This window comes from Camponotus floridanus, unplaced genomic scaffold (assembly GCF_003227725.1).
Source record: "Camponotus floridanus strain SB8 unplaced genomic scaffold, Cflo_v7.5 scaffold80, whole genome shotgun sequence".
Lineage (NCBI taxonomy): Eukaryota > Metazoa > Arthropoda > Insecta > Hymenoptera > Formicidae > Camponotus > Camponotus floridanus.
Genome location: NW_020229850.1, coordinates 1 through 144,174, shown reverse-complemented (window position 1 = coordinate 144,174; position 144,174 = coordinate 1). Strand labels below are relative to the sequence as shown.

The 144,174-nt window shown below is 33.7% G+C and overlaps 7 protein-coding genes across 24 annotated transcripts in view; 5 read left to right on the top strand and 2 right to left on the bottom strand.

Annotated features, from left to right (window-relative positions):
- Window positions 1–36,765, top strand: part of LOC105254124 (probable G-protein coupled receptor Mth-like 1) — a 167,601-nt gene extending 130,836 nt beyond the window's left edge. The window contains exons 6-7 of the mRNA XM_025414441.1: window positions 25,085–25,223; window positions 33,708–36,765. Coding sequence (XP_025270226.1) covers window positions 25,085–25,223; window positions 33,708–34,041 — 473 coding nt within the window. The 3' untranslated portion in view covers window positions 34,042–36,765. The remainder of the gene's footprint in view (window positions 1–25,084; window positions 25,224–33,707) is intronic.
- Window positions 36,766–41,229: 4,464 nt separating this feature from the next.
- On the bottom strand, window positions 41,230–65,626 carry LOC105257568 (E3 ubiquitin-protein ligase UBR4). Of its 7 annotated transcripts, none has more exons than XM_025414458.1 (43): window positions 65,488–65,626; window positions 65,214–65,311; window positions 64,497–64,945; window positions 63,776–64,300; window positions 63,389–63,552; window positions 62,832–63,069; window positions 62,626–62,743; window positions 62,011–62,171; window positions 61,668–61,848; window positions 61,284–61,513; window positions 61,047–61,170; window positions 60,583–60,809; window positions 59,961–60,170; window positions 55,153–59,673; window positions 54,891–55,048; window positions 54,643–54,789; window positions 54,511–54,543; window positions 53,941–54,142; window positions 53,674–53,863; window positions 53,210–53,593; window positions 52,636–53,099; window positions 52,402–52,515; window positions 52,054–52,266; window positions 50,288–50,464; window positions 50,028–50,202; window positions 49,804–49,954; window positions 49,495–49,723; window positions 49,231–49,380; window positions 48,832–49,134; window positions 48,491–48,717; window positions 46,566–48,342; window positions 46,226–46,390; window positions 45,230–45,854; window positions 44,954–45,144; window positions 44,694–44,870; window positions 44,150–44,566; window positions 43,675–44,070; window positions 43,467–43,601; window positions 43,030–43,371; window positions 42,395–42,849; window positions 41,920–42,244; window positions 41,671–41,830; window positions 41,230–41,587 (listed from the first exon to the last, which is right to left on the bottom strand). In XM_025414458.1, exons 1-43 carry the CDS (start codon window positions 65,607–65,609, stop codon window positions 41,523–41,525), a joined length of 15,915 nt encoding a protein of 5,304 aa, XP_025270243.1. In that variant the 5' UTR covers window positions 65,610–65,626; the 3' UTR covers window positions 41,230–41,522. The 7 variants fall into 7 exon arrangements, with proteins under 7 accessions (XP_025270243.1, XP_025270245.1, XP_025270244.1 ...); XM_025414460.1 differs by having other exon boundaries at window positions 61,680–61,848; XM_025414459.1 differs by having other exon boundaries at window positions 62,011–62,168.
- A 564-nt stretch (window positions 65,627–66,190) lies between these two features.
- Window positions 66,191–73,386, top strand: LOC105257567 (alsin). The gene is made up of 15 exons (XM_020029457.2): window positions 66,191–66,409; window positions 66,509–66,890; window positions 67,065–68,384; window positions 68,468–69,037; window positions 69,283–69,652; window positions 69,763–69,964; window positions 70,069–70,249; window positions 70,390–70,556; window positions 70,675–70,784; window positions 70,871–71,082; window positions 71,239–71,796; window positions 71,874–72,050; window positions 72,232–72,400; window positions 72,498–72,680; window positions 72,752–73,386. The coding sequence occupies exons 2-15, from the start codon at window positions 66,550–66,552 to the stop codon at window positions 72,797–72,799; spliced, it is 4,608 nt and encodes a 1,535-aa protein (XP_019885016.1). The 5' UTR covers window positions 66,191–66,409; window positions 66,509–66,549; the 3' UTR covers window positions 72,800–73,386.
- Window positions 73,387–75,746: 2,360 nt separating this feature from the next.
- LOC105257569 (CD2 antigen cytoplasmic tail-binding protein 2 homolog) lies at window positions 75,747–81,497 on the top strand. 4 transcript variants are annotated; one of them, XM_020029460.2, is made up of 8 exons: window positions 75,748–76,110; window positions 76,192–76,369; window positions 76,514–76,677; window positions 76,910–77,090; window positions 77,165–77,349; window positions 77,415–77,526; window positions 77,680–77,886; window positions 81,299–81,497. In XM_020029460.2, exons 2-8 carry the CDS (start codon window positions 76,234–76,236, stop codon window positions 81,304–81,306), a joined length of 993 nt encoding a protein of 330 aa, XP_019885019.1. In that variant the 5' UTR covers window positions 75,748–76,110; window positions 76,192–76,233; the 3' UTR covers window positions 81,307–81,497. The 4 variants fall into 4 exon arrangements, with proteins under 4 accessions (XP_019885018.1, XP_019885019.1, XP_019885017.1 ...); XM_020029458.2 differs by lacking the exon at window positions 81,299–81,497 and having other exon boundaries at window positions 75,748–75,951; window positions 76,037–76,110; window positions 77,680–78,052; XM_020029459.2 differs by lacking the exon at window positions 81,299–81,497 and having other exon boundaries at window positions 75,747–75,951; window positions 77,680–78,052.
- Window positions 81,498–85,978: 4,481 nt separating this feature from the next.
- Window positions 85,979–104,985, bottom strand: LOC105257566 (platelet glycoprotein V). The gene is made up of 2 exons (XM_025414442.1): window positions 103,888–104,985; window positions 85,979–88,849 (listed from the first exon to the last, which is right to left on the bottom strand). The coding sequence occupies exon 2, from the start codon at window positions 88,815–88,817 to the stop codon at window positions 86,892–86,894; it is 1,926 nt and encodes a 641-aa protein (XP_025270227.1). The 5' UTR covers window positions 88,818–88,849; window positions 103,888–104,985; the 3' UTR covers window positions 85,979–86,891.
- A 4,144-nt stretch (window positions 104,986–109,129) lies between these two features.
- LOC105257565 (leucine-rich repeat-containing G-protein coupled receptor 5) lies at window positions 109,130–118,954 on the top strand. 8 transcript variants are annotated; one of them, XM_011268271.3, is made up of 4 exons: window positions 109,130–109,227; window positions 109,624–109,829; window positions 116,395–116,803; window positions 116,890–118,531. In XM_011268271.3, exons 3-4 carry the CDS (start codon window positions 116,412–116,414, stop codon window positions 118,529–118,531), a joined length of 2,034 nt encoding a protein of 677 aa, XP_011266573.1. In that variant the 5' UTR covers window positions 109,130–109,227; window positions 109,624–109,829; window positions 116,395–116,411. The 8 variants fall into 8 exon arrangements, with proteins under 8 accessions (XP_011266573.1, XP_025270242.1, XP_011266579.1 ...); XM_025414457.1 differs by lacking the exon at window positions 109,624–109,829 and having other exon boundaries at window positions 109,159–109,227; XM_011268277.3 differs by lacking the exons at window positions 109,130–109,227; window positions 109,624–109,829 and adding an exon at window positions 110,281–110,539.
- A 4,032-nt stretch (window positions 118,955–122,986) lies between these two features.
- On the top strand, window positions 122,987–130,140 carry LOC105257563 (phospholipase ABHD3). 2 transcript variants are annotated; one of them, XM_025414475.1, is made up of 8 exons: window positions 122,987–123,117; window positions 123,934–124,192; window positions 127,671–127,840; window positions 127,988–128,198; window positions 128,400–128,512; window positions 128,676–128,913; window positions 129,285–129,450; window positions 129,545–130,140. In XM_025414475.1, exons 2-8 carry the CDS (start codon window positions 124,094–124,096, stop codon window positions 129,715–129,717), a joined length of 1,170 nt encoding a protein of 389 aa, XP_025270260.1. In that variant the 5' UTR covers window positions 122,987–123,117; window positions 123,934–124,093; the 3' UTR covers window positions 129,718–130,140. The 2 variants fall into 2 exon arrangements, with proteins under 2 accessions (XP_025270260.1, XP_019885020.1); XM_020029461.2 differs by lacking the exon at window positions 122,987–123,117 and having other exon boundaries at window positions 123,758–124,192.
- The last annotated feature ends 14,034 nt before the right edge of the window (window positions 130,141–144,174 follow it).

The window sequence follows — 144,174 nt, the reverse complement described above, 5'->3', positions numbered from 1 at the left end:
ATTTGCGTAATACATTTTCTTAAGAAAGATATATATTACGCAAAGTTTTTTTATTACTATTAATAATTTCCATATAAAATATTGAATTGCAATTTATCATTTTTTAAAATTTAGAAACAATTTTATATTTCGACTATATGATAAAATGAATATTTATTATATCAAAAGTTTATAATATATACATAAACTTTTAAAAATAAACTTTTCATTTCATGAATGAATATTTCATGTGATAAATGACATTATTATAGATCTTGTGTATCTTCAGAGTTATGCGTATGAAATAATTCATTTCCAAAAAGCATTGTTCATCACAAGATACACTGTCATACAAATAAATTGAAAAAAATAATATTATAAAATATTGAAGCAAAATTATGTTTTTGCAATTATCTTAAATATTTATATATTATTGTAAACTGTTCAACTAATGCAATGTAAAAATTTTTATTTTCTAGAGTATATTGCGTTTTTCTATAAAAAATTATATCTTTTTTAAGAAAATGTAAATATAAAAGGAATGTAAATGAAAATGCAGAAGCTTAATTTGTTTATTCAATATTTTCAATGAAAAAAACAAATTTTCTTAAATAAATACCTTTAATAATAAATTTTTTAATAAGTTTTTTAATAAGTTTGATAAATAATTGATCGTTTCAACATTTATATTTATGACGATTATATAATTAATGTAAACTTATAATAACACCTTTTTAATTAACCAAAAATTAAATTGTATTATACCTTTAATTGTATTATACCTTTTAATTAACCAAAAATTAAATTGTATTTATATCTTAATAGTTTAACAAAAGCTTGCTTTCTCATGAGAAGTTTTATCAAATTCTGTATGATAGATATAGATCTATTATTCGTTTATGTTTATCAGCAAATAAGAATTTAAATAAAATTGATTCTTTTATACTATCATCTAAGGGAATTTCCCGTAAATAAATTTATCTCTATTTCATCTTAATAATTAAGCTCCGTATACAAATAAATTAAAATAAATTTTAATTACGGGAAATTTTTTTTTAATAATAGCATTACACACACATTTAAAAAAAAGTGGAAATATACATATAGGAAAATGTAATGATAATCTTTAATTATTCAGTTTGTATAAACTTAACTAATTGTAAGATATCATATTAGCAACAATTCAAAAATGGACAGTAAGTTTTTCCCATATACGATACAAATTGCATCGAGTGCTATTGGGTTTTCATGCACAGATTACAAAAATGCATCTTGCTAAAAGTCCTAACATTTCCAAAATTAAAATAATTAAAATTAATTTTCCTGAAAAAGTATTAATTTAAGCTTCATATTTACGTAATACATTTTCTTAAGAAAGATATATGTTACGCAAAGTTTTTTTATTACAATTAATAATTTCCATATAAAATATTGAATTGCAATTCATCGTTTTAAAATTTAGAAACAATTTTAATATTTCTTATTATGATAAAATGAATATTTATTATATCATATATATATATATATATATATATATATATATATATAAACTTTTAAAAATAAACTTTTTTTCGTATGATGAATGACATTATTATAGATCTTGTGTATCTTCAGAGTTATGCATATGGAATAATTCATTTCCAAAAAGCATTGTTCATCACAAGATACACTGTCATACAAATAAATTGAATAAATAATATTATAAAATATTGAAACAAAATTATGTTTTTGCAATTATCTTAAATATTTATATATTATTGTAAACTGTTCAACTAATGCAATGTAAAAATTTTTATTTTCTAGAGTATATTGCGTTTTTCTATAAAAAATTATATCTTTTTTAAGAAAATGTAAATATAAAAGGAATATAAATGAAAATGCAGAAGCTTAATTTGTTTATTCAATGTTTTCAATGAAAAAAACAAATTTTCTTAAATAAATACCTTTAATAATAAATTTTTAATAAGTTTTTTAATAAGTTTAATAAATAATTGATCGTTTCAACATTTATATTTATGACGATTATATAATTAATGTAAACTTATTATAACATCTTTTAATTAACCAAAAATTAAATTGTATTATACCTTTTAATTAACCAAAAAATTAAATTGTATTTATATCTTAATAGTTTAACAAAAGCTTGCTTTCTCATGAGAAGTTTTATCAAATTCTGTATGATAGATATAGATCTATTATTCGTTTATGTTTATCAGCAAATAAGAATTTAAATAAAATTGATTCTTTTATTCTATCATCTAAGAAAATTTCCCGTAAATAAATTTATCTCTATTTCATCTTAATAATTAAGCTCCGTATACAAATAAATTAAGATAAATTTTAATTACGGAAAATTTTCTTTTTTAATAATTCCATTACACACACATTAAAAAAAGAAAAGTGGAAATATACATACAGGAAAATGTAATGATAATCTTTAATTATTCAGTTTGTTTAAACTTAATTAATTGTAAGACATCATATTAGAAACAATTAAAAAATGACCAGTAAGTTTTTCCCATATACGATACGAATTGCATCGAGTGCTATTGGGTTTTCATGCACAGATTACAAAAATGCATCTTGCTAAAAGTCCTAACATTACTAGAATTAAAATAATAAAAATTAATTTTCCTGAATAAGTATTAATTCAAGCTTCATATTTGAGTGATACATTTTCTTAAGAAAGATATATGTTACGCAAAGTTTTTTTATTACAATTAATAATTTCCATATAAAATATTGAATTGCAATTCATCGTTTTAAAATTTTGAAACAATTTTAATATTTCTTATTATGATAAAATGACTTATTATGATAAAATGAATATTTATTATATCATATATATATATATATATATATATATATATATATAAACTTTTAAAAATAAACTTTTTCATTTCGTATGATGAATGACATTATTATAGATCTTGTGTATCTTCAGAGTTATGCATATGGAATAATTCATTTCCAAAAAGCATTGTTCATCACAAGATACACTGTCATACTACTATATATACTACTATAACTTTACTACTACTATATATACTACTATAACTATTACTACACTATATATACTTCTATAACTTTAGTACTACTACTATATATACTACTATAACTTTAAATATATATATATATATATATAAACTTTTAAAAATAAACTTTTTCATTTCGTATGATGAATGACATTATTATAGATCTTGTGTATCTTCAGAGTTATGCATATGGAATAATTCATTTCCAAAAAGCATTGTTCATCACAAGATACACTGTCATACTACTATATATACTACTATAACTTTACTACTACTATATATACTACTATAACTATTACTACACTATATATACTACTATAACTTTAGTACTACTACTATATATACTACTATAACTTTAAATATATATATATATATAAACTTTTAAAAAACTTTTTCATTTCGTATGATGAATGACATTATTATAGATCTTGTGTATCTTCAGAGTTATGCATATGGAATAATTCATTTCCAAAAAGCATTGTTCATCACAAGATACACTGTCATACTACTATATATACTACTATAACTTTACTACTACTATATAAACTACTATAACTTTAGTACTACTATAACTTTAGTACTACTATAACTTTACTACTACTATATATACTACTATAACTATTACTACACTATATATACTACTATAACTTTAGTACTACTACTATATATACTACTATAACTTTAAATATATATATATATATATATAAACTTTTAAAAATAAACTTTTTCATTTCGTATGATGAATGACATTATTATAGATCTTGTGTATCTTCAGAGTCATACATATGGAATAATTCATTTCCAAAAGCATTGTTCATCACAAGATACACTGTCATACAAATAAACTGAATAAATAATATTGTAAAATATTGAAACAAAATTATGTTTTTGCAATTATCTTAAATATTTATATATTATTGTAAACTGTTCAACTAATGCAATGTAAACATTTTTATTTTCTAGAGTATATTGCGTTTTTCTATAAAAAATTATATCTTTTTTAAGAAAATGTATAAATATAAAAGGAATGTAAATGAAAATGCAGAAGCTTAATTTGTTTATTCAATGTTTTCAATGAAAAAAAAAATAATTTTCTTAAATAAATACTTCTAATAATAAGTTTTTAATAAGTTTAATGAATAATTGATCGTTTCAATTAGACAGAGTGTATAAACGTGAAATTTATTATTTTAAGTACGGTACGCTTTCCTGCTATATATATTGATTGTGTTTGATTGCAATCACGATTACCGGTCAATTTAAGCATTTCACTTAATATTATAAAAGGAGAATATAATAATATTATAATTTTATAAGAGGATGTCTTTAGTAAAAAATATTTCTTCATGTATCATAAAAAAAATTATTATTGCAGAGTGCAAAAAAACATAACATGTAATGTGGAACACTTTAATTATTAATACTGATGACACGATATTATTACTATGCAAATGCATTTCACTCGTAGTTTCATGAGCTACAAAATGTACGCGAAGGATACGTCAGATAAATCTATTAAAAATTTACTTACTGGTTTTGAGCATTTTCAAGCTTCGAGAACATGCCATCCACATAAGGTGAGACTAAAAACTAGAAACTATTAAAAGATATTGTAATAAAGATCGCCTGTTTTAATAATTTTACGCGTGTGTTACTGAAATGTGGATCAACTTGAAATTATTTTAATTAAATTCCCTAAAAGAAATATGTTCGTATTAGTGCATGCTCCATGTTACGAAAAGATTAATCGTTTAAACATATATCATTCCCTAAATCGTGCACTTTATCGTGTGGATTAAACTACGCCAATTCTGCGGATAGATTAGCGCTTGGCTGGACTAAAAGCTGATGGGCGAGCTTCAGTACATTCGTTTCGAATAAACGCTAGATTTGTGCTATCGACTGTAATGCCGCAGGCATTCTCTTATCGCGAGAGCATCAAATGTTCCATCAATTTTGCGCTTTATTAAAAAATATTCACGAAACACGTACGGAGAAGCTCAATTCGGTCAAGCAAAAATTTCGCGGTACTTCTTACAAAATAGAAAGCATACGCTGTATCGTTTGAGAAGGCGGACATAGCAATATCTTGATTGAATCGCTAATTCCTTATGAATATAAAGAACTTCATCGTGAGATCGTTTCGGAGAAATACGCCTATTAAAAAAATTAAATTGTATTCTGGCGTATTTCAATGATTTCAATAATAAATAATTATTTACTTCCACATCTTTAATTCGCTATACAACTTCAAAATTCGACATGAATTTAGATCTGCTTGAAATTGTAGCAAAATAGGAAATGAAGATTCGTGTCATTACAATAAATAAATAAATACAATTAATAAATATGTACGTCATAAAATACAAAACATTCATAGAATAGAAAAGGAGACATATATATACAAAATATTATCGAATGTGACAGATAAGAAGTTTTTGTGGAAAGATTGAAGAATTCAATCTAGATTACATGCACAATCGCCGATACAGTTGTTCGGCTACTGCATCGTAAACGACAGAAACATACGTGAGTAATTACACATAATACATAATAAATCATACATAATACGTGAGTAATTACACATAATACATAATAAATCATACATAATAAAAATATTGAAAAACCTGAAATGTATAAACATATCAAATAAAAGAGATTAAAAAAAGAAACGTCGCAATCGTTAGATGCAAATAGAAAAATAAATCAAATTCTAATGCATCTTAATAATTAACGTAACAACTCCTTTAAATTTCTAAAAAATCTTCCCAAAAGTATTTATATCTTAATAATTTAAGAGAGGCTTGCTTTTTCATCAGAAATTTTAAAACAATGTCAAACTCTGTATGATAGATATAAATTTATTATTTGTTTATGTTTATCACCAAATAAGTATTTAAATAAGATTAATTCTTTTATTCAACCATCTATTTCCTTGAAGAATGCGTTAATATGATATCTTAATTAAGTTTAAACAAACTGAATAATTAAAGGCTATCATTATACACTTTCCTTTACGTTCCATTTTCTTTTTAATGTGTGTGTATAATTTTACTATTATTAAACAAAAAAATTTCTCATAAATAAAATTTATTATTATTTCACCTTAATAATTAAACTTTACTCCATATACAATCATTTTTTACTCGAATAATACTTTCATAGCGATATTTTCGTTTCATGTATTTGAAATAAAAATGTATCAAAACAAATTATTTTGCAATTTATTATTCTAGTCTTTATTTAGAAGAATCAAAGAAAATGTATATATTCTTTAAGATTTTTTTTTAACATTCTTATTTTCTAAAAAAGTTTCTTTTGTGTAAGAGATTCGATTCCATTCGATAATATTAAAAACTGATGTGCAAAAGATGACACCGAACTTTGTTATCGAGAATAACCATAAGAACCGATAGAAGCTCGGTGAAACGAATACTCCCTGCGCCTTTCATCAACCATAGGTTGGTCAGCAGTCGGAAATAAAAACTGAAAGAGTTTTAGCAATAATTTATTTTTAAGTGACATTCTTATAATATGCGAAAATTTGTATAACAGATTTGTCATACAACAGTCTATTTTTAATACAATATAGAATTTTATTTTTTACACATTTCCACCTGTATTTACGGCTCTTTATTTCCTTTTAGCAAAAATTTTAAATATATTTTTTAATTACCCAATATTAATATTTTCTAAAAGTCTCAAATATATTTTAATATCACATGTGACGAGTCAAAAATATCGAATCTAGAAATGGATGATCGTTAGATCCACCCATTGGATCGCGATCGCATATTTCGGTCATTCTCAACCGACGTCAATTGTCTCACGTTCCAATGTTCGTCGCGAAACATAGTTCTCCGAACACGTGCGTCGCGTAACTCGCTCATCTGTGATAATGTTCCACTCAACATCTAAAGCACGAGGAACGTCGAGGGAAACTGCAACAAATTAAGATGCAAGTAATCTTGCCCTACAAGTCTCGCACAGAGATCACGTTAACATCCGCTGGTTGTTGACAATTACATCCCTAACATTTAAATGTGTCACACGTGACACGTGAAATGAGAACGTCAAACGTGATAAATGCTAGATTATTTTAAATTAAGAATAAATATGTTAAAGAATAAATATGTTAAGAATAAATATGTAAATATGTTAAATTATCCAGTTACAGTTATTTTTAATTTAAGCTGCAACGCAAATCATAACATGATATATTTCCGATCGTAAATCACAAAATGCAAAAAAATAATCATTTTTTTTTTATTTTTTTAGCATAGCTTGTGCGTTGCGAACCGGCTTAAAATGCACTCGCACGAAGTGACGGACGGCGATTATAACCGCGGTAGACGCGTCCGCGTAATCCAAGGGAGAGATCGAGGCGATCGTCCGTCACAAGATTCGGCACTCACGGGAATATGATGATAAAAGAAACACTAAAGATATTGGCTCATGCCTGCACAATACACGTGTTTGGAGAACGGTATCTCGCGACAAACACCACTCGCGGAGCGATGGACGGCGAATATATAATCGCGGTAGACGCGTCCGCGTAATCCAAGGGGGTGATCGAGACGATCGTCCATCGCTAGATTCGCCACACATCACACTGCGCGATTCCCGATACATCACACACTGCGCGAAATGCGTGTTTGGAGATTCGTCTCACGACAAACACTCGCACGAAGTGACGGACGGCGATTATAACCGCGGTAGACGCGTCCGCGTAATCCAAGGGAGAGATCGAGGCGATCGTCCGTCACAAGATTCGGCACTCACGGGAATATGATGATAAAAGAAACACTAAAGATATTGGCTCATGCCTGCACAATACACGTGTTTGGAGAACGGTATCTCGCGACAAACACCACTCGCGGAGCGATGGACGGAGAATATATAATCGCGGTAGACGCGTCCGCGTAATCCAAGGGGGTGATCGAGACGATCGTCCATCGCTAGATTCGCCACACATCACACTGCGCGATTCCCGATACATCACACACTGCGCGAAATGCGTGTTTGGAGATTCGTCTCACGACAAACACTCGCACGAAGTGACGGACGGCGATTATAACCGCGGTAGACGCGTCCGCGTAATCCAAGGGAGAGATCGAGGCGATCGTCCGTCACAAGATTCGGCACTCACGGGAATATGATGATAAAAGAAACACTAAAGATATTGGCTCATGCCTGCACAATACACGTGTTTGGAGAACGGTATCTCGCGACAAACACCACTCGCGGAGCGATGGACGGCGAATATATAATCGCGGTAGACGCGTCCGCGTAATCCAAGGGGGTGATCGAGACGATCGTCCATCGCTAGATTCGCCACACATCACACTGCGCGATTCCCGATACATCACACACTGCGCGAAATGCGTGTTTGGAGATTCGTCTCACGACAAACACTCGCACGAAGTGACGGACGGCGATTATAACCGCGGTAGACGCGTCCGCGTAATCCAAGGGAGAGATCGAGGCGATCGTCCGTCACAAGATTCGGCACTCACGGGAATATGATGATAAAAGAAACACTAAAGATATTGGCTCATGCCTGCACAATACACGTGTTTGGAGAACGGTATCTCGCGACAAACACCACTCGCGGAGCGATGGACGGCGAATATATAATCGCGGTAGACGCGTCCGCGTAATCCAAGGGGGTGATCGAGACGATCGTCCATCGCTAGATTCGCCACACATCACACTGCGCGATTCCCGATACATCACACACTGCGCGAAATGCGTGTTTGGAGATTCGTCTCACGACAAACACTCGCACGAAGTGATGGACGGCGATTATAACCGCGGTAGACGCGTCCGCGTAATCCAAGGGGGAGATCGAGGCGATCGTCCATCACAAGATTCGGCACCGCGACCGGGAATAAAAGAGACATGAGATATTGGCTTACGCCTGCACAAAACACGTGTTGGAGAACGGTATCTCGCGACAAACACCACTGACACTCGCGAAGCGATGGGCCGGTGAATAACCGCGGTAGACGCGTCCGCGTAATCCAGGGAATAGGTCGAGACGATCATCCGTCACAAGATTCGGTACTCGCGATATATCATGTAAACCACATACTTGGACAGATACTTTACGAAAAATACTCGAACGCGCGAAACGACGGATTCCGATTTAAAATAATCGCGGTAGACACGGACGCGTAATCCAATGGGTAGAGAACGGAACGATCATCCGTCGTTGAATTCGACACTCCCGATCGCGACTCGCGGCACTTCTTAAACGGATTCAATTGACGCAACCGTATTTATTTTAGACTCGGCTCGAAATGCATGTTTAGAGATTGATCTCACAAATACATACTTGGTCATAGACATTTTAGGAAAAATACTCGAACGCGCGAAACGACAGACGCCGATTAAAAATAATCGCGGTAGACGCGGACGCGTAATCCAATGGGTAGAGAGCGGAACGTTCGTCTATCGTTAAATTCGGCATTCTCGATCGCGACTCGCGGCACTTCTTAAATGGATTCAATTGCTGCAACCGTATTTATTTTAGAATCGGCTTGAAATGCATGTTTAGAGATTGATCTCACAAATACATACTTGGAGATAAACATTTTACGAAAAATACTCGAACGCGCGAAACGACAGACGCCGATTTAAAATAATCGCGGTAGACGCGAACGCGTAATCCAATGAGTAGAGAACGGAACGTTCGTCTATCGTTAAATTCGGCACTCCCGATCGCGACTCGCGGCACTTCTTAAGCCGATTCTACAATGGATGCAACGAAAAGATTCAACCACGTTTATTTCGACCGACTTAAAATGCGTGTTTGGAGATTCACGTCTCACGACAAACACACGCGCGAAGTGACGGATGACGATTATAACCGCGGTAAACGCATAATCCAGAAGATAGATATAGGCGATTGGCCCATCGCTAAATTCGAGGCACTCGCGATTCCCGATCCACCACACACTGCGCGAAATGCGTGTTTGGAGATTCACGTCTCACGACAAACACTCGCACGAAGCGATGGACGGCGATTATAACCGCGGTAGACACGTCCGCGTAATCCAAGGGGGTGATCGAGACGATCGTCCATCGCTAGATTCGGCACAATTCGCGATATGCGAAGAACATACTTGGACATAGACGCTTTACGAAAAATACTCGGACGCGCGAAACGACGGACTCCGATTTAAAATAATCGCGGTAGACGCGGACGCGTAATCCAATGGGTAGAGAGCCGAACGATCATCCATCGTTAAATTCGGCACTCACGACCGCGATCGCGACACTACTTAAACTGAATCTACAATGAACGCAACGCACAGGATGCAACCGCAAAACGCACAGATCGCTGATTCTAAAAAACTTTTTCAATCTGATTAGCTGAAAGACGAAAATGTTATGAATTGCGTTGTGATTTGCGCCTTAGATTTGCCATTATAGAGCCCAGCTTTATACGCTGCGCGAAATATGTTTGGAGATTGATGTCTGAACACGAATGCGCGAAATGATGAACAACGAATGTAAGGATAGACACGTCTACGTAATGCAGGGGATAGATCGAAGCGATCGAGCGTCACAAAATTCCGCACTTGCGATTCGCGACATTTATAATGGTCACTCAGCATTTTTTCGACGCTCCCTCGACGTTCCCTCCATGCTCTCTTGATGTTCTTTCGACGATTCTTCAACAAATTCCTGGATGGGTCCCTCGATGTTCCCTCGATGATTCTTCGATAGATTCCTGGATAAGTCCCTCGACGTTCCCTCGACGTTCCATCGACGATTCTTCAACAAATTCCTGGATGGGTCCCTCGATGTTCCCTCGATGATTCTTCGATAGATTCCTGGATAAGTCCCTCGACGTTCCCTCGACGTTCCATCGACGATTCTTCAACAAATTCCTGGATGGGTCCCTCGATGTTCCCTCGATGATTCTTCGATAGATTCCTGGATAAGTCCCTCGACGTTCCCTCGACGTTCCATCGACGATTCTTCAACAAATTCCTGGATGGGTCCCTCGATGTTCCCTCGATGATTCTTCGATAGATTCCTGGATAGGTCCCTCGACGTTCCCTCGACGTTCCATCGACGATTCTTCGATAGATTCCTGGATAAGTTCCTCGATGTTCCAACGATATTCCCTCGACAGATTCCTGGAAATGTTCCTCGATGATTCTTCGACAAATTCCTGGAAATCGATTGTGAATCTTTTTCCCAAGCGTGAACTCGTAAAAAATAAAGTTTTATTGACAAATATTGAATTCGTCAATGAAACTATTCATTTTTCACAATTTCACACTAGGGAAAAAGATTCATAATCGATTACCTCGATTCCTGGATATGTCTCTTGATGTTCTCTCAATGATTCTTCAACAAATTCCTAGATGGATCCCTCGACGATTCTTCGATAAAATCTTGGACAGGTCCCTCGATGTTTCTTCAACAGATTCCTGGATGGGTCCCTCGATGTTCCCTCGACGATTCTTCGATAGATTCCTGGATAGGTCCCTCGACGTTCCATCGATGATTCTTCGATAGATTCCTGGATAAATTCCTCGATGTTCCAACGATATTCCCTCGACAGATTCCTGGAAATGTTCCTCGATGATTCTTCGACAAATTCCTGGAAATCGATTGTGAATCTTTTTCCCAAGCGTGAACTCGTAAAAAATAAAGTTTTATTGACAAATATTGAATTCGTCAATGAAACTATTCATTTTTCACAATTTCACACTAGGGAAAAAGATTCATAATCGATTACCTCGATTCCTGGATATGTCTCTTGATGTTCTCTCAATGATTCTTCAACAAATTCCTAGATGGATCCCTCGACGATTCTTCGATAAAATCTTGGACAGGTCCCTCGATGTTTCTTCAACAGATTCCTGGATGGGTCCCTCGATGTTCCCTCGACGATTCTTCGATAGATTCCTGGATAGGTCCCTCGACGTTCCATCGATGATTCTTCGATAGATTCCTGGATAAGTTCCTCGATGTTCCAACGATATTCCCTCGACAGATTCCTGGAAATGTTCCTCGATGATTCTTCGACAAATTCCTGGAAATCGATTGTGAATCTTTTTCCCAAGCGTGAACTCGTAAAAAATAAAGTTTTATTGACAAATATTGAATTCGTCAATGAAACTATTCATTTTTCACAATTTCACACTAGGGAAAAAGATTCATAATCGATTACCTCGATTCCTGGATATGTCTCTTGATGTTCTCTCAATGATTCTTCAACAAATTCCTAGATGGATCCCTCGACGATTCTTCGATAAAATCTTGGACAGGTCCCTCGATGTTTCTTCAACAGATTCCTGGATGGGTCCCTCGATGTTCCCTCGACGATTCTTCGATAGATTCCTGGATAGGTCCCTCGACGTTCCCTCGACGTTCCATCGACGATTCTTCGATAGATTCCTGGATAAGTTCCTCGATGTTCCAACGATATTCCCTCGACAGATTCCTGGAAATGTTCCTCGATGATTCTTCGACAAATTCCTGGAAATCGATTGTGAATCTTTTTCCCAAGCGTGAACTCATAAAAAATAAAGTTTTATTGACAAATATTGAATTCGTCAATGAAACTATTCATTTTTCACAATTTCACACTAGGGAAAAAGATTCATAATCGATTACCTCGATTCCTGGATATGTCTCTTGATGTTCTCTCAATGATTCTTCAACAAATTCCTAGATGGATCCCTCGACGATTCTTCGATAAAATCTTGGACAGGTCCCTCGATGTTTCTTCAACAGATTCCTGGATGGGTCCCTCGATGTTCCCTCGACGATTCTTCGATAGATTCCTGGATAGGTCCCTCGACGTTCCCTCGACGTTCCATCGACGATTCTTCGATAGATTCCTGGATAAGTTCCTCGATGTTCCAACGATATTCCCTCGACAGATTCCTGGAAATGTTCCTCGATGATTCTTCGACAAATTCCTGGAAATCGATTGTGAATCTTTTTCCCAAGCGTGAACTCATAAAAAATAAAGTTTTATTGACAAATATTGAATTCGTCAATGAAACTATTCATTTTTCACAATTTCACACTAGGGAAAAAGATTCATAATCGATTACCTCGATTCCTGGATATGTCTCTTGATGTTCTCTCAATGATTCTTCAACAAATTCCTAGATGGATCCCTCGACGATTCTTCGATAAAATCTTGGACAGGTCCCTCGATGTTTCTTCAACAGATTCCTGGATGGGTCCCTCGATGTTCCCTCGACGATTCTTCGATAGATTCCTGGATAGGTCCCTCGACGTTCCCTCGACGTTCCATCGACGATTCTTCGATAGATTCCTGGATAAGTTCCTCGATGTTCCAACGATATTCCCTCGACAGATTCCTGGAAATGTTCCTCGATGATTCTTCGACAAATTCCTGGAAATCGATTGTGAATCTTTTTCCCAAGCGTGAACTCATAAAAAATAAAGTTTTATTGACAAATATTGAATTCGTCAATGAAACTATTCATTTTTCACAATTTCACACTAGGGAAAAAGATTCATAATCGATTACCTCGATTCCTGGATATGTCTCTTGATGTTCTCTCAATGATTCTTCAACAAATTCCTAGATGGATCCCTCGACGATTCTTCGATAAAATCTTGGACAGGTCCCTCGATGTTTCTTCGACAGATTTCTGGATAAGTCCCTCGATGTTTCTTCGACAGATTTCTGGATAAGTCCCTCGATGTTCCCTCGACGATTCTTCGATAGATGTTCTCATAGAGGTTCCTTGACGTTCCCTCGACGATTCTTCGGCATTCCTGGAAATCGATCATGAATCTTTTTCCTTACCGTGAACTTGTGGAAAAAAAAAGTTTCATTGACGAATATTGAATTCGTCAATAAACTTTTCATTTTTCACGAGTTCACGCTAGGAAAAAAAATTCATGACCGTTCCCCTAGATAAGTCCCTCAAGATTCCCTCGATATTCTCTCGACAGATTCCTGGGTAAGTCCATCGACTTTCTTTCGAAAGATTTCTGGATAGGTCCCTCGATGTTCTCTTGATGTTCCTTCGACGATTCTTCAACATATTTCTGGATAGATCCCTCGATGTTCCCTCGACGATTCTTCGATAGATCTTCTCATAGACGTCCCTTGATGTTCCCTCGACGATACTTCGACATATTCCTGGAAATCGATTATGAATCTTTTTCCTTATCGTGAATTCATGAAAAATGAAGTTTCATTGACGAATATTGAATTCGTCAATAAACTTTTCATTTTTCTCGAATGTACGCTAGGAAAAAAGATTCATGACCGATTCCCTGGATAAGTTCGTCATAATTCCCTCGATGTTCCTTCGACAAATTTCTAGATAGATCTCTTCATGTTCTCTTGACGATTATTCGATAGATCTTCTCATAGAGGTCCCTTGACGTTCCTTCGACGATTCTTCGGCAGATTCCTAGAGAAATCTATCATGAAACTTTTTCTCTAGCATGAACTCGTGAAAAATGGAGATTCATTGACGAATATTGAATTCGTCAATAAACTTTTCATTTTTCTCGAATGTACGCTAGGAAAAAAGATTCATGACCGATTCCCTGGATAAGTTCGTCATAATTCCCTCGATGTTCCTTCGACAAATTTCTAGATAGATCTCTTCATGTTCTCTTGACGATTATTCGATAGATCTTCTCATAGAGGTCCCTTGACGTTCCTTCGACGATTCTTCGGCAGATTCCTAGAGAAATCTATCATGAAACTTTTTCTCTAGCATGAACTCGTGAAAAATGAAGTTTTATTCACGAATATTGAATTCGTCAATAAACTTTTCATTTTTCACGAATGTACGCTAGGAAAAAAGATTCATGACCGATTCCCTGGATAAGTTCCTCAAAATCCCTCGATGTTCCTTCGACAAATTTCTAGATAGATCTCTTCATGTTCTCTTGACGATTCTTCGATAGATTTCTTAATAGATCTCTCGATGTTCCCTCGACGATTCTTGGACATATTCCTGGAAATCGATTATGAATTTTTTTCCTTATCGTGAACTCATGAAAAATGAAGTTTCATTGACGAATATTGAATTCGACAATAAACTTTTCATTTCCACGAGTTCACGTTAAGGAAAAAGATTCATGACCAATTCTCTAGATAAGTTCCTCAACATTCCCTCGATGTTCCTTCGACAGATTTCTGGATGGATCTCTTCTCTTGATGTTCCCTCGACGATTCTTTGACAGATTTCTGCATAGGTCCCTCGACGTTCCCTCGACAATTTTTTAACAGATTCCTGGATAAGTCTCTCGATGATTCTTCGACAGATTTCTGGATGGATCTCTTCTCTTGATGTTCCCTCGACGATTCTTTGACAGATTTCTGCATAGGTCCCTCGATGTTCCCTCGACGATTCTTCGACAGATTTCTGAATAGATCTCTTCATGTTCCTTCGATGATTCTTCGACAGATTTCTGGATAGGTCTCTCGATGTTCCCTCCACGATTCTTCGGCATATTCCTGGAAATCGATCGTGAATCTTTTTCCCTAACACGAACTCGTGAAAAATGAAGTTTCATTCATGAATATTAAATTCGTTAATAAACTTTTCATTCTGTCTTTGTTCAACTTTTAATAACAAAAATTTTTAAAAGCTTTTAAAAATAAAGAAAGATGCTTTCAACACGTAAAACAACTTCTCGAACGCAGTCCTCATTACACTAGTCACGCATGACGCGTTTAAATGCCAGGAACGCGGTTGTCAATACAGCGGATGCGAAACGCAAGCTCTATGCGAGAATCGTAGAGCGAGATCACTTTTATCTTAATTTATTGCAGCGATCCCTCGATGCTCCATTCGATACTTCAGATATGAATGAAACATGTATCACAAATGAACGAATTATGCGAAACATGTATTCGAAGGACGATGTCTCGCGACAAATACTGGAGCGCGAAACGGTAGACGTCAGTTGAGAATAACTGAAATATCCGATCACGTAATCCAACGAGTGGAACAAAACGATCATTCATCTCTAGATTCGACACTTACGACTCATCACATGCGATATTAAATGATATTTGAGACTTTTAGAAAATATTAATCCTTTAGGGAAATATCAACTTTGAGAACCATTGAGAAGCTAATATTGTATAATATATAACTATAATGCTTTGAACCTGTAAAACAATTTGGTATGACATAAATGTTATGTGTTTACATATAAGTTTCTAAACGAACATACAAACATACAAAATAAGACATACAAAATATATACATTTTCATATTATTCATTTATATTATTTATTATTTTATATTATTTTATGTAATTCATTTATTCATAGATATATGTGCTTCATCGTGAGATCAGAACTTTGCAGAAACATGTATATTAAAATAAAAATTAAATTGTATTTATATCTTAATAATTTAACAAAAGCTTGCTTTCTCATGAGAAGTTTTATCAAATTCTGTATGATAGATATAGATCTATTATTCGTTTATGTTTATCAGCAAATAAGAATTTAAATAAAATTGATTCTTTTATTCTATCATCTAAGGAAATTTCCCGCAAATAAATTTATCTGTATTTCATCTTAATAATTAAGCTTCGTATACAAATAAATTAAAATAAATTTTAATTACGAGAAATTTTCTTTTTTAATAATAGCATTACACACAAAAAAAAGTGGAAATATACGTACAGGAAAGTGTAATGATAATCTTTAATTATTCAGTTTGATTAAACTTAAGTAATTGTAAGATATCATATTAGCAACAATTCAAAAATGGACAGTAAGTTTTTCTCATATACGATACAAATTGCATCGAGTGCTATTGAGTTTTCATGCATAGATTACAAAAATGCATCTTGCTAAAATGCTGATGCTGTAATCAATTTTCTACTTTTGGGAAGATAACATACATTTAATATACATGGACAATGTTACATGAAGATTTAAAAAACTTTCTTGTTTCTCTTATCAATGTGCAATAAAATTTATAAATTAAAAATTTGAAATTAAACATTTATATTTATGACAATTATGTAATTAATATGAACTTATTATAGCATCTTTTAATTAACATATGAAAATTGTTGGCATATTGTATACATTTATGTATACATATATATGTATTTGAATTGAAAGATAAAATATAGGATTTAATAAGAAAAATTTATATTTTCATAAATGATATAAATTGTATAATATATTTTATACAATAAATCGTTTTGAATTTTTATTTGAACTACATTAGAGTCAAAACTTGTCTGGCAAATAATAAATGAATTCTTCTTCATTATTTTTAATAATTTTTATAACACATATCCCAACATTTTTCTAATAAAAAAATATATATGAGAAGAGAAGAATGTACACAGATGTTGCTCATTTTCTTTTACTGCATTTTATGAGTCATAAGTAATTGATATTAGCTATATATTTTATTATTATTTTATCTGATCAATAAATTTCAATATTGAGTAATTTATATATATATATATATATATATATATATATATATATATATACACATGAACATAGTACTATAGTTTTATCTGTTATAATAAAAATCCTTTTAATAGCTTTTCGTTATTATATGAACAGGATTAATAGAATTTTAATCAAAGATTTAATTTTTTATATTCAATATTAAAAATTCAATATTATATAATTCAACATTAATAATTTCAATATTAAAAATTAAAAAGTTTCTATTGTGAAGAATTAATTTCAAATTTGCATGTATAAAGAAAAATAGCAACTTTGAACCTCTCAGTTCCCTTCTTCTCCCCTCGCAATACTTTGCAAAGCAAGAGAAACATATGCGAATCCGAAATTTATCAAGATATTTATGTATTACATATCTCTGTATAATCTGCCGATGCTTTTCCTTCTCCATTACATATTTTGATGTAAACCTTGTTCCACAATTCGCTTCCAAAGAAAAGTGCACGAACACCACAGATGCTTCTCGAAAGTAGAATGTACCAATCACACGGATGAAAAAAGTGACGCTGAAACAAGACAATGGTGAATGAGCACTTATTGTAGCAAATCGGTTGATAGCATTGTGCGCACTGATGTATATTAAGAATTGTCATATTCAAATTTATAATAACTAAAACTGTAAGACTAACTGTAAGACAATCGTTATTCGTATTAAAAATATTCCCGATGTTTATAAAAATTTCGCGACTATGAAAAAAAGATTATGATAATCGTCGGAAATTTCACGCCGACTTGTGGAAGTCTCTCTCCTCTCTCCCCACTCCCCGACTACCTTGCGAAGCAAGAGAAATATATGCGAATCCGAGATTTATTAAGATATTTATTTATTACATACCACTGTATAATCTGACGATGCTTTCTCTTCTCCATTACATGTTTCGATCTATCTTTTTACATATGCAATTCACTCCCGAAAAAAAGCGCGCGCGAACACCATGGAAGCTTCCAGAAAGTAGGGCCGCCAATGGCGCGGATCAAAAGATGACTGAAACAAAAGACAAACAATGGCTGAGTGAACACTTGTCGTAGCGAATTCGGTTGGTAGCATTGCGCGAACTGATACATATTAAGAACCGTCGTATTCAAATTTATAATAATAAGAACTATAGAATAATCGTTATTCGTATTAAAGGTATTCTCGATATTTATGAAAATCTCGTGACTATGAAAAAAAAATATGGCGCTCGAAATAAAATATGGTGGCATCGCGCTGATGTCTCACTCCCTCCCCACCTCCTTCCTCCCCCCTTCCCCTACGCAACTACCTTGCAAAGCAAAAGAAATATACGCGAATCCGGGATTTATTAAGACATTTAATTATTACATACTTTTGCGTAAACTGACGATGTTCTTCCTTCTCGATTCCATGCTTCGAGCGAAATTTACGGAAGGACCATGTACTTGTCACGACAGGACACGACAAGACATGATAGGATGCACGATCGAAACGACGCTGGTTATGAATATCAAAGCACAAGATGAATGTTAAAATATATTTGAGCGCGACCGCGAACATTAATATATCCCGAACATTAACTATACACTTTGCTTTTTCAAACTATATTTTTTTACGTACGCAATTTGCTCCCGAAGAAAAGTGCGCGCGAACACTATGGAAGCTTCCAGAAAGTAGGGCCGCCAATGGCGCGGATCAAAAGATGACTGAAACAGAAAACAAACATGGCTGAATGAACACTTGTCGTAGCGAATTCGGTTGGTAGCATTGCGGGCACTGATGCATATTAAAAATCTGTTATATTCAAATTTATAATAATTAAAACTGTAAAATAATCGTAATAATCTATAATTATTCGTTAAAGGCACTCCCGATATTTATGAAAATTTCGCGATTACGAAAAAAAATTGGCGCTCGACGGCTTCACGGTGATGCCTCGCGGACCCTCCCTCTCCCCCTCCTCTCCTCCTCCTCCCAGCTACCTTGCAAAGCAAAAGAAATATACGCGAATCCGGGATTTATTAAGATATTTACTTATTACATACCTCAGTATAATCTGACGATGATCTTCCTTCTCGATTTCATGTTTCGAGCGAGATTTACGGAAGGACCATGTACTTGTCACGACAGGACAAGAAAAGTGCGCGCGAACACCATGGAAGCTTCCAGAAAGTAGGGCCGCCAATGCCGCGGATCAAAAGATGACTGAAACAGAAAACAAACATGGCTGAATGAACACTTGTCGTAGCGAATTCGGTTGGTTGCATTGCGCGCACTGATGCATATTAAAAACTGTCACATTCAAATTTATAATAATTAGAACTGTAAAATAATCGTAATAATCTGTAATTATTCGTATTAAAGGCACTCCCGATATTTATGAAAATTTCGCGACTACGGTAAAAATGACGCTCGACGGCTTCACGGTGATGCCTCGCGGACCCTCCCTCTCCCCCTCCTCTCCTCCTCCTCCCAGCTACCTTGCAAAGCAAAAGAAATATACGCGAATCCGGGATTTATTAAGATATTTACTTATTACATACCTCAGTATAATCTGACGATGATCTTCCTTCTCGATTTCATGTTTCGAGCGAGATTTACGGAAGGACCATGTACTTGTCACGACAGGACAAGAAAAGTGCGCGCGAACACCATGGAAGCTTCTAGAAAGTAGGGCCGCCAATGGCGCGGATCAAAAGATGACTGAAACAAAAGACAAACAATGGCTGAGTGAACACTTGTCGTAGCGAATTCGGTTGGTAGCATTGCGCGCACTGATGCATATTAAAAATCTGTTATATTCAAATTTATAATAATTAGAACTGTAAAATAATCGTAATAATCTGTAATTATTCGTATTAAAGGCACTCCCGATATTTATGAAAATTTCGCGACTACGGAAAAAATGGCGCTCGACAGCTTCACGCTGATACCTCGCGGGACCCTCTCTCTCCCCCCTCCTCCCTCTACGCAAACTACCTTGCAAAGCAAAAGAAATATACGCAAATCCGGAATTTATTAAGATACATTTAATTATTACATACTTTTGCGTGATCTGACGATGTTCTTCCTTCTCGATTCCATGCTTCGAGCGAAATTTACGGAAGGACCATGTACTTGTCACGACAGGACACGACAAGACACGATAGGATGCACGATCGAAACGACACTGATTATGAATATCAAAGCACAAGATGAATGTTAAAATATATTTGAGCGCGATCGCGAACATTAATATATCCCGAACATTAACTATACACTTCGCTTTTTCAAACTGTATTTTTTTACGTATGCAATTTGCTCCCGAAGAAAAGTGCGCGCGAACACCATGGAAGCTTCCAGAAAGTAGGGCCGCCAATGGCGCGGATCAAAAGATGACTGAAACAGAAAACAAACATGGCTGAATGAACACTTGTCGTAGCGAATTCGGTTGGTAGCATTGCGGGCACTGATGCATATTAAAAATCTGTTATATTCAAATTTATAATAATTAAAACTGTAAAATAATCGTAATAATCTATAATTATTCGTTAAAGGCACTCCCGATATTTATGAAAATTTCGCGATTACGAAAAAAAATTGGCGCTCGACGGCTTCACGGTGATGCCTCGCGGACCCTCCCTCTCCCCCTCCTCTCCTCCTCCTCCCAGCTACCTTGCAAAGCAAAAGAAATATACGCGAATCCGGGATTTATTAAGATATTTACTTATTACATACCTCAGTATAATCTGACGATGATCTTCCTTCTCGATTTCATGTTTCGAGCGAGATTTACGGAAGGACCATGTACTTGTCACGACAGGACAAGAAAAGTGCGCGCGAACACCATGGAAGCTTCTAGAAAGTAGGGCCGCCAATGGCGCGGATCAAAAGATGACTGAAACAAAAGACAAACAATGGCTGAGTGAACACTTGTCGTAGCGAATTCGGTTGGTAGCATTGCGCGCACTGATGCATATTAAAAATCTGTTATATTCAAATTTATAATAATTAGAACTGTAAAATAATCGTAATAATCTGTAATTATTCGTATTAAAGGCACTCCCGATATTTATGAAAATTTCGCGACTACGAAAAAAAAATGGCGCTCGACAGCTTCACGCTGATACCTCGCGGACCCTCTCCCCCCCCCACCTCCATCCTTCCTTGCCCTTCGCAGACTACCTTGCAAAGCAAACGAAATATACGCGAATCCGGGATTTATTAAGATATTTACTTATTACATACCTCTGTATAATCTGACGATGCTCTTCCTTCTCCATTACATGCTTCGAGCGAGATTTATGGAAGGACCATGTACTTGTCACGACAGTAGACGACAGGACACGATCGAAACGACCGACTCCGATCACGAAGCAAATTTGAACGCGATCGCGAATGTTAATACATAGAGAACGTTAATCACACTTTGCTTTTTCGATCTTATATCTTTACACGCAACTCTGTTAAAAAAAATCTTTATTCCTTTTATCCTGATTGGTCGATTATAAAAAAATCTTTATTCCTTTTATCCTGATTGGTCGATTATACGCTTCAAAGCATCCTTAGTGTCTTCTTGACCGCAACCTTGATGAACAATCAACTTTTGACGAAAGAAAGAAGCTGATTGGCTGTCGCAGTGACATTACATTAATGTGACGGTAAAGTGCTGAAAGTGTTTGACCAATCAGGATAAAGAAATTTCTTCACTCTGATTGGTCGAATGCTTTCAGCATTTATAGGGTGAAGACGCGAAATGCATTTTTTAAATGCGTTTCTATATTGATTACATTATCGATGATTTCAATAGAGACAAAGCGTTTCTTCTAAAATATCGGTATAAATTGTTTTATTGAAACGCTGAGAATTCTGAGTAAGAATGCCGAGTGAGTATTTATTTTTTTCAATACGCACTTTTCGATATGCCACTTTTTCGTTTAATCTGTAGAATATTATGTTATTGTTCGCAAACTCGCGAATGCATCATTTACTTGTTTGGCTTAATTTAGACCGATCGTTTGATATTCGTATCAAATAGTACATTTGAGCTGATCAGCCAATGATTAAACCAATTTACTATTTGATATACACGTATTAAACGATTTGTGTAAACTAGGCTATTAACTTTTAGTGAACAAGGAGAGAATAATTCCAGAAGGGTTGAACGAAGCATGCCTTACGTCACTTTGGTTTAGACAAAAGCTTGGTGTTCGCGCGCAATTATTCGTGGCGCGACGATGGGTTTACGCTGCAGATTTAAGCTCAATTTAGTATCATGAGGAAGGGACAAGATTTATCCACCGCTAATTAATATATTGTAATCGTTACAGCCTTAATTATGGTACGTATAATTATATTATCGTATGATGTTACGATCGTAACGATCATATTCAATTTACAATTTTAGGTTATTACAATTTATACAAAAATATCAATAACAGAAACATATATCTGTATAATATAATATAATCTATACAATGCATGTTTCTGTATTATATAATTATTTAGATGCAATATTGCTATTATTTTTAATACAATATATACATATATGCATTATAATATATACATATACATATATGCATTATAATAATATTTTGGAAGACAAAGATTTATTGTTTTGTAAAACATTTTATATATATATATATAAAATTTGTTTTACGATGAATCTTTATGTTTTTTGAAATATTATTATTGTACAATGCAATAATGACAGATTATATTGCAGTTACTATAATAATTTTCATAATTATGATTTATCTCTATATGTAATCTATATATAAATTGCTGGATTATGATTTATATATACATATAAATCACTTAGAGAGATATATATTATTGGTGCTTTCATCAATACTCTATAAATATACTAAACATTTAACTAATTATTCTCTCGCTTTCTAAATATTAATAAAATATACAATATATTAACATATTAAAATATTATGCATTATACTTTATTACAATTTCCAGGACAAAATTTATATATATATATTCAAAAATATAAAGACACATTTTTTTCTTCAAAAATGGCACGAATTTGCAATTGAATGAGCAGGAAAATTATAAGAGACAAAAGCAGTATAATAAGAGACAAAGGTTACAGTCGTTAGTATTGTTACCACACTTCCGAAACGCATTTTAAGCACTGTGAGTTATATATTTTTGACCTACTTTTTTTAAAGTTTATATGAATGTGAACAATATAATTCTGAAAATTATTCCACATTAAAAGAGCAAAAGTAATCTCGCAATTGTAATAAAAAAATGCGTTTTGAATGCTTTAATTATCACGTGTTAAGTACTTTCTGTTTTATTTATTCAAAATAATCGTAAAAAGAAATCATAATATCGTGACATTTTGATATTTATTAATTGAAAATTTCGATATTTTTTAATAGAAAACATACGAGAATTAATTTCTGCTGCTAGTTTTGGGGGAGAAAAATAATTACGTGTCTTTTGCAAACGGTGCGCATACGCAAGTAACGAAGAGACCGAAAAATTTAATCGTTTGAAATATATGTAACAGGGTGGCGCGTAAACAACAGTATCTGCGAAAGGGGAGACAAATGTTCAATGACGCTGCAGCAAAGTTATCGACTATCGAATATTACTGGATAACGAAAACAAAGTACGTCTCGTTCCAACAGTTATTATTATCGTTCGCGATCGCGCGTATTTCGCGTTTTTCGCGCAGCACCATAAATAATTAAGAATAAATGAGATATTTAAAAGCCCGAATATTTCCTGAGGACGCCGCGACACGTTTCACGGCTTCTATTTTCCTCTTGTCGTAACGAATCGCACGTCAATATGAATGAGAAAATAAACCTTCGTCGTCGGCAGAGCGGGGAATTTATTTGTTCGTCATAAATCGTCCATCTATTTCTGTTCGCATTACGAAAAGCTATCGTATTCCGGAATCCTTCCATCTCTTTCCTGTCGTCTTTCCTAGCTTGCTAGCACATTTATCAAAAGATCATTTTATATATTAGCGATAACGATTATTTAATTTTTAATTAATATATTGGACATGTAAAACGCAATTGGCAAATATAAGATGAAAATATTGGGGTTACTTCCGGATGTCACTTCCGGTATGCAGAGATCGTAGGCGTTCTTGAGTTTTCTTTTGCAAGCAATAGTGCGTTTTGCAGATGCTACGAAATATTTCGCGCCTTCTCGACGTTGAATTAAGCATCGCGAAGATAAACCTGCTGGCCGATCGCGTCGTTTATTATTGAAACGCCGTTTAAACTCGAAACACAGCCACGCCGTCGCACCATCCGGATATTTGCGTCGCTTAAATCTGTGGAGTATCGACCCACTCGAGGTCGTCTCGCGGACGAGAAACACCATATGATTAACCCAGGTGCAAGGATCGTTTCGTGTCGATCGGTCGTTAGCGAGTTTGGAACGGAAATCGCTTGTTCCCCATAGACGCGATTTCCAGAACACGAAATAAATCTCGATTGTATTATAAGCAGAATATTAGTTATTATATATATTAGGTATTATATAATACAGTGTTTAAGATTTAATCGTCTTATTATAAGTATTGTCACGATACAAAAATATGCTTGTTAATAAGTTACATTATACATTTGATTTTTTTATAGGATTTTTCTAAAATTATTTCCATTTATTTTGCAGGTGACATGGAAATCCTAGCATACTTCTTTGGACCAGTCGGAGTACTCTTGGCTGTAAATCTTCTGTTTTTCGCCGTAACTGCCCGAGAATTGACGTGCGGTCTCTGGAAAGGCGAATTCGTAAAAAGCACTACCGAGAGGTAAGCGAATATTTTCTTTGCATTAAAGAAAACGAAGCAGCGAAATGCATTTTGCTCGTTTATTTGGTCGTTTACTAGTAAAACTTTTATTAATTTCACGTAAATAATTTGTAACGTTTCGACCCTATCAAAACTCTTATTTTTGTAATTCATTTATAAATATCTGATAAAATTTGCCATCTATTATACGAAATAACAATGGATTTATTCCAACAAATATCTAACTATTCTTCACGTTACAAAGGTTTTTTTTCATAAGGAATATGTTTTCCTGCAGTGAGACATTTATTCCTTTTTCTCGTACAATGAATAGCGGTAACAATGCTTTCGTGATGTATTATAGTTTCCACTGTACCTTACGCTTATTTTTCTCACCAATTAAACTACGAATATAATTTACTCTATTAAAAAATGATGTTAATTGGAGGAAAGAAAATGAACGCGCGCATATAAATTATCAAAATGAAAAATGCAAGAGAGTTTAATTGTATTCCACCGAGTAGTATATCTTCAATTTATCTGCCAAGCACATGTACACGAGTATTCAGGCTCGGTCAATTCATCGGTGGATTAACAAAGGCTCGCCCTGCAGTTTGATTGGATTAGTCCAGGCAGCTAAACGTACCGACCAGCTGATAGTCCTCCTAAATTCAGCGGAACAGTGCTGTCTCGAGGCGTTCGCCAACCTTGCAAGCGACGGATATGGCTTTTGCCAGTGTTCGTCTGTAAAAAAAATAACGTTTATCTCTCCCACGTGATTTCCCAGCAGATTCATAAACACACTTCGCACGCTCATCTCGCGGAACATTGGCCGTTCAGCCTTTGTCTCGGGCAAATATTTACGTCCGATCGTAAAATTTGGGATACTCTCTTCGTACTTTTGCAGCTTTTAGGAAATGCCTCGTGAAAGAAGTTAAAGAACCGTGACCTTCCCTTTTGTTGCGCGAGATTCATTCGCAAACTGCAGAACCTGTTTATTTTTGTATCCGACTTGGCTCGCTCACTCCGAGTCCGATTAATCGAATGCAATTGATCGTCCAATTGCTTGATCTATTAAAAGATCGAAGAGTGACAATGATAACACTTTATGTATACGACAAATATGAAGCGAACTTTTGTCACGTAAGTCATCGAATGAAAATTCTCTTTGGGCTCAAACGTGCAAAATTTTGCCTGCGGTATTTTCTTAATTAAAGGCGCTCGATGTGAAAAATCTCGCATACAACACATATGAAAAAAAATTCTTCCATATACAATTACAATTTAAATAAGCGAAATTATACATATAAAAATAATGAGAATCCTAAGAATTATTACAACTTAAATAAGCGAAATTATACACATAAAAAAAATGAGAATCCTAAGACGGACGCCTGAAAATTGACATATCAGCGTTCACTTTGCAATGCAAACGAGAAGAGATTATTTCGCAATTTTTCAGGCGATCACAAAAGCATTCCAATTATTTGCCTTGCAGAAAGACGACAAAATGGCGAATCGACAATACGCGAATTGACGGTCCCGCGTAATATTTCTTCTAGGAATAACCCGGAATTGTGCCAACAACTGCGTTTAGGGGCCCATTTCCGACGCGTCTCGAAGCAACGATAATAAACGTGAGGTTGCACGACCGAGAAACAGAAACGTCCGATCGTTTCGTACGAAACGACACTTTCGGCTCGTGGAAACGACCAGGTTTTATAGGTTCAAGCAAAATACCGGATCCACGTTTTTCGTGAGAATACGGAACTTTATTCTGGAAGGAATAGGACGACGGATTCGAATATCAAGGATAACTGATGGTGCAAGGATTACGCGAAAAGATGCATGATAGAAGGAACATCGAGAGAAACTTTCAAAGCATTTATTTCAGATTTCGATATATTAATTTACAATTATACACAATATTAATTGATAAAAATTTTTGATTTAACTTTGAGCAAATTTTAATAGATTCTTAATTTTAAATTTATTCAAGATATTTAATTCTTGAAATTTCTGCTCGAGTGAAAAGATATAAAAGATGTTTAACGCGATATGATGGGAAGATACAGAATGCAAAGATATTTCCTGCTTTTTCGCTTTACGAAATAGATGGATATTTGACATTTCGTATTTTTCCGGCGATCTATACGAGCGAACGGAGAATTCTTTTTATAGATCGCAGACTTCGCGCGCACAGAGGAGAAGGTTTATTTTATTACCTTCCAGCCGAATGATATCAGGCAATCGTTATTTTCCATTCGCTCGACGTCCCTTCGATCCGCTTACATCCTCTCGCTCTATTCGAGATTGATATTGACGATCCCAATTCGCGATTTCGACGACGCTATTTGCCCGTCGTGATGTATGTACGCGAACACAATACGCGCCATTGTTGGCAAAGGAAACGTAATAGCATATGCAGATTTTGCTTCATCCCGAGTTTGTTCTATACCTTCGGTGCGGATTTCGTTCATCACATACGTTTGCATAGTTTCCGGAACATCTCGACGTGGATAAATTACCCTGCGAAAACTTTCGAACGTATCCGTGGGTGGTGCTTTTTTATCATCAGAAATAATATTATTTTTTATTCAAAATAATTATATAGTAAAATACGCCAGATTTAAGTCACTATCAAGTTTATTTCTTTTCTTGTATTTTACTGTATTCTCTGGTTTAAAGTTGCGTTAAGTGAAGCTGATTTTCGTCAGCTGATTTTAGTTCAGCGAATACGTCAAAATTGAAGCGCATAAATATACGTCAAAATTAAAGCACATAAATATAATCAAGAAGCAAATCTATGAATGTGTCTTGAAAAAAGTTTCTACACATTTTATGTGTTTATTCGAATAAACACAAATAAAGATAATTTTAACGAACATTCAAAAAATAATAAATTAGTAAAAGATATTTTTTAAATCGAAATAATGTCGCATTATTGCTATACACGTTAACAGAATTACATATATGCGGATACGGATTTGCGGAGACATGCTCTCGTGAAAAATTCCCTTTTAAAATGGTTTCGTGGTGGATTCCACGACCGCCAAAGAGGTCCACGCGATGCCAAATAATGCGCGGTCGTCACGTCCGATTTGTCCGAGAAGGCAGAATAGCCGGCTTGAATTATTCTCACAAGTCCTAGCGAAGGACAGACGCGAAAGTGGCATAAACATTCGCGGTGGAACACTCGCAATAACCGTCGTCCAACGTGCCATGGATCCAGCTCGCCGGCCCGAATGCACTTTCTGTCGTCGCGCGCTTTTCCCCTTTTCAGCGGTCGCGTAAAGTGAAGATCTGTGTTTCCTCGGTTTCGTCTCGCTTCTGTCGAGATAGTCGCGGATTCACCGGCAAAAAAATATTTCACACGTCCGAGAACGCGCGACAGTATTTTGATACTACGCGACCACGGGAGAATAATCTCTAGCTCTTTCGTGGAGAGAGAAAAAGTCGTATAAATATACTTATATGGCGCCCCGCGATATCTTTGTGGCACCTAAATTGCGGATTTTCACGTTATATACCTGTACCTTTATATTTCCCCGTGATTTCTTACGAGAAAGTCCCGAGAATCTCGTTCAACTGCTCGCGAGCAAGATTTACAAGTGCATCCGTTAGCGAGACTTTAGACTTCATACTTTTATATCGCAATTGTAACCGAGACTTTTTCCATAACTTGTCCCTATTTATCTCTTCTTGCTTTTAATGTTCCCGTATATTTCGCGGTTACATAAACGTTGCGACGATTTTGAAAGGGATAGATTCTATAACGAAAATAAATTTTTGTAAATTTTTGAACGATCGTATTCCGACTACGGCGAATTACGTACGTATGCATTGGTTGTAAAGTCCCGGGCGTCTATTGCATGTTTAAAAATAGCACATACACTGCACGCCTTATGAATGATTAACTGCGCGAACGTCAAGAAACTTTGAAAGCCGTCTGTGTGACGACGAGTAAACAAGCACTACCGCGATGTGTTTAAAATTTTAGCCGAAGTCGTCGACCCCCTTCCTGGGCCGCATTTGATATTTCCCAGTCATCATCGCGCAAATTTCTCTCCGCCGTCTACTCATGTCAATTAACTCCGTCGTCGAGTTCGCAGACCTTCCGCCATTCTTGCCCGCAAAGATTGACATTTATTTGCAAGCACGAATAAATGCTCGCGTAAATGCTTGCTCGCGGCTGTCTATTTCAGGTCGTTTTTCATCCGCGTCGTCGTTGCTTTCATCTTCGCCAAATTTAGCTCTCTTCGCACGACTCGTTCGATATCAATCGCTCGTTCTGTCGATTAAACAGGAGAATAATCGATGCGTAATTTATTTGTGACTCTTGTTCCTTCTCGTTGAAGATTCAAAGCTGTGTTAATGAAAACGTAAAATTTTAATAATTGCATCTCATTGATTTCATTTTTTTATCATACAATTTCACGATTATTCTTCTTTAAACAATTTGTCGCACAATTTGGGTTGCTATATATCTTGTAAAAGACTAATGTTTATCATTCTAAAGAATTAAATTATATTAATATTAAAATATATAATGATATGTGTATAAAATATATAATATTAAATTAATATGAAAATTATTAAAATATATTTTATTTAATTATTTTAATATATTAAAATATAATATAAATTTAATTTAAATATAATATAATATTATATTTAATAATTTAAATATAATATAAATTTTATTTAAAAAATATATTTTTATCATGTCTATCAGAAAACTTGAGAGAAATGTGCGTCCTACAATAACTTCATCTATTCTTTGATCTATTTGCTCGACGATAGGAATCGCGCTATAAAACCAAAAAGCTCGATGATTGTTGGGACCGTTTCCTCTTCCTGTTTTCTCGATCCTCGATAATGGACAGCTTTCTTGGAGTCTTTTGTGCCAAGGTAGCTGCCTTCCCTGAAATTCTCGCGTTTCCCTTCCTCGCTTTCTCATTTCTTCTCCCATCCCTTATTGTCTCGCGTTACAACACACTCAACCGATCCTGTGAAGTGTGTCGTGCGAGATTCAATATTTACGAAGTCCATGTGTGGACCATTCGATCTCTCCCCGCCCGTCCTTCACCTTTCCCCGTAGGAATTTTCTGGTTATTATTGTTCGCTATACTCATAATATTGACCGTACTTTTCTGCACATATTCCAATCGAAACATCCTATTTCCGGTTGCGCTTTGTTCCATGTACCATGATCGATCGTATCGCATTCATTCAATAACATTTTGAAATCTTTCTCGCTTATTCGCCATCTGTTCGCTTTTGTAAAATTCTTGATTGAATATATGATAGAGGTAATACGTGTAGCGTTTCTGCGAACGGAAACTTTAAACACAAACGTAACATTACCTGGTTGATGGAAGAAAATCTCTCGGCAGTTGCGTTTCACATCGCGAAAGTAAAATGTTTTTCAATCGCGTTACGATTGTTGGAACTATTCTATTTGAATTAATACGAAAATATCCTTGAGCGAAGAAAACATTTTTCTCGAAAGCAACTATTTAAAGCCGCTATAAAAGTGTAATTTAAAGCTGCTATAAAATGTATATACATTCGTTTAACAGCTAGGCAATAACGATGGAAAGAGGTGTTTAAGAGACGATTAAAACTTTTCAGAGCCCATTATATGATATCGTTACTTTACTTCGCTTAGGTAGGAGTAATAAAACTGCGTAGCGCATCCCACAATTTGAACGAAGATAGTGAAATTTTGGCCAACTCTGTCGCCTCGAGAATCATCGAGTCAGGATGGAATTAACGAGGAATTCGGGCGATGTTGGACGAATGAAATTCCCAAATCATTTTCGACGTCATCGTCTCTCATCCCCGACCTCCGTCCGTTTCCTTCGTCCATCGACGTTATTTTCAGCCCATCGCGGTACTCGTGCGCATTTCCCCTTTGGAGTGCTTCTCCTCTGGGATTCGCGCGACCGAGCCGAGTGCGTTCATAATAATTAGCAACGCCAAAACGAAAATAGAATTCTCGGTGGTATGCAAGCCAGGATAACCGGCGTCCGGACGGGCGGAGCGACATTATGATGCCATAATTCTGCGATATGTCCCTATATTCCGCCCCCGCGCGCTGTTACGGGCTGCGAATATTCTGACGGGGCGCATTAATAATCCTTTGACTTCGAGGCCCCCGCGACGGGACGCATATATTATACGCGATGCAGACCGCATGGCGAATCGATTCTACGCGAATGTGCGATTCTCGCTGGACGTTCTCATCTCGTATAACGAATGGTAACGACTGGTAGCGAAATTTTCCGGCGTCATTTCTTTCGCGATGTCACATCTCCGTCGTGAAGAATATTATCGCGGCTCTCGCCAGATATCTTTTATGTCCTTCGATACGAATATCGTGGAGTGAGTTGATCTATTTGGGCGCAGTAAAAAATTGTGCGTCCACATGTTAAAATTTTCTTGTGCTACTACACGTTTTGATTAGTACTTCGATGTAAAATTAACATACAATCTATATGTTATTATTTTTATAACATTTTCATGTGTTACATTTATCTCAACTTCATAACTTAACATTTTGTATGTGTCTTTTAGAAATGGAGTATTATTTTGAGTATTTTTAACATAATCATTTTGAACAATCAATATGTCTCAAAGTCTCAAGTTTAACATTCTAAGAAAAGTTAAAGTGAATCTTCAAATAATCTTGAATCTTTAATATACAAAAATAATCAAATTTATACTAAAATCAAATTTCTATTACAAATAATTTAAGTTAAAATAATTATTGTACTATTATATGTTAATGTCCTCAACATTTCTAACGAGTTATTGCAACTATTTTTTTATGTAATTTTTAATTAATTTGTATGTTATTTTCACATTACATTTAAAGTCACAATAACAAAAATAAATGTAAAGTATTGTGTCAATTATTTAACATTTTTAGTTTGTCAATAAGTAACATATGACGAATGAGTTTAGATTTTAACTTAAAATTTAGAGTGGACTTTCTAGGACACAAAAAATGTTATGATTAACATTTTATTTTTTATTCTGAAGATACCCTGGAAAAATGTACAAGATCTGAAATACTCGGGGATTTTTTTATACCCCTGGAAAAATTAGAGAATTCATGAAATTTCATTTTTGGGATAAATTTTTTAAAAAGTTATCGCCTTAGTAATTTTGCTCTTGCATTATCAACAGCATCCGCTGAATTTTTTGAATATTTTTATGTGCGTGTTTGAGATATATTATAAATATATATCTATTTTTATTTATATATGCAATGTCTTTAAAAAATTGAATATACAGTAGATATTGTTAGTAATAAAAAAGGGAAAATATATTATGCAAGTGAAAAATGTTAAGAATATTTATCAAAAGCTATTCAATTTTTTTTCAATATATTTGCAAATCTAACTTGAAATTTAAGTGGCTCTGTTTTTCCTTGGTATAAGTGCATCGCATTAAAAAATGTACAATTAGAAGAATTTATTTTAGAAAGTTGCATTAAAAAGTCTTTAAAATATTCTTCTTACGTAGAATTTTGGACAAAAATTCCAGGAAAATTTTAGAAAAGTTTTTTACAAAATCTGAATAGACATTGTATTTTGTAACTCGAGAAAGAAAGCATAGATTTCAAAACTAATAACATTAATGACGTTATAATTACTTTTAATATTCGTTACAAAACGTGTCTCGCATATCGAATATATAAACAATTAATCGCGCACTGTTTACATTTATTATACACGTCACGTCACGTGTAAAGGGTACGATTGCTTTATTAACCGTCAAGCAGAGTCCCGTTGTAGCGCGTTGAATAATTCCTCGCAGGATTCCATTTAATGTCGTCGACACAACGATAACGTAATGTAAACAATAGCGAAATGCTAACCGAGCTACAATCAATTCCACTCATGATCTTTTCCGCCTGCGGTCCCTCTGCGGTTCACACGTGCGGGTTAACCGATAGCTTGGTTGAAATTACACGCGAACTGCATCTCCACGCGACATTCCGTTATCATCATTGTCGTATCATCCTTATCTTTGAACAAGATTCTTAAAGCTATGCACGCTAAGTACCACGAAATTGACAAGGAAAGGTACCCAACTGAAACAACTGCCCCATTTACTGTAATGTAACTTCCAAGCCTTATAACTCGGAAAATACTTGACGTACAGTAACATTATTATAATGTTTTGGAAAGCTCTCGAGATAAACTACAAGAATATGCAATAAAAAGTAGGTGGTTCCATTTAAAAAAATGGCCCACCCTGTATACAAGGGGTTGTTTTTGCCCTTAAAATTGCTTCTCCGCAGATAAAAAAAAATACGTGTCTATTATTTTGCATAGTTTTACAAGTGTACAAAGTTTCATTAGAATCCGTGAGTGACAGTTGGGTACCTTTCCTTGTGAGACTAGATGAGAAACGCGTTCTTTACGCTAAGCATTTCCTCGCCAGAAGCTATATTGGTACATATTTGAATTTTGCGTCTCTCTTTGCTTTCAGGGCAACGCTGGGCCGCATATGCATGAAGCTGGTGATCGTGATGGGTATCACCTGGGTGGCGGACGTGGTCTCATGGGCGGTCGGCGGCCCGCAGTACATCTGGTACTTCACCGACTTGATAAACGCCTTTCAAGGAGTGCTGATCTTCGCGACGGTCGGTTGCCAGCCGCAGGTCAGAGCGGCGCTCAAGAGATTCTTCAGCAGAAATCCGCAGACCAATGCCGGTAGACAGGGTAACGGTCATAGTACGACTAGCCATGGCATGCCCAGCATGGGCGACAGCGTTACGCAGAACCCGAGCACCAAAACCGCGCCGTTGGAGACCATCTGTTAGAGTGGCCCTTTCACGAAAGGGCCTTGTCGATTTTTTTTCGAAAGTCACACGTATTCACACCCAACATACACACGTACAATCGAGTGACACGAATTGTCATTTGTCATTTTATTGGCGAGAAGTCTCGTCGAGAAGTCGTCGAGAATATGGTTAACATCAGGAACACATTACGTGTTTCTGATGTTAACCATTTCGACGACTTTACTACTGATAAGTTTTTTATACGAGCGAGATCACCAGAAAAGTCTTCATTTCGTACACATTTCGTGATAAACGATACAACAAGGAGTGATCGATTGGAGAATATTTCTGGATCGATTGCAAAATAAAGAAAAAGAAAATTTCTTACATTACAAGTCTGTGGACTTGTAAAGTTTAGATCGATCCCGTTGAAAGTATCGACATTTCTCAGACAATACCGAAGGCAAAACCGAAGAAAGTCAGCGCGATCTCTACATCTGAAAGTGTTTAGGATGTGTGTTGAATGTGTTTCAGATATATTTTGGGCTTTCCTGGCCTCTCCAGTTCTTGCAAAACGCGATAGCGTGTAATCTCGTGCAGTCAAATAATATAATAAAAACGAAAAGAAAGTCGCGAGTCTCTTCTGTCCTTTCTAGTCGTACAGTTTTGCTGCATGGACACGAAAATTCAAATTTTTATTCGAGATTGTTATTTGATTGCAACGAGAGCATTGACACGACATTCAAAAAAATACACATACGAGATAAATCTTTTCATCGTCCTGTCGCACACGAATGTGCGGTTATTTTAACTTTTCATTCATGACATAAATTGCCGGATGAAGTACACAATTGGCAATGTATACGATAATTATCTGAAATCTCGATAAACGTGTAGATTGTTTTGTTTGACCGAGGTTAATCACCTGCTACACAATTATCAGATTGTACAAAAAAAGCGGCGATGCGGTTCGCCTTAGTCATTGAATCTGGGGAACACTTGCACTGACAAAGATAGATCGTGAAATTTCGCTGACGAGAGGACGAGAACGTTAATTATCTATTCCTGTTTTGATACTATCGGAACACCATGCGATCCATCTTTTCTGACGTAAGCAATTACATTGTACGCAATTAAAAGCGTCTATTTGATACACGATAATGTTAATCTCGCGATAGAGACGGCAAATTTTCAGACAATTGGGATATATAACATTGAAAACTGATAAAATAATATAGAAAGGCTTCAGATATTTAAATTCTGAAATTTTAATGTTTTTATCTAAATGCAACACTTTTTCGCGTACCGACACAGTATCTATTCGTGCGACAAGATTTTATATAAATATATATTTAATCTATTGCAAGCAAAACGTGAGAAAAAATAGAAAATAATTAAAACTCCGATATTAACGCAATTAACAGATGTCTAGAAGACATTGTGAAGACTTTCAAAAGATCAAAATTCTTCTACCCTTTTAGATATCTTTCAATTTGTCTTTTGTTATAACCATAAATATTTAACAACGGAATATGTAATAAATAGTACGTCACATGTTTTTTTTATCGCTGATTACAATCTGAGAGGACGCTGCCTTTTTTATCAACTTAAAAATGAAACGAGATGTTTCAAATTTGCTTTTAATTCGTGAGTGATTGCTTAGCGATTTAGGAAACGTCAAGCGTAACATCTCTATACAACTTCGAAAATCGATGACGATACGGATCATTCATAAATCAGAGTTTAATAGCGATACGCGGCTAAACAGACAATGACGCGCACTCTTCGGGCCTCGGTAACGGCCCGAAACAATGCGTTGATTTATGATCGAGGCGAGTTAATATTTTTTCCTCAGCGGACAACGATATATTCATTGATATTAATAATATCATCCCACACGACTGGCGCAAGTATCTCCGCAAGATTAATCACTTTTAATAATAGACGAACAATAGAGTGTCATTGTAGCCGCTCGCTGCGGAAATGAAAATTACACTATACTACATAGGCAATTTTGCATTCTAAAATGATTTTGCAATTTTAGTCATCAGTGGTTTTTGTGATAATCCCTAAATCTTTTACATAAACTAGTCTTTTCACATAATTAAAATTTGCGAAATATATACATTCTACTATTTGTTATGAAAAGTTTCTAAAATACAATTTGTATCGTTACGAAATCTATTGAAACGAGAGAAATATTACATCTCTTACAATTTAATGGCGTAAAATATTAACGTCTGATGAGACGAGAGCATCCAAAATGAAGCTTCTTTTTTTACCTAATGATAATTGCTCTCTCGAAATGAAACGGCAAACGATCTCGCCTCACGTTCATTATCATATTATCGAAGGACGATCGGGGTTCATCACGAATTTCCTTCCGAGTCCTTCATTATTCATCGGATATTATCGAATCGAGAAGCAATCGTTTTTCCGTTTTCTTTAGCATAAATTTGCATCGACGTCGTTAGCCGATTCGACAAAACGGTCGCTAGCTGACATTAACATGTAACACACACATTGTAGTTTTCGAATCACAATTTATCACTGATCAGCCGCGGACGCTTGATACCGAGCATGTAAAAAAGCTCTATTGCATTGCGTACTGCGCGAACTGCATGCAAAAAGGTTTCGCGGATTCGCATACACGCAATTTATCGGTGCGTGTACGTTGCTTCGCATAATCCGTTTACGACCGTTCGAAGGTATATCATTCTTTTACGCAACATTTCTTTATCAATTTTTATACAAAATCAATCAAAAATGACAGTTCTTTAATAAAAATAAAGTCTTTTTTATGGCTTATTTTATTATATATATTTTTTTGTTTCTAAGAAGAACTTTAAAGTTTATGTAAGTTTTTGAGAAGCAGTTTGATTTTCTTTATGCAAAAATTTTTTATTTAACTTTCGACGTGAAGAAAACGGATGTGCCGAGAGAAAAAGAAAGGAAGGACTTCGCAGAAGGAAATTCTAGAGCAACTCCCGCGAAGTAATACTGCCAAAGAGACATGCTATATCAAAAACATGTATATGAGACTATAATCAGAATATATTAGCCGCAACTGCCATTCTCTTGGAAATCTTTTTCTCAATATTTCAAAAGTATTACGAGTAGTACAACGAATAATCAATCGAGCATCAACCTTTGTTATACGATTTTTAACAAAGGACCAAGCGTGTCCTTCTCCTCGGGAGCTAATGATTATTCGTTAAAATTACAAACGCGTTTTACAAAATTTTGATTACAAATATCGAAATCACGCGTAGGGTCAAGGCATGTAATCGATGTCAACTCGTGACAATACACATTAGGAATTCAATGCCTTCTGAAATGCCTTCCAAATGCGGTGTTGCACACACCGAATCGTATACAAAGAGGAATCGAAGGATGACGAAGTTTGATGTTCTCATCGATTCCTTGTGCGCGATATTGGCGCCGGATTTCATCACTTTCCTTCGCGCGAATTTGACTCTTTAACTGCGACACGTGCACCTGCTTTCTCAAACTTTCAAGTAAAATGCAAATGTGTTGCACGATTATACGATATCTCTTAACGCGACTTATCATTTTCATTAACGAGCATAAAACAATGTCAAGCTAATAGTGTAAAATCTTGACTGATTATGGATTTTATTTTCTCACATATATGGAGTTTGCAGCTAAAGAATTGATGGACCCTTCACAATTTTATTTTCTTTCCGTTCATTTTGCCCGTATCAATTTAGCGTCTGCATTTAACAATGCTTAACGAGCCAAACCAGCTGATTTGTACGTGATGATGAATTCATCATGTGATTGAGAAAGAATCGAGAATGCAATTTTCAACGATATTTCGTTTATTTCTGGACAAATAGCGCAGCACAAAGATGTATTTAGGATCGTTTTACATCATTATCAAGACAATGCATTTTATTTCGTATAATGCATATAACGAAGAACAATGACGCTTTTTAATCGCATTAAATTGTGATTGTCATCAACAAAGAGAGAACCTAATATAGGATATAGGATTAGTTATATATAATCGAAGATAGGGTTATCTGAAACCTCGTCCAAGTTTTCGAGCCTTTATACGAGATTGATGTTTGGTTTAATTAACGCGTTTAGAAATTAAAGAATTAGAAATTAGAGATCATTTAGAAATTAGAAGATCATTAAGTTTTAAGTCCATCTAGGAAGAGACTGAAATGCGCACTGACACATTATCCATGATTCGATCGGGATGACTTGATCTCTGAATTAGAATGACTCGTATCTTACTTTTGAGCAATTATTCATTGCAAGAAAGGCAAGTTTGTAGAATTAAATTGTCTGTCTTAAAATATCATAATTTTCAAAATTGTACAAAACATCCACAAATCGCAGAATATGACATAGTTTGCAATTAACACATGAAACGTTAAGAGATAATTTCGTCTTTAAGCGAAAAGAATCCTTATGAAAGAATGATGATATTCATACTTTTGGAGTTAAAATAATTAACAATGAAAGTATTTTGCAAATTTTTACAAAGTGTCATGCAGTCTTTTTTCTGTAAACTTTTTTGCAAACTACAAGATTGAGGAAAACAAAATTTTTATTTTCTATTTAATTTCCGGTTGCTTTTAATTTTAATAGAATTATATAATAATTTGACAGAATTCTTAATGTATAAACTTTTAATGTCTAAACATATTTAATTTCAAACATTAAAAGTTTTAATAAATAATAATCTTTCTCATCCCTTCATAAGAATTTTTTCATAAAAAAATTTCCTTAATGAGTTTCGATCCCCCTAAAAAAATCATTATACATATATTATTTTGTGTTGAAAATATCGCAATAACACAATAATGTGAAAATCATGATCACGAGTTATTTTTGTGAGAATCAGGTCGTCCCGAAAACCTCGTTAGTTCCTTTTTTTGTAGCATGTATGACTGTATGCGAAATAACATCGCTGCTCGGCTTTTCTCTCATGCCCTCATCAAAGAACTTGATTAATTAATTGCCGTTCTGGCGATAGTAAATTGGGATTTAATCTTCTGCAATTTCGAAAATCAAGCATGGGAAAAAGCTGTGGACTGAGGCGATGTTATTAGTTGTATTAACGTGTGTGTATACGAGATGTATGTATATGTGATTCATCGCGGGAGGCGATTAATTAATTGCGTGACAGTACGTGCGTGTGCAGAATTTGCATGTAATTAGCGTATCACAATGACGTTTCATCGCACCGAATAATCCATAGCGAAAGAATTACAACGCACAACGATTTGTCAGTTTAAGTACTACTACGGATTAAAGAAAACACCGTTTTTTTCGTTATGTATGACATTCAACGTAATAATTTAAGAGGTTGCTATTATTGACGCAGAATGAATGAAAACCGTCATCCCGTATGTAATGACATTCATAACTCGTCATCTGTTTTTCTGTTGCACTCTTGTAGATAACATTCTTTATTATCATCATCTGTATTGTTATTATTGTTTTATTATAATATATATCATTATTATTTTATAATATTATAATTAGTATTATATATCACTGTCACGTATAATTGACATTGGTTTTAGACCAAACTCTAAAATACTGTAATATCGAAACCCCAGCATAGCGCATAAATTATTACAATATCATACATTCGCGTCCAGAATGAGAAAAACGTCCTAATGAGAATTAATATAAACGCAACAAAAAATTTGACCAAATTATTCTTCTCCATCGAATTTTTGTAGAAACGGTCATCTTTATCTGTATCAAATAATAATTTTTGCATTCTCGTGAAAATTAATCGAAACTTGATTTTTAATAAAATTTTTTTAATCCTTCCTAAAAAATATAATTGGCAAATTATTAAACGATTCATCAATGTGAAGTAAATGATTGATTTTGATTTGACTGTATTAATTTTTTTTCAGCATGAAACATGAACAAAGCAACACAATGATTACTTTAATATTAGTCGTGTAAGTGCATGATAATTACTTATTATTAATTATTCGTCATCTTGTTAAATAGCTTTTAAATCTGATCGGTTCGCGCGACGAATTTCACGTTTGTACATTAAACCCGTTCGAAGGGTACGATAATTTCTTGAGTAAATTATGATAAATCGATGATGAGCTAAGAAAGTAGCCTTAAAGTAATTTATTCAAAGTAGATCGTTTAATGTAACACACTGATATGAATAGACGTAATGCATATATACAGTAGCTTGCCAGTATAAGTAGTATTAAGTTGATACCTTGAACTATATTCGCGACTTTATATGGAAGAGGCTGATGAAATGACGAATATTGCTCGTGTTAATCCGAGACGAAGTATGTACAAGATAAAAGGAAATATTAAAAATTATACGTACACATACGACATAAGGCGATACAAATGCTTGTAAAGTGTACCCTAACTAATTCGATGCCGGAAATTTAGTTTGCAGTTTGCAATAAAAGAACGAAAAATTGAAGAGTTAAACAAATGTAATAAGTAAAACGCACGTATTGCTGACAATATACTGTTATATTATTTAGATGATTGTTTACTATGCCGTGATGAAGCTTCAACATCGGGGATATTAATAATCACATTTTATATAACACGATACGTTAGATTTATTTAACTTTTATAAATCGTACGTTTTTTTTATTTACTGCAAGCATATTTGCATTTTACTAATAAATTGAGTAGACATAAATTTGTATTTGACATTTTCATACTTTTTTCTACATTTCACGAGAGACCGATTTCACTGCCAAAAAGTAATATCGCTCGTTCTTCGCGATTAAGTGAATAAGAATTTAATATTAAAGAATCTTTTATATTACGAAAAATTAAAATTGATAGACGCGAAAACAATTTTTCGGGAAAACGGAGGCTATATTCATAGACAATAGTGTGTTAACCGTTTATATACCTTAGCAATAGCTCTATTAATCGTATAAAGAATATAAGTATAGTTATTGTAATAGCGAGCGAAGAGAAACATTTACACAAATGACCGATCGTTCACCATTCCTACATGATATATTGTAACAGTATTTGCTATTGCATTAATGGTAGTAAAAAAATTGTTAGTACAAGATTTTGTATTTTCCCATTAAGTCGATCCCTACTATATCCTAATAATTACAAAAAATATATATAACAATATCATTATAATTAAAAAATTTTTTTACAGTAAAAGAATGATATTCGAATATTTTTTAGATGCATTTTATTAAAGCACAAATTATTTCAATGTACATATATATATATATATCTATCTACTAGTAAAGATTTATAGCGGCAATAAAGAGTAATTTATAATCTTGTATCTCTCATAAAATGTCATATAACGCAATTTTCATAAAATAGTCCCATGTATTAAGAATATATCACATTGAAACAACTTTCTTTAACATATGAAGCATTGAACATTGAAATCTTTTCGATATAAAAACTTTTGATGGAAATTATTATATTGATTATGAGAGAAAAACCGATTCGCCGATACATCAATGCCAGTAAACTACATAAAGAGAATTTCCAATTCTTCAAGCAAGACGTCGCAGGATATCATCAATATACGTAGAAGGATTTCTTATATCTTCTAATAAGCCTGGAATGAAATATTTATTTTTAATGTTTTGATCGGATTATAATATTAGATCTTTCGATTTCTTCAGTTTCTTACAAACTTACCAACAATATCGCAAAATTCTTCAAATGATGCGCACGGTAATAATTCATCACGATATGACGAAAGCACGCGTTCTGAGGCTTTTAACATAGCTTCGTCATTATGCCTAATGTATTCAGCCAAAACCGAAGGCCACTGGTCATCGGATAAAACATTTACTTTCTGTAATTATTTAAAAAAATATATATATAATTGCTATCAATGTATGCGCATAGTAATTAAAAATGATTAAAGCTGTGCTTTAAACAAACCTTGAAGAAGTTTCCGTAAATACAATCTACTAAACCGAAGAAGACTAAAGTGCTTTTATAAACAGCGTAGTCCTTGGCGGTTGGTTCCATGATGGTCTTTGTGGTGGCCGAGGGGGATACATAACGTTGATGCGCGAGAATGAGTAACCGATTGAGATGCGTAAGTCTATGTGATTTCCAACGAGCAGGCGTGAAAAAGAGCAGTGAAAGAACACACTGATACAATGGGCCCTCTGCTTCGTAACTATTATCGAGCCACGCTGAACCTGGTGGAACTTCCAAATATGTCATTAAGGCTTTGTCCTCTCTAGCTCCCGATCGTGTTCTGCAAATAAATAATTAATTTATAAAAACGATAGCATAGTTGTTAGTAAAAAATTATCTTTTTTTCTTTTATTTCTAATTTTATGATCAGCAAGAACTCTGATTTTTTTGTGTTCAATTTATAATACACTATCAAAATCATTATACTCACGTATTAACGACATATAAAGCCATGTGTATCAAATACGGTACTATATGCATATTGGATTGGGGACCTCCACCGCCAGTGTCCTCGTGGAAACTCTTCTCTTGAGCGAATCGTAGAAGAAGTAATTTCAAGTCGTGAACGGTAGACGAATAGGATATATCACGGTGACTGGTACACTCTTGCAAATAAGTATTGTGTCTAGCTAGACAGCTAGCGAATGCAGACTCCGGGACTTGCGGACCCCATAATGGCAGCAATCCGTTGCATTTCGTATTAGCGTTTTGTAGTGCTGCGCTTTCCCATTCATCTCTGGCGCGCGCCAAACGCACTGCGGACATATGACAGTCCACATGAACTACGTTGAAATGCGTGACGGTCGTGTAGCCTACGGTTTTTCGTTGCTTTGTCTCGAATTCTTCTACGTTGCAGCGTTTCGTGAATGTGTAAACGCCTAAGACCTGTAACAAAACAATGATAAGGAATGAAAGATCAGTAAAAAAAGATAAGAAAAATGTGCAAAAAAATAATTAATCAATATTTTCATGGTGAAAATTGATTTGAAATTTGCAAAAATTATGTATTTGCTTTGCTTTGATTTGAAGGCATTTTGTCAAGTAATGAAACGAATAGAAGATTACCATGTTTGGTTTAAACTTGTATCCTTCCCGACAGATAACGCAGACCAATCCAGTCTCATCACCCAGATCTTCCATTTGCTGAAGAATCGTTCCACTAGCTGTTACCTGTCCTTTATCATTCGTTTGCATACCAAGCGCACCCAGTTGTCTCTCTCGCATCGCCATAGCTAAGCGCTTTTTCTCACTGCGCGTGTGTTGGCGAGCTTCTTCGATAAGTTCAGCTACTTGCTTATTCGTACATAACGCTTCCAACAAATTCTCTGCTAGCGAGCCAACGTGTTCATTCGAAGACACTTGTTCCAGTCTATGAATTATACTAATAGTAACTTGCGAGACCGTTAACTGCAACAGAATAAGTAAAACAATATATCGTATTAGAATTTAATGATTATAACACTTTAATAAAAAAGATAAAATATACAGATTGCTTATATTACCTGAGTTGGTTCATGATCCGTAGCTAATCCTGTGAGGAACCGTAGAATATATTTCAGAGCTGGTTTAGATATGAATTCTTTCAGCTCGTCGCTATCTGTGCGTAATAGCGTGGGTTTAACACATGGCGCGTGCACCTAAAGCAAAAAAAAAAGCTAATTAAAAATATAAATTTTACATATTTGTGTCATGATTATGATCTTTACTTACGGTGATATACTCAAAAGCATCTTTCACTATACCCATGCTTATGATATAATCTTTCAGTGTATTGCCAATCGCATTTCGTTCGATGCCTTGAGTGAGTATACAGAACAGTTCTAGCTTTTGTTCGTCTTCGGGCGTATGCTCGAAATCGAATTTATAAAAGTTCAATACAGGTTTGAAATAATCGCACAAGAGCGCCATTTTTTCCTTATTGCCATAAGTCAATGCTGCCAAGACTCTCGCGAGATGCGCGAGTACGCCAGCGCTTTGTCTGACTGCTGTAGATTGCGTGCACGATAAGAGTGCCTTGATATGTTCCGGGCCACCAAGAGTCCGCGAAAATGCCTCGAATGCACTGAATGGTTGCGATGCAGCATTCGCCAATATCGTTTCCATAATCTGAAATCGATGTAAAACATTTACCTTATGATATCGTTTATAACACGCGAACAAAAGCCTTCTTCGCTATAATGCTTACGTCCAATAATTGTTCGGTAATCTTCGCTTGAGAATTTTCCGATTCCGTGGCGAGACAACGCTGAAGAACATCCAAAAATACAGTTACTGCTTTCAATTCGGGTTTGCTCAAAACTTCTTGATTCTTTTTGACCTTCACGCACAATCTGAATAATTTCAATAGCACTTGAAGAAGAGGTCTTGCGCGATTGACGTCATGTATTGCCGCCAATCTGTCCAACATGACTTGAAGACCGCCGCAGTCGGCCAATACATTTGCCATTTTGTAAACTTCTTCGTTATTCACTTCCTGTTCACTATTGGCGTTTAAAGTTTCGACGAATTCTTCGGTCGCATCACCAAGAAGACCGCGCATACGATATACTACGCGCATGGCGTCGCATTCGCCACCCTCCAATACCCAAATCTTTTTATAAATCTAAATAAAAGAAAATATAGAATTATATTTCACAGGAATATTATAATTTTCTAAAATCGCATAAATAGCATTTGTATAATATTGAAAATCACTTTTAGTCTTGCATCAAAAACTAATCAATTCTCACCTCCTTGACAGGAAGATCCAGACTGATGATTTTGTTGTTGACAAGAAGTTCCATCCCGTTATCGTCTTCTAAAAGTGCAACTAACTCACAATCTTGACAAATTTTATTTTTAACATCTCTCATAAGTGGACCTAGACCAGGTTCCAAACTGCTATAGGGATTTCCTAACATTCTTCCCTGTACAAATGTAAGAAAGATTGTATCTTTTTTCTAAATATAATAGATATGAAAATCTTATGGAAATGAATATATAGACTTACTTGCAAGAAATCTTCCTGCTGTGGATCCTTTTCAAGAGTCAAGAAAAATTCGCCTATATCATTTTCTTCTGGATAAATAATCGAACACAATCTTTCAAATATAAATACTGGAGTGCGAACATCTTGAGGATTCTGCTTTTGTATTGTTTCAACGCAAATTGCCATGAATGCCTTCGTCTCCTCTTCGGTGCCTGATGCATATTAAATAAGTGTATTATCATGTATGCATATATAATACTTATTGAAAATATTTAAGAAAGTCTTAAAAATTGTTACCAGTGGTCATTTCTTCTAAGAGTTCTAATAATTTTTCTTGCGTATCATCGATCAATCTAGTCCGTTGAACTACCAGTCTTCTAAGCGACAAATAGCCATTGAGTACTGCGCCAACCAATCGACCTTTATATTGTTGTTTGATATTTTCTTGTTCCAAGAAAGTTGCCAAAAGTTCTGTAAGCATCTTCAACGAATATCCCTGAGCAAGATCACTAGTTAAAGTAGTTTCTTCAAGCCGATGCAATTCCTCTATTTCCCGGGTCAATAAATCCGCCAATAAAGTCATTACACCGCGTACTGCCAGGAATTGTTTCCAAGGTGACTGTCTGATTAAACTCTGATATAAAGTAAGAAATTCGGTGCTGCTTTCACCGGCGGTACGTAATTCTTCCAAGTAACAGGTCAGCAAGACTAGAACTTCCTTCTTCCTCTCCGTACCTTGGCACAGACTCTCGATCATGTTACAAGCAACTTGCCGTGCCAATCGAGAACTGGGATTAAAGAGAACTTCCTTTAACCAGGCACCATCAGATAGTTTCAATGGTTGAACGCCTTGATGCCTCAAACAGCGCTGATGCCACCTATGTCCATACTTTTCCATAAGATATAATACTCGAGTTTCCTCCTGGAACAAAGAATAAATCATGAAACAATTTTAGTTTTTTTACTATCTCTTATTATGTGTGAAATGTATTGAACACATATTTTTTACATAATTTATAATTAATAATGATTATTTTTTCGTGGTTTAATAGTCCCATGCATTTCAACTATCATTTATATTATATTAAAGAGAATCTTGAAACATTTTTAGTTTCAATAATCATTTGCAAGCATAATAGATATACGATTTACTGATTTACGGTCTTATTTGCTCGTTTTATGTTCTTCTTTTCTTTTTATTTTGATTTATATTAATCAAACACATATATCTTTCACATTTTAATTATTATAATATTTTACTCTTGTTATGAATGTTATGTTTTATGTACAAACCTTTTTAAGAGATTTTGCTGTTGTAGACGGTTCCGTTTTCTTAGCTGGCATACGGCGAAGCCACTCGGAATACGAATGCTTGGGATCGCCAGTGATCCATTTACTCACATCAATACTGATGCCTTCCGGTGGTTGCACTGTCGCCAGAGACTCGATGGTTTTATCCTAAAATTAACATTATATATATCGTAAAATCATATTATATATAAATTTATATATCATAAAATTATAAAATTATATATATATATATATATATATATATATATATATATATATATCGAACATCAAGATATATCATAAAAATAGGAAAGAAAAGAGCTACAGTTAATTGAGCACTTACTTTGTTTTTCTTAGAAACCGGTTGATCTGGTTTAATGAGACCTTGCAGAATTTTCAGACACGGCAGTATAATACTCTCCATTACAACGGGACTCTTCGACTCTTTACAAGCAGTTAGAAATAGTTGCATAACGCATCGCAACTTTTGTTCCCAGCATGAATCCTCTTTTTGTACAAGCGCCGCGAGAAGAGCCATCTCGTGTCGTACGGCGACCGAAAGATCCGGAGTAGCGACTCGTCCACGAAGCGTCAAGGTAATTCGACTAGTTAGGAGCGAACATATCTCCTTGGTTGATTGCGCGTTATCTCTCGTAACAAGACACAATAATTGCCGCACTTCCTCCTGCATCTGTACTGTACCCTTTCGCAAATTATGCTCCACGAGCTCTTGGATCAGGCCTTGTTTACATAGAACGTCTCTGGCTACACTGTTGGTGGCTAATGCGCGCAATAATGTCAAACAATGTTCTGTAGCGGCAGACGCGCAACCATAACAACGTCCGACTGGCAAAACTATTGTTTCATCCTTCGTAACACTATCGTTCATGCTGGATGTACCATACGACGACGATTGCGAGCTACTCTGACCACCTCGTTGATTTCTATCATAGGCAACGAGCTCCCTACGACAGGCTAGGACACGTTGAATAATCTTACTGAGCTCCTCGAAGGAAGTCTTGCATTCGCCACAATATCTCTGTGCCAGTAACTGAATCGCTCTATTCACTTGGGTACTACCGGACACCTGTATACCATCCTCTAATCCTCGATCCAAACGATGTTCGGATATTTTAACGAGGAGCATTTCCAACGTTGGTTTGTTGGATATCAGAGTCTTGTACACTCTATCCGCCTTCTCCAATAAAGTATTGATAGTCGCCACTGTTTTCTTTCGATCGTCGTCATTCTCGATGGGATCAACGGCACAACATGGCCTTCCAGTGAGAGTATAATCAAACTTGGCGTATTTGCAGAATCCGCAAGCGTGGCATAAGAATGGATCCTTTTCATCGTAATTGATCGCCCGGCACTTGTGGCATTGGAATACATTTTCACCGCAATTTGCACAAATGCCGGGATTCGCCGGCACGCTGGCGGAACATCGCGGACACTGCAACGTTTCGGACGAAGCTTGAATATTCTCGTAGAAATCGGCGTACTCGATCATGAGGTTGCAGGCGACTATCGGCAATGGGAATTCCATCTTGACCTCCGTCTGTCCCTGAGCAAGAGTGATCTTCTTCGCCTTGTGCCACATTGCCGGTTTATTCTTCAATTCTACGACTGCTTGCACAGATCGATTGTTGTAATAGACATTGATTGTACGAACCATCTTCGTTCTCTTTAGATCCCCTATACGTAGGGTGATGCGGCTAATGGTATGACTGCCGACCAATTTTACAATCTGCGTCGTCGTCGTAAATTTGGAATCTACCTTAATCGACGATAACTTAATTGTTGCCATTGGTACCTCTGGATTATTGCATACGAGACAAGGTTCACTCTCCAAATAATAGCCGTCTAGTTCAACGAATTGCGCGAGATTTACGTAAAGATTCGCGTTAGGATGTCGCGCGAGCAACTGATTCTGCGCGTGTAAAACTGCAACTGCCTGCTCCATATATGTGTGCATCTTCTTTCCAGCATGTGGCGTTTTCAGACAGAAATAACCAAGTAAATCTACAAATTGCGCCGCTTTTCTGCCATAAGCTGGGAGCAGAGGCCATAAGCGCCATAAAAGGTCCAATAAGACTTCCTGATCTGTCGGCCCACAGTTTCTGAAAAATTTTAAATATATTTTATATTATAATACGCACACACACATACATTGTATTTTATATCAATCTATTATTATTATCTTATTTTGTTTAAAAACTAAAGTAAAAATTAATTTTATTAAAAATAGATAAAATTAATATAACTCACTTGTAAATTGCTAGTATAAGAGAATGCGCTTGCCAACGAACGTTTGTATTATTCGTTTCAAGAAGGAAAGTTTGTATAAACTTCATTAGTAATGTAGGGTGCACTTGTTTTTGAATTTGTTCGACCAGAGTTAAACATTGTGCTTCTTCGAATTTAGCCTCTGTATCAGAATCTTCCGATTTTTCGCGTTCACGTCTCTCTTTTGTGCCAGTCGTCGATTTAGATTCCTGATTTAAATTTATATAAATATTATAATACATGCATTAAAAAGAAACATAAAATATTCACTTTTTAGTAATATGATTTGATGAGATTTATATTATACTTTTCATTATATTTACCTTTATTTTAGTATCTTTAGTTTCTTTAGACTTATTATTTGAACAAATAGCGCATTGTAATAATTGGAGCACCGTAGGGCTCACGCCTTCATCCAAGAGTGTCGATATGGCGAACAAGTACGATAGAACAGTATTTTGTTTTAAGCAAAATCGTTGCCAGTTTCCTGTGCGACTGGTGGCGATTTCCACACAGCACTTGAGATGTTCGATCAGTTCCACCAACGAATCATAAGGCAGATTGATGGAATGCGGACGTGTGTGTGACGGATCGTATCCACCAGTGGTGCAACATTGTTGTACAGACTACATAACAACAGAAAAATTTAATATATAATTCAAATTTAATTTATACCATTATTTTTTTCAAAAATATTTTTATATTTTATATGATATAATCACCTGCACGTGAGATATGAGAGCGTGGAGATCTCGCAATTGTCTGTACTTTTCCTTGTTCCCACAAATAAAGAGTAGTAATTTACGTACTTGTCGTCTAACGAATGGTGTTTGATAAGACATCATATATTCGCAAAGATAGAAATACCATGGCTGCACAGATTGAAAGAAGGAACAATTTATTATTTATTTTTACAAACAACAAAAAAAAACATCTACAGAAAAGAAAAAAAAACGTTTATAAAAGAATTATTGTACAGCAATTACCTGTTCAAATGCAGGTTGTACCACGGTACTTTCCGCATACTTATGCACCTGATACGGCAATCGTAGTACCATTTCTGTCAATAATTGAGGATAAGGTTCGAATACATCGCCAGCATGACCTTTGACGTATTGACGCAGGAAGAAGGGTGACATATCGGGAGGCGATGCAGTAAGATGTTCCTTCAGTAACTGGCCTCCGATCATAGTACCAGATTCGTCTGTATTGGTACTGAAGACAAGACATATTCGTAAAATATTTATAAATTTTATACTATCAATATAATTAACATTAGCATGCCGTAAACTTACGTCTTCCAATAATCGAGTAAGGCTTGCAGTAACGTTAAGCAGTAGTCAATAATACCGGCTTTGCTCAATATCGCAGCAGTAGTTTGGGATACAAAATTCGGGTTATCCGAAGAAGTCTTTGTAGCGTATTTCGAGCGAGACATAAGAACACCTAAGAAAATATCGGGACGTGTATAATATATATTTGATATATAAAACTGAAATAGATAATTATAGTCACTTACTTAGTAAACGCATAATAACCAAGTGGACTTCCCTCTTATTGCTACGCTCGCATATATTGCTCGTATCAGGCTTATCCATCTCGAGTTCTTTCACGAGCATTTGCAACAAACGTTCCACACAAGCTTTATCTCTCTCGTCTTGCCCATCAAGGTCAGCGGTTAACATTAACACAACCTGATAGAAAACAATAGTTTTAAGATTACTTTTATGCTTAATAATATTTTTCTGGTATTTGACTTGTAATAATGCAAAAAAGTACCTGCATAAATGGAATAGCAAGTACTCCTCGAACGTTTATTAGATTGGGCACAAATTGTGTAAATCTATCCAACAGTGAAAGTCGTATAGCATGTAGTTTTATGGTAATTTCGCCAGTCGTATCACTTTCTTGCTCAACACCCTGTTCTTGCTCGGTGCCTTCTTCTTGCTCAGTAGTCTAATATGATGCGACAAACAATAATTCATGAATATATTCATGAAAGTATATTTATATTGTTTATTATAAATTAGTTTCGCATTTCGAGGAACTCCTGAAATTCTATTCATCAGTTTTATAGACGAAAATCGATAAAATAGATATGCATTAATAATGCATATATTTTGAATGAAAATGTATAAAGATATTATTAATGCATGCGCAATATTCAGTCATAGTCTTTTTGATAAGATCATGAATGATATACTAACTCTATTAGAGTTCCAGGCAAAATTACTTAAACTTCGGAGCTTCAATGGGGAGTTATATTTAAATCAATTCTCGATCCTTTTTGTACATTTTAAATAATTAGCTCTGTATAATAATTATTATTATATTATTAATTTTTATCATTTTTAATTAAACATGTTCAGTTAACAAACAAAAAGGAACTTCTGAAGACTTTGAGATATTTTACACACAAAAGCTAGTATCAAAATATTACAAATATTTATTACATTGTACCCCATTCAGACTCCAACGACTAATGGGATTCAACGAAGTCTTGTAGCACGTTTAATAAAAATGTTTTATGAGATATTTGTATGCTCAATCTTATGTTTCTTCGTTTTTGTGGCAGTGTGGATTAAAGGCAACTTTTGAGAACGGAGGCCTAAGTCTTTAATGATTGACAATTTAATAAAGTAAGTTAAGATTAAAATAGTTACATTATATTCATTCTCGACTTGAATACAAAAAAATAGTAATATCTATTTTTATATTAACAATAATATCTATTTTATCTTATCAAAGAATATTAGATATCATAAATCTTTGAAAAATGACATTTTTCTATGACAATATAAATAAATAATGTTAATAAAATAATTTTAATAAAAAATTATATTTAATTTTCTAAAAAAACAAAACAAAATTATATGTAACATATGTACATATAATACATAATGTTGAATTTTAATATTTAAAATATTTTAGACTTAAATGATTTAAGTATAAGATTAATAATTATAATATGTAATCACTATCCACAAAAAATTGCCCCTTTCGATTATATGATTACGATTAATTTATAAAACATAATAGAATGATGATAGATAAGAAATTAAAACTCACAAATTTAATGACGTTTCTGTAATATATACGGTATATATGTCTATGAGTGATTTTCAAATCAATACTATTAGCTCTTTATAAGAAAAATCTAGAAACTTTTATATGCATTAAACATGCGAGAAGAATTTAGTACAAATTTAAACTACCAGAGTAAAGAGTTATAGATTTTATCTTTCACATACAAAATTAGTTATCAGAATTTCATAATCAACTACAATTCCACCAATAGCAGAACAGACTATAATGAATTTCAAGACAATAACGATGAATGATATCGAATGAAACAAACAAGAAGAAAGTACGTTATTACATTGAACGTTATTACATGAATGGAAGTAAATTTCTGTCGACGTAACAATAAGTCGATATGTTGAAATCGCGAATATAGTCCAGTCGCTGGCGTCGCTTCTCCTGCTTTCAAGAACATATGTAAGTCTGCTACGTAAACCTGTACTACAAAGGTACACGGAACTTACAGTGAAAGTTGTGGGAACATCTAGAGTATTAGTTTCAGAGCGTGGCGCTTGATTGACCCCAATTCCAATCGGAGGCATAGCATTGTCGGGAGCATTGTCTCCGTATGCGGAGCTCCTGCCGGAAACATTATGCTCCCCTGTCATGCTGTCAACGGCGCTGCCTCCGCTATCGCTTCCACCGCTCTCGCTACCCTTGCTACCACCACTACCACCCTAACATAAAATGTGTCCCAAGCGTTACTACGTATATGTGCAAGTACTAAGACTCTGTTGATCCACGTCCACATACTTTCGATGAATAGTATAAGTGCCAAGGCTAAAATACGTATGCTATAAATGCTAACTCACTTGCTCGGCGGGAGATGTTCGAAGAGTACTACCATCAGTGGCGGCGGTTGATCCCTCATCGTCAGAACCGCCCGCAGAGGCGGTCGTGTCGGAATAATGTCCTGCTTCTTGGTTCTAATTCGAATAAAACGAAATTTCGAATTTTAATTACATATTAATTACATTTAATTACACTAAAAATCAAACAAAATTCGAATAGTAAAGATAAGTCATGATTAAAGAAGAGTGCATTACCTGAGCGACATTCGGAACTTGGACCAATCCCTGCGCCGCTAAGTTCTGCAAGCTTTGTAACGCGGAGCCGCTTAGATTCTGAAGACTCTGTATACCCTGCAAATTGGGAAAGCTTTGCTGGAATCCTTGTCGCAATGCTTGCAAATCAGCGTGACCTCCTTCATGGTCCTGTAAACTCAGGGCTATCGCGAGTTCCACCATTGCCTCGTCGTCAGCATCTGGCGGCACATCGAGCAATTGCGGGAAGTTACCCGCGCCGAGCAACGCTTCCAGCGGATGATGATTAACCACTCTCGCGGCAGCTGAATTCTGATTGCTTTCAGCGGCGCCAAGCATATCCACCACTCTGTCTACCGCTTCTACAGCCTCGATGTCAAAATGCTGTTCTACATCGCGCTCCACCGCATCTTGAGATGCTTGAGATGGAGCTGAAGTGGATTTTTCTTCAGTTTCAGCAACTACACCTGCAGACAAAGAAAAAAAAACAACCATGATATAAATAAAAAATAATAATCGAATGTCTGCTATCTTTTTTGCTTCGATAACTTCAAAGTATCATGCTCTATTTCTGTACCTGGAGTACTGCAGTTTGGCGGACTCGGTATGTATACTCTCCTACGTCTGTATCTAGGTCTAAGCACTCTGATTATCGCATGCTTGGCGCTAAAACTGATAGTGGTGTCTGAGGACAGTAACAACTGTAGATATAGTTTAGCGGCTATCGGCGTATTATTTTCAACGTCACATATCGCGAAAGCGTGAACAATTTCTACGATTGCATGAACCGTCCCTTCAGCGTGAGTGAGTCCTGGCACGACTACTGGAGCGAGTGCCATATTCTTAGGATATGCCGTATGCAAGGACCACAATATTTCCATCAATTGAATGACCAAATGTTGATTTCCATCCGCCTTGGTGCACGAACGAGCTTCCAGGCGATCTTTCTCAAAAACGGGAACTAGATAAAAATGAACTTTAGCGTTAGTACTTGTTCATCTTGAATCTTAAAAAACATCAATAATCGAAAAGTATACTTACCGCTACTTTCGTCGATTGACTTATTCGCGTATTGTTCGGCAAACTTTGCAAGATTGTGCGGGCGAGAAACAGCAATGGCACGAACGATGAGCACAAGTCTGTAAAAGTTCTCCGCATCGATATCCGCCGGGTCATTAGCTTCCCTCATTGACTTCAGGGATTCAAGAACGTGTGATAATAATGCATGATCCTGCAAAAACAATGTGTGAAAGATGCATAACATATATAATCATTGATGAATGTAATGAATAATCGATTTTTATATACCTTATGGAAATGATAAGCTTGTTTAGTGCTGTGAAGAGCAGCTAACAAAGCTGTCGTATGCATTTGCACAGATGGTGGTGTAGGTAATATTAACAATCGAGATGCGACATCGATCGCTGTGGCTTTCAGCGAGGATTTGTTGTCATCGTGTGAGGATAAGATGAACGAAGACTCTAACACTTCGAGGACGCTGGCTATCATCCTAAAAAGAGAATTTCGCAAAATTATTAATTATATTCATTAATTACATTCTTGCAATAAATACATACATTTATTGATTATTATTACATACATTATGTTAATTATCATGTTGTTATATGAACTAAGTAATTAGTTGACAATTGATGATACAATCGAAAATTATTTATTATGAAAAATAACATTAAATTTTAGATAAATTATTAGCAGAAAATTTGTTTCACGTCATTCAAAAATAAATCTTTCTTTCTCTCTCGTAAAACATCATTGTAAGTTTTTATAAAGTATTAATCGATATAAAACACCAATTGTCGAATTTAATATTCCCCTCTACTTATGTTTTACAATAAGAAAATTATAATATGCTCTTACCTTTCTATGTTAACCGAACTATCCTTTGTCATTCTGATACAATATATACATGGATTAAAGAATATTTTCTTTATAAAATAATTAATTTATACTAGGTATACTTCATACAAAATTAATGTTCTATTAACGTACTTATCGAGAGAGGACAATGGTGCAGGAGAAACAATGGTATTATCAGCCTCGTTATTGATTGTCGTGATTGGAGCGGACGTTGGTTGACAAGATTGAATCTCTTCTATCTCTTCAGGCCATCCAAATGCATCCTTGGTCTTACCGTATCTACATAAAAATGAAAAATTTTAACATTAAATTAGATGCTTTTATTTGTTAAAACGATTATTACGATTCTATTTTTAAAATAATATTACAATTGTACTAACATTTTTATTGAATCGACCATAATAACACCTTCTGGATCTTGTGACGGTCCAAAAGTGATTGTTAGTTTTTTATCAGCTTGGAGACTTTCTTCTCTTGTTAAAGGGATATCAAACCAACGGCTTCTAGTTAAAGTAGTCCGAATACTTCTGCCAAATATCTTTACAAAGACAAAATTGAAATCATTAAAATTAATATATATTTATAAATTTATATATATGTGTGTGTGTGTGTGTGTAGTGAAATAAACATATCTTTACTTACCTCAACGTACAGAGGTGCCCTTTGAATGTCCTGGTTGCCAAAGAGTACTCGTATTCCCGTCATTACTAAAATCGCGTCATTATTCGTAACTTCTACATTAAAGCCCATAGCTTTTGTGGAAACTACATACATTCCGGTAGTATTTAAACGATGCTTGATCTGCGCGACATTATAGATCTGCAATAAATCGTTGCCACCGAATTCGACGTCATTCATCACTTGACAATGTTCGAAGAAGTCAATGGGAAACGTGATAGAACCCGAGGGTTTTCCCATCTTATTAGCCTTCTTTTTCCGCGCCGGTTTAATACCGGAATTAGTGCTAATCGGTTGTACGGTGGACGACATCCAAAATCCAGTTTGTTCCATACTGGCCATGTAGATTCTCAGACTTCCGTCTTCGCACAGTAATATCAAAGTCGTACGATGTTCAGCGTTCGAACTGGGATGTCGGATGGCAACCATATCCATAATCTTTGCTTTCGCGGGCACGATTTTGATCTCTTGTATCATGATCGTATCAGGTTTGATCATCAGTATCACCGGATTATTACTAGTTTGCAAGATGGAACAAACCAATCCGGGATGATTCGCTACCTCGCTCCATTGACACAACGGTTGCGGCTGATTATTGTTAGATTTATTTCCATTCGTTTTGTTACTGGCGAGATTAATCTGAAATACGACGGTAATATCGGAGTCCATGTGTTTCAGTGGCGCTATAAAGCTCTTGCCGCAGGCATAACTGAAGAATAGGAGCTGAAGAGCATGCGAATAGTAGATGGAAACTCCTCCTCCGCCCACTTGACCATTATCCTTTATTTCTGGGTGATAAACATCTAATGTATTTGTAACATAGAAAGCACCGTGCTTGGCCTGACTCTCCTCATCCATCACCTGGCTATAAATATATCCGGCGGAAGACATGAGTAACATGTGGAACGTACCGTCTTCCGCATGCATAAACGTACAATCTCTTATCTTTCCCGTGGGCACGAGGAAGTAATACTGCGGACTTAGAGCGTCCTTTCCCAAGTCATAAATTTTGACAAAGTCAGCGGTGACCAGTGCCAACTGCGTCTGCGCACCGGGAAGCCACAGCGCTTTAATGATGAAATTTCCACTCTCGAGCTGAGGATGTAAAACCAGATGATCAGACACTGTGCCGGAACTGTTAAATGTAAGTACGTGACAATCCTTAAAACCACAAACAGCCAAGAAATCTTCGTTCCATTGATTTCCGGTAACCGAGAGGACGGTGAAAGGTACCGGAGCTGAAGCGAGCCTCGTCAGAGTTAATTTTCTTTTGGAAGAATCAGCTTGTTTCAACAGTGCGCTAAGCTGCAACACTGTAATCTTACCCTTCTCGTGCGAAACAGCTAAATGCTGTCGCTTTCCATGCGGAGACGATAGACAACACATAGCGACACGTCGTATCATATGAGCGGATAACAGTTGTCGAATCGTTTGACCTTGATCACCCGAATAATTCATTCTAACGTTTTCAAACGCACCCTCTTGAGATCCCAGAGTCGGCAACATAAGCTGATCCGTATGCTCGTATTTTTTATCGAGCGAATGTAAATGTTTCAATGCCAACTGAGCTCGCGCGTGGCAACCAACTGGAGAATAGCGTTGACAAGATGCATCCACCGCGGGTACCAAAGCACGTGTTAGATCCACCAACGAAGATACTAATCCACTCTTACACAGTTGAGAATATATCCAATCCTTCGAAGACTCCAATTGCTTACTCAAATACACTTGTCTCTGAGTGTCGCGTCCGCTTCTTTCATGCTTATCGTACGAATTATGTACAGGACTAGATGCTCGTCGGCGTAGACTACTCGTTAGAAGCAGATTGCTTTCTGTGGGAGCACCAACGTTACTGTATGGTATATTACTGGTTGTTTGATGCTCCGAACTTTGCGGGCTACGTTTTGTCAACGCCTGACACGATCCATCATCCTTGGCGCCGCAATCGCAGAAGAAATTTCCATACTTGGCATACGTGACGTCGTGACCACGATGACAGACTCGAGCACAAACCGTGCAAACACCGACACCATCGACCATGTTACACGTGTGACAGTGATACCAGTGCTGATTCATAAATTCTTTCTGCGTGATCGTAAAGGTGCACAGTTTATTGCAGAGACTGTCTTCGTCCGAATCCTCGACCGCACTGTCATCGTCCTCATGCGGAATCTCGTCCACCCAATCGCTGTCGTTTAAGTCGCTGTTGTTCGGTACAGCACCTTCCCACGGTGGACTAGTGGCTCGATCCTGGGACAGCGCCTGTTGCGGACAGATTGCGCCTACTATATCGGCTATATAGTTCAACATACAACAACCTGCTTCGATGTATGGCGATGATGGTTTGTCAAAAGTTTGCGGATCTTTATTCATTATTTGCTCCTTACAAAGCTCAACCCATTCAGTGGTAGCTTTGAACAGTAATGTGTGTCCTTTTTCCGCGCCAGCGTCAGCTAACGTAGACATAATATGCATCAATTCGGAGAACCGATTTCCTTCGATGGTAGGAGAAAGGATGTGATACGCTAACGGTATAAGAGCTTGAAGAATGGTTATCGAGACATTTGTACTGACGTTGCTTTTATCCTTTACTATGTAATTTGTAAGCGCCCGCAAGAAACGGCTATTTTCGTGGTTCGAATGCTGCTCGTCGTTACTAACGGCAGGTTGATTGCTGCCAGAACCTTCAGAAATCGCCCATTGGGTTTGTTCATTATTAGATGCGTTATTTCTTTCGTCCGATTTCTGACCATCTTCCGAAGTCCCAGAAACAGTTACCAATGTATTTGTAGCGCCGGCGGTGGATGTTGGTATATTTGTTGCGGAAACGCTTGTCGGTACATTCGTCGCTCCCAATATAACATGTCTCAACCACGTCTGTAGTTTCTCACTCTCGACATTAGCGAAATTGGCCACTGAATTGCATAGACGATCCAATGACCCATCATTCGTCGTTTTTTCGGTTGTTCTGAATAATGCATTGAAAAAGTGTAAAATATACGTGCTAAACTGCGGTGAAGCCTGTGGCGATGTTATAGACAACAAAATAGATACAAGACTATGACTTGTATCGGGAGCGAAGAATAAATCTAAGGCTTTACATCCGAGAGGTTTTTCTAGTAATCGCTCCCAATATTTTATACACTGTTTCAAGATCTCTTCATCGATAACAATGCTAATAGATCCATCTGCATTGTCGGTATATTCGATTATCAAATTATACGTATGATTTAACACAAACAGATGTTCGCGTAAAAGTCGTGCTTCATTATCATTATCTTGTCCTAATAATTTGGCCAGAGTGTTAGTAGCCATTTCTCGAAGGTAGTCAGTACGAGCGTCCATTGATAATGAAACAAGAATGTCCACGGCTTGAGAATGTATGTCGGATTGTTGTTCCGGAACTGTTGCAGAAGTGATATATTCCATCATAAACGAAACCAAACAATAAAGCAGGTTCTTCAAGGATGGATTGATGGAAAATGTTGGATGTTCTGATAGAGAACTGACATGATAATTGACTGTAGTAAAGATGTAACTTTCCGCTGGTATTATATCATTCGCGTACGTGTTCCAAGGAACAGGAGCGAATGCGATACTTTTCCATTTATCTAGTGCAGATTTAATGCAGCTTGGCAGAAATGAAACTAATGACGATTCCGTTCCCCAATTTGCACCTGCCATTGATAAGATATTATCCAGGATCAAATAGTCCCGTATACCATATTTTCCATCTTCCTCAGTAGATTCGAATGTATGATATAATATGTTGGACCGACATGACAATAAGATAGCATCTGTCAATGATAAGATATGCGGTAGAATTTCAATTATCATTTTATTTCTATTTGAAGGTGCGGAATCTGTATTCTGCGTACTCTTGGAAGTCTCGATGTTTTCGGCAGAATTTTTCGATATACTCTCATCCATAAGAACTTGTAACTTTCCTACAACTGCAGCTAGTATACACAAAGAACCGAGTTTTGGCAACGACGCTCTCGGCATTATTTTGTCAGTGGCGTTATATTCAGGTTTGAGCGAAACGATACAATTCTTAGCAAGGGTAACATCGTACTTGAGAGAGTTTACAGTAGATGACACTGTCTTTAATAAATTTTCGGCATATTGCGTATACATTCCTTGCTTCACTAAACAATCCTTCATCCAACCAGTAAAAGTTTTATATGCGGCTCTCGGGCCCCATATTAATGAATGAAGTAACATGGGTCCAGCCGGTATTTCCTCACCGAGAGCTAATTTATTCATATAAGGAGTCGAGGGAGGTAGCATTAGTAATAATTCCCAACATATGGAAAAGCAGTATTGAATTGCGCATAAGCCAGTAAATGTAATTTTCTCCTTATTTTCAGCACTGCTTTTTCTATGCATATCAGTTTGATTAAGTACATTTAGAATGTCGATCAATGCATCAACCAAAAGAGGATATTTCATTTTATCTGGTGTGCCCAAAATAAAGTTACAGGCCTGTAAAAATAAAATAAAAAGATTATAAATAAAAAAAATTAAAGATTTAATCATAAAAACGTGCACCAAAAAAGAAATTTTTAAATGAGATAAAATTTTGTTAATATATTTTAGATTTCTTTCTGCTACAAAAATTATTAAATGCATATATAAATCTTGTTATAAATCAAAATAAATAATTAATGTTAGTCAAACTAATGTAATTTTTACAAAAATAGATACTTTTGTATAAAAAAAATAATTCACGTTTTTTTACAATAATTAATTGATTCATATATAGTACATACTAATCCATCCAGCTTTGGTGCATCTTGATTATTAAAATCTGTCCTTGATAAATTATAAAAACGTGGTTTCATTGAAAATTCATCTTGTGAACCATATTTACGATAATTATCTTCTATTTCTACCCAAGGAGTAAAAGCTCTGGCAGTCTGTTTATTTCCATCTTTGGTATCACATACTAAACTTGTAGCAGAGAATAGATTCCATTGTACCTAGATTTAAAAAAAAAAGATATATAAATATAAATAATTATGATTGTACTTTGAGGAAGAATTAAAAGTATCATGATTAAGATAATAAAAATATACAAGACGTTTACTACCACTCAGGTGGCACTTTCACACTGGTGGCCCTGGTATCTTGCTACATCAGTTAAACTGGATAATAATTTTACTCTAGCATTTAATAAATTGATGTCATTACAAAATCACATAATAGTAAGATATTGCAAATGATAAATTATTAAAAAAGTTAAAATATTGTCGTATTTATTTTTAAATAAAATGCGACAATATTTTTTAATTTATTTTAATAATTAACATTCCAATATAAAGTAATGACATTAAAGAATTATCAAATGCAGTTTAAAAATTATATGTAGATATGCTATAATAGGTATCTTACTTGTTCAAGTAATGTTGGATGTGCATCATACAAATGCTTCATCATATATTCGAGTAAGAGTAATAATCGGGATAAGTGTAACAGTTGAGAATCTTTCATGGGCATTTTAACAGCTTCGCTACAACGTACTGCGCCGCTTCCCGTTACAAGTAGCACAGATTTCTTTTGCATTAAATTTAGAGAATGGAATAGAAAAAGTACCAGTTGGGCATGTTCGACATTTAAATCTGTGAACATATATTAATGTTATTGTTACATCAATAAAGAATAAAATATTGTGAATTTATATAAAACATATTGAGAATTCAGCAATAAAATTGTGTAATTATATATATCAAATAAGCAAATATAAATAAATAATAAGCCAATTACGAAAATGAAAAATGTATCTTATGGTTTTGAAGAAAAATATTTATAAACATATAGATATAGTTTTAATAATTTAAGAAATATTCATAGTTTACCTTCATTTTCAGCTTCATATGTTGTTTGAGGATTGCACACATTTTCAACCATAGTTGTTACTAATCGATGCCATATACTAATACACGCAGCTTCTCTTTCTAATTGAGGTTTCAACAGCAATACCTAATCATAAAAGTTTTTAAAAAAATAATATATATGCTAGATTATTTTTAACATTGAAAAAGTATTTGCAGAAAACTAATGCAATATTATTAATTTAGATAATCATAAAGTACCTGTGCAAGTACACTGAGAGTTCGTGGATATACTTGAAGAGGCCATGTAGTTGAACTGTTGAAAACCTCTACAGACCAAGGATTTACACCCAAATGTTGCAGTAAAATATTCTGGAGAGATTCACTTAGTGTATTCCATGCAAGTAAATTATGAGTATAACGACTTAAGGCTTGAGAAAAATCCGAATACATAGCGCCTAGCGTAGCACCATAAAATGCAGAAATTGTACCTAAAAATTAACAATTTTGTGTTACAATATTATTCTTTTAATGTAGAATATGATGAATAAGTAAAATGAAAAATGTATGATACAACAAATGTTTTAATATATAAGTTACAAGTATAACGTAAGTTTTAATATAATGTGCACACATAGTAATTACATAAAAATTCACCCGTTTCTGTTCTAGCTGTTTCGTGATCTAGATCTCTTATAATTGCCGCCAATATAACCATTTGTTGCTCAACTAAGCCATTTACTACATATTCTCGAACATAAGTACTTCTGCTACCAATCAAGTGCTTATTCATAAATTGGAATATTTTTGTCGCGAGTGAAATGTACTGTAAAAAAAAAGAAAAAGATTATTAAGATTTGTTATATCTAATTTATAGCTATTATAAATATAAATATATCAGATTATTATTCAGTAATTATAAATATATTATAGATTTATATAGATAAATATCATTAATTTGACAAAATAATTATACTTGAAAACATACACCATGTGGTTCTCTGTTGTCAGGAACAATGGTGGTAGCGGTAGTACGTTCTGCACTTGCTTCATTATTTGTTTCTTTATTAGTATTTGTTGAAGTTTCGTCTGATGGAGCAAGGGTTTCTTCAAACCATAGTCCCAAGATGGGCTCGCTGTCCTCCTCTACTGACATAACAGTTTGTTCTATACATATAGAGTGAACACATACCGTTACATTAATATAATTATTGGTATGTAAATGTCAGCGTGAACACTTTGAAGCTGCATTCAAGAGTGCATATTACATACCACTGTATATCACACAACTTGCTTCAAAATTAATTTTCATGCATTAATTATATGGCAAAAACTAATTTTTTAAATATTCTACAAAAATTATGACACATTTTTTAAAATAGCATTGATATGTTCTCATTATTGATAATTATATAATAAAAATAACATTGTATAATAAAAACAAAATTGTACAGTAAAAAAAAGATTATCTAAATTTTTGAAGCATATACAAACATATCCTAAACAAATATATTTTTCATATAACTAATGTACTTATTAAATATTAAAACTAAATGCGTATAAGTATATACAATATATATGTTAGATGGATATGTAATATTACCCTCATCAGTAGAGTTCTCTGAACAACTCAAAAGATCTTCGTAATATGTAGTAGAATCAGATTGACTTAATGCATCTCCTTCTAAAGGGTGCTTCTGTACTCTTTTCAATGTACAAGCCTGGAACAAGAAAAAAATGTACATGAGTAATAAGCTATTATTAGTTTTTTTAAAATTAATATAGACGTTTATAAAATAATCCTTTTACCTTTCTATAACTAATAGTAGCCAAATAAAATAAGAGATGATTTAATGGCACTGCTTGCAGAAATGTTACTGCTCTTTGTAATGCTGTAGCAGTAGACAAAATATCTAATGGCGCAGGTTCAGGAACTGCCGCGACTACATCTGAATTAGCTTCAATAGATACATCTTCGAGAAGTGCACTCATTAAATTTAATGCATGCGATGCTAATGCTACTGATAATACGCCAAATCCTTGTTGCCTATACATTATATATACATAGATATTTTTGCTTATTTCTATATATGCATACATATTTGATATTTTAAAATTTTAATTTTATATATATAATTAAAATTTTTATACATATATACATACATATATACATATATACGTACATACATACATACATACATATATACATACATACATACATACATATATAATATGTATGTATATATGTATGTATGCATGTACGTATAAAAATTTTAATTATATATAAAATTAAATAGTTTATAAAAAATATATATAATCAAATCTTTAAAATATGATATTATATACATAAAACATGTAATAATTACACTTTCATAAGATTTACACGTCCCCCTCCATCACGAGCCTTACTAGGCGATTTTCCCTTTTCCTCTTTCCCTTTATCTGCAGCGCTAAAACTGCTCACAGTTAATTGTGCTTGCAATCCAGCAACCAGAAGCCATACTCCAATAAGTAAATGATTTTGCAGAATCTATAAATAAAATATAATCACATAAATATATATAAAATCAAAGAATTTTTTTATAAAATTTTATATACTAAGACTTTAAAATAATTAACATAACACACAATTAACGCATAATTAATATAACACACAATTGTAAATATTCAAAATTACAATGTTATATAATTAATAAATAAATTTTTTGTGTATAATATCTAAAGTAACAAATAGACTTATAGAAAATACTTACATGTCCTCCTGCACGCGTGCTATTTTTGATAACGTTTGATACTTGTCCAAATATTTCTAGACTTTTTTCAACAACTGTAATTGCCAAAGTATCATACTCTTCATCAGTAGTTTTTGCATTCTGATTAGCTTGATTGCTTGTTGCAGTATTTGTGCTACATTTAGGAGATACTGCATTTGTTATGCCAACTATGCTTGATGCTGTTGCATTTGCAATCGAACAATATAGACAAGACATAGTCAGCAGTGACAATTTTTCCAATTTTTGTGGTGTCAAAGGTTCAAGTATTGGAAGAGATATCACATTATGTACAATATTAATGTCGCTAACAACCGAGTGTAGGCTGTGTCTTATTGTATGTGCTTCTGACGCATTCGCTGGCAGACTAAATCCTTTTTTCGATAAGTAAGCTTGATATTTTCGTGTGTAACGCGACAAATGTGGAAGATTTAGACACATATCTAACAAAGTATCACCTGCTCCCATATTCTGCAGTGTACTTATATTGTTTGCAACAAATATCATCTGCAATATATTCGATTTTTATTTTCTAATCTTATTATAATTTATTTGATTCATATAAATATACTTTATCTTATATAATAATGAATTATATAATGTAACAAAAGAATATAATTTATTAAAAATAATAACATATAAATACAAAACAACAAAAATATTTGACATCGTAGAAAAGCATTTATATTTCATAAGTACAAACCTTAGTGTCAGAATGCGTCTCGTTTGTAGCAGCATTTATATTTTTGCTTGTGCTATCAGCAGAAACTTCATTAGCAAGAATTGAAGATGAAGAGAAATCTTGCAATGGCATTGTCAATTGCTCGAGGATACTAGTAGATAAATCACAACGAGATCGTACAGATTCTTTTACAGAGGATTGTTGGGAGGATTCTTTTTCTTTTCCACCTGGCAAAACCGTTACGTGGGGTGGTACTTTGGAATTTTTTATTACAGAAATGAGAGCAATTTCCTCCGCAGATGTAAGTAAAGATTGTCCCGTACATAATGCTCTTATTGGGAGTAATAATTGTTTTGTGGTCAAAACTGGTGCAACATCTGTTTGTGTTTGCTGTTGTGGCAGTTTATCCACAAGATAAGCAAGCAATACTTTGCATGCTTGACAAATGATAGATATTTGACTTTTGGCAACTGTAAAAAATTTATTTCGTAAGACCTGACGTATAAAATTCGCACACATAAATAAGTCTGTGTGTGTGTGTAGGTAGGTTACAAAGTCTAATGTCATTCCATTATTTCCTCAAGGGATATATAAAAAAATAAAAAATAAAAGAAAGAAAAAAATTGCTATATTTATGCTCATTCGTTTAGCTAAATTTGAGGTCGTACATGCGTATCATTTAAAAATCATTTAAAAATATTTTTCTATAATCACATACAAATGCGCGGTATTACTTACATGTATTTGCGCAACCACTAATGCAATCTGCCGACAGAGCAGCGACCGCCGTATAAAAGATATCATATTGATCCTCGTGAGAGACGAATTTATTTTCGCTGTAAAACAAGAAAAGACTGTACAAGCGAACAAATAAAAACGGACGAGTTCAATCCGAGTGATAGACATCCATATTATATTGTATTGTCATCAAAGGGTATTGCAACGTATTTTTGCACTATTGAAGATAGAGCGATTTAACATGGGTGTTCGAGCCTGACGAATTATTACCTACCTTTTAACGATGCTCTTAACCAGGTCAATTATGTCATTCTTATTAAACGAGCGCGGTGAGGTTGCTAATATTGGTTTCATTACAGAAAGCCACTCATCGTGACCACCACTCTTAGCCGCCATTTTCGATATACTGAGAGGTTCGTCGAAGCGGTCGACTTTATTCTCATCTCATCCTCCGTATCGCGATAGTGACTTTTCATTGGTGTAGAACGCACATTCACAGAAGTACAGAATTCACACAGAATTTATAATGCAAGATAAAAATAATGTAATCTTTGTAATAATAATGCAATAATTAGTAAAATATAGTAATGTGTAATTCAAAGCAAAATTGAGATCTATAATACATAATTCAATTATAAATATTTCTAAAAAAAAAACAAACACGTTATAAAAAGTCTAACATCAATATCAATAGAATCACGCTACTTTATATACAAAATATTTTCTTACTATTATTAAATAACTATTATTTAATAACTATTATTTTTCATTCTAATATTCACACAACAGGAAATGAATTTGTTATTAATTGTACTACATTTTTTTTCACTTACGACAAAGATACACAAATGTAAAGATTCGTTAATACGGCTATTTCATTGGCTAGACAGAAATAAGAACAAGCTATATAGCCCCAAAAAATGCAGATTTAATATTTTTTTACTATTATTTGTATTAAATTACCTGTGATTTCTTATAAATCAATTTTAACAGAATAAGAAATCAACATATGTACATAATCCTACACGAAAGTTTCAATAGTTCCTTTGATTGGTCCCTCCCACATTGCACTATACATACCTCTCACAAACCCTACGTCTATCAGCTGATATCTGTCACTACTCTACTCGCCGGATGTTAGTCATAATAAAAAAATTGTCCGTTCAATCATGTCGTACAAGTGTAAATTTTCTGCGGTACGTTTACAGAAGTGTTTAACTGAGAAAACGTTATTGCAAATAACCTGACAAAAAAATCGTGCGGTTAGATCAAAGTTTACAGAAGGATCTTTGTAGGTTATGCAAATCTCTTTACTTGTCAAGCCTCGTACAGCAAAATGGATAAACATATGTATCTATGGAGAGGAGCTGACAAATTGTCCTTCGCATTCGGCGACAAGCCGAATGGCGTTATCTGCAAATTGGTTACCATTAAAGATCACATTTTTGTAGTGACGACGACCAATAATCTGTACCATGGGGAAGTGTCGTTCTCAGAGAACACTTGCCCTATGGTCATCTTCAAGAGGGCTCAGTTTGACGTTATCGACGTAGCGTCTAATTCTGAGCACCTGTTTATCGTAAACACTAAAGGACATGTTTTGAAAGTAAATCCTCAGGACATGAGTGTTATAGATCTAATAATTCTTAAAGAGGAAGTGAAATTTTGTAGTCATGGGTACGTACATGAAAATAAACATGTGTATATATGTTTCATAGTTAAAATTTGAGTAAGTCTCTTCCGTGACTTTTATTTCTCAGCTGTTGCTATTTTTAATTTTCTTCTATATAAAAATTGTTATTAAAATTTAATATTTGAGAATAATTGATTATTAGATTTTATTATTTATAGGTATAAAGAAGAAAATGAAGTAGTAAAAGTCAAATCTATAGCAGTTAGTGACCATGCAACATTATTTGTTACCGAAAATGGACAATTATGGGCTAGTGGTAATCAGCCGCAGATAGATATAAATAGTACAGAACCAAAGAAAGTTAAATTCTTTGAAGGAAGGACAGTGTCTGAGGTTGCTTGTGGTTCCAATTTTAATGTAGTTACCGTGAGGAAAACCACCAAACCTATAAAAGATGATACAGATAGTGAAAATGAGTTGGAGGAAGAAGTCTTCATTAATTCTTGTCCGCAATGTCTTAATAATGTTATGTTAAGCCCTGGTAGTGTAACATCATCAGATACATGTCTGACTGGTCTTCATGCACAGCAATTTAGTGAGGATCGTTCTACAAATTCTATCAGTGCTTTGTCCACTGCCAGTAAAGAACACATTTCTCTACCAGAAATGGACAAAAAAGAACTTTCTGATATTATTGAAAATGGTGGAGAATGTCCGAATAATTTAACAGATTCTGAAAAAGATGAAAAAAGAAATGTTATATTTATAAATACAGAGACTGCTCGACAATTTTTAACTAGGCAACTATCTTGGGTTTCATCCTACGGTAGTGCCAAGGAAGATATACCTATGGAAAATGTCGATCGTTCAACAAGATTGATAAAACAAAATGTATCAAATATGGCAAACTTAGTATATGAAGGAGTTAAAAATGTAGGAGGAAAAGTAGTAACTTTATCTAGACATATGAGTGGTAGTTCTGATATTAATGAAGGTAAGGCTGATAGCAATGAAAACCTAGAAGAACAAGGAGATAGCTATACGAAACCTACCGCGAGTAGTCTGGCGTTAAGCTTACGTTGCGAAGAATTTCCTTGGTCATCGAGTACTGGTTCATCTGAACATGAATTGTCTCAACAAGGCTTAAACGAAAGAATCAATGCATTATCTCGCACCGGTAGTAACATACTGGCGACGGAACTCTGGACATGGGGCGATGTACAATACGGACAATTGGGAACGGGAGATATTATTAAACGACCGAGACCGGTACTAGTAGCGAAGCTTAGCCATATTGGTATTAGAAAAATATCATGTGGTGCCTTCCATGTGCTTGCTCTAACATTGGATGGTAGAGTATTTGCATGGGGTCGTAACAACTTTAAACAAGTCACTTTGCACACTACAGTAGATCAAAGCGCTCCTCAGCTATTTACAACAAAGCTATCTTCCAATGAGAGAGCCATCGACATGGCAGCTGGCGATTTCCATAGTTTAATAATGATGCATCATGGTTTATATTTTATGGGTCAATCAAGGTAAATAACTAAAATAAAAATCTTATTGATTAGTGATTTTATATTTCCGTTCATATGTGTATATAAATAAATTACGATTTCAGTAAAGTTGGGGATATGTTTCAATTTGACATACAAAGTAAAAATGAAGCAAATAGTCCGAGAGAAATTTTCAGTTCTAAACAATACAGTTGCTGTTCTATGATAAACGAGCCAGCGATAAATATATCAGAAGATTTAATAAACGATCAGATCTTTCTAGAAGAGATGTTGACTGTCTATCAAAATCTTATCAAGCCATTTCAAAAGAAAAGTGGTACAATTCAAGAGGCTAATGTATATGAAACACTGTGTCGTTGTTATGCAGAGCTGATGCACTTTAGTGTTTTAAATGTTATAAGTTTGTGGGATTATTTTAATCACATTGGAGAAGCCTATGAAGTCGCAATTGTTGCGAATATAGAGGAATTTACTACAGTATATAAATATTATTTGAATGCTATTTGCGATGTTATATCCCTTGGTGGTTTTACGCATATTGCAAAACTCATTGAAGTGCCACAAATAGTATCAAATTTATTTATAAATAATTTAAAGAATAGTGATCTAAAAAGAAATAACAATGAAATCGTTATAACAATGGCATTGCAACATCCTTTATGCAAATTAAACAGGTAAATCTTACATATATAGTCATATATATATATATATATATATATATATATATATATAATACATACACATACATTATACACCTTATATATATATATATATATATATATATATATAATTAATATATTATTTAACCAATATAAGATGCTCTTATATTGGTTAAATAATATATTAATTACGAAAATATATTTGTCAAACTTTATTCTCTTTAATAATGAATATATGTAATTTAATGGATTTATTACAGATACAAAAATATGATACATAGTTTAATAAAAAGTAATGGTACAAAAATGGGTGTTGAACGATTACAAGAAGCTCTCATAAAATGGGAGCAAGTACACGATGAACAAGAGAAACGTCAAAAAGAAGCAGATGCTACAAAATTATTTTGGGAAAGTTCTGGAAAATTAGGAGAATTGTTGAGATCTCCTAATAGAAGGCTTATTAGAGAATCAAAACTGTACCCTCTATCAATACTTAATTCTGGAAGATTTTCATCTCATTGGTTTGTTTTATTGACAGATATTTTCATACATGTTACTGGTGCTACACACACAATCCATCCACTTCAAACTTTATGGGTAGAACCTCTACCAGATTCTGAAAATATACAGGTACATTTATAATTTATATTTATAATTTTTGTTTATTACATCGTATCTTTATAATGAAAGAAATGTATATCATAATAATATAATTAAGAATTGATTTATTTATCTCTTAGAATGCTATATCAATTGTTGCACCAGAAGACAATTTCATATTATATACTCCTACTCCTTCTGAACGTAATGAATGGTTACATGCTCTACAAAATACTATAAAATGCAGTTTGCAAAGAGTGATTGGAAATGTGCCTCCATTAGCACGCTCAAGTTCGTTTTCGTTTACAAAACATAATGTTTTTAAAGATGCAACATATACTGGTATGTAAAATGAAATATTGAAATATATTTCATTGAAAAAAACGCGACAACAAAGTAGAAAACTACACAAAGTATTTGTAATAAATTACATTATAATTTAATAGGACGATGGCTAAATGGTAAGCCACACGGTTCTGGAAAATTAGAATGGTCTGATGGTCGTACTTATGTAGGACAATTTCATAAGGGTGTTCTTCATGGTACTGGAAAAATGGAAATTCCAATGCAGGGTGTATATGAAGGCCAGTGGAAAGATGGTCAGCAAAATGGATATGGAACAATGAAGTAAGTTTCACATTTTCTTAAATTTATAATGTCTGTATTAAAGTTAATTGTTTATGAAACAACAAATGTGAATTTTTTTCTGGCATATTTTTGATTCCGTAAATTGTATTCTTGTAAAGTTAATTTATATAATATTTTAGATACATCAATGGGGATTTTTATGAAGGATACTTTAAAGATGGATTACCTCATGGCCATGGTGTCAAAAAAGAAGGTCACTTTATGGCATCAGTTGCATCTGTTTATATTGGAGAATGGGCTGCAGGTGTTAAACAAGGCTATGGAATAATGGATGATATTATGACAGGTATAAAAAATAAATATAATATTATCCCGAAAATAAAATATAATAAATCAGATTATTATCTGATATGATTTTCGGAATGAATTAATTACAATATCGAACTTATTCAATCATATTACAGGTGAAAAATATCTTGGATCGTGGAATAATGGTCTAAAACATGGTAATGGTTTAATTGTGACACTTGATGGCATTTATTATGAAGGAGTTTTTATGCAAGATGTTCTAACGGTGATTATATATTCACGAAAACTTTCTTAATATAAGAAACATTGAAGAGTTATAAATCATATTGATATTGACATTATCTGTTGAAGGGTCATGGAGTAATGGTATTTGAGGATGGTACGCATTACGAAGGCGAATTTAAGTCTGCAGGGATATTTTGTGGAAAAGGTACTTTAACATTCCGAAGTGGTGACAGACTAGAAGGTAATATGAATGGCGCGTGGAATGAGGGTGTCAAAGTTATCGCCACATTGCATATGAATAAAGCTAGTGGAACTGCACAAATCAATTCAAAACCAGCGTAAGTGTTATTTCTCGTCCTATCATTATAATATTAGATATTCTTTTTTTAAATATCAAGTAATAAATTAGCAGAATAAGAAATTATTAGAAATTTTATTATATTAATATATAATTTCTTATGTTATTTGAGCTTATATTATATTATTGATATCAGATCTTTCGGTAAACTATGCGTATCTGCTGATCAGAAATGGAAAGCCATATTTAAACAATGTTATCAACAACTTGGCATATCCGAGTCTGTCACCAAAAATTCCAGTTACAATGAAAAGTCTATAGAAACTCAAAGAGTATGGCAGAATGTGGCTAGTATAATAACAAAGTCTCATCAAAGGACATTACAACGAAAAAAATTCTCTGCCAATACTGCCTCAAATATGAAAGAAAGAAATAGTGAAACAATTGATCAATTGGATAAGATACCGTGTTTCGGGCGAGACAAACTCACGAGTCAGACTTACAACGAAGTCCACAAGTATTTAGTGAAAGCTTTCGAAAGTCCGCATCATCCATTGGGCGCCCTTTTGACAGAAGTAGCTGCGGTATATACGGCCACTTATGGTGGAGTGAGAGTGCATCCATTATTACTTAGCCATGCAGTATCAGAACTGCACAGTATTACAACAAGGATATATGAGATTGTGCTTCTTTTATTCCCGGCTTTACCGCGTTGTGGCAAAGAGTATGTTCTTGAAACTGATGGTGAAGAAGAGTATGTATAAAATCCATAAATATTTAAGTTTTTCGGAAAAACTTATACCGATACAATTTAAGGATATTTATTTTTAGGCAAGTTATAAGCGCTGCTGCGATACTTCATCCAATATTACTGCCACGTGTACATTCAGCACTTTTTGTACTATACGCCTTACATAATAAAAAAGAAGATGATGCATATTGGGAGAGATTAATGAAATGGAATAAGCAACCTGACATAACTTTGATGGCCTTCCTTGAAATTGACCAGTAAGTGTACTAGATTTATAAAATAGAACTAATAGAATATATATAATAATAAATGATAGAAACAATAAATTGTCATATATATAGAGAAACTTGATTTTATTACAATATTATATAATAACTTTTTATTTGTATGTATATAGTTAACACATTTCTAATTATTTATACTTTTGCAAAATTGTAGGAAATTCTGGAAGACTACAAATGTATTAAGCATTACAGACAATTCATTACCATATCAGCATGAACCTTATTTCAGTGATGCCATAGAAACTTTACAGCAACTTAAAACAACTTTTTCACCGTTAGAAAAGCTATTAGTGGTCAGAAATACATTTGAACAAATGACACAAGTAAGAAAATATGTATAGATTATGATATGAATATGATATGAATATAATTAATTTATAATAATTAAGTTATTTATTATTGACTTATATTTATCAACAGGCAGTACAAAAACAATTAGGATCTACATATTTATGGACAATGGATGAACTATTTCCAGTATTTAGTTTTGTTGTAGTGCGCGCTAGTGTATTGCAATTAGGGAGTGAAATACATTTTATTGAAGATTTCATGGAGCCATATTTGCAAAATGGAGAGCTCGGTATTATGTTCACCACTCTTAAGGTAAGATATAGAATAGAAAACAAAGTAGAGAAAACCGAAGTTTAAAGAATAAAATTAATTTCATTACATAGGCATGTTACTACCAGATATTACAAGAAAAAACAAACATGGGTGATTGAAAGCAAGAATTGAAATCTATACATGATACGGTAAGATGGTAAATATGTATAGATATAAAGAATCCTTAAAAATAATATTGCATTCATTTAAAAGACATGACAGGATAAAAATAATTTTGCCTGACAGAAAAGTACTATGTATTATAATGAACTAAAGTGAGATAAATTGCATTTATGATACAGATTGTTGTTCTTGATTACATTAAAATGCTGAAATATGAAAAGAAATAAGAAACGACGTGACATATCATTTCATTAGAAAAGGTTTGTCAAAATGTATATAAGTTTACTTATATTAAAAAATATTTGTCATTAGCTAACTCAATGTTCTGCAACTAAGAAATGTTTGCATATGAGTCGCACATTAAAAAGTTAAAGTTTGGTACTTCCAATTATCTGTAGTCAAAGGATATTGTGCATTGCAAACAGCCGTATGAAGTACACAGCTCAATATTGTGATATAAAAAAATGAAAAGTTACCTTTTCTCTTCCACATACCTGAATTAGAGATTAGCTATATAAAAACAATTATTATTCATCTCTTGTATATTTTTCTTTTTCTTGTAATACTAAATCACAGAAATACTTGCAAATCTTTTTAAATACATATTACTTTCTGAATATAATTCATTAAAAATGTAAATATGTCAATTTTAATGAAGTTTATGTTTTTATATAAGCTACACCGTGCAAATCACTTTCTTCAGAATTTGTTAAGAAGAATTTATTTGATGAGTTGCATATCCTTAATATATATTTAATATATATATTGTATCATGAATGAACAAAAAAGAAAAAATTAGTCTTTATTAAATAATAATAAACATTTTTTATAATTGTAAAATAAATAATATTTCCATCCTATAATTTTTGCAGAAATTTAGAGATTTGTTTGCTAACATTTATATACATGTGTAGTACACATTGATATATGTATAATGTTAAGAGATAAGATACATATAAATTAATTGATTTAAGTTGTAATAAGAAAGTTTCTAATAATATTAATTTGTTTACTTTAAACTATTTTAAAATAAATATATTGTATAATTGTGTGATTGTTAAAAAAAGTTCGACATAGAAAATATTTATAATTTATTATTATTTTATCATGTGCTATACACATATGTATATTTCCCGAATATATGTTTATTACTTTATTTATATGTATGTGATATTAGTTAAACAAAATATTTACTAATAACTATAGCATGTACCTGAAACATATTCTTCATATTAATCCGAAAGAGCTCATTGCATTTATATTTACATTTATTTCTTTTAAATTTTTATATACTTCTATGTTTACATAAAAAAAATCAAAAAATCATAATCATATCAAAGAATAATAACCCAATAATTTGCTTATTTTATTTTATCAATTACAAAAAATATAGAAAATGATCGTGAAATGTTTTATAATCAAGGTTTCATTAACATATAATATTACATATTTATCTTTACAAGAATTGTGGACTCTATCGGATTAATATATTAAATATATATAAAAGTACAATAATTATTTACAATATGCTATACATTTTTATGATATGTTCATGGCAACCAAAATTAAGAAATCAAATTGTTAGTATCAAATAATGATATAAGACATCATTAATAAATATTATAACTTATGTTTTGAAATACTGTGTTTAATTGAGATAGGATTAGAATTTATTGCATAAATCAGTTTTTAGGAAAGATTTGTTATTATAACTATTTTCGCCTAATATGGCAGAAATTACAAATTTCATTTTTAAAAGTTCTATCTAAAATAGTTATTTATTTACATGATAGGATTCTTGAAAAAAATATATAATAGAATATATATTAATATATATTTAATAATACAAACAAAAAATAAAATTATTGATAATATTGGAGATGTCTTTTCTTGTAAGTCACAAAAGGTAAAGTGATTAGTTTCACTTTCATTATAGAATTTGCGATGTATTAGATATACAATGACATTGAAAGCCGATTAAGAGAAAAAAATAACAGCATAATGTTTTAAATATATCGTATTTTTCAAGTAATGTAATTTATATCATGATTTATATGAAACTCTGAATTTATTTATGAGAACTCTCTATGAGAATTATAACTTTATATTTAGCAAAAAATAAGAGATTACACATATAAAATAATGTAAAAGCTGTACAATATGAATTAATGTGCATGTGTATAGATCTATGTAGTCATTTAAGTTAAAATCCAATTTATATATACCTTTTTTTTGTAATAAGATATCCTTCAAATGGTAGCGTGATACACAGTGTTTGGAAAGCATATATATATAACTATGTACCTATTTCAAATATTAGAAAAGAAATATTTATTGAACATTATTAGCAAATCATCTTTTCCATAAAAGATGTTAAAAATAATTTGCACGAATACATAAATAAATCTTAACTCATCTAATCTTATTATCGAAAATCTTAAAAATTCTTGCAGTAATATATCTCTGAAAAAAAAAATTAATTTGCTAATAATGTTTTATGAATGTTTTTATTAATATTTAAAATAGATATGTATAATTATTTTCCTAACACCGTATATATATATTACATACTTTTAAATAATTCAGACAATATTCTATTACTTGTAATGAAACAAAAATGTTACACAATAATTGATATATATAATTGACAGATTACAACTGTTAAATGTTAACAGTTTTTTATTTACAGATATTGTGAAGACAAATATTGAAAAAGTTAAAAGTAAATATATAGACGTAGTACAATATAAAAATAATTTATTTATAAAAATTAATTGTGTGAGAAATGATATCGTGAAAATACATATATATTCTTCTCCTATCAGTAAAACATTAGTATCATTAATCCTAATCGTCATATTCCGGATTATATATATGTTCTCATACATAAATTTTAAAAAAATATATATATGTTTACAATTGTGTTTTCAGTCTATACATGTGATGCATGCATGATCACGTGGAAAGTGTAAATGTGTAAAGTATAAAATGGTGTTAGTGAGCTGCGCAAGAGTGCGAGAGGAGAAGTGATAGATCCGATTTTCTATGTAAAAAGTATAATTTCGAGAGTTTTATTCGTAATATAAATAACGGATTTAAATTTGTTGTAGACAAGAAATATTCGTGAATCCAACGCGCTCTTAAAACGGTTAGAACATTTTTTATTGTGCTCGAAGATGCGCTATATAACCTGAATTTGAACGCAAATTAACCTTATATTTAAATTTACACAGAAAATAATTTCTCACAAAATAAGAAACTTCGCAATATTATCGCATTTGGATAAACGAAGATAATATCCTGAATTGTGAATATTTTTATTAGTAAAACATAACATTTATTTATTTATTTTATCAAAATTGTTAATAGTATAATTTTTTTCATGCAGAATCTTTCTTCCTGAGAAAAAAGTCCATTACACACAGAAATCATGTCAAAACGTAAGTTTGACGATATTGACGATATACTTAATAAGCAGCCACTTAAAAATTCATTGGATTCTGATGAAGATGATGACGAAATAAACGAAGATGCCTATAATATCATGAACGAGAATGAATTTGAAGGTATTTGAACAAATGTATAATATTATCTAGATAAATCAATATTATATTTATTATAATTACTTTTTGATATTGTTATAATTCTTATTTTTATTGTCTAATGTGCATACGATGCATATCGATACATTGATTATATCTGTCAAATAGGCACAGAAGACGGACCTTCAGCACCAGAAACAAATATAGGATTTACAGCGTTTAATATGAAAGAAGAATTAGAAGAAGGCCACTTTGATAAAGATGGTCATTATCTTTGGAATAAAGAGAAACAAATAAAAGACAACTGGTTGGATAATATTGATTGGGTCCAAGTTAGTATGATGGATAAATATAGTATATAGTAAATAAATAGATAAATGGATATAATATAGTTTATGTTCTACTTTAAAATTGGCTTCTATTTATACAAAAGTTTAATTTTTTTCTTATTAAAAAATATATTTTAAACAATTTTATTTTCTTTAAAAGAATATATAACAGTGTAATAAAAATAAGACAATATATATTTTTTTATCTAAACAAAATATTATATATCTGTCAAAGGTTAAACCTGGTTCCACTACTAATATACAAAAAAGTGCAAAATCAAGTGAAAATCATGGATTGGGAGATAGCGATAGTGATGATGAAGAAGATATTATGTTTGATCCTATTCCATTATATAAACAGATTTTAGAATTTCTTAAACCTGGTGAAACTGTTTCTAAGGCGCTATGCAGACTTGGTAAACACAATTGCTATAATATGGAACATGCATATTCAAAGTGTTATAAATAAATACAAATTGTCCCAATCCAGGCAAAGGAAAAAAGAAATTAACCACAGCTGAAAGATGGAAAAAGAAAAAGGAATGTAAGGTAGATAATGAAGAAGATCCAAATTCTGTCAGCATAATCAAATTAACTGAGCTAGCAAATGAATTATTAACACGTACTGGTAATATGGATATATATCAAGAAAGTTATGAAGAAATAAGAAAGAAGGTAATAAATATTACACATATATGTATATATAATATATTTATTATAAGAAATCACATATTTTGTAGATTGAACGTGCTAATAAACATGCATATCCTTCAAAAAAAGAAGCAGAACTTGACATGTATGCTGATGATTTTGATGAAAAGGAAAAAGCAAAACTAGATGATACTAATAATGGTTTGTACAACATGTTAATGACAAAACACATTATTATTGTTACCTATAATATATAGAGGTATTTTAAATAGAGGCATGGAAATATTTTTATATAAGGTTTTTGGTATGTACATATATATATATATATATACATAATGTACACATATATATTAGATAAGACAACAGAAGCAACTAGTGCAGAAGAAAGTACATCTTTAACAGAAGATATAACATGGGATTTGAAATGGTCGCAAGATGAAAATGCAGAAATACATGGGCCTCATACTACTCAGCAAATGCATACATGGGCAAAAGAAGGATATTTCAAAAAAGGTGCATGGGTCAGAAGAACTGGACAACAGAATCAATTTTATAATGCTGGTAGAGTAGACTTTGAACTTTACCTGTGATACTTCTATATCTAATATACACAAAAATGTCAGTAAATAAATATGTTATTTGTCAAAGAAAATTTGACAAATCTTAAAATTTCATAGAAGTAGTATGTATAGATACTATTGATATATAGCGTATATATTGTATATTAATATGTAAAATTTTTACATAAGATAAAAATAATCATTTATTCCACAAATATCTGTACAAATTTACGAAAAAATTCATGATATAAGAATCTATTAGTAAAAGGTGATTAAAATTCTGTTTCTTGTAAAAAATCCTCACAATACTTAATTATAAAGAAAATATTTTCTTATAATAAAATTGCAAAGTTTTTTTTAAAGAATTTTATATTTTTAATTTTCTAATTTTTTACGTCTAAAAAGAAATTTATTGAAAAAAATAATTTGTTGATTCTAAAACTCAACAAATTTGTGAGAAATTATTTAACAAATGTTATATAATTTTGATAAATGATTGTTTTTTTATATTTTTTTTTATTCTTTAAAACAACTATAACATTAATACGCAATATGTGTAAATTAGAAAAAAGCTAAAAAAAGGGAACAATATATTATTTTAGAAAACCTAAGTTGCAATACATAATGATAATTAGATCATTTTTCTACAAACCTGAACGTTATCTGCAACAATACTTAATTGGAGAACTATCATTTTGTATATGAAAAATATACAACGCTTGCCACACTTTTCAGTTGATATAAAGTATCTGCTGTAGAACATAAATCAACAGAAAACTGAACTCGTATTTCAGAAACTTCTTGAATGAAACTTAGTGAATGCTTATATGAAAGCAGAAACATTAAAATTTGACTCAAGGAGAATGTGATATTTTTAAATAGAATTTTATCACTAAAATAAATCTATTTGTATTGTATGATATAACTATATAGACTAAACTTATCTAGTAGAGTGACTTTCTTTAAGATTCTTATATTTATTTTGTACACTTCAAAGATAGTAAATATTTTTTCGAGTAAAAAATAGATTATCTCTCTAAAAATAAAAATTGTAAGATAAATTCTGAAAATATTTTTGAATTTATTATAAAACAAGGTCCCATTCTCTCTCTCTCTCTCTCTCTCTCTCCTCTCTCTCCTCTCTCTCTCTCTCCTCCTCCTCTCTCTCTCTCCTCTCCTCTCTCCTCTCTCTCTCTCTCTCTCTCTCATTGTTCCTTGTCTAGATATATGCATAAATGCAATAATTGCTTCATTTTATATTGTACAGAATAAACGTGAAAAAGGGAGTTATAGATATATTTTGGCTAACATAGATCACGAGGATTGTGCAAGAAAATTATAAAGAAAAGGGTGAATTTGAAAGTGTATGTCTAAATAAAAGACACGCATTAGTGTAATAAATCGCAAATTGAAATTTTCTTGTGTGTATATGTGTATGTCAGTAGATAATTGGCACGTGTATTTTTTACTGAATATAATTTTATTAAACGTCTTAAACATTTTTATTAGCAATGTATGAAATTTTTATGTATAATTACTTAAAATATTACTTCAAATATATTCTTCGCGTACACGCAAAAATTGTTCAGACATGAATATCTGAGAGTATACGTGTGCATGCATATATGTATATATATTTATATAGATTTGTATATATTGTATATACAAGGTGTCTTTTCAACTTTTTTTGTATTTATGCGCTGCTGAGAGATTCTTTGATTAATTTTGAGTCGATTTTTTCTTGATCAATATTACTATATTAATAGACATTATACGCATCTGTAATTTTTCAATGTTCAATATTAAATGTCTTGGGAAGTTACTTAGACTTTAATTAAAATTCTGTTTGAGTAAAGTCTATTTGGAATGTATTAAAATTCAAGATTTTAACACATATTAGCAAGTCTAAAGTTTAATATGAGAGAATCTTTCATTTTTAATTTAATCGTTTCTAAAAATAAAAATTATTATTTAATATTATATAAATCCTTCGACATTTCTCTCTTTGCTAAGAAAAAATCAATTTTAAATTATTCAAAGAATTATCTCAATATTTTTTTTTCTTCATGCAGTATAATTGTAGATTTTGGGACACCTAGTATATGCGCGTATATTTTCGCAAGTATAAATTCGTAGCTCATTTTGAAAAGTTAGAAGAATTTCTAGCAGAGTGTTAAACGTATAGAAGACCAAAAAGTATCTATGTTACATTATGAACTATACGAATCGATCCCTTGGCTACACGAGTCGATCATAATTGAAAGAGTCTAAATATAACTACGTTACTAAAAGTGCGGTGAAACACATGCAATGTACATCCGTTGCTTATCAAATTCAACATATTTCATGCGTTTCATAAATTCATTAATAATCACATGCTTTTAATCAAAATTGCAAGTATTTGCAAGTTCGTCCTCTGCAAATTTACACGATGCTGAACGATGAATAAAAACTAAAAAATTATTCTTGAACAATAGCTTTTTTGCTTTTTAAAATAGAGTCGTCGTTAATATCAGCAAACAATAATAAAAGATTCAAATGCGTAAATGAATGAAATGTTTGTTATTCCAATTATGAGCCCTTCAATCAACAATTAATTTAATTTAAATGAAATCACTCAAAGAAATGATGTTACAGCAATTTTCTGAACGAAAAATCAATCAAGACAAATAAATAATTAACAAATACTTTGATATCACAAATGTTTAATGATTAATTAATCTAAATGAGAGACGAAATTTATATTTAAAATGTTATTGAAATTTAGAAAAAAATCTTTCTATGTCACCTATTCATATTATAGCTAATCCTTGTTTGATTGTGATACATAGAAAAATTGTTTCTCACAAAAATTATTTAATGATTAATGTTTAATAGGATTAAATTTGTTAGAAAATATTACTAGAATTTACCGCTATAAGTTCCATATCTTATAATGTTATAATAGATGCAAAAAATAGTGATAAATTTTTATTGTGACATCTAGAAATCTATCTATGTCCGCAAAACTTTTTTTAAGTGATGACTATATATACAATTACAGCTTAAATAAATTCATCATAATATTATGAAAAAAATATCTAGATTTAAAAAATTTTTTTCTTATAGAAAAAAACAAATGCAGAATAATAGAAATAGAAATGATAAATTGAAACTAGTTTTTCTGCCAAAAAGACTTTAACTTTTTGATTATTTATTAAAATTGCGAACAAAAAATTATATCGTTAGACATCGTATTGAATTATTTCTAGCTCTAGTATTCAAAACACATTTCACAGTTTCAACACATTTTCACAAAAGAGGGATCATAATTTTTTTTTTGTAATTGCCCATTTTTCTGATTAGTTAATTAATTAATTATGTTAATTAATATTTCGCAAACAAAAACTGTTATCGTTCAAATTTGCTTACAGAAATATGAGAATACACAAAGCAAGGTGGTGAAGGTACATTGCATTACATTCACGCGTGTCGACGAAACAAGTACTTTGGTCTTTCCCAAGCTGAAAGGACGCGCAACAGCCGGAGAGAACACAGGGGACGTTCGGACGAGGGCGAAAATAGGGTAAGAACGACACATACGAGAGCAGACAAATTACATGCCGGTTTCATACACGCACGCAAAGGAAAAAGGTAAGATCCCGTAAGAGCTATTCCGTCGGTCTTATCTTTATCGTAGCGAGCACGCTTTACGTGGTATTGCCTTATTCTAGTCTCGCGAATGACCCGTTCGATCGCATGCGAGTTTTCGAGCCGTTGCGAACATCTCGGGGAACAATCGTTATTGCCGTTATATTGTTATGAAATCGGCGCCGTAGAACTTGCACGCATACATACGGGTAGGGGAAACACAAATGAAACGGGCACTCACATATGGACGTTTACGCACGTGAGGGAACGTTACGATTTATTGGCGTCAGAATGGTGCGGACACTTTTCTTTTACTTGTAACTTCTACAGATTTATTTCTCCGTATAAATCAAAGAGATGCGGAGGTATTAATAAAGTCGTTACCAGCATCAAATATATTACCCACGTATGTTGATTTATTGGCAGGAAAAAAAGTTGAAAATTAAAAAGGAAGAATACAGGAATTTTATATCAACATTTTAATATAATTATGTTACTCTCTCTTACGCTTCTTCAATTTATACGGGAATAAATTTATCGAGGTGTATATTTTCTACGTGAGCGTAAAAAATGTGTCCCAAGACTATTTCGACGCCGATTATACATCTGACATTACACAGGGGTTTGTATGTACATACAAAAATAGCCGCCGAGAGCAGCAGCGGCACGCCTCAAACGCATCGAAGTCCCCAAAGCGAACTTCGAAAAGGGGACACGCGCGCACGGCTCAGAAGAGGAAGAGCAAGGAGAAGGACGTTTGCGAGGTCTCTATCCCTCTCTTAGGGGACAACCCAGCCTCGCTAACCCTTCGCGCGATAAGGCTCTCTCTCTCTTTCTCTCTATCTCGCTCGTCTTCCTCTTGGTCGTTCTCCAGACGAGAGATGCACGTAGCATGACTAACTACCATGACTAACGAGTCGGGCGAAGTGCCATCGAGAAATCTTGGCTAACCGAGCGAGAAAGGATAGGCACAGTGAAATATTTTCAGATCTAATATTTCGAGAGGCGCACTATAGGGATGGTATTTTCCCTATTGAGCCCTTGAATTCGTTTATCTTTATATGCCAGATGGTTAGATGGATAGAGTTCGCGCGAAGACGCCAGATGTGATTAAGAATAGTATTTACGAGACAAACTGTAAAAATAGCATCTAACTTGTTCTCATTTCTAATGGTATCTTTCTATTATATGCTTCGAAAATTTAGCCTTTCGGAAGAGATGTGAGATTTCGATCTGCGATGATTACTTAGAGGCTGTAATATTTATAATTCTGATAAATATGCAAAGCCTCCAAATTTTTGTATGAAACAAATGTAAATGGAAGCCAATGAAAAAGTTTTTAGAATATTATAGTCTAACCAATATGAATGTATTTATCTTTCTCTTGGATATTTGCTTGCTATTTAAGTTTAATCGGGCGATTTAAATGATACAGAGATGTATACACAGGGAGAGCGAAAGAAATGGGTGAAGATGAATGCTTAATGTTGGTAATCAAAGTTATAAATTGGATTGGATTTAATCCCCTCTTTCTTAATGCTTAAGTGACAAGTAAACAAAGAGATGTATACTATTGTATTTAATTAGAATTTTAATTTTAATTTTCTAATTTATTGATAAATATTGAAAAACAATCCGATATTCAGATTTTATCAATTGTCTATATATATCAAAATAATTGTCAAAATATAAAGTTATTTTTACTATTTTTGTAACATCTAAATTTTGTAAATTTAGATTAAAATTTACACATCATATATAAAAAAAAGTAACGAAAAAAGTCTTATTGAAAATTATATATTACATATAGATATCAGAATATATAATTAGATTTACAAAAATATCCCATACAACATTGCAGCAACATTGCAATATTACCGCAATCTTGCTGCAATGTTTTATACTGTATGGGATAAAAAAAAGTTAAAAAATCCATAGATCTTTAGTATCTTTCAACGTATACACAGATATTCAAAACCAATCATGAAATTCGAATAAGAAGTAGGAGGTTGAGACCTTACGGACTCTGTTTCTCTTTCTTTCTCTCTTTCTCTCGCTTTCTCATTTTTCCCGTTCCTCGATCGGTCCATCGTAAAACTCTTCGCATAATCAAGGAAGAAAAGGCCGCGGACTTTCGAGTTAAACTGTGACGATCGATTGCGCATTCCTCGTCGAAACTTCCAAACTTAGCGAATCGAGATGAATGACCCGTTTCGGCGGAAAACAAGAGGACTCGTAGGCAGCTTGTAGGTCAGTGGATCGCACACGGAAAGCACATTAATGGAGAATTTTCACTCAACGCTTCTGCCAGACCTCTCGCTTAAGGGAAAATGAATTTTTCAGAACGTCAAGAACGAAGCCAGAGAACGAAGGCGTATCGCTTACGAGGAACATCAAGCCAAAATGTTTCACCTAATCGCATTAAATCTAAACGACCTCGTAAATATGGTTGTGTCAATCTTTCCCTTTTTTTCTCTTTTTTCTCCCTTTTTTCACGCAAACCGAGTACCATCATTTTTTTTAAACGGCTACCCGGTCGTTCGCTGCGCGAATGAACGTTGATGCGAATTGATGGCGATTGCCGACTATCTGGGGAACTGTTTCGCCACGAGAATGGCGGTTTCCATACATTTTTTATGAAACCATCCGCATATCGATCCGAGAACGAGAATTATATGTCTCGTTAAAAGACTATAGTTACGGATCTCACGGAAATTAACTTTCCAACTCTATATATAATATATAAGAAGATTATTTTCAGCGCACGCAAACAACGCGAAATGTACTTTTAATTACTCGACCTTGCATAGAAATTCATATTTCACTGTGACGTTATTTAGAACCAAATAAATTGATAACATTTCATTATCGATCGAGTTGATACATAAATCACGAACTATCTTTATTATCTTGATCTACAATAAAGCTTATTTGTAAAAAGATAAGCCATTGAAAAAATATATCGCAACATTCAGAAGCAATATTGTCTCGATGCGTACGCTCTTTGGTCAAAGTTTATCACTTTCCGCTCCAAGATCTTATTCTTCCTAACGAATAAACTGGCGAATTTGCCTAAAAAAGGAGAATGCTCTTAATTTCTCCCTCTAAATTCTGCCGCGTTGGGAAAGTTCGAGCCTGTCGTAGGAAAATGCGATTCAGTAACGAGACTTAATCTCCGGGTGTCGCAAACTACCACTCGCAGAGTTGCCTTACAAGTGGATCCAATTAGAAAGTTTTGCATATTCTGTTAGATTTTATGGAATGCGCGCGCGGTGCGTTTAGAGGCGTGCGCAAAAAACATAGAGATAGGCTCTCAAGATCGCGTAATCGCGGATTCGCGTAACAATTTCCGTCGTGACGTCGGATGGGAATGCACGTAACGCATTATCTTTATCTCTCGTTGCGCAAGACGGAATCGTTGTTGCGAATCGCAAGTACGAGTCTGTTTCGGTGATTCTCATAACGGAAACGTACGCACTTTATTCGTACTGCATTAAGTATATTTTCGTATTCAAAACGTAACATCTTTCCAAACTTAACATCATAAATTAATAAATAAATATATATATTTTATATATTTTTTTTTGTTTTCGTACGTGTGTATTCGCTTATGCATTTTTGTATAAATGTGTGTCTCTTGTAGTCTTTAAATATATTCGGTGTAATGTGCTTACAGAGTAAAGGTCGTAACACATTATTATTGCTTTAATTTACAACACTTCGTACAAGGGATCCTCCCTTTGTCGATCGTAAAAAGAGGGAAAAAATCAGATTCGCCTCCTATAACGTAATTTGCTCCCTTAAGCGTGTCTTGTGTGGAGGGACGTGTTAACGCAATTTTTAGCAAACAGCTTATCCTTTCTTATCGATAAACGCTCGTACGGTTGCTGAAATCTTCAAGTATCTGGATACTCGCTTAATCTATATTCGAGGGTGAAGAGATATTTTACGCGTTTATCCTTCGTAAATATATTAGAATCATTTAATTAAATATAAATATTTCCGGCTCAAGAGTTTTATACATATCAAGATCCGATATCCGTTGTCTTATTATTCAAACCATAAATAATTAATATAAATTTACAAATAATTAAGTAATCGAGCAGAAATATTTGGATCCAGATACTCGAATAGTTGGATTCTAAAATGGAACGCTATATTTATGAAGTCTTATAACGCGGTAGTCGGCAATATAATTTAGTTGCAAACCTCGAGCCGGAAAAGCTTCTCAGCCTGGAACGGACTTTTTACAAAGAGTATTAATCTCTAGGTAGCTAGTAATCTCTAAGAGGACCTTTAATCGACTAACACGCGACGCAGCTTTAATTTGATTTGTCACTACGTTTAAACGAGAATCCGACGCGAAATGAACGCTCGCCTGGCAAAATCGGGCCACTGCATTCGCACTGAGCCAGCGGATTTCAACTCGCAATTCTCGAAAATAAATACGGGTCCTCGTTCTCGTCTCTGCTTCTTTCTCTTCACGGTCCACGGTTCTAACATAACGTACTCTCTTACGTTCCCGCACAATTTACATTCCAAGTCGGATTGTGTTCCCTCAGTGAGAATGCATCCTGGCTCTTTCTCTCGTTCTCTCTCGCTCTCTCACTCTTTTCCTTTCTCTCCCTCCCTCTCTTTCTCTAGCAGCGACGCAACTATCTCGGAAGACATTTCATTTTCACTCATCCACGGTTGCTTCTGTTTGTCCTAGGGGTATAATTTCAGCGGACGCGCCGCAACCAGTCTCGGTTTCTTACGGACAAAACACGGCACATTCGCGCTCGAGTAACAGAATTTCAGGATAATCCGCTTTCCCGACGGCGATGGGATATCGATCATTTTCAAGCGCCAAGTGGAAAGTAATGTCCACCTGCATCGACGCCACCCTCGCGTCTTACCGCGGTATAAAATTGTTCGGAGCAGCGGTGGAACGTCGTTCCCTCCTTCTCTCCTTTCTCTCCCTTATTCTCTCTTTTTCCTCTCGTGCTGATCGAACGAACATTACTATTGCTCAAACGTTTAACCGTGTATACAACTTGCAGCTTGCTGGTCCTCGTATGCGATGAGACGTAGCGTGTACAACACCGAAGCGAACGTTTCAAAGCGATGTCGTAAGTTGCGTAAATTTAACGACCGTGAAGCTCGGATAGTGTAAATCTTTCTTCCGCGCCATTCCAGCAATATACTCGCAGTCCTCTCATCACATACGCAGGGCGACGCTCGAGCGATCAAGACGTCGGACGTCGTCGAGGCAGTAATCCCGAGATATTTTGGACCGTTAAAAGCCCGCGATAAGGAGTTGGTGGCGCATCCGGCTCGCCTTAACGACTAGACTATCCCCGAATTACAGCTACAGCTGGACCCACAGCGTCCCCCTCACACAAAGACAACGTGCGGCTTCTCGGAAAGCGGGGGCGGCGGTGGCGGCGGCGGCGACTGATGTGCCGGCTCGTAATCGTAATCGTACTCGTAATCGTAGCCATAGTCCAGTCGCCGCAGAGCGTTCGATCTGGTGGAAGGACTGCGCGCGCGATAAAGCGATAGCACTTCCGGTGGCTCGTCCCGCAGATCGGTCACGTCCGCCACCGCGTACACCCCTTCCTCCATCGGCCGCTTCCCGAAGGACGAAGGATCGACGACGTCGCGATGCCCGGGCCGGGCGTACCGCGGCGTCTCGTAGATGTTCGTGTCCTGCGACTGCGGGCTACATTCGGTCGCCGACGCGGCCACCGCCGTCTTGCCACGCGGCGAATCGTACGACATGTCGTCGTTGTTCCTGGCCAACAAGCGGCGACTGTACGACTCGGCGTTCTTGTCCAACCCGTTGTCGCTTCTACCCACGTAGACCAGGAACTCGGGACGGTTCGGCGCGGCGTACGCCAGCGACGAGCGTCTCTTCCTCTTGGCCCGGGTGAGATGAGCGATCAAGGCGAGCACGGTCGCGGCAGCCGCCAGACAACCGGCGGCCGACAATGACAGATACAATGGACTCAAGCGACACCGTAGGGAGCCCTCGGGTAGAGCGATCAGCGTCTTGCCGGCGAATTCCTCATCGCTGCAGACGATGTCGTGGGTGTCCAGTTCGAGCTGCGTCTCGTTGCGCCGCTCCTCGGCGCGAATCACATTCCACAGCCAGTGGACCGAGCAGTTGCACACGAGAGGATTGCCGCCGACACGCAGGTGCGACAGACCGTCGACCGGAAATTGCGTTGGTTGCAATGTCGCCAGGCTGCATCGACGTAACGAGACCCATCTGAGGTATCGAGCCCCGTATAAGACACGCACTGGTAGTTCCTTCAATTCTCGATTGCCGTCCATCGAGATGCGCTCGAGATTCACGTTATCGGCGAACGCTCGCGCGTTCACGCTCGCGATCATGCAGTCGTTCAGTTCCAAGTTCCTCAACTCGAAGAGATTGCGAAAGGCCACGGCCTCTAAAGACCCGAGAGGATTCGTGCTTAAAACGAGGCTCGTCAGAACGCTCAGTCTGGCCAAGGCGGCCGTAGGCACAGACGTTAGATTGTTCCCGGATAAATCTAGATACAAGAGATCCGGCAGACGATCGAAGGCGACGTCGGCGATGCCTCGAATAACGTTGTTCGATAAATTTAGAGAGATCAGCGATGATAATGACGGCAAGGAGTCTCGATCGAGTTCCAATATTAAATTGTACGACATATCTATTCGTTCCAAACTTGGCGCTAGCACCAGATTATTCGTCGGTATTTCCAATAGCGAATTTTCGCTTAGGATCAATGTTCGTATCTTATGCAGATTCGTCAGCAGGTCGTCAGGCAGACTCGTAATCGAATTGTCGCTCAGATTCAACACTTCCAGCTCGCTGGTGTACTTGAACGCCTGCTCATCCATGTGCGAGATGTTGTTGCCGGCCAAATTTAATTCCTTCAGGGATGTAAGTCCTCGCAGAGCGTTCTTCGCTAGCGTGTGAATCGCGTTGTTGCTGACGTTTAGCGCAAGCAAGTTTTGTTGCAGACCGAAATTCTCCTGGCCCAATGTGTGGATGAGATTCGAGCTGAGATCGAGGCTCTCGAGATTCCCGTAGAAACCGAAGCTGAGATGCACGCTGGTAACGCGATTCTTGGAGAGATCCAAGTGATGAATCTCCGGGTTCAATTGGATCGGCACGACCTCGAGATCGGCGTACGCGCAAGAGGTGCGTAGACTTTCGTCGTCGCACCGACATCGCGCCGGACAGATGCCACTAGCCACAGTTGTCATCACGGCGACCATCGCTATCGCGATCGGCAGCGTCGACGGCGACGACGGTCCACGTGATGCCATTCCATATGAGCTTCTTCCGGACTGGAACTACCCTGCACAATAAAATAACAAAATTAATCATTATTATTACATTAATTATCCGTGAATATAGTGCCAATAATATATATAGTATTAAAAATATGGGACCAAATACGTGATAATTATAGAAATCAAGAGCGTCACTTGCAAGACAAAACTATCACGAAGATAAATTTTTGAAGAGTTTAAATTAAATAAATAATAGGAGACAATTATTTGTCCGCTTAAACCTTACATTCTCGATAATTTTTAATCATTTTTAATTTGAAAACATATTAATATAAAAAGATGTACATGTAACATTTTATAATAAAAAGAATTTTATAGTTGAAAAAGATAAGATTAACTTGAAATTTGTCAAATAATTTTTTGTTTTTTGATTCAAACAAAATACGATTACATCACAAGAGCTGCTTTATTAATCGTTGCAACATAAATCCGTCTGAATATTACGTGATTTATTTATTATACATATACTCATATGTTATGAAATCACACGCGTCTCGAAGTGCGATAGAAAATTATTATTGCTCGGTTCCAATTATCTCTTTAATGACCGACAGTTTAATGATATTAACAGCATGTTAATTCAACATTTCAAAATATCAGAAATATTCTTCAACAAAGTGATATAGTACTATCATTACAATTAATTAGGTCACATGATAATGTGAAATGATAATTACTTGACACATGTAACATTTTTAAAAAAGCATAAATATAAAACAGAAGATATATTGAAACATTGATACAGTTTCACTCGCGGTTTCAATCAATTAGAAAATATGTATTGCATCCTATTGTATCGTATTTGCCACGCAAAGGCACGAAAACATATTCTTCGCGTTTTATACGATATATATATATATATATATATATATATATATATATATATATACATATAACGTGCGTGATTATACGACCAATATTTCTACACTATGCAGCTGCAGTTTCAAATAAAATCCTCCGTTAGCTGAAAGACCTTTGAGAGCTGGATAACTCGCGAAAGCGTAACTACCTTTTACGTTCACCGGTTTGCTACACAAGCTCGATGCAAGTTTATTTACGGACACCTGCACATTCATTCGTGTTCAGATTTCGCGCTGCTTGCATCTCCTCCCGGGATATGTACGACATGGCGCAGTTTGTATGTCAACTTTTTTAATGCCTATGGAGGGTAAATAACGCCACCCACTCATGACAAAAAGAGAAATGACAAACCGGCTTCGAAAGAGAAGTGGATATTAATTTTGCGTCTCTGCTTCGGCTAAATTTACTGCGCCCGGTTAATTAAATCGTGAAGAATTTCATCTGACGACTTTTTAGCGTCTCTTGATGTGCGATACAATCTGTTTTTGATTCGGAGCGATTAAATTAATTAGTACAAACCAGTACAAATTGTTTCTAGAAATATGTTCATATATATATATATATATATATATATATATATATATATATATATATGAAAATTTTTTTATAAGAAATAATTAATGTGGCACTAATTAAAGAGAAAAGATCGTGCATAAATTCATATTCAAATAGTGAAACTCAAGATAATATATTGGAAAATACTAAAACATCTTTCAATAATAAATCGTCTTACAGATATATTAGGAATAATATTTATTTACTTGACAGGTTTCACAAATTTCTTATAAACCTTTTAATTTTTTTATAAATTTTATCACACGTATATGTATATATATATATATATATATATATATATATATATATATCGCTCGAAAATACTCAAGTATATTACAGAAAAATATCGCAATGTTACATTTATATCTAGAGCTTTACTTTCCTTAAAAAGAAAAACTCGTAGAAGCTATAAATCAACTTTATTATATTTTTACTATATTTTAACAATATTTTTTCACATCACTTTAGCAGCGTATTTCTTTTACAGTATCTTTAGACGAGGAAATATAATGGAATCACCCTACAGAGCCTTCAAAGAAAGTTGGAGGAAACAAGAAAACGATACGTTTGCCAACGCGGCGCGTCTATTTCTTAGAGCATGGTGCATCCTTCCTTGGTAAATTTATCCGTAAAACAAGCAATTCGACGAGTTGCTGTTCGTATTTCACGTGAAAGCACAACGTACTTGGTCTATTGCGATAGAATTAAGACTTGGGAAATTTACTAGGCGACAAGATAAACAATGCTCGAGCCATTAATATTTCGTTCAAACTCTCGTAAAAGACATTGTGTTTCCGTTTCGAGAAAATCCTCGTTTCGAAAATTTATATTTTTAATAAAAGTAAAAAAGACGATAAATGCACACAAGTAACCTTTTTCATCTTTCTGCAACATAACTAATTCATGCAATTAAGCGCGAAATATTTGTAGATAAATCAATGATAGTTAAACATTTAAAACATTTTTTACAACAATCTTTAAAATAATCGTTATTTTATTTTTAAGCGCCATTGTAATATTCTTGAGAAAAACGAGAAATTTAATGCATTTGTAATCGACTTTGAAATCCTGGTTTAATATACGCATAGCTCGGACTCGCGATTGAAAATCGATACTAGATTAGCCCGTCAAATTAACCGCGATTGCCTCATATAATGAGCCTTGTAATCGAACACAAAAGCACCTTGTACGCGGAAAACATGTTTCCCCGAGAGATAGGTTGAAAACATTACGTTACAATGCAATCGTTGCATTTTACCCTGTGCCAAAACGCATAATCGAAACGCAAACGTATCAAGCGGATAGATATTACGCACTGCGCCAACGATAATTTCAATTCTATATGGCAAGATATCTCTGCCAAGTTTTCTCCTCGATATGTCCAGAAATTCCCCAATATCCTCGTTTCGGTAAGTGCTGCCTGTGCCAGTAATTTTTCACGTCTCTTTTTCTGCGCTCTGCCGGGGAATAACAAATGGCGCTGATCTCACTGTCATGTATAATGCACAGATTTACAGCATCCCGCTATCTGACACAGCTATATGTCCAAAGCCGCCGCCCTCGCTACTCCCTCTCAGAGCCGCGCCATCGCAAAAAAAAAAAAAAAATGTGCCGCGGACGTTAACATCCGCGGCAAGTAATATCCCGTATGGCACCGCGCGTCATTTTCTCCGGGAAATCGGGCGCCCCCTCTCTTTTTTTCCTACCCCCTAACGGACGCGTCGTGACGGGGATGTTTTTCGGCTGCTGGAATATCGCCGTGAGGAAGAAAGTTGCGAAGAGGGTGAAACGAGATCGGCACGAGAGGCAGGGGAGAGATGCGGTTGAAGGAAGTTGATTGCGCGGGGAAATTCTAGGAGGATATCTTGCCCCGCGGTAAAAGCTGACATCGCTCTGATAAACAACGCTTGTCTACGACCGTCGGGATGATAAGAGTAAAGCTCGGGAATTAGCCCAAGTATCGCAACTTGGTATCTAGGTCAGCGGAAAGTTTTTATTTCGCTCTCTGGCAACTCGTTAAGGATTTACATTTACCAGACTAACTACGTATAATCTAGTTTTGTGCATCGCAAGTTTCGTGTAAGCTTCAACGGACGATTAAGTATCCGAACGAGGCTATTCTATTAGTAATGTACTACACAGCGATGGAATATTTAGTGCAATATCAAAGATCAAAGTAATTGTTTCTACAGAGCATCCATCGCCGCAGAATACTCAGCGCGAAGGTGATCTTGTTGCGGTAAAATAGTATCACGTTAGGTCAATTGACTGTATTGCTGCGAAACACAGAGAGAAAAAATAGTGAAAAAAAAAAGAATGAACTGATTACTCGAAGATGTGATTCTTATTTAGAGATCTGTATTCATTGTTTAAAGACTATAAATAATTATAGTTGATGAATTTGTACGAGATAAAATCTTTGCCATGAAGTCTTTTGGATTGATAATAAATTTGTACAATTTCCCCGAGATTGAGCAAATAAATTTAATTATCTTAAATTATTATAATATCTATGCGCGCATACAAACAGTTTATAACGGTTTATTATATCCAGACAATTTTGTAGCGCATGTATCATTATCATTGAGATTTTATTACGCTGTAATTTATACGCGCTACGTGATATTTTCGCACAAAGAATTCATAAATAATATCGTACATAATTTGCCCAATATGTTTACATGTTTATAACGAGCTTGTATTACACGATCGCAGGGTAAGCGGAATTAAAAACGTTACATTACGATATACATTATAGCGAGATATTTCCCATCCGATAAATTATGCCGCGAGCAATTCCCGGTTGAAAAATTAATAGAGACTGAAGCGCGCACAGTTTAATTCTAGATCGTTGAAGAAGCGCCAGGATTCTCAAGATAGCCGAGTTAGATTGCCCCGTTTATCGGCTAAAGGGAACGTAAATAATAAATAAGACGATGCTCCCCCTCGTCGCGACAGTCGACGAAATTTGCCCGGACATGCATAATACATGTGGAAATGGCATCGAGCGTGGCGGCTAGGCCGCCAGTGGCTTCTTGTCTATAATAGAATCTGCGCCGTTTGCCCGATTCTATGGCGCATAAAGCAAAGAAGTCTCGGATAACGTATAACGGGCCGTCGAGTCGTTCAATTTACAGAATCCTCGAGAACTCTCATCTCGTTTCGAGCTCAAAAACTGCGAATTGAAGACGAGCCAAAGTCGTACCAAACTTGGTTAACCACCGAATGAACGCTCCAACTTACGAGTCCAACTCTCTCTCTCTCGAGCGAGCGAGGAACACGAATCACGCGCGAACTATAATTTTAGGATTTACACATATCGTTCTCTAATATGTGTCACGCCGCAAAGATAATGCAATTGGCAAATCATGTAGCGTACGTGAGATAAGACGGAATATATCCTTGTCGAATACAGGTTATTAGTTATCGTAGAGGGAAGGGTCTTACCCCCTTTGAGAAATAATGTTTAAAATCCTATATAAGAAGAGACAAATTAATTTTTATCCGTTCATTATGAAGCTCGTGATGAATTAAACTTGACAAAGTAGGCAAATTAAGTCACACGTTTATCGCAAGATCCGTGGAGAAATTTTTAAATGCGCAACATTTCTCTCCTACATCCCATCCCATTTGAATAAAAAGCGACGACATTGCGGGACTGCGTATAATTAATTTCGTTTTGCACCAAACGGGACGACACTGTGCACAACAGCGAGGACAACAGCGGTAGGAGTTATCTGACGTTATAAATATTCGAGAACGGTAATTAAAAGCGTGCCCTGAGGGTACAGTAGGAGATCAAACGTCGTTAATATCGTCGACGTTAATTCTACGCGCGTTGGTATCCCGGAATTAAACTAAGCTACGTTCTAAACGAATCGCACGAATCGCTGCATTGAAATGCTAATTCAATTAATACTTCGGGGTTAAAAACTTGGCGGCACCACACGTGCGGGCGTCGGGCCCGAAACGAGACTAATTGGATTAGCATATTAATGCGCGAAATCGGAAAATTCGTTAAGCCAAAAGTTTGCTCTAGCCTAGCCGAGTCTCTCGCCTCGGCCTTAATGAATAGCCCTCTACCTCGGGGCGCACGATGCAGTTGCCGTATAAATTAACCGGCGAACAGCGGGGGCTGGACCCACGTACACACCCCTCCTGTTTAATTTATGCATTTCTTGACCCGTATCAGCGGACTCGGTTTCCTACCTGTTGGTCCGCGCCTGGCCTACCACCTGTTCGAAAGGGATTCTCCTCCTTCCCTGCTTCTTTCTTTCTTTTTCCCTTCTACAAAGAGGGACCAGAAAATGCCTGGGCTTTTACGTTACTTAATAATTGGAATCTTTGGCGCATTTGTTATATTCGGAACTCATTCGAAGAAACGACGCTTACAAATTTAACGCCGTTTAACGATACCGGGAAGGCATTAATTTTTGTTCAACCGCGCACGCCCACCTTTCCCTAATTTAATTCCGAGACAGCTGCACGATCGGATCCGGTTCGTATCGCATCGGAAAGATCGCCAACCTCTTCATAGACGGTAACGGCCACTTAAGACAGCTGGCTGGCTAATCAACGTCGAACCGAATATTCTACGCAAGGGAGGAAGTTTGAATAATCGATGTCGATAGTGCGATGATTAGGAATGGATGTCACGAAATTTAACAATTTACAGATGGAGGATCCATTTAACCGTCTGTAAAATGTTACCTAGATTTCATGGAGAAATTTTCCCTCGCTTGGAAACCGCGCGCTCAGTATTTCCTCCTCTTTTGTAACGAAAAATTATGCAAATTGAAGGAAAGATTCGTTTCTCGCGTGTTCGAGCGGGGGAGTCTTCAGCGAAAGGGTTCGAACAGAGTTATTTCCATAGTACGTAGAGGATTAATGCAGTGGTTACTAGCGTCCGGTTCGTATTCCAGCAAGAGGGATGGCACTCGATCGGTCATCGAGCACGTCGAAACGATTTTAACCCTCCCGGTCTTCTCGGGGCGCGCGGCTGAAGTCCGCGTATCCGCTCGAGTAAAATATTGCTTCACACGGAGGTCGCGGCGACGTAGAAAGGAGAGAGGAAGGAAAACGGGGGCTTTAAAGGGGAAAGAGAAAGAGGACTCACTCGGTTGGGTACAACGAAGCTACGAGGGAAGCGAGTGGGAAAAAGCCCTCTGCAATTGCAATCCGGACAAATATCCGGAGTCGAGATGAACGACGAACAAAGAGAGAGAGACGGAGAGGGAGAAAAGATGAAAGAGAGGGAGAGACAGAGGGAAAGAAAAGGGCGGAGAGAGAAAGGAGGGAGAGAAACAGTGAGAGAGAGAGAGGGGAGAGAGAGGGTGAGATTCTGGTAGCGGAGAAATTGTTCGGGCTACTGCGAAACGAAACGAAACGAAACGCTTCTCCTATATATATGCGGTAGTCGATAAACCGCGCCTGCGTAGCTCAAACACACAGAGGCTACCCTCCGTCGTAGCACGACGACGGCTTTAGAGGGCACGCATACCTCCGCTCGACGTTCTCGTGGACGCGCGCGAGCGCAGGGGTGTGGATTAAAGATATTAAAGATACCCAGAGCCCGTTCCGCCCCGTGGTACTTCCATCTCGGTCATATGTAAACCAACATTTCGAGGTCGCACCGTTTCTTTCTTCCCTCTTTCGTCGTCCTATCTCACTTTCTACGTCTCAAAACACGTTTTCGGCGTCTCTCTCTCTCTCTTTTTCTCCCTCTCTTTCGTTCTTTTCTTCCTTTTTCCTTTTGTCATTTCACCCACGGCGATGTTTCCGCCGCGCTAAAAAAAGATTCGGATTTCTAAAGTTAAATCGCTCGCACGGGTTTCCACTTTCGAGGAGACGCGAGAAATAGAGAGGTCGGGGCTCGGAAACAGTGTCATTAGGATTGCGGCGTGCGCGTGTATCTTGATATTGCATCTACGTTACACCTACATAGATCGTTAGATCTCGACATTATCCGCTTTATCTCGCGCCACTTTCATCGTGCTCGGTTCATCAGTTACACCCCCCCGTTCTCTTGCTCCTTTTTTTAAATAAATATTACGAGCGCCGCGCGGAATGCTCGGTTCGTTAGTTACTGCTACTCCTTCCCTCCTAGAAAAAAAGAGGTAAACGTCGGCTAAATCGCACGGCACGTTAAACGACGCTTCTTCATCGGGTCTTGCGATTGTTCCAAATTTAAAAGAGCGAGGGTTAGTGGGGTTGCGGAAATCGCCCTGACGATATACACCAGCACGACACGTCGTTCCGATTCCGCCATCAAAGATATTGAAATATTCTCAGACTCGGGTCGCACTTACATACACATATATCTCTCGATCGTATCCGCGAACGAATACGTAGTCGCGACCATCGTCCTAGTCGTCGTCGTCGTCGTCGTCTTATTTCAACATTCCTCGCTTTCAGCGATCGCGTTTCTCATAAAATCCCCCCGGGCTTCATAAAAATCGTCTGCCGATAAATCACGAATGAAATTCTACGGACGTGTATAATACACACACGCACACAGTTTATATATGTATGGACGTTGCTCTGATCCGCGAGCGATTTGTTCGGTGCGCACAGCTTTGAGCGAATTACGGTCGACAGAGAGAATTAATCGTTTAAGTCTCTCTTTCTCTTTCGCTCTCTGTCTCTCTCTTTCTCGCTCTCTCGGTGCTGTCAACGCAGTATCTCTATGAATTTCATATCCATGCGTTTCCACATGCAACGGAGATATAAAAATAACTAAACCGCATTCATCTACACGCACATTTTTCAGTCGTGTGACGCCTGATATTGCATATCTCAAACTGGCAAAGAAATCTCTTATCCTCAAATTATCTATAACATATGGAATTATCTATATCAGTAACTATCAGCTTTAAAGAAAAAAAACAGAACTTAATTTTTCAATATTGCGATTAATTAATTAATTGATTTAATATATGTCATTGATTTTTCTCTATTTTACTTTTATTCCTAAAAAATTATACTTGATATCCATATACTTAATAAATTATTCTAAATTTTCGTTTAAAATTTATACACTTTCTGCAAAATTCACATATTAATGATCGGTACTGTATAGTTCAACTTATATTGCGGTTAACATGTAATTAAGGAAAATCCAATACAATTCTTCTCGTGTTTGTGAGGCATGTATGTTTCCTGTAATATTTTTCTAATTATTCCAAGTTTATTAACAAATTTAGAATTTTTCTTCTTAAGGAATGGTCTTATTCTTGTTTTTATCAAGATTAAATTTTTCGAAATAATCAAGCTTAAAAAAATATGAAAAGTCTGTTTAAAATTTACAATAAAATTTTAAATCAGACAAAATTGTGTTAACTACATGTTTGATATCGGAATACTGAATAATTAAAATATTCAATTGACATCTCTTATCAATTTTTAACTAATGAAAGAAAATAAATTGCAAAAAATTGATCTGATAATGTATAAACCATTGAGAGAAAAATGGTTTCTGGACTGGCGTGTCTCTGTTGTATATCTAAATAGAACGAATAATAATAAAACATTATTGTGTGTTGAATAAACCTTCGCCAAAGAGATATCGACACACGACATAGCAAGTCAATCACGAAATCTGTAGATGAGAGTTCGATAGTTCTAATTTACGATACGTGAAATATGAATATCAATGCATTGGATACGTCAACGCCCGGGCTATGTATCCTCGCATTCCGTATTTCGATGGCGCGTAGAAATGTCGGTCAGACATATTAAAATATCCCATCTGTGCTTCTCTGCTGTTCTACAGCGATAACTATCGGTTATTTCCTCCACCTGTCTCTCATCCAGACTCGCTATTTATTTCAATTGCAAAAGTAGTTGAGAATTCGCTCTATTTTGCAAATCAAATCAAATTTTAAAACAACAATTATTAAAATATATTCACTTTCCTCTGCCTCAGTTACTCTTGTAATAATTAAAAATGTTATTATATTTTAATAATATTTTTTGCGAAGCAAGACGTAAGAAAACACAGCGTTTCCAGTAATTCAATAATTTTTTCTCATGTTTTAAAATAAAATATTTGAAATATATGTGTTCAGTGCATATATATTATATACGTTTTAATTTATTCCCGTTCCTGGTACAACCATATTTAACAGCCAAGATAATAACCACGCCTAGCTTCGAAACGAAGAGCATAGTGACGTAGTCAGACTAACAATATTAAGCTTGTTTAGTCGTTCGTTCCAGTACGACGGCCAGCCACTTCCCTTCCTGTCCTTTCTCTGCCACGTTTCCGGTTTTCCAGAGAGTAACGACCTACTCTCGTGCTTACGGCTTTTCCACGCAGGATTATGACGTTACCTGACAAGGAGACACCCAAGATCCAATTATAATTGTGTATCGAGAAGGATAGATTCGTCAAAATAATAATCTTGATGTCATAGCTGCTCGTCATAAATATCACATACTCATCCCCCAGAGTAAATGCGTAGGTTAACATTGTTCAATTACATAATCCGACCCTCGTGGGTCGGTTAACAGGATGATCGATCAAATCCAGGCAATTAGCCCATTTCTTTCTCGCTTCCTGTCTGCTTTCCTGTTTGTCGAAAATGCGGTTCTCTTCCATTCAACGCGGATTTCCTCCTTCTTACAATGGACGACACGTGAAAGGGAAGATTCGATGGCTCAAATGACGGCGCACCTTGAGCCGGCAGCTTGTGGTCACGATGATCCGCAACGATTATTTTTCACGCCTCAGGCCGCAGCTTCTCACGCGGTCTTCTCCCCCTTCGTGAATGATCTTTTCATTATCGTACGCTCGCCTTTTGCAGAACGGACGAGAGAATGCATAGACGCGTACGATTTTGATCAGCAGAGATACCATTAATTATCGGAGCAAATTGCTCCGATTCCTTCATCTCTTCCTTCGATTCCGCCGAGTTAATATTTGCCGTTGTAAGTAATCATATTGACCCTCGGCGAAGTGTGCTTGCTGCGATTCAATTGTTGTGGTTTCACTCAATTATTACGACGGATGGTCCGAAACAAAAGAAATCCTCCTCAAGTGGGCTTCCTGAACCGCGATCTACCACCTAAAGGAGGAAAGGGGGAGCCATAAACAAAGGCGACCGGCAAACAATGCCAGCTACAAGAGCAAACACGACATCCACCTTTCACAGAGCGCCGCGCATAAAACTGAAGTGCAAGGTACAAGTTCACAAGAGAAAAGAGACAGCTCTTCTCTCTCTTCGCTCTCCCCTCCCCCTTCCTCCTGCCCTCCCGGCCTCCTCTTTCCACCGAACTCGGCAAAACTTAAGTCGCGAGGGGGATGTGTAGCTACGGGAAGTAACGGTGCGCAGAGCCACCCTAGCGTTTAGCGTATGTGTACGTTTTATACGGCAAGTTTCGCTATAAATCACCCCGTTTCGCCGGCTAAGTGTGCACGCGGCGAACTACTTCGTAACCAGATAAGTGGTTACCGGAGAATCTGTCGTGTTCTGTAAACGGCAGATTGTAACACACACAATAATATTGGCAATTTATCGATATTAACAAGTAATCCTTTTCACTTTTGTTACGCACATATATAGAAATAACGCGATCAAGCGTCTCGCGTACCACGCGAGATTCAATCTAATTTTCTCGCTCCGAGCTAGAAACTACTACTATTATTACTATTATTATCTCTGACACTTCGCAAGAGATTCGAATGCATTTTGGGTGACATCTAAGCGACGCTGTCCATTGTGCCCCTCTTTCTATTAAATGAGTTAGTTCACCCAAAGGACACCCTTAATCTTCATCTCAAATCTCATTCCATTATCGCTGGAATAATAATTACTTCCCGCGTAATTGTCAGTGTAAAGAGAAAGGATAAGTATTTCATGAAAAATATTGGAATAGTGTCGTATCATCGTTTCAGCAACTTATTATTTACAGCTGATTAAAATTTACTTCTTTTATAAATTACGAGGGAACGATAGAAATTACGATAGAAACGTCAAACTCGGAGAAACTCCGTTTCTTTAGTATCTCATCGACCGGCGCATTAAAATATCGCTCTCTCGCGTTATCGAGACACTCTTCCGCCTGTGAATGACATGCATGAAAAGTAATACAAATTCGATAAGTCGCCACAGGCACTCTACGGGTGAAAATGGAAAGCGCACATCGGGCGAATTTCCCTCGCAATTCCGCGCGCTCTTTGTTGGAACCGGGATGGCTTTTGCATTTCTAATGTTTTTTCGGATAGAAAATCGACACACACGTCGCGAGCTCGTCGAGGGCCGCGTTGGGAAGGACGGACTTTAAAGAAGCGATGAAACAGCTGCAGCCACCTCGAAGGAACGGTTTGATGTAGGGATAAAGCGGTTAGCCGGCAAACTCCCTGCCTCTTTCTCGCTGCCAAAACGGTGGGAGATGGGTATCTCTGAAAATAGGATTGGTGCTCGGCACGCATTGTGCCGAGAGGACAGTGTCTCTCCATCTCCGTCTATGCTACCGCTCCTTCTATCTCGTCTTATATTTATAGCTTTCGCCTTTTCCACCGTCGTTCGCGCGCTTAATTCGACCGCTTCGTAGAATACGCTTTTCTTCTGGGAGCTGGAAGGAAAGTAATCCGACGAGTATGCACGAACCTGGCATGTGCACCAGGAGCGCCAGGTGTGTCCTGATTTATCACGACTGCTGGAAGTTGACTGGAGGACGAGCGGGAGGACGACGGGTGTTGCAGGACTGGCGCGCTGGATCTCTATCCGATCAGCTTATTAAAATTTCTGACGGTGCATCCCGATGCAACGTATCCGACAGCGATGTCGATTGTATAATGTATACATGCGCGTAGTTTCCATGTCGAGTTTTTTACGGCTTCGTTTATTAAACTCTCTCAATCCATCTCTTTTTCTCTCTTTCTCTCTACTTTTTTTCTCTTGGAGATATTCGTGTAGGCGTGACGCACGAATAGATTGACGAACATGTTGTACGAACGAGCTCGACGGAAAGCACGGCAAGCCGAGCGCTCTTCTCTCGGCGAGACGATGTAAATATCTATAATTCCCGCGTCATTCACGCCGCGTAAGCTTTATGGACCGCTTTATTATTGGAGAGTGGCTCTCTCGCCTCTTGCGCGTTTATTGTACGCTGGAAAAGCTTGAAACGGGGAGTAGGAGAAATGTCCAAGGGAGAGAATGTACGTGCGTAAAGGTTTAATATCTTTCCTGCATATCAGAATTTACGATTGGATTTGACATAAGCCCCGCGTAGCGAGTAAGCAAGATTTACAGTATACTTAATGACTCGCATGCTAGCAAGCGCGCACACACGATTCTGGATCGGCATGCTCGCTGTTTTTGTGAGGCTGCGCGTCTAACACGGTTCAGATGTTCCCACGCTAGGCAAGCAGGTGTTGTGGTGAAACCGACGATTAATTATCCGCATCCCATTTAATAGTACGGACGGGTCGATTAATCACGGTACGGCGACTGTTATAACCAATAAAAAGTTTCGTATGCGATCCCGGGAATGCGATCCGAAACCTTTAAATTGATTTTTGATCGATTATTGCTCTGGTATTCAGAGAAAATATTCAAAATAGAATCAGCTCGTGTCAGAATGCTTTTTATATTCGATTTGTACTATTCTAGTTTAGTAAATAAATTTGTTTTCGTACTAATAAAAGTGAAAAAAATAAAGATTCTCTCTTCTTTTTTTCTCTCTTTCTTTCTCTCTTAATTCTATGTTTGATATATTTTTAAACAATCGAATAATCTCCATATATTGTTTATTTGTATACTTTGATAATATTTTCTCTCAATAAAATTGCTACAGTATTTAAAATCCGAAGAAAATTATTTTATGAATATATTCATCATATATATATTTATAACGTATACAATTTATGTAGCCTAAAATATCAATTGCTTGAATATTGTATAGATATTTTGAGAAAAATCATAAATTATGCAATAGCGATGTATTTTTATAACTACCATAAATTCGTTAAAATTCAATATACATTCCAAGTTTTTTCTCAATAATATGTACATTATGTTATAAATATTGAGGGAGAAAGATAGAAATATTATAATTTAATCAAGTAAAATTCAACAAATTGGATAAAACCAGTATTTTATGCGAATAAGTAATTAACCGCCATATTTTTTCATTTATAAATCCCTAGTCGTTGAACAGCCAGTCAAAAAGAAAAAGTAACTCCCGAAGGAACTGCGTCAAAATTTAATACCATTGAGAAACGTACGTGCTAACGCTTACTTAATACCTACTCCACAATATAAGCCGACGTTATTAAGCTTCGAGAATATTTCGGAACACTTCCCCAGAAAAATAACAACATTCGATGAAATGAGAAGGGTGCATTTCATTACAAACTCGTCCGACAACTGCTCGATCTCATTGGGATTAGGAGTATCGGAGAATTAATTATAAAGGCCAAAGCCATGGACGAGGAAAAAGTACTGTAATATGTTTACTGAGGAAGACGTGGGAGATTTAATTTGTTTAACAACTTTCGGGAAAAAAATGATTCTCAATTACATGCTCGTTATTGACTTTTACGAGTCAGTTTTCGTATCTCACTTAGCAAAAACATTTTTCCTGTTTCAACAATAAATTTAAATATTTATAGCATTCACCTTCCCTCTCTCGTTCTTTCTCATACATACACGAAAAATGCACACATGCATATATGCATTACATATATGTATTATATAATATTATTATCACATAATATCACCTATATTTAGTCATCTTCTTATAAAAAAATCGAAAAAATAAAACATCTTATTATATTTCTATAATTTTAATATGTTAAATAATATTTATTACTTAATCATATATACTATATCTTCTATATCTCTTCTTTCATAATATAAAAATTATACAATAAAATGTATGTTTCTATTCAATTTTAAAGCAATATATAACATATAATACTATGTAATAATAAATACCGATTGAAAATGAAACATTCTGAATTCATAAAGATTAGTAACAATTCAAATTAATCTTGATTTAATATTTTTAATTCAGTTCCATTTTTTTTTTAATCAAGAGTACAAGAATAAAGAAGTCGTAGGAAAACTTAATGAAAAGATTCTTTCTAAAAAAAGCTAAATAGCCTTTCAAGAATAAGAGCACATAATGACCTTAAAGGCCATTCACTTGCAGCTTCTACCGGCACGCTGAACGTTTAATGAAAGATTTATTTTATTGTGTGTTTCGTAAACTTGTGTAACTAGGTAAGCTTTCTTCCGTAAATCAACGCAACGCGAGTCTATAAAAGCATCGTGTAAACACGGGACAATTTAACGCGAGTCGATAAAGCCCTATTTTAAGGGCAACGCGCGCCAAGGAAAATGCATATTTAATCAGTCTACCGGATGCGATATCGTAAAACGGTATATGTACATATATATATACATATATACACATATGTACACATGTGTATGTGCCGGAGTATAACCGGTAAACAGCTGACCCGAGAAAATCCGTGAACCAGGAACGCCGCTTCGGCAAGCATCGAACTTCCAGCTGACTTATCGCACGAAAACGCGTGTGACTCATGGTCGACGTATCGTATCGTATTTTAGGGATAAATTTGAGGAAGGAGCGAGAGGGCGAGTGGGTGGATACTTACACCGAGCGACGCAAAGTGTCAGTGAGTTTCCTCGGACTTGTGCACATCGACCCGATACACCCGAGCGAATTTTTGCCACGCACTCGTCAGATTCACCCCGTGAGACCCCCGCGGTCTGGGGTTCCACCGATGAACTTGTCCAGTGATAGATACCCGCCGATACGATCAGGCGGAACACGCACGTCCCATAGCGCACTCGGCCCGAGCCGAATTAATGAGATTCTCTCGAATCACCGGATCGCCGATACACGTGACTCGCCATGAAGACACCTTGAATTGCCGGGGCTTGTCCAATATATTTCGCTCGTATCCATCAATCCCGAATCGCTTGTCGCGCGTGTTGATCGCGCGCCGAGTGCGTGTTGACGGACAAACCGCGAGTGAAACAGTTGAGGAAGCGGCTTTTGCGAGCAAAGAGAATGCTTATGAGAGTAGGGACGATAGAAGATAGATGATGAGAGGCGAGGAGAGAAGTCAGAGAGAGAGAAAGACGGGAGGAAGCTTGTAAAGAAAGGGAGAAAAGAGAGGAAGGGGTGGAGAAAGAAAGAGAAGATAGGAGAAAGAGAGAGAGAGAGAAAGAGAAAGAGAGGAAAAACGAAAGAACCGCGGATCGCTCCCGGAGATTTCGAACTGCACTGCAAACGGGGACCACAGTCCTTACTGAGCCGGAGTTTGACTACGTACTCGCGGCTGCGAGACTTTGGGGTCTGCGCAGTCGGTCACTCACCACCACCATCGCCACCATTTCCACCACCCTAAACCTCCACCATGGTTCTTCTCGACGCCAACCCTACCTGCCTGCTCCGCCCGGCAGCGCCCTAACTTCGCCGCATGGAGAAAGCCTCGAGTCACGCGTGAGTCGTGATTCTTATTCATATTCGCGCGAAATTGCATCGGACCGGGCGGGTCTCTCCGAGGATTATTTCGCGGATTACGCGGGCGATCGCGGGGGTAGCGAGGAATGGAGAAGGCCGAATGGAGAGGGTCGCCGGTATCGGCTTTAGCGTAATAGGAATCGTAATTACCTCTCTCTTACGACGAGTATTTGGCTGGGAATGTTTGCCGCTATCGGACGGCATAATATTGCGAGGATATAAATGCCGACGTCGTTGTCGTAAGCGACGCACGTAAGGGAGGCGTTAGCGAAAAGCTCGTAATCGTACCTGGCCGTAAATTAATTAAAAATGGTCGGTTATGTGTCCCGCCCGCGTTCTCGCATCTCGTAATTAATTACGTTGTTTAATTAATTAAGCATACGAATACGAGCGCAAACGTCGCGGATGCAGCTTATGCGCGATCGTCGCCAAATAATAATTAAAACTTACGGTGCCTAGAATCGGTTTAGAAATTCGTTTTACTTTTTACCACTAAAGCTGTAATTTTTAATTATTATGCTTGGCAGTAAAATTATAACTGTGTTTTCGCAGCTCGTAGTATATATAACTTTTAATCTAGACAACGCGATGTGATAATGATCGCATTAATTATGATATGATAATACTGCCTCAATCATGCATATATTAAATCTGATAAAAATGTATAAAGGAGCAAAAGAGTCAAAAAATTGAGTTACACATATAAAATGTATATATTATATATATGATAATAAATAAATATTTAAAGGCTCTCTTATATCGAATGAAAATATGCATGAGGTGTTTTTCTGTATTCCTCTATTTTTTATCTTTTGCTTCTGTATGTTACATAACGTATATGTAGCTTATTATAACGTAACATTATTTTTATAATTATAATTTAATAACATTTTTGTATTTTTTTATATAATAAATTGAACTTATCCATTTACGATTAAATAATATATTAAACAAAAGTTGTATGTATAGCGATGCCATTAGAATTCTCGATAGTTGATTTTTAAAAGAATATTCGCTTCTTTCTTATATTATATAACAGTTCTGTAATTATTGCTTCGTAGAAATAAATGACATGTATAAAACTTTGATATTACTGCTAAAGGAAATGTCTGTATCAAGTTCACGGCTAAAAAAGTTTCCGTCGGGAAACAAGAAAAATCTTATCCGAAGTCTCACGCTGGCTAAAGTTCGTTGCTCTGTACATGTTCCCGCACATTCTACGGCACATTGGAGCTTTGCCAAAGTCATTCTCACATAATTTCGCGAGAATATAAGACTCGAAAAATAGATGAAACTTATATAGATGATATATATATATATATCTGTAGAAAGATTATCACGAGTATTGCGTCACAAATATTTAAGACACTTGCCTCAAATGTCTTCAATTCATAATATTTCATTTTCGTTTTCATCTACGTTAACGTGAATAACTAGACAATATTTAATAAAAAGCAGTAGCTTGTTTAAACAAATAATGATAAAAAATATTACAGCTTTTGGATTAATTGCTAAATATTTTTTATACGCTGATTAAAAATTATTATTTTCTAATAATTATTTTAAATATTTATCTCCAAAGCATTGATGTACACATATCCAGTTTTACGCAAAATTGTTTACAGATTCATCGAACAATTCAAATGGCATCTCATCGCCATCTATTGTACATCTTTATAACAATTTAGCATCAGTTTTAATAAAATAAATCGATCGATAAAAATTTTTATTGTTGCATGTATACAAAATATTTATTATTATATTACTTCAGCATTATTATGCTTTATTTATTATACATTTAAAAAAAAAACTTCACAAAATTATTTCAATTTCTGATATTTGATTTCAGATATTTGATCAGAAATGTACATATTAAATTATTATCTTTTTACAATTTTTTTATTAACACGCTAAGCGGCAAATAATTCAGTAAATATGTTGAAACGTCTTATTATCTATGCATATATATATCAATCATACTAAATAGTTATTTCGCATAAATAAATATTTAATAAAATAACAAATAGTGCAATATATTTTATAATTTATTACTTATGCAAATAGTTGATAAATATGTGCATACGTAAAAAAGTAAAAAAGTATCTGTTTAAAAAGAATATAAGTTTTATAATTATATGAAATACCAGAGTAACGACACATAAATTGATATTAAAGTGGATGCATAAATAGAGATCACCTGCTAGACGGTTCTAAGCCTTGATGCGTATGGCGCATCGTGAATAAACACGATAAAATGAGAACAAAATGATATGCATACGTGAAAAATGTGTCTGTACAATATCGCCAAGTATAAAGTAGCATTATTGTTGTACATTTATAACGACGTGTATATGTGTATCATGTCTAAATATTTAAATATTCTCCTCGAGGCATGAAAAAAACTTTTCAAATTTTTTCATTAATTCCACACACATGAGTATATCAAACTGTATAAATAATTCTTACTTGCAGATATTAAAAATATATCTTTTATTCAGCAAATACATGCATTGTGTACTAATGAAAAATTCAAATTGATGGATAGTTATTCAAACCGTAACAAAGCATAAGCGTTGAGGGACGAAGAAAAGAATAGGAAATGATAATCAAGATTTTTATAGATGTATGATTCTAATATAATTTACTTGTATAAATAATTTTTACGCTTTCTTTCTTTCTTTCTCTCTCTCTCTTCCTCCTCCCCTCTTTCTCTCTTTCTCTCTATCACTATATCTTTTGATATTTACAGCACATGTATTTACACAATTTATCGATTTACCGAGAATCCACTCTCATTAATCTCCTAGACGTACATTTTCGACCGGTTGATTCAGAATACTCGACGTTACGTTCCATTAAATGTGAATCCTGCCGTTGCTACGTTGATTCTCTCGTTAAGCGTTCGAACAAGAGGGAAAAAAAATAAATCCACGGCACGCTCTTCGTACGCGGATCAGAAAGGGAAAAATTAATCCGAGACGATAATTCAACGGCGCGCTATCGGGAAAGCTAATGTCAATCGCAAAGTTAATCGATGCTCTCCTCATTCGTTACGCCGCTGATACGAGTGGGGTTGGCAGATCGTTGATTCTTCCCTACCCCTTTTCCGTCAACATAACGGGATTCCGAGATTCCCAGGGTTTCGTAATACATATATACTATTTTATATCAACCCTGACCTCCTCGATCGTCGATTCTGACGAATGCAATTCTTCGAAACTGAACGGAGCATCGTTCAATCACGCACCGACTGCATGAACAAACAACTTGTGCACAGACAAGGAGAGTGACACGTATCATATCCGACCCATATCGATTTCCCATTGTCCTCTTCGAATCTGAATACATATGTGCAGTAGCGACGACTCTATGGGGATGCAAATGCATATGCAAACGCTCACCAGCGCGAACAGCAATCGGAGCTTAAAAAAGCATCAGGATCTCTTGTATAAAATGTACCCATTAGTAATCATGCGAGAAACGATACTATTAGAAACATACGCATAATGCTTTAGATAAATTTGATCGGCTTTTAAAGATTTGATTTCCGAATTTCTTTTTTTCTCTTTTAGCGAAATATTTAATGTGCAAGTGGACATTTACAAATAATGAAAGTTTAATTTTATTAGCATTATGAAAAATATTGCAGTGAATTCTACGACATGTAAAGTACACGCGATTAACCGTTGAATTTTTTTTCAAATTAGATTATTATATGAGATATATATCAAGAATCCTTCGATAGAATTAGACATGAAAGTTCGCATTCTTCGTTTTCATAATACATCGTTTTATCATGACAATCGACTGAAGCAGCGATTTATTTGCCGAGGTAGCAGAATATTTTGCTAACTCGATTCACGCTCATTATATCTCGGTTATAATATGCACGCTTTTTATTTATGTGATGCTTAGTCCATAGTTTAATCTAAGAGATGGTAAATGTTTCTGGACTCGTCAGAAATAATCGTAACAGCAGAATTTTTTTAATATGAGGATGTGTAAATATATCTTTGTAACATGTATGGCTTGTGGGAAATTAATCTTCAAATTAATCTCTTTAGTTTACCTAGTTTTCATCTGTTCAAATATACCTTATGCAAACGTTAGGATTGCAATACGGATGTTTTGGAGCATTTTGGAGCTGTAATCTTTGAAGAAGCTCGAAAATCATCATCGTTTGTTTCGTCGCATAGCGACGATAGACCGAGAGACGTTTTTGTTAGAAACTCTTAAATGGTTTCATGAAACAGCCTCCATAAATTTCGCATTTTTATCTCCTGCCGGCCAGTTGAAGAACGGATACAAGAATATATCTGAGTGCGAAGTGACGCTGTAACTCGTAAAACTCGTTAAATAATCAAGGGGAATAACTGCAGATTCACTGGCGACGCTAGTGAAACACGGACCTTCAAATCGTGACGATCTACAAAACTCATTGCGCAATTATTATTCTGCACAAAAGGTATTAATAAATCTTTCTCTTAAATCGTGATTATATTTCAATATATAATAATCACTTAAAAAAAGATGCATACTTATCCAGATAGAAAATATAATTTCATTATTCCTATTCAAAACTATTACTTATCTCGCTTGCATTTCCGCTCATAAATAATTCTGCATAAAATAAGATTTTTTAAATCGAATACAATCATATCGATTCTTCAAAAAAAAAGAGAAAATTATCGACGATGACAAATCATCTCGTTTCATATAATCGTTATTAACCAGACACGACATGAGATAATTGAAGAGGATATAACAAGCCAGTTTTTTTTCTCTATCGTTTATGCCACAATTATTTAATCCATTCTTATGCGTCGAGAGATGCGCTTTAATTTTGAACCTTGCCTTCCAGCGTCATCTGCGAGCAGCGCGTACTTCGCAGAAACGATACGAGCATGCGCGTGTCTTTCCCCTTCTCCTATGTCGATCTATTCATGTGTGGCCGGTATTAATCAATCAGCTGTTTCAATCGTGAACGTGTTTTTACGAACATTCAACGCGACGTTCGATTATCTTGCATTGGTCGTGATTTCCTGTCAAAGGTGAACGTGAGAAAACGTAAGTACGAACGACATAAGGATGCATTCCGTCTCTTGTTAGAGATGACGAGACGCAGCATGTGTGAATTACAAAATAACGAGTAAATTGCCAGCAATTGCGCAAATACCTACCTGAGCAGAATAATTATCATATTGCAACACTATTTATCGTAATTGGAAATCAGAGATATTAATGATACAAGATCGTATCGTTTTCTAGAACATTCTTAAAAGATAATAGTCTAATTATTAATCAATTTTCGGATACACTCAACGAATTACGTGTCCAACGGTAAATCCGGAGCATAACATACGAGACCTTTAATCACAACACAGCGTGAAGCGTTTTATAAACTCTGTTCCATCTTTGTCGATACGAAGAGAAATATTTTACTCGAGAGATACACGTTTTTATACACGGAGGTGTATCATTTATAACGTTCGTATCGCGTGAATTTCCTCCAGTCGTTAAATCGACGTGCAAGGTTCTCGACTCCAAGAACGAGCGCTCCAAGATCCGCGAACATTCCAAGACGCATTTAAAAGGAGACGCATTTAATATCGTCGCGCAAGCGCATATTTGACACTCTCGTCGTGTCTCCGAGCTTTCTACCCCCGGTGGTCGTTAGTAAGGGTGCGTTTTATCGAGCCTCCGAACGCTCGCAGATCGCGATAATACTCGGTCATATGTGAGGTTCCTCGATCGAAAACGCTACATCGCCGCTCACGGTAAGATCCCCCTCTCGTCCGATAGAATCGATCTCTCTATCGAGGAATTTGTTACCTCTGTCGAGGAATTGGAAGGTTAAGAAAAGCGAGAGACCGCGTTTAATCTGAAGACAGGGCCGGTCACGCGAGGGGCGCCTACCTTTATCGCAATACGTTTGTGTGTGTGTAAACATTTGTCAATTAAAGTTTCTTACGAGGGAATGATACTTTAATTTGCAAAATTCTATTATTATGCTTTTAAACGCCAATCATGTATCTCTCACGGATGGACTCTGCTCTCGAAATAACTCCAATTTTCCCAAGCATTGATGAAAATTGTGTAATACATATAGATACGTATCGATAGATGGATGGAGAAATTAAATTTCCACGAAATTCCATTTTTAATCATCAATTTTCAATTTTTAATTATTTATTAAATTTCAATTATACTTTTCTATTTTATAATAAATCTTATATATATATATATATATATATATATATATAATATATATTAAATAATATATATAATAATATATATTATAATACATAATATTATATTATAATGTATATTATAATATTATAAATATATTATAATAATATAATATTATATATAATATTATATTATAAATATATTATAATAAATAATCTTATAATAAAAAAATAATATTTGTATATTATTATCCAACTTCTAAAATCATCAAAAGTGTAACGTTTAAAGGATATTTTTAAACACATCCGTATATATATATATATATATATTTTTTAAATTATAATATATTTTTTTTTATTTCCTAATAGAAACAATTGATTTAATAATACCAATCTGCGTTAAATCAATATAAAACAGTACAAAATAGATACATCATCAGATTTTGAGAGGAGAAAAAGAAGAGAGAGACAAGAGTGAACCAAATCGAACGCGGACCGCAAAAAATAGAGGTCGAAATTTTAAGCTCGTCGCGTGCAGAAACAAGAGCGCACCTCGGTAGATTTTAACCCTGAATTCTGTCGGACATGTGATTTAATTTAACCGCGGCTCTCGACAATCCGACCGCTCAATTTATCTCTGTCCACTGACGTGCGCGCGCGAGTCGTTGCGATCATCATCATCATCGCCTCTTCGTGCTGTCTCCTAGGTCTATAATATTTCCGGTACGTAAAACGCATACTTTTCCAAGTGTCCCACTTATTATAACGATTGCACGTCGAACCGGTGGGAAATTAATCAATTAGCAAATTATATTTGCTTTTCAACAAATTAAAAATTAATGAAGATAAGGAAAGAAGGATATGTTCTTATTATATTCACTATGGGCTATTGCTACAAGATACGATAATGAAGAGTCATTTATCGCAATATGATAAAATAAAATTTAAGATAAAATTTAATCGCAAAGCCACTTAGAACGCCGTTGAAAAATTTGAAAAAAAAATTAGTATTGCACGCAAAGTAAGAAAATCATGTGGAAATACTTATCTCTTCCTTTATCTCTATCTTGATACTTTAGAGAGAACCACTTTCAGGAAAAGGTAGTGTATTGTGAAAAAAATTCAAAATCTGAAGAAGTATCAAAATTATTCTAATTTTCATAGGTTTTTCATATTTAATTATTTGACGTTTTAAATTTTTATAACGTAGAAGATATTTTATGATCTCTTGCTATTTAATCTGCTCGTAACTCCATACATATATTCGCGACTCGGTAGAGACAGATTACATCCCACTAACATACTCGTCGCCTTCATCGTTGCACATCGTTGCGCGTCGCGGGAGCGGCAAGATCCGGAGACCTCGGTGCTCTTTAATGAAATAGCCATCCTGTGGAGTGCGATGAAGTGCGCAGGCAATGAATGAGAATTACGTCGCGAGTGTAGTACGTACGTGGTGCATGTATCACTGATGCAAAAACTTTGAGAAGCACTCTTTGTATCGTAAATATTCTCTATGAATTATTTATTTATTCATTATTTATTCTTCTTAAGTCGAATAGAGATTTGTATAACACGAGAATAATTATCAAAATTATTAGTAACTTTAGGTGACAGAATAGACACATTTAATATCTGAAGTATATTTAATATTATAATTATGATTATTATTTTATTTTAATTTATGTATATAAGAATATGCATATATTTTTTTCTATAGATATAAACCAAAATAAAATAATAATCGAATTAAAAAAATGTATGTATTAAAATTTATACATATAAATCCCCAAGAATTACAATATTGTAAAACAAAAAGTATCCTCTAGTAGGTTTTCTAGAACTATACGTGAGACGTCATACATTCGACGTACGGACAATGAGATACGCAAAGAATTACTTTGTGCAACCTTGTAGCAGCTGCGTAGCAGAATCGTTTTTCATGACCGTTATAGAATTTGAAGAAATGTAAATAGAATGTGACTAAAATGAAATATTGGAGCACCTTGATCTATAACACGTCGATATCGCGAGAATAACGAGACTCGCATATGTTAGAAACGGATATCTTGTTTGCCAGATAAGCATAGTTTGTGATTATACGATACTTGATTTTATCACGATTTATTTTTTCCTCATAATGTATAATCAAAATTTTTCTTCGGAAAGATGTATCATTTTTCACGTGATCATCTTTTTTCTCGATATTTAGTTGCCCTATTATCAGGAATTTTTTGTTAAAATTTCTGGGTACTCGATATTAATTTCAAATCTTTAATTACAAAATTTGATATATATTTAAGCGAATATTTCATATACATGGAATACGTTATTGATGAGTGCAAAATATTATTTTGTTAAATAGTTATTTTTTACACGAAAAATCAATTTAATATTTAAAAAATTTTTAATTATATTAGAATTTTATATATTTACGTTATATATCAGAGTTTTGCATACGAGAAAAGCATTGCCTAGAATAATGTAATTAACTTAATTTGAAATTTTCCAGTAAAGTCGAAAAAGCGAATCTACAAATTCAACAAAGTTTCAATTAAATTCATTAAATTTGCACAGCCAACAGCAATTAATATAATTAGACAAAAGATCGATGCACATTTAATCGGAATCAATTTTTTAAATTTATGAGATGAGTTCACAAGATACAGATAATTAGGATTAATATTATAATAATGTTCTTCCTGTCCAAAATTCAAATGATATAATATATATTTGCACATATAATATAATTATAAATCTTCATATTAGTAAAATAAATCCAATTTCACATTACGTGAATAAGCGTAAGGAAACGCACAATTTAGTCGTATTATATTTCCTGTACTGTTCTACATGTCAAACAATTATGTAAAATGGACATATTATGCCTTATATTTTCACATGTTAACGTTTGACTCCTAAATTAAACAGTCTTGTACTATTTATATTACGTATGAAAAGAGATCTTATCGAAAAGTGATAAGCGTTATGATCAGTACTCGTTTTTTTCTCTATTTCCTTGAGGAATATATAATATAAATACAAAATGGAGTTTTCACGTATAATACAATTCAGCATTCTTTCTTAAAATATATGAATTATCCATTTTCGCAAGTATTACCTTTATAGAACCTCCGCCAATTTATATAATGATATTACGAAATATTCTTAAGCAATAGCTAGTACAACTCACAAAATAGAAAGACTTTGCGCAAAATTTAATAAACTCAGCTCTCTCAAAATGATATAAAACGATATAAAATTTCTCTTTTGCCACTTCATTTAAGTCAATAAAAACAATATTACACAAAATTGTATTCTCTCTTTTTAAAAGAAATAGATGATTTTTATGGAACATAATATTCCTTAAAACAGAGATTATAAATATATAATTATTTGAACACTCTTGCTTTAATTTATTTCTATTTAATTAAAATCATTAAAGACCTTTTTACACCTCTCGTGAAAATTTATTGAATTTATTAAATTTACTTTTGTACAATTTTTTGTAATAAAAAAGTGTCAGTGAATTTCCAACGAAAAGTATATGATTATAATAATATAATTTATACTGTAAGATATTGAAAGATTGAACTTCTTAATTTCTAACATTATATAATGCCTAGTAAAATAATGCATCTTAAAAATATAGCTAAAATATAAATAATAACATTCAAAATAAAATAATTGTAATAAAATAATATTGTTAAACAATTGCAATTATGTGATTACACTATGTAATAATATTACAATACGAAATTCAACTTAATGTTTTATCCCAGCATGTATACGAGTAATAATCTTATTATAGTAATTCGTTAAATGCAATTGTTGACTAGTAGCAAAATATAAAGGACATAATAAATCATAATATATTGATTTAGCGAAGTAGTTATTCTTTTTTATCGTATATTTAAAAATATTTTTTCCGCGTTACACACATTTATTATTCTTCATAAAAGAAAAACGAATCATTTTTATAAGAGTTTATACATATAATAGTAGAATTACTTGTAATGTATATAAAATTATATATAAAATATGTAATGCATATAAAATATTTTATACCATAAACAATATGAAAATTTGTAAAATTTATTTTACATATTTTTTTATATTTAACTGCACCATCTCTTGCTTTTATGATTTGAGGGCGGCTTTAATGCTCTATAATCATCTCTCGTCAACACAATATCATTCTCCAGAGACATCCACTTTACTCATTTAGATGTAGACAGTAATATTGATTTGGCAAGCACACCTTCAATGAGAATAATGACTCAATGTGTTAGATATAGTTATCAACAACGCATCGATCTCAAATTATACAAACGAATAATTAATATCGAATTAAACGTATACGATACTCATAAGAGGAAAAGAAAGAGAAAAGAGAGAGAGAGAGAGACTCTTAAAACAAGAATGGGGAAAATTCTCAACGCATTCGAATCCATTGATCTAACGAACGCTTCCGTCGTCGCATAAATTCCGCTTGAGGAATTCCGTAGGATCCGCTTCCTGAAATCCCCAGTCAAAATCGTTAAAGAAAAGCGACACTCATTCGCAAAAAACATCTAGTATCTCGCCTGGGGTCTGAATGCAAATGACTTTATCCCCGACACGCGGCGTTTTCCCGCCCGAGGTCCTAAGGGGGAAACGACATCCGAAAACTAAAGAATCGCGGCGCCAAAGGCGAGGACGAGAAATATTGCACGAGGTGGTTGGCAGTTTCGTCGAATGTATACGTCGTCCGTAATGGTACTCGCTCGTGGCCGAAGGCGGGAGGTTTCACGGGAATAAAGGGTGGCTCTCTTCGTCGGTGCAGCCAAGCGTGCACGTACCATTCTGGCGGAAAGCCCTGTTCCGACTTGCTAGAGAAGTTGTCTACCGGCCAAAGGCGTCGACGCGTTTCTTTGTAATGTACTCCGCCAACGTAAAAAGTTAGTCGAATGTGATTCGTCATCGCGATGAATAGGATCGTATTTGCAATTTACCGGTTCTCGCTACGACTCCCGGACTGACTCATTTGCATTAATTTAGTTTGAGACGTCAAGTTGGAAAACTAGGAAATCTCTCAGATTTATCTCAGATGTTCGAATCAGTAAATATATTTTATAAAGAGATAAAGTTTCCCTCAAAATTTATATATATTATAATAATTCATAATCCAACAATATTTTATATTGTTACATATAGATCATACAATTTAAATGTAATGTATCAAATAATTTATTTTTTCTTTTTTATCTGTAATATTAAAAAAACATAATATTAAATAATATTACAGAAAACACAAATTATATAAAATTACATAATATTATATCAAATTATTTAAAAAAAATAAAAAACATAATATTACATAATATTATAGATCTATTGTGTAAATGTAGAATGATTTTGATATTTAAAAATGAAAATCCGACTAATCTTTTAATCTTTTTCAGTTAATGTAGATTACAAAATGGAGAAAAAAACAACAGCTTTGTATCTACTTACGGTATACTTGATTGTTGCGGCGTTTGCCCTGAACGAGGAGACCCTGCAGGAGCAAGAATGTCCCGTAGATTGCCATTGTCACTACTTCCGCATCAACTGGGTGACGGATTGCTCGGATAGCAATCTTACGACCATCCCCTACAACGAACTTAGCCAAAATGTCTATATCTTAGACATGAATGATAATAATATCGCAAACGTCGACCCGTTTCCAAGCTCCATTAAATTAAGGCGCCTCCAGATGGCACATAACCAGTTAACTGAGTTGACGTACGAATCCTTCGCCGGATTAACGTATTTATTGGATGCAGATTTCTCGTATAACGCCATTACGCGTGTAGATCCTGAAGCATTTCGGTAAGATAATTCAATATCAATTATGCGCTAGTAATCATATTTTTACAGAAATAATTTGATCAATAATGACACATTTAATTTAACAGAGACAGTCCGGGTTTAATTACACTGGAGCTTCAACATAATCCTTTGGAGGAGGTTGAAGGACATTTCCTGAATTGCCGCACGTTGCTGCACCTCGATATAAATTCATGCGGTATTCATCATCTCAATACAGATTTCTTCCACAATACGACGAATTTGAAGAAGCTCGATTTGTCACACAATCCCCTGGAAAGAATAGAACCAGGTCCCTTCGATCATCTAACGAACTTGGAATATCTCACGTTGAACGGATGCAATTTAACCTACATATCTCCGGAGGCATTTTCGCACTTGGAAAATTTGCGACAATTAGAAATAGCAAATAATGAATTGAAAACATTGAATTGGAGGAACATTCTCACACCGTTAGTGCGCTTGGAACATCTAGATATTAGCAACACCGGTATTACGAATTTACCAGGTGACGCCTTCGCGAAGAACTTGTATCTCCGTCAATTAGTTCTCGCCAATAATGAATTATGGCATCTGGATGTCGAAGATACGCTCGGACACAATTTGCACAGCCTTCAATCTTTGGATTTGTCAAATTGCAATTTACAAGATCGCTTTTCCGAGGAAGCTTTCACAAACGCAAGTAAACTACGTGTACTCAATCTGAGCGGTAATCCAATGTTCGCTAGCGATTTAACTGCTGTTCTCCGCCATTTGCCTAAGCTTCATAAACTCTCTCTCAGCAACTGCAGTCTTCGAAGATTACCAGACGCCTTCGATGTGTTCGAACATCTCGAGGAGCTCGATATCTCTCATAATCCACTGTCCGATGCATTCGTCAGTCTTCTTAATCCGTTAACATCTTTGGAATATTTGGATATGTCTTATTGCGGTCTTGGTCATGTCGGAAATAATACTTTCGCACAAATGACTTTCCTGAAGCAGTTGATTCTTTCGGGGAACGAGCTTCATACTTTGGAGGAAGGGTTATTCGCGAATCTGACGCGTTTGGAAAGCTTAGAACTCAACAATTGCGATCTCAAGATACCTCTCGATCCAAAAATCTTCGGTGATCATCAGTCGACAAACATAATAGAACTTAAACTCAGCGGCAATCCGTTGATCGTGCCCGATGAAGGCTCACTACTTCCAACGCAGCTGTCTAAGGTGGAGATTTTGGCTCTCAGTAACTGCAGTATCTCGCACTTGAATGAGAACATATTTGCCACGACGAATAATCTCACTCAATTGAATCTTTCGGGAAATACCATCTCTGGTGTAGAAAATCTGAGCTCCCTGAAGCAACTGCACGCATTAGAACACATAGACCTCAGTAATAACCATTTGCGCACGATCAATCCAAAGGTATTCGAGTCGAATCCACGTTTACTCTCGATTAATCTTATGGGAAATCCGTTTGTTTGCAATTGCTCTATCGCGCAAACTTGGGATTGGGCCGTGCAGGAGAAAGGTGATCTTCACATACTCGTTGGCAGTCAATTGAGCACTTTTGAAACCGGCTCCGTAAAACGAAGAAGGAATCTTTCCTGCGTCTACGACGAAGAAACTTATCGAAACATGACAGAGGGGAACCAAGCAACCTCAAGTCGCAAACATTATTCCAGTCAATTTTCACCTTCTCGTACTTGGGCTAAGTATGTTCGCGAATCTAATTGTAATCGGCGTTCATGATATACGGCGATTAACTATCAGCATCCGATGTTAAATGTTTACTATCGTAAGGTACGTAGAAACAAACAGGAACTTTAAGCAAAAAAGTTCCATGCTGCTAAATACTAATGTATCATTATATCGTACAAGCCATAAACTAATAGCGTTATTGTGAAATTTATATTTCAGTGGCATTATTTTTATAGTCATAGGCTTAAGACAGATACGAATAGTTTAACTTATGTATTAGAAAATATCATAAGATATGTCCGCATTGAGAAATGTTATTAAATCAAATACTCGATTTTATATATACACATTTCTTTTTTTTGTATATACATAGTATGATAATTCTTATTCACGTCAATCAAATACTATATTTTCAATTCGATAAAATAATATGTTTAGTCAAATATTAGCATAATCAGCTGCCAATGATTGACATTAAAAATAAAGAAAATTGAAAAATTTAAAGAATTAGAATAATAAAAATTAAATTTATTACAACTAAAATTTTACATATCTTTATAAAAAACGTCATATATACATATTATTGAAAGATTTTTACACTATAAAAAATACACTATAAATTAATTATTTTATTATTAATCAAATACTTAAAAGAGTGGAAAAGTTTAATATTTCTATATTATAGAAAAGACAGAAAAACATAAAAGGCCAATTTTTCATAAAAAGCAAAAATAGTAAATATATATTATTTGCATATTTAATGATCATATTATAATTATAAGAGAACAACAACTGTTTGCAAAATGATAGATAATGGCATAAATAGAGACATATTTAGTTAATATTTTGTAGATTGTGAAAACTAGCGAAACTTACGATATATAAAATCACGCAAACATCTTGCAATTTGTTTTTTTGTTTTCTCAAATACGCAATTAAGTATGTTTTTTTTCAAATATAAAATTTAATTGCTTTGATTTAAATTAATTATATTTATATGTTTAAATTATGTTTAAGATTTGTATTTTTATTAAAATTATGTTTAGGTTATATATATGTTTAAATTTTTTGGTAATTTTAGTTGTATAAATGTTAAATCAAAAAATATAATTAAAAAATAAAATATTTTTGTTTGTTATAAATGATAATTACAAATTTAATTAATAATGTAAAATTCAGTTTTATGTTATACGATTTTATGTAATACGATGTAGGTATAATACGATATATATATATATATATATATATATATATCATATATATATATATATATATATATATATATATATATATATATATATCGTGGCATAATGAATTTTCGTTATTATATGACATCAAAACGTATATTAACAAAACGTAATATTATATGTGTTGTGTGTGTGTATATATATATATATATATATATATATATATATATATATATGTGTGTGTTATATTTCTTATACAACAAATTTTTAAAGTTATAACGAATAAAACTCGAGATTCTATGCGAGAAGCTATACGATAAATAATTTTGTATGATTAACGGTTGCATGCAGTTGCATGTTCACATATACGCATACATATAAATACAATTACGCCATCACATCCGATAGCATGTGAGTATGTGACCATGAACACTAAATGAGATATCTTCTTCTATTTGAACTTTATAATAGTTGGAAAATGCCTGATTATTGTTAAAGCTTTTCTACCGTATTCAATTGTTATACAAAAAATATGGTAGCTTCGTCTTCAATTTGCTATTGACTTATATTCTGTGTCTTCTTTATTTTTAAGTTAATGAAGTAATCTTATTTTGCATTGTATAATTACGTACAAGTTTATGATGCGTGAAATGTCGCACAAACAAATCTGTAAATTATAAAATTGATCAAAGTTAATCCTATCATCTATCGATTGCATTTATAAAAGTTGTCAGAGGGTTTTATATTTATTATATTCTATACATTAAAGAATTGCTGTAATATTTGTACATTTCGATTATAAATTTACATCGACGATTATATATATTTAAAAGTGAAATAGAATTCCAATTTTTCTTTATAAAAAAATTAAGAGATCGAATTTGTTTAGAAATTATATTAAATTGTGTGCTTGTGTATAAAACATGAAATTAGTAGAAGAGATTAATGCCATTGTTAATCTGATATATTCTTTTTCAAGGAAATTTAATTTTTTTGGCTAAGTTTGTGTACTGACTTTAGTTCGCAAATTAAATCCAATAATGGATGCAAAATCCAATAATGGTTTCGTCATACATATAAAAAGTCTTCTATAATACTTTAAACTATTTATAATATTTTAAAGTATTATTTTTATCAGTCAATAATTTGAAAATGTAAAATTATGTATCTGACTGTAAGTTGAATATGTGCAATTTTGGCAAAATTACTAATTTTGACTTGATAATTTTAATTATTTGCAAAAATTATATCATATATATTACACACTATTGTATGTTCCATTATATATAGAGCATTGTATATATTATAACATGCTTATAATACGATAATAATTATGCCTTTATTTTTCAACAGCAAAAAACACTTGCTGATAATGCCATAATTAATGCTGTGGCATAATTAAATGCTATAAATGCGATAAGAATTGAAGTTCTTTTATGTTTTTTTGAATTACATTTTGAATTACATTATTATGTAAACTGCAATTTATAATTTCGTTTAAGCACCTTAATATTTAGAAAACAAAGAATTAATTCCATTTTAAATATCTATTTGCTAATCTAAAATTGACCAAAATAAATAAAAATAAAATGGTATAAAAAAGATGCATTTCTTTCGCTTTTACGTTCGATCAAAGTCAATCATTTAAATCTTATATCGAACAACATAAAGACATCATTCTCGGATTATAATGCGGACGATGTGTGTTAGTTTATTATAATCGCAAAATGTAAAAGACTGTATTTAATAAAACTATAATTCTTCTTGATATACATATCCTTTTTTATTTCTGTCATTCACTTTCATCTTTCGATGAAAAAGCTTATCTCTACAACTCAATCATAATGATAAATTGATGCTTATGCTGAGATAAATTCTTTTGCAAACATTCATTAACAAACGTTACTAGACATGATTCGATAAAATTTTTATATATTGCGGAAATTACCCTACATTGCAATTTATTGTTGTAAACGCATGTTTAATTCTAAATACTGAAACGCATTTACGTGATAAGCATGAACGGAAAAAATATAATTACAAGAAAACTATCCAAAAATCTCCAACATGTGTAATTCCGAATATCAGTAATTATTAATTCTCGAGCTCGCAGGTGTTGTGTTGATGCGCTATTGTAGCGGCATGATAAGAACAAGGAATTCAACAATGCACGTAAATATCAGCGAGGTGTGATAGATCGTCATTGTTCGTTCATTGTATGTACGTAGTCAAATCATCTCGACTTCTATTTGCATGGACACAATCAGGAATCGTGAATACAACGATATCATGGCAAACGTTATCACGTGCACACATCATTTGTGTGCCATTTTTCTAAATGCAAAATTCATTGTCAAAAACATATTGACCTTTTTTAAGACACAAATTTTTTTTTAGATTTGCCAAAACTTCAGTATATATATATGCATATAAAAATTCTAATAAATAAATAAACTATTGAATATAATAAACTATTAAATAATAATATATAATCAATTAATATATAATATATCGCAAATAACTCTAATTGTTTAAATTATAAATATCTTGTATATATTTGCCTCAATTTATAGAATATTAATATCTGAATATTATAAAAATATTTTAAAATTATAAAATTAATATCTTATATAAGAATTAAATTTTATATAAAATACATATGTGTTTATATACATATGTGTATACAGACTGAGTTTTAATGCTTGTGTCAATCTTTTTATCATGCAGGAGATTACTGATCGCATAATAAATAAATTGATCGGTATATAAACCTGAATATAATATGTATAATAATAATAATAATAATAATAATAAATATGTAGCTTTAATAATAATAATAATAATAATAATAATAATAAATTCATACTACATAATTTCAACTTTTAATTTGCTTTAATTGTACACATTATATTCGGACCTTAGATACGATCGATCCAAATAATTGACATTTATGTACCGATCAATTTATTATGCAGTCGGTAATCTCCCGCGTGATGAAGAGATTGACACAAGCATTAAAACTCACCCTGTATATAATTTATAAACATGTGTTTGTGATTTTGTTTTTTTTTTTAATTTGCATAATTATCAATATCACCTAGATAATTAATTTTGTATTGATTTGTCATAATGATGGTTATTAAATATAAATGTTTTATTTAAATTATTAAAATTATAAAGTTTTCATGAAAAAGTGCAACTTGTACAGGGTTACAGCTTGTACCTATGTACGGCTCTGATACGGTATCATTGCGTAATAGTCCGCATCGCGCTATTACGCACGCGTCGCAAAGCATATTCCTTACACGTGTACATGTCAGTGAACGCGCAATTTGTGATTTCGTCGAGAATTTCGTGACTGCCTTTGCTTGTGAATATATTATTAATGGAATATGCTAATATTAAAGAAAATTTTAGACTAGACATGAAGTTTCTCGCGCACGTGTATAGGTAAAAACATTTTTGTAAGCGTTCTTATAAGCGAATGTGAAATCTGCATAATCGAAAAACACGTGCATTGAATAATTATCACAATTTCTTAAGATTTTATTACGTATTTAAAAGGAAAAAAACGTTTGACTGATTTTTCATTGATGTGACAGTGAATATTTAAAGTGACATTGAATATTTAAAGAAGATAAGAGTATACATTTTTTTATCTCAAAATATATTAAAATAAATTACATTTCTCTCGAATGTGCCACCACGTACGTTCAGTAGATCAAATAAATGGATAAAATAAAACGAAAAAATCGAATATTTTCTTCGAGGAGAAGAATCATAGATTAATAAATAACTATAAATCCTAATCAATTTTCATAAGAGCTATCTTTATTTTTAAGGGCAATTATAAAATGTTTATTATTGCAGGATAATAAAAAAAAGTTTCAATATATTTTATAAATTCATATTATTCGAGCGCGAAAGCTGATATGCAAAAAGAAATTAATTTATTTCATGTAACGCGAAAAAAAAATATTCAAAAAAAATATGATTTCTCATTTTTAACGTCATAATTCGTTTAATTGCAACAGAATGGAAGAATTTTATAAAAAAAAAATAATTTTCGATCAAATATGTATCAAGACTGATCGCATCCACTTCCACTTCAATAACGTCGTGCATGCGCAGAATAGATTCATTCACGTGCACGTGATACAAATTTCATTGTCCGATATTTTCCGGTATCTTTGTCTTTAATTTGCTGATATAATATCGTTTAATAAGTAAGTCAGTCCAATTATTCGTATGATATTTGCGCGGCAGTGAGACTTCCTTCGCCGGCTTTGACTCACTGTCGTTCGTTAAGTGCCGATTATCGACAAGCAAAGTCCGTCGACAGACCTCAGCTCGAGCCTGTCATCTCGCATAGCGTGCCTGCGCTGGCTGAATCGAGTGTCTCTATCAGGTAGTCGCGTGCGCAACGATGGATCTCTTCGAGAACATCCCGTATATTCCCAAGTTGTATTACGGTGCGTTATTGGGAGTCGGTTTTTGTATCTATTATCTCTGCGAGGTCGTCAAGGTGAGTAAAAATATACTATTTAATCTGATAATTAATTGCATTTATTGAAAATTGTTATATCACGAGATACATTTCCGAGAACAAAAGAAACATGATCGAGAGAGAGAGAGAGAGAGAGAGAGAAAGAGAGAGAGAGAGAGAGAGAGAGAGAGAGAGAGAGAGAAAGAGAGAGAGAGAGAGGAAGGGAGATTCGATTGATCGCGATATCAATTGTGTTCGATTCGATCCAGAAAGTTTTAAAAACTTTCACTTACATAATGCGTAATTTCGTAATGGAGAGCATTTACTGAGAAATTAACCTACTATTCATTAGATTCCGCATACCTCGCTCAATAGGACGGAAACTTTGTCTTTAATTAAATACAATTGCAATCGTGATGGTTGCGCATGAGCAACAGAAAGATACGTAAATGTCGAGTCAATCTGTCGCATATTTTAAACAGTAGGTAAAAAACAGTAATAATACAGCAAAATAAACATACGTTTTGCAATCTGACACAGCATTATTAGTTCATTATTACATAGATTGCTCAAAATTCAATAAATTAAAATAACATCCATGTGTATCTTTTTATTTTTTGCTCATCTCGCATTGAGAATGTTACAGTTACAGCATTATACTTCATGTACTTCACATCTGAAACTAGACAATTTTAATTAAACCTATTTTATCGTGCCTAGATGAAATTTATGCATTATAAATGTTATTCGTAATCGTTTCTTATGGTTGATGGAAATTAGCAGATGAAATAAAAATTGAAAATAAATAGAAAGCGAATTATAACTCTAGCGAATAAAAAAATGCTTTTATATTTTTTGTCAACGATATGAATAATATTATATATATATATATATTCATTGAATATATCATTAAATATATTACCAGATATATATTCGATTAGTGTCTAGTATTAGATATGATGCTAAATACAGGCCGTCTATAAAAATTTTTTTCCAAAGCATGAAAATGAAAATTATTATGATAGACGGATACGATTAGCATTAAGGTTTTGATCTCTATGAAATAAAGATGAACGTAATAATGCGGAGAATCACTGAATCTGCGTGCGATCTGCAAACTCTAAAATGGAACACATTATTGTTATACTTGTGAACGCGAGCGATATATTCATTGACTAAAGAGTCAGAGTAATGTGGTTAAATAGTGTCAGCCAGCGGCACCTTTTATATGCATCAAGATTTATTTGCCCTGAATAGAGAGAACTAATCTTTATGCAAAATTGTGTGTGTGTGTGTGTGTGTGTGTGTATGATATATTAACTATTAATTTCATAGACAAAAATTTAAAAATGTAAATGGAATTTATTTAAATAAGTTTTATTTTTTTCGAAGTATAGAATGTTTCTGTTATATAAGCATTTTTGAAAATTTCCGATTGAAAAAATCAAATCACATCATTGAAAATACTTTTTAATATATACTTTTGGAATTTTAGAAATAATTGAGAACAATAACCTCATAGTTTCTTTTTTACGTCTTTATATATTTTGATGTTTCTCATCATTTCTCTAATGAACTTTATAATAAGAAATTTAATATCGATATACATACACACATTTCATTTTGCATAAAGATTAGTTCTCTCTATTTAGGGCAAATAAATCAAGATTATTTTAAAAGCGGAAAGAACATATATATATATATGTTCACACATATATATATGTTCCTTCCTCTTTTAAAATAATCTTGATTTTATAGCGACAGCTTGTTATAACTTATTATTATTGTTACAGCTTGTTATAGCTTAATATTATTGTTACAGCTTGTTATTGTCTTCAGAAAACCACCTTATATTGTTTACACGTTATATATATTGAAATGAATGAAATAATGAGATAAGACTAATTACATGGATTTTATTGTATAACTGCTACTGTGTGTTATCAGTTTAAGAATGAAAATGAAATCACAAATTTAATTGATCAAATTATTTAATGTACCTATATTTTTATGTCTTATGTACATGTGTATTAAAGAATATAATGCACAAAAATATCTAGTTATTTACATAAAAAATTTATTTTTATGCAAAACAAATTTAAGATAGCTATTTTTATAGTCAAAATGTTCATATATTATCTGCATATCAATTTTAAAATAAATTCGATATATAGACAGGATTTCCGCGATACGTGTTCAAATTGTCGTACGACCCTCTATAAGCGACGAGGAAAAATGCAATTTATTAATTTGACCTTAAAACTGCGAGGCAGTTGTCCTATACACGCGTCAGCGTAGGCAGGTGAAGTATAATAGTAAGCGCAAAATTGCAACTATATTAGATATAGATACATTAATGATGTGACGATTGAGGCATTTCAATCAATACATTTTATCCTATTAAAACGATTTATGTGTATAATGCTAATGTATAATAATAATATAAATCTTGTTTTATATTTATTCTTTTTATTTCATTCATATCATATTATTCCTCATAATGTGTGTCTATAAAACTGGCACGACAATCTATGAATTTCACAAAAATACTAAGAGTTTTGATAGCACTTTTCATATAATCCTACAGTTTCTGATAAAAATTAAAAAGAGTTCTGTATTTTTAATTTTTATCAGGAATTATAGAATTATGAAAATTGTTATCAGAACTTTTAGGCCAGGTTACATCAACATTATTTTAGATAAGCGATATAAGCGAGACTTAAATATGTATTTATCTCTATCTTCTTTCTAAATAAAGACAGATATATATATATTTAAATCTCTCTAAAATAACATTGGTGCAATTGGACTTCAGTATTTTTTTTTCTTTTTATTCTCTTAAATTAGTTGTATCAGCTTCGCAAACATCATGTGAGTAATTCATTTCAAACATAAAGAAAATGCCTTAAGCATATATTTTTTTAAATAACTGCTCAGAAAAAGAACCGTAAATAAGATCGATAAATACTCGAAAAAAAAGTTTATATCTAAATTCTATGTGTAGATATATATCTACTTATATATATTTATATATTAATATATTAATTAGAGATGTAATTGAGTACAATTATTATACATAATTTTATATATATAAAAATATAATATAAGATCCATTTATTATTATATCTTGATAATTATATGTAAATAATATCGAAAAAAATATTGAGTATAATACTCAGAAACGAAAATCTAAATTCGTTTATATCTTTTACTTGTGAGAAAGTTCTAGAGAATTTTTAATTAAATTTAATTTAAACGTAACAATATAATTATATGGTAACAAATGCCTTTTCATAATTCAGCACAGTTCCCTTGACTTATCGCATGATTGCTTTTATAAGCGGTAAAATAAATCACACACATACACTCGATCGCATATAAATTATTCATCAATGAAATTACTTATCCAATTGTACAATGGATAAAATATAGTTCAGTTTTATTATATATCATGTTACCCATATCACACACATGCATACGTATATATAAATCAATAAGAAAATTATTACGATTCTAGACACCTTTGCTAGTTTGCGCCGATGGACCATTCCGTTCGTTTTTGGAAGCGAATATTCCACTTGTGCAGAATAAATTCTGGCCGACATTATGGTGCTTCGAATCGCGAGCGCAGACCATTATGGCCAGCATCTTAAGATCCCGAATATTGCCGTCTATCAAATATCGCAGGTTAGTAAAAAAATTTATTCGCCGATAGAGAAAGAAAGAAAGAGAGAGAGAAATTGTTTTCTAAACTTTTAAACAATATGTAGATGATGTAAACAATCATGCAAAATATATCGAATTTTATTCTGTAGTATTGTCTATATTATGTAGGGAAATCCTGACTTTGCTTGATGGTGGTGAAGTAGCTTTGGATTGGGCCGAAAAAGATTGCTCCGTTACTTCTCCCATCGTTATCCTTTTACCTGGTCTTACAGGTGGTAGTCAAGCGGAATATATCAAATGCTTGGTATCAGCCGCAAGAAAAATTAGAGTACGATGTGTGATTTTCAACAATAGAGGTTTAGGTGGGATGAAATTGAAGGTAGTTTATCCATTACTTATTCATAATCTTACTCATAACCTGAACATACTAGATAACTAGACTAGATAACTAGATGACTAGATAACTTTATATGTGTGGATGAGAAAAATTGCAATTATTACTTATTATAAGAAAAATAGTCTTTTAATTGAAAATTATTTTCTGTACTAATAAAAATTCAATATTCTTTGTTGCTTTTAGACCCCGCGAACATATTGTGCCGCTAACTATGAGGATTTAAGTGAAGTTATTGAACACGTGAGAAAACTTCACCCTCACGTACCCCTCGGAGCAACCGGAATCTCTATGGGAGGGTAATAATCATATTTCTTAATTTATTTTCAAATTATAAATCTCATAATAATATATATCCCTAATATTTATTAATATTTAGAAAAAATATGTAAAATACATTTATAAATTGAATAAAATCACATTCGCGGATATTTTTTCTAAACATTTTTCTGCCATACGTAGGTTAATCTTAGGCAATTATTTAGCACGAGAAGGCTTATCAGCAAGAACGAAATTGAAAGCATGTCTTATTATCTCGGTACCATGGAACGTGTTCGCCGCAACGAAGAATACCGAAGAAAATTATTTTAATTTAATGCTAAATAAGCATTTAGCTGGTAATCTACGACGCACAGTAGAACGATATCATACTTCTGATATTGGTCCTTTCAAAAGCATAGATTTTGACACACTCTTAAAAGTAAGTTTTTATTAAATTTAGATATTAAACAGGTCGAACAATATCAAAAGTTTTTAATTTTTCCAATGTAAACATTTTAAATTTTTATCAAATTATTTTGACGTATTATTTCATAGTATACTGGAAACATAGTAATTTAAATTTGCCTACTTCTCATTACTGTTTTACCGTTATACTATAATTTATATACTTATAATTTTATAAAAAATTATACCTTGATCAATTTTCCGTAAATAATTTTAGAATCTTAATCAAAATAAAATCAGAGATAAATTCGCGATACGTATAACTTGCTATAATTGTTTTCTAGAGACTACTGTGATAAAAAATTGTATTGAACTCATACGTAAATTATTTACTATATTTGACAGAGTCAAACAATAAGAGAATTTGATTCGCATTTTACGGCAAAGCAATTTGGATATAAAAATGTCGATGAATATTATCGCGATGCGACGCTCGATGATAAGTTGCATCTAATCGAAGTTCCTTCATTGTGTCTCAGCGCGGCGGATGATCCGTTTCAGCCATTGAATGGTAAATATATAGCGCGACAACAAGATCACTTATAATTTTCTAATTTATTATAATTTTTTGTACAATTTTATTCATAATGCCTGTAAATTTTCAGCGATACCTCTAAAAGAAATAAGCAAAACCAAAAACGTGGCCGTAGTGGTGACGTCGCGTGGAGGCCATATTGGTTTTCTAGAAGGCGTTTGGCCGGTCAAGGAGGAACAATACATGGGAAAGTTTTTCTCACAATATTTCATGGCGATGTTCACTAGAGATTTCGACCACTAGCAAGATTTAACACATTTAATTTTTTTCGTATAATAATAAATGATATTCTATACATTAACATTGATTGCCTCATTATCGTCAAAAGATACATATTACAATATCGTTTATCCGTTTAATTTTTACGCAAACTGAGTGTGTGATTTTATATCAAATATACTTTAGCTAAAATAATTTTTCGTTGCATTTTTATATTACATTGAACAACGTAAAACTTGAAATTAAAGCTATACTTTACTCGATTCGAAAATGTAAATAATTCCAAAATTCTATACCTTTTATAACTATGCCGTATTAAACGAATTTTATTAATCCCTTATCGAATAAAAGTGTTTCCTAATTTTAATAGCGCAATTTTAGCAATAGTAAACACACGAATCTCTGATATATCAATAGTTGTAATAAAAGCTAACTTTTATATACAAATTTCTATATATATATATTTTTTTAATTATTCCATTTTCTCTCCCACATCGTTTTAATACCTATATTAAATTATGTCTTTATTATATAACAAAACTAAAAGATCATTTTTTAAATATATTTTTTGCCTTTCTATTATTTTTACAACTCGTCTATCTATTTATTAGATATTTATATATAAAAAAGCAGTTCGCACAGATTATTTAAGTCAGGAAAAATTCGGGATGGTACCAATATATCGAACATCTGACTATTATTTCCTTATTATGCTAATATATAATACAATAAAATAGACCTATGCACTTACGCGTCGATCGTCACAAAGAGCATCGTCACTATCATAAAAAGGCGAAACATTTTTCCAAATTTATTATTACTGAAGTCTCAATCCGTGAAAATTTGAACGACGAGTTCCTTTCAATACGGACACACAGAAAAATATAGTATTGTCACTTACTAATAGTCATCTTAACACTGGTATTTGAGAATAGCGTTATATATAATCACGCGTGCTCTTATATTGAATGCTTTGAACGTAAAAAGAACGTGCGCTAAATATTCAAAAAACCCATAGATTTTCGTCGATCAATTTAATTCAAATATATCATATGTTGTGTGATCCTGTGCATATCCTTAATTAAGGAAGATTAGATTTACATAAATTTATGATTAATAATAAAAAAATAATTCTTTTCAAAGAAAACATTTTATATCGACCAAACAGACAATCATGTATCATTAATTTTACAATAGATAATTTGCAAAAAGTAATATTTAATTAATAGACATTTTTTAATTCTGTCCAGATAATTATATTTATATAATTATAAATTTTTATATAATTATAAATTACTTTATTTGATAAATTCTTGAGATGTTAAAGAAAAATAATTATACATAATTTTGAAATATATATTTGAATATCCATTAATTTTATAAATTTTGATATGAACAACTTGTTATGTTAGTTTAGAAGTAATATTAATATGGATATTTTAGCTCAAGATGCATTACAAATTTTAAAAATCAATACCATATACATACTTCTATATCATATAATATATAAATTTAAAGAAAATGTAACAAAATGAAATTTTGTGAAAGAAATAGTAAATATTTCTAATAAAAAACATATTTTTTCATTAAAAACATAACGTGTGATAAATTTCTCGAAATAAAATAATTTTCAATAATGAGAAACATTATGATAATAACTTAAATACATTATTGATTCTTAAATACATTATTTCTTATTGATATACATTATGAAATACATTATTTATTATTGATTCTTAAATACATTATTTAAGAATCAATATACATAATAAGATAACATATAATGAGATAAACACATTATAAGATAAAAAATTCCAATTCTTGTTATCATTAAAGCAAATATTTTTTAAACGCATAATTATATTATACATTATTATTATTATTGACTGTTGTATATAATTATTATTATATGCATAGATAAAAATATTATACATTTAAATGAAATAGTGAAAGATTAATGAATAAGATAAATACATAAAATATGTAAAAATACGTATTTCAAAAAATTTATATGTAACAATAGTGTTATTAATATAAAAGTATGTACAAAAAATATCTTTCATTAATAATTTAATATACCTTTTTCCAATTTATACATTGTATTATTATAAAATATATACTATTCAAAGCAATATTTATTTTATTATATAATACAATATATAAACTGAAAAAAATATATCAAATTATTAATGCATGATATGCGATATATCGCAAATACCACCATCATGTCTCGGAAAGCGAAACCGCCCACCGCTTCGGCGCGCTCATGGTTTCGGATTACAGTGGGACAACTCTCGTCTCCGCGCGCTTCTACACACGCAAATTGGCCGATCTTCTTTATTTAATATTTCGTTAATTATTGCGACAATCCCAAAACAATACAGGTCATTCCTTTTTAATTAAAGCCAATCTACTTCTTTGTTTCGTTAAGGTCGAAAATTGACGGACATCCTGTATAAATATTACACTTAAGTCCAATGTGAGTCCAAAAAGCAGATTTCGGATATTCACTGTAAGTCAGCCGCTCCTCGGGCGATCGGGACAAGATTTAAACGGTAGTGCCGCGAAATGGTGTAGAATTTTATGCAAAAAGAACGAAATCGCTATCGCGTCCGGAAGTCGAGATATAAATTGGCCGTTTTTCAGGCTCATTAAAATACTCAAACCTCCTCAGCCGGCAAATGCCTTCCCTAAGAAGGAGATATCATCGAGAAGGCAAAATTTTTCATTTTCTTTCAATACAGAATTTAATAAAAAGTTAATGTAAAATATAATATTATATAATTTGAAATGTAATACAAAATAAATTAACAATCCTTATTTTTTACGTGGGAAAAAAAACTCTTAAAAAACACTCAAAAAATATTGATCCCTTAAAGATTCTTAATATTAATAATATAATTATTGAAATATTTATTAATTAGTTTTCCCTAATATTATTTAAATCTACATTTCCTGATTCCTTAAAAGATACATAATATAAAATCAGCTAAATTAATCACATAAAAGCCCTAACAATCCTCTACTTGTTGAATGGAAAATTAAAAAATCTTAATCACCTAATAGCCCTAACAATCCTATTTCTCGATTAAGTGAAATTAAAAAATCTTAATCACCTAATAGCCCTAACAATCCTATTTCTCGATTAAGTGAAATTATTCGAGGAAAGCCTATCTCTAATCACGTATATTTTAATTACGTGCCCTAATTACATTCTCTAACCGCATGTCCTAACCGCGCGAATAAATGTCCGACATTACGTACTATTGTACGTAAAGCTTTTCTTCAGGTCAGTTGAACTTATTTTTCGTTGATTCTGGCCACTTTTTCGCTCGATCTCTAAGAGATCGAAAAAGGAGATAAACACTCCTTCTTTAGCCGATTAATTACCGGCAAATGAGCGTAAATATTTCACGCTCATCGTAACGATCGCTCGATTTTACGATCGTTTCTTAAATATTTGAATATAACTTTATTTTAACTCAAATAAAGCCAAATTACTACAAATTTCTATATACTATATTTTCTAATAAAATATAAAATTCATGTATGTGTATAACTTTTATGATATTACAAATTATTTAATTAATTAATCGTTTGGCTTTATTTTAAGTTAAAGTAAAATTTAAAAACAATATCTACAAACAAATTCTACAATGGATGAGCTATGATATAAGAAATTAGAATAAAATAAGTGCGCGTTATAAGAATAAAGTAGTATCAAAAATTGATAAAATTGTTAAAATTATTAATACATGCTCTTGATTTAATAAACTAGTCAAGTCTTTACAAAAAAAATTTTCTTTTCTTGATTTTCTTTTTTAAATTAATACTTCAATATATTTTCGCAATAGATGCAAAGCATTTCGAAAGAATTTATTAAAAGTTATTTAATTTAATCTACCCTAGTTCATCCATTTTAAGGCAACGGATTTACTCTACAATTCACAATCTACAATCTACAATCTACAATCTACATCTACAATCTCTACGAATTCGTTACCTTAAAGTTAAATAAAAGTTTTTCTCACTCACCGACACTGATGCGCAACAGCGGAGTTATACTTATCGAAGCTACGTTGTCTGTAACATACAAATATAAAATTCATTTATATTAATGCTCACAAAATGCAATCAATATTTCAAAAAATTTTTATCGCGCGGAATTTTATATCCGATGTGTAAAATAATAAGCAGAGATAAACATGTGTGGAAAAATTTTATAAAATTTTAAAACTGTTTTTTAAGAAAGTTTTTTAAAAAGTTTTATATAACTTTTATAAAAATATTTCTCTCTAATTTTCTCTTTAATTCATTTAAATAATAAGATCGAATTATTATGCGTACGATTTATAACAATTAATATACAAATAATAAATATTCACCATCAGGTTGCTCCGCCGATGCAAGATGCCTCTCCCAGGCCTCCTCCTCCTCTCATGTTGTTGACGCACGATACTTTCAACGGCACTCCCGCACTCACGAGCGATATTTTTATATCGCTATTTTCGTTATTTTACGCGCGATACTAAACGGCACTCCCGCACTACTTCGGTATTCGGATTAAAAATTTGGTCGCGCGATGTATATATTTAATATATATATACTGTGTACGGCACTCCCGGTTTCGGTACGAGCGAAAATCCCATTTCATTTCGCGAGAATCAAATTCGAGCCAACAGGTCGGGAATGCAACGATACAACGAGCAAAGATTAGGCCCGAACCGGAAAGAAGACGAAACGATTGACGGAATAGAGGAAAATAAAGTTCACCAGCTCTTTTTCGCGCATAATTATCCTATCTCGTATCGAACCTGGACCCGCTAAGCACGATTTCAAGTGACCCGCACGGATGCTATATCACTAGCGCAGTACACAAGGCTGATAGACGGTAAAAGAAGAGGATACCCACATTTTTTAAAAGCTAACATTCAGCAATTTAGAAAATGGGGAGGCAACCCCTTTTACCGAGCGAAAATCGTGCCTAGGGGAATCCACTCGACTCCTCGACAGGGTTAACACACGCTAGGCGTGTGGCTGTAGAGTAGACGAGCAAAGAGAAGGGACCCATTGACGACCATTTCGAACAATCGATCGAGTTCTAACCGATTCGGGCCAAATCAATTGACGAAGCAGAGCGTGTTCATCACTAAGCCGATCGAGCGCGAAGCATCGAACCCGCGCGCCCATGTACATTTTGTACTGGACATACGTTCTGCGCGGCCGGCATCACCAAGTGCCACGTTGCACAAGGCGCGAGTACGTCGCAAAGCAACGACTCGATGAAACATCCCAGTTAGTTGGCGTCGGAAGGAGATACTCGTTGATAAAAACGAAATTGGGATTTTGAAAACGCGAAAACGCGATAACGCGATAATACTATAACGCGAAAACGCGGTTACGAAGCGCAACCATCCGCGGCACGTTGACGGCACCGACGACGCGAAAGGGTACTTAGCTTCCCTTTCAAGCACCTTAAGATTTATCATAAATAGAAAAATTTAAGATAAATCTCAAGACACCATCCAAGTACTAAGCCCTCCCACCGCGACAAGGTGTACCCCATGGGAGGGTTATATTATATATAATTTTATATATAATATAATATATACAATTGCAGCATTTATTTTGCAATATAGTATATAAATTTAAATTTGCATAACAAGACCGTAAAACAAAATCATTAGCACGGTATTGTTTATGTCGTATAGAATTTTTATTATTAAAATATAATATAATTTGGAATGTAATACCACATAATTTAACAATTTTTTTTTTTTTTTTTTAACGTGGGGAAAATGCTCCTTATGCACACCCCGGCGGGACCTATTTAGGCCCGCTTCCATAACTCGAGTTAATCCGAGTTTAATACGTTAAACTGGGTCCTGATTGGTCCATTCGCTACTTAAACTCGGATTAACTGGATTGTGGAACTGGACCTCAGCGGTCCCGTCGGGATAGTGTTGGGCTCTCCCCGCCGCCATTTTAACGGCAGGGACTACCAACTAAAAACCCCACGCGCCTTTCCTTAGTCTTCCAACGCGCAAGTCCCCGGAACCATGTGCATAAGGAGCATTATATGGAGTAGCCCTAACAAACTACTATCCTATTATATGTTCATAATATTCACTATATTCAATATTATATACATTCAATATATATTCACAAATATCTGAAAAAAATAATTTTCTTAATATCTTCGATATTAAACTTTAATAATATAAGCTGTTTAGATAAATTTATATAAATAAAATTGAATTTTTTATAAAAATAAAATGAAATACAATTAATGAAATTATATATATCTCAAAATATATATAAATATATAAATTTTATAAAAATTATTATTTAAATTAAAATTTTAAATACATAAATACACAAACATCTATATATAAGAAAATAAACATATAAATTTTATATAAAAATTATTATTTAAACTAAAACCTTAAATGTATATATAAGTATATAAATATATAAATTTTGTAAAAATTATTATTTAAATTAAAACCATAAATATATAAATAAATATATAAATAAATGAATATATAAATTTTCTAAAAGTTATTATTTATAAATATTATTTAAATTAACATTTTTTTTGAAATTTTAATAATAAACCTTTCTCTATAAATTCTATTCATTCTTTAATATCTACTCATTCTTAATTCTATTTTAAATCTTTCAATTTCTATATTTAAAAATAACTTATAAATTCATAAATATACGAAATTTATTATTCATATTACTAAAAAATAGCTTAATATATAAATTTGTATTTTAAATTTTTCATATAAAATTTCGTATTACATAAAAGTACATAAAATTTCGCAAAAAAATTCGTATTACTATACAAATTATTCAGTGTTAACAATATAATTTTCATCCTTATATAAATAAAATACCTGTAAAAAAACACTCAAAAAATATTGATCCCTTAAAAATTCTTAATATTAATAATATAATTATTGAAATATTTATTGATTTGTTTTCCCTAATATTATTTAAACCTACATTTCCTGATTCCTTAAAAGATACATAATATAAAATCAGCTAAATTAATCACATAATAGCCCTAACAATCCTCTACTTTTTGAATGAAAAATTAAAATATCTTAATGACCACCTAATAGCCCTAACAATCCTATTTCTCGATTAAGTAAAATTATTCGAGGAAAGCCTATCTCTAATCACGCATATTTTAATTACGTGCCCTAATTACATTCTCTAACCGCATGCCCTAACCGCGTGAATAAATGTCCGACATTACGTACTATTGTACGTAAAGCTTTTCTTCAGGCCAATTGAACTTACTTTTCGTTGATTCTGGCCACTTTCTCGCTCGATCTCTATTCAGAGATCGAAAAAGGAGATAAACACTCCTTTTGCCGATTAATTACCGGCAAATGAGCGTAAATATTTCACGCTCATCGTAACGATCGCTCGATTTTACGATCGTTTCTTAAATATTTGAATATAACTTTATTTTAACTCAAATAAAGCCAAATTACTACAAATTTCTATATACTATATTTTCTAATAAAATATAAAATTCATGTATGTGTATAACTTTTATGATATTACAAATTATTTAATTAATTAATCGTTTGGCTTTATTTTAAGTTAAAGTAAAATTTAAAAACAATATCTACAAACAAATTCTACAATGGATGAGCAATGATATAAGAAATTAGAATAAAATAAGTGCGCGTTATAAGAATAAAGTAGTATCAAAAATTGATAAAATTGTTAAAATTATTAATGCGTGCTCTTGATTTAATAAACTAGTCAAGTCTTTACAAAAAAATTTTCTTTTCTTGATTCTCTTTTTTAAATTAATACTTTAATATATTTTCGCAATAGATGCAAAGCATTTCGAAAGAATTTATTAAAAGTTATTTAATTTAATCTATCCTAGCTCATCCATTTTAAGGCAACGGACTTACTACAATTCACACTCTACAATCTACAATCTACAATCTACAATCTACAATCTACAATCTACAATCTACATCTACAATCTCTACGAATCCGTTACCTTAAAGTTAAATAAAAGTTTTTCTCACTCACCGACACTGATGCGCAACAGCGGAGTTGTTGTTATCGAAGCTAGTTGTCTGTAACACACAAATATAAAATTCACTTATATTAATGCTCACAAAATGCAATCAATATTTCAAAAAATTTTTATCGCGCGGAATTTTATATCCGATATGTAAAATAATAAGCAGAGATAAACACGTGTGGAAAAATTTTATAAAATTCTAAAACTGTTTTTTAAGAAAGTTTTTTAAAAAGTTTTATATAACTTTTATAAAAATCTTTCTCTCTAATTTTCTCTTTAATTCATTTAAATAATAAGATCGAATTATTATGCGTACGATTTATAACAATTGATATACAAATAATAAATATTCACCATCAGGTTGCTCCGCCGATGCAAGATGCCTCCCCCAGGCCTCCTCCTCCTCTCATGTTGTTGACGCGCGATACTTTCAACGGCACTCCCGCACTCACGAGCGATATTTTTATATCGCTATTTTCGTTATTTTACGCGCGATACTAAACGGCACTCCCGCACTACTTCGGTATTCGGATTAAAAATTTGGTCGCGCGATGTATATATTTAATATATATATATACTGTGTACGGCACTCCCGGTTTCGGTACGAGCGAAAATCCCATTTCATTTCGCGAGAATCAAATTCGAGCCAACAGGTCGGGAATACAACGATACAACGAGTAAAGATTAGGCCCGAACCGGAAAGAAGATGAAACAATTGACGGAATAGAGGAAAATAAAGTTCACCAGCTCTTTTTCGCGCATAATTATCCTATCTCGTATCGAACCTGGACCCGCTAAGCACGATTTCAAGTGACCCGCACGGATGCTATATCACTAGCGCAGTACACAAGGCTGATAGACGATAAAAGAAGAGGATACCCACATTTTTTAAAAGCTAACATTCAGCAATTTAGAAAATGGGGAGGCAACCCCTTTTACCGAGCGAAAATCGTGCCTAGGGGAATCCACTCGACTCCTCGACAGGGTTAACACACGCTAGGCGTGTGGCTGTAGAGTAGACGAGCAAAGAGAAGGGACCCATTGACGACCATTTCGAACAATCGATCGAGTTCTAACCGATTCGGGCCAAATCAATTGACGAAGCAGAGCGTGTTCATCACTAAGCCGATCGAGCGCGAAGCATCGAACCCGCGCGCCCATGTACATTTTGTACTGGACATACGTTCTGCGCGGCCGGCATCACCAAGTGCCACGTTGCACAAGGCGCGAGTACGTCGCAAAGCAACGACTCGATGAAACATCCCAGTTAGTTGGCGTCGGAAGGAGATACTCGTTGACAAAAACGAAATTGGGATTTTGAAAACGCGAAAACGCGATAACGCGATAATACTATAACGCGAAAACGCGGTTACGAAGCGCAGCCATCCACGGCACGTTGACGGCACCGACGACGCGAAAGGGTACTTAGCTTCCCTTTCAAGCACCTTAAGATTTATCATAAATAGAAAAATTTAAGATAAATCTCAAGACACCATCCAAGTACTAAGCCCTCCCACCGCGACAAGGTGTACCCCATGGGAGGGTTATATTATATATAATTTTTTTTATATATAATATAATATAATATAATAATTGTAATTAATAAGCTCTCTATAAAAATAATTAAATGGAGTGAAAGTAAAAGCTCTGAAATCCTTTACTCTCACTTCATTTAATAATATAATATATAATATATAATATATAATATAATATATATATAATTTAGAATTTATTTTGAAATAAAGTATATAAATTTAAATTTGCATAATAAGATTTCGATTAAATTGTGTATTTAATTAACAAAAATTGAGAAAATTTTAAAGCATTGGTCGAAATATATTTAATTCTAATATCATATTCTAATATTATAAAGAAATATTGTAATAAGTTTCGATGATCGAAATATCGCAACATAATCTCTTATCCTCTTTTATGTATAATCTGTTTCAATTTTTAATCGCAGTAATGAATGATTGCGATTCGATAAAGATTTATCGTTGCAATACAGTTTCATGTCGTTAATTAATTTTTAATTAATTAAAATTTATTAATATTCATAGCAAATTATGTTTCAAGACAAATCATAATCGTGTTTAACAAGAAAAATTATAATATACGAAGCGATCCTCACCACAACTTTATTACTCGAGAGTCACTGTGCGAATGATGACAATGCGGTAACCTATAAAGCGCTACTGTTTATATTTTATATTGCCAAAGTCGAACGCCATATTATCGATAATTTGCTAAAATATTTTATAAATTGTAAAATATACATTAACGCAGAATCTTAAGTTAATGAAGTATTTTAATTTATTGATTAAAATTGATTATTTATTAAACAATTTATCACGGAGCGTTTCGTTATGCTAATTATTCGTATCTATAATTCGATTGTTTTACTTCGCGTTCTCTCACATCCTAAATTATATTTAAATTATCAAGCAAAGCGATAAAGCAACACGGACGAAATATATTTCTGATTCTAAATATTAAAATAATAATTATTGTCCGTAAAAATCGCAATTATCAAAATGATTATTTTATATTTCAGATCCCTATAATTTAATCAATTTTCGATTAAATTGTGTATTTAATTAAGAATGATTGAGAAAATTTAAAGCATTTGGTCGAAATATATTTAATTCTAATATCATATTCTAATATTATAAAAAAAATATTGTAATAAGTTTCGATCGAAATATCGCAACATAATCTCTTATCCTCTTTCTATGTATAATCTGTTTCAATTTTTAATCGCATTAATGAATGATTGCTATTCGATAAAGATTTATCGTTGCAATACAGTTTCATGTCGTTAATTAATTTTTAATTAATTAACATTTATTAACATTCATAGCAAATTATGTTTCAAGACTAATCATAATCGTGTTTAACAAGAAAAATTATAATATACGAAGCGTTTCTCACCACTACTTATTACTCGAGAGTCATTGTGCGAATGATGAAAAAGCGTTAACGTATAGAGCGCTACTGTTATATTTTATATTGCTAAAGTCGAACGCCGTATTATCGATAATTTGCTAAAATATTTTATAAATTGTAAAATATACATTAACGCAGAATCTTAAGTTAATGAAGTATTTTAATTTATTGATTAAAATTGATTATTTATTAAACAATTTATCACGGAGCCTTTCGTTATGCTAATTATTCGTATCTATAATTCGATTGTTTTACTTCGCGTTCTCTCACATCCTAAATTATATTTAAATTATCAAGCAGAACGATAAAGTAACACGGACGAAATATATTTGTGATTCTAAATATTAAAATAATAATTATTGTCCCGTAAAAATCGCAATTAATCAAAATGATTATTTTATATTTCAGATCCCTATAATTTAATCAATTTTCGATTAAATTGTGTATTTAATTAAGAATGATTGAGAAAAATTTAAAGCATTGATCGAAATATATTTAATTCTAATATCATATCCTAATATTATAAAGAAATATTGTAATAAGTTTCGATGATCGAAATATCGCAACATAATCTCTTATCCTTTTTTATGTATAATCTGTTTCAATTTTTAATGCATTATGTAAGAATGATTGCTATTCGATAAAGATTTATCGTTGCAATACAGTTTCATGTCGTTAATTAATTTTTAATTAATTAAACATTTTTATTAACATTCATAGCAAATTATGTTTCAAGACTAATCATAATCGTGTTTAACAAGAAAAATTATAATATACGAAAGCGTTTCTCACCACTACTTTATTACTCGAGAGTCATGTGCGAATGATGAAAAGCGTAACGTATAGAGCGCTACTGTTTTATATTTTATATTGCCAAGTCGAACGCCGTATTTATCGATAATTTGCTAAAATATTTTATAAATTGTAAAATATACATTAACGCAGAATCTTAAGTTAATGAAGCATTTTAATTTATTGATTAAAATTGATTTTTTATTAAACAATTTATTCACGGAGCCTTTCGTTATGCTAATTATTCGTTAATCTATAATTCGATTGTTTTACTTTCGCGTTCTCTCACATCCTAAATTATATTTAAGTTATCAAGCAAGAACGATAAAGTAACACGGACGAAATATATTTGTGATTCTAAATTATTAAAATAATAATTATATTGTCCGTAAAAATCGCAATTATCAAAAATGATTATTTATATTTCAGATCCCTATAATTTAATCAATTTCGATTAAATTGTGTTATTTAATTAAGAATGATTGAGAAATTTAAAGCATTTGGTCGAAATATTATTTAATTCTAATATCATTATTCTAATATTATAAAGAAATATTGTAATAAGTTTCGATGATCGAAATATCGCAACATAATCTCTTTATCCTCATTTTATGTATAATCTGTTTCAATTTTTAAATCGCAGTAATGAATGATTGTATTCGTTAAAGATTTATCGTTGCAATACAGTTTCATGTCGTAATTAATTTTTAATTAATTAACATTTATTAATATTTCATAGAAATTATGTTTCAAGACTAATCATAATCGTGTTTAACAAGAAAAATTATAATATACGAAAGCGTTTCTCACCACAACTTTATTACTCGAGAGTCACTGTGCGAATGATGACAATGCGGTAACCGTATAAAGTGCTACTGTTTATATTTTATATTGCCAAAGTCGAACGCCGTATTATCGATAATTTGCTAAAAATTTTTATAAACTGTTAAAATATACATTAACGAATTTAAGTTTAATGAAGTTTTTAATTTATTGATTAAAATTGCATTATTTATAAGCATTTATCACGGAGCTTTTTGTTATGCTAATTATTCGTATCTATAATTCGATTATTTTATTTCGGCGTTCTCCACATCCTAATTATATTTATTATCAAGCAGAACGATAAAGTAACACGGACGAAATATATTTGTGATTCTAAATATTAAAATAATAATTATTGTCCGTAAAAATCGCAATTATCAAAATGATTATTTTATATTTCAGATCCCTATATTTAATCAATTTTCGATTAAATGTGTATTTAATTTAAGAATTGATTGAGAAAATTAAAGCATTGTCGAAATATATTAATTCTTAATCATATTCTAATATTATAAAGAAATATTGTAATAAGTTCGATGATCGAAATATCGCAACTAATCTCTTATCCTCTTTTATGTATAATCCTGTTTCAATTTTAATCGCAGTAATGAATGATGCGATTCGATAAAGATTTATCGTTGCAATACAGTTTCATGTCGTTAATCTAATTTTCAATTAATTACATTATTTAACATCATTAGCAATTTATGTTTCAAAGGACTAATCATAATCGTGTTTAACAAGAAAAATTATAATATACGAAGCGATTCTCACCACAACTTTATTACTCGAGAAGTCACTGTGCGGAATGATGGACAATGCGGTAACGTTTTTAAAGCGCTATTGTTTATAATTTTATACTTGCCAAAAAGTTCGAAAACGCCATGTTTATCGATAATTTGCTAAAAAGTATTTTATTAAATTGTAAAATCATTACGATTAGCGTGGAATATTAAATTATGAAGGTATTTTTATTTTATTTGAGTAAACAATTTGATTATTTATCATACAATTCACCAAAGCTTTTGTTATGCTAATTATTTTGCATCTTATAATTCTAATTTATTCTTACTTTGTGTTCTCTTTAAGTCCGCCCCTTCCCAAATTATATTTAAGATTGTTAAGTAAAACGATTAAAGTAAATCGGAATAAATAAATTCTGTGATTTCTAAGTAATAAAATAATAATTATTGTCCGGAAAGATCGCCAAACAATCAAGTGATTGATTTAAATATTTTGCATTATCATTCATTCGATTCCGATTGAAAATGTATATTGTTTAATTTATAACAATTAAGGATTGAGAAAATTTTAAAGCATTGGTCGAAATATATTAATTCAAGTATTGTTAAAGGAAATTTTATAATTAATCAATGATGGATATTCATTAACAATAATTAATCTTTTATCCTCTTTTTACGACCTCGTGTTTAATTTTTATTTGCAGTAATAATTTTGCATGCGGATTTCGATAAAGCTTTATCGTTGTGGATACTGTTTTCATGTCGGTTTAATTAATTTTTAAATAATTAATTTTGTTAATATTCTATAGCAAGTATATGTTTTAATATTAATCGTAAAATTTCGTGTTTACTTAAAAAAAATTATAGTATTACGAAACGTTCTTTACCCACTACTTTAGTTACTCTGAAAGGCCACCGTGCGAATGATGACAAAGCGTAACGTTATATCGCGCTTACTGTCTTATATTTCATATTGCAAAGTCGAACGCCGCGTTATCGATAATTACGTGACATGTATTATTAATAATAGATATGGCAGCAATAGAAGTTAATAAGTTTATATCACGTAAAATAATCGTGAAAGAAGAAAAAGGAATCATTAATAAAATTATT

What these genes read in the sequence shown, in the direction of transcription:
- LOC105257567 (XM_020029457.2), top strand. Translation starts at nt 66,550, where the DNA reads ATGGATAAACATATGTATCTATGGAGAGGAGCTGACAAATTGTCCTTC. An exon ending in GTGAAATTTTGTAGTCATGG is followed by an intron (nt 66,891 to 67,064) that starts GTACGTACATGA and finishes TATTATTTATAG; the next exon opens with GTATAAAGAAGAAAATGAAG. An exon ending in TATTTTATGGGTCAATCAAG is followed by an intron (nt 68,385 to 68,467) that starts GTAAATAACTAA and finishes TTACGATTTCAG; the next exon opens with TAAAGTTGGGGATATGTTTC.
- LOC105257563 (XM_025414475.1), top strand. Translation starts at nt 124,094, where the DNA reads ATGGATCTCTTCGAGAACATCCCGTATATTCCCAAGTTGTATTACGGT. An exon ending in CCGTCTATCAAATATCGCAG is followed by an intron (nt 127,841 to 127,987) that starts GTTAGTAAAAAA and finishes TATATTATGTAG; the next exon opens with GGAAATCCTGACTTTGCTTG. An exon ending in TCCGTTTCAGCCATTGAATG is followed by an intron (nt 129,451 to 129,544) that starts GTAAATATATAG and finishes GTAAATTTTCAG; the next exon opens with CGATACCTCTAAAAGAAATA.
- LOC105257568 (XM_025414458.1), bottom strand. Translation starts at nt 65,609, where the DNA reads ATGGCGGCTAAGAGTGGTGGTCACGATGAGTGGCTTTCTGTAATGAAA. An exon ending in CTCTCAGTGTACTTGCACAG is followed by an intron (nt 61,171 to 61,283) that starts GTACTTTATGAT and finishes TTTTATGATTAG; the next exon opens with GTATTGCTGTTGAAACCTCA. An exon ending in TTACCGAACAATTATTGGAC is followed by an intron (nt 44,071 to 44,149) that starts GTAAGCATTATA and finishes CATCGATTTCAG; the next exon opens with ATTATGGAAACGATATTGGC.
- LOC105257566 (XM_025414442.1), bottom strand. Translation starts at nt 88,817, where the DNA reads ATGGCATCACGTGGACCGTCGTCGCCGTCGACGCTGCCGATCGCGATA.
- LOC105257569 (XM_020029459.2), top strand. Translation starts at nt 76,234, where the DNA reads ATGTCAAAACGTAAGTTTGACGATATTGACGATATACTTAATAAGCAG. An exon ending in GAACGAGAATGAATTTGAAG is followed by an intron (nt 76,370 to 76,513) that starts GTATTTGAACAA and finishes TCTGTCAAATAG; the next exon opens with GCACAGAAGACGGACCTTCA. An exon ending in ATGAAGAAATAAGAAAGAAG is followed by an intron (nt 77,350 to 77,414) that starts GTAATAAATATT and finishes CATATTTTGTAG; the next exon opens with ATTGAACGTGCTAATAAACA.
- LOC105257565 (XM_011268269.3), top strand. Translation starts at nt 112,369, where the DNA reads ATGAATGAGAATTACGTCGCGAGTGTAGTAC. An exon ending in TTACGTCGCGAGTGTAGTAC is followed by an intron (nt 112,400 to 116,394) that starts GTACGTGGTGCA and finishes AATCTTTTTCAG; the next exon opens with TTAATGTAGATTACAAAATG. An exon ending in GTAGATCCTGAAGCATTTCG is followed by an intron (nt 116,804 to 116,889) that starts GTAAGATAATTC and finishes TTAATTTAACAG; the next exon opens with AGACAGTCCGGGTTTAATTA.